The following is a 144,179-nucleotide window of genomic DNA, read 5'->3' on the forward strand; positions in this document are numbered from 1 at the left end:
TTGTGAATCCAAACACCTGCCCCCGCTCCTAGCTTGTTAACAGAGCCATCAAACTCTAAATACCATGTGATTTCTTGCTTGTGGTCAATATCAAGAGTTTCAGTCATTCTTGCAGTGGACAGATTTGAACTTACTGTTTGGGGAAGTTCTTCTTGTATGCTGGTTGCGTCTGTGGTTTTGACAGTTTCATCAGTATGAGCAACCGATTCTTCATTGGTGTGTGTGTTCAGTTCTAAAGCCAACGACTTATCATCCATAAGAGGATTTGTTTCATCATTAAATAAAATAAAAGAATCCATATCAGAATGGATTGAGTAAATGGGAAATTTTTCAGGCTTGCTCTCACTAGTTACCACATACTTTATCAGTGTTTCTCTATATAGTCTCTTTGGTTTCCCAAAGATAGATATAGTGGCACACGAGAGGTCTAATTGGAGGGACCCTTGGAGTTTTGCTCCCCAAGATCTTGACAACAACATGTCGTACTTTGGTGGAATGTCAGCAACCACCACATCCATGAGGATTGTCTTGTTAGGAAATTGGACTAAGGAGACACACAGGTCTTTGATGAGGCCTAAACACTTGACTTGACTTGAGTCAAAGGAGAATAGATCTTTGTAGGGTCTTGTAACATCAAGGTTCAGCTTTTCCATTACAGCTTTGGGCATAAGGTTGTGTGAGGCACCTGAGTCAAACATGGCATTGTGCAGGACTTTGTCATGTATATGTAAACTGACATAAAAGGGTAAGACAGATCCATATGTTGATTTTCCATTAACTTCTAGACCGAACAGCAACTCAGGCTGATCATCAAGAACATTGACATCATCCTTGACTTCTGGCATTTGAAGTGATCTTTGAATTTGTTGCCTATACACATTATGTTTAGAAAGTTCAGACAAGGGGATGGATATCTTCAATTTACCTATTTCTGCCTCTAAGTCAAATGAATTTTCAGATTGGGTTTTAGTATTGTGAGAGGCAGGTTTCCCTTTTTCCATTGGAGTATCAGCAATTTGGTCTTGTTTATCAGTGTTATGGGAAGTGACTGCTTGCAGTTTTTCAGCTTTAGGAGGGCTTTTTGGAACACTGTTCGAGTTCTTTTCCGAGGAAAGAGGTGGCAAAGGCTGGTCAATAGAAGGCTGCATTTCTGTTATGTCCTCTACACTCACTCGATACGAGTTTGGGACAGGTATATCAGCTGGTTTTGTTATGACGGCCTTGCCTTTAGTCTTGTTGGGTTGTTTGCCATCCTTTGGTTTGCGAGGTTCAGAAATATCAATGGTCCTAGTTCTTAGTTTATACTATTTGTGGACCTCATACACAGCAGTATCATAGCCTTGTTTAAAATCAAAAGACTCACCAGAATTAGTCTGGAATTTATTAAAGTCATGCTCATCTTGGTCTTGTTGGGTTAGGAAAATTTGTTGCTCAGCCCTTGAATCCACCAAGTTTATGTGAGTGTCCTCTGGGGGTTCACTAGATGTAGAGGCTTCCGCATAATTTTCATGAAAAGGGGGCCTTATGTCATGGTCTGGGCTAGACCTGCCAGCATTTGCGTTCTGCATTTTCCTAAAATTTGGGTTCCTTATGGTATTGGGCTATTGTGCTTCCCATGAAGACTTCCTCTCAACACTTTCTACTCTGTCTCCCAGCCTTTGCATGCCACTGATAATAGCATCAAGTTTCTGATCTAAGGCTGAGGGTTCTTCCTTAAAGGTGGTTCTTCTCTCCATTCTAGCTCTATTTCTTTTGGCAATTAGGTTGGCCTCTACGCTAACAGCAACATTTTGCATGTCTGCAAGGGTTTGAGGGGCTCTTTCTTTTAACTGGTAGGCCATATCTGGATTGAATCCATCAGGGAATTTATACAAGGCAAGGTCAGGTGGAGGTCTTAGGTTCTGCGGTATTGCATTATAGACATTGTTGAATCTTGCACAGTAATCTAGGACAGACTCTTGAGGGCCTCTTTTTATTGTATCGTATTCAGCTAGTATGTGCAAGGGGTCTTTCTTTTTCTCCCATCTGTTGGTAAAGGATTGGTAAAGCTCATCGGGAGTGGTTATAGAATTTGCAACAAGTGATCTGAACCAAGTTCTTACATCACTTGTTAAACTTTGAACAAAAATTTTCATTCTCACGCTATCATCATCTATTTCGTAGTTCTCAAAGTAATTTTGCATCTTCTTGGTATGTTGAAGGGATGTGCAAGTACCAGTCCCATCAAAATATGTGATTTTAGTTTGATAATCCTGAGGCATAGCCCCAGGGTTTACAGGTAATTGCAGGGGTGCATATCTATTAGCCATATTCACAGGAATAAGTGGAACAACAGGAACAACAGGGACAACTGGAACAACAGTAGTGGTAATGGGAGTATGTGCAGTGAATGGAGGTGTGGAAGGAGTGCTTTGAGAGGTGGACGATGAACAAGGGGAAGCAGGGGTTGAACGAAATAAAACTTTGACAGGGGTTGGAACACTGCTTGGGTGAACTGCTTCAGGACTATTATCGGACAAAATCTTCTCTTTGTTCTTGCTTCCTAAGGATCTTTGGGATTAAGTTCGGATTTTCAAAAGCAGCTGGGGGATCTGGGTCTGGATTTGACCTAGTATAACGAGAATTCTTTTTGGGAGCCAGATTCTGAATTTGTTTTGGTATTTTCTGTGAATGTTTTTAGAATTAGCAAGGAACTGATCAAATTTTTGGAACAGCTATCTGCAGTTTAAAACTAACATGAAGATTGACTGAAGCAGCATTTATTTACTCCTGTAAATGCAAAGCAAGAACAGTTTCAAAGGCTTCCTGGCCGACATTCAGACTTCATCTGTAGTTTTAAGGAATAGACAACACTTGAACAACTGATTTTTGTTCCCATGGAGTTTTCCAACTTGATTTGTGAAATTAACTGAGGATGTTCCCCAGTGGAGTCGCCATTATGTTATCACTCAGGTTGTCCTTTTGGTCAGCTCAAAAGGATACGGCCAAGGTAACCACAGACCAATCTTTGGACTGCAGGTTCTAGCCCACCTGCAATCAAAGAGGGCTCTCTCTTTCTGATTTAGCTTTGTTGATATGGTTTTAGGCTAGTTATTGAGTTCAAGGGGTTTTGTTTTGATTTTTGGTGGGAGGATGATGCTTTCAAGTAAAGAGGCAGGGATAGCATGAAAGTTTTAGAACCATTGGGCGTGGAGTCAAGGAGTAGGACTGCTGGTGCGTTTTCTTGGTCATAAGAAGGAATTATGGAGCAAGACAGCTGCATATGAAACAATCATTCAAGGTAAAAGAGATGGATTAAAGGCTAAGGAATGAGGGGCAATTAAGAATCTCTCATTCAGGTTAGCAGAAAGAGGATAAATGAGCCCTATCTAGGAGCAGTTAAGAATTCCTAGATAACAGTCATTTATATGTGAAATAGATCAAACATGAGCCATAACAGAATTCATATTTATGCCTAAATCAAGAGGAAAACATTAAGAAGCCACAGAAACTGAGCATAGAGTGCAGCTAAGCAAATTCTAAACCAATCCTTTGTTCAGTGACTTGAGCATATGTGAAATTGAAATAACAGAGGTAAGGAACACTTATTGATTCATACTGCAGCACAAGAATTCCACATTCACTTCTTCAAACCATTAGACACAGAGCAGACAGTCTGTCCTCCAAAGCTTTTCAACAATCTTTGATTAAGTAAAACATCTCAGATATAGTGCGAGTCTCTAATGAAGATTATCAACCAACCAACCCCCTTAACAATGCAGAGGGTCGTATAAATAGGGAAAATGATCCAGAATTAATCTATTACAGCCGACCTAAACAAGTCCAAAAGGAAATGATTACTTTAACCTAATCTTATCCAGAAATAAATGCATGAAAATATCTTTGAGCTGTGCTGAGGGCAGCTATATCAAACTGAGTTAATGTCTGTCCTGGGTGGCTTGGTGTAGTCTTTCTATAATAACTGTGATTTGTCTTTTACCTCCACTTCTAACTTGGTTCTGCTACTGTTTGGTGGCATTAATGTGCACTAATCCCAACCAGATAAGTTTTTAAATGGCCTTAATTGCTTTGCTGACTTCGATGAAGGTTTTTAATTTTCACCTGCTTTGATGTTGCTGAACTGATACTCTTTGCTGCTTCCTGATACTCTTTGGCGCTGAACCTGGCCTCTTTAATGTCTTCTGAGTGCTTTAGACTGTCCCATCGACCTTTATGGCAGCTGTTCGGTCCTCTGTTGCTTTAAAAACTATGTTCGCCCCTTTCTAAACGCTTCGCGAAGAAAATCTGGTCATTTTGCACCTTCTGAGCATGCTGGAGGCCGAGTCACGAAGGGGCTTTCCATTTTGGCCTATTTCCAGTAGCAGATTCTGATTCCGGGCTTCCTAGGCTGCGATTTGTGCCTTTCACACTTTTTGACGGTGACGTCAGCATGACGTCAGCAGGCGGGTCCCAGTATAGCGGTGATGTGGCAGGGTGACATCAGCGGGGTGACGTCAGCAGTACGGCTGGGTGACGTGGCGGTACGGCGGAGGAGGGGACGTGGTAGTACGGTGGTAGCTACGTGGCAAGGACACGGTGGCAGGGGGCCGACGCGGGATGGTGACGTCAGCAGTGACGTGGTGCTGACGCAGGAGGGGGGAAGGCGGTTTACGGTTTCGGGCGCACCGCCTTAGAGCAAAAGTGGTTTTGGAGGAGGGGGCTCCGCCACAGCCGGGAGGGCGACGCGTGGCGGGAGTACGACAGGAAAACCACCGATCTCCTGGGCGTTAACCCTCGGCGGCTTTGGAGATGAGAAGACCCGCCCACTGTAGATCTGTGGCGCAGGCGAATCGGATGGTTGGAGGGATGGACAGGGCGGCGGAAAGTTAAAGCTGGGGGCCCGCGCGAATATTCGAATCTTAATATAGCGCGGCGGGGGGTTTGAAATTTGGTTTTGTGGGTGAACAGGTTATGCGCCGGCGAGGGTTAAAGGTTTGATGAACATAGCTTTAGGATAAGGGTGGAAAGTGGGTTTTATAGGGTCAAGATTAAAAGGGAATGGTTGTTAGCATGACCAGGTGCCAGACTAACTCCAATTAGGACACGATGGGTTAGTAGGAGCCCCAGATGGACTACTGCCTCCCGGACTTAGAAGAATATGGCTATAGTGCCATGGGGAGGATTTATTTAATTTTTTGGGGATTTATATATTTTTACATAGTAGGGGAAAGGGAAATGATTGAGGGAGCTAAATAATAGAGTTAGCAGTTAATATGGAAATGACAAGAAAGCGCTAAGTATGTGGATCTTAGGCTATCAAAGGGGGAAAAATGACTCATAGAGGAAGAATGGAAATCCTTGAGTGAAGCAGATCTTCACCAGGCAAATGATATGGAAAATGATGAAACTAAGAGGAATCAAGCAGATCTTGACCTCTTTAGGGAAATTAGTGAGTGATTTGGGAAATAAGAAGAAGGGGAGTTAGGGGTATCCAGCTTGAGCTCCTCCAAATAAAACTGCCTTACATTGTGATCTGAAGTAAAATATCACTTTGAAACACAAAATTGATCACAAATCAACATTCTGCAACCTCAAAACTACCTACCCAGCCTACCTACCTAACATTTTTTCTTCTTTTGGTTTGGGTGCACTTAGACTTGCAGACCCTGATTTACAATTTTTCTTTTGACTGCCCTCCTATCTAAATCTACACTTATTTCTGCCAAGGGCCCAGATTAAGCAGTTGGGCTCCTTTGATTCTCTACCTATCTACAAATCTGCCAAGATTAAGCTGTTTGGACAAATATTCATTCTCTATTTCTAAAGCAAGAAATTGAAACCTAGGGAAACCAAGATTAAGCTGTTTGGCCTTCCCTTTTACAGAACATTCTTCAAAAATGGTTAAGTCATCAAAATTGGAATACAGCAGTGGCATTTAGATTGGCACACTCTCATGGCCTCTTCTTTGGCCTCTTTAGGAAATATGGAGCATTGCAGTATGCAAAGTATGACATATTTGGCATGAAAAAATGTCAATCATGAAAGATGAACACCTGTTGCAATAGGAGGCTAACAGTATGCATTGCAATTGTTGTTTATATTAGATAACCTAATGATTATGTTGTAAGTTGTTGATGAGTATGATATATATCTTATTGTTGTTATATGCTATTAACTTGATGATTAGGGTCATTTCATTGAGATATTGATGTTATAATTTGGATTGGTAATATGTGTGATGGTTATATTAATTGCCTTGAAGACCTTGATGTTATATGTACTGTGTTAACTTGGTTTGACTTATGCAAATGGTTATGGTTGCGATATTCAGGAATGAACCGACATATTTTTGAAATGGTGTCATACTAATTTAGATTGACTTTGCATATGTGTATGAGTTTATGATGTGAACATGTTAGTTAGATATTGTTATGGATATCATGATCTTATGAGTGCTTGAGATGATGTGTTGTAAAGTTATCTCGTGCTAACTAGATTTATTGTGCAGACAAGACCACCTCCCCTAAGCTACATTAAGGTATCAGTTGCTTATGTCATATATTTGGTGCTTGACTATTGATTATGTCATCTAGTTGATTTATTTAACATGGTCTGAATGTTTGATGAATTGCATAAAACAATGTAAACTTTGAAACGGGAACTGATACTGTTACCCGTTTTGTAGAGATAGCAAAAAAGTGACCCGATTTTGAAAAGGGGTGATGCAGAACACACATGTTTTTTTTAGAGCATAGTTTTTGGCACTTTAATTTTTTTAAATTCTTGTTATGTACATTGCGTTTTAGAATGGTAGTGATTTTCATGCTGATTTTAAAAAGTGGTTATTCTACATCAAACCCTTTTTTTAAAAAGCCTATTTTTTTTACTTTAACTTTTCTAATGTATGAAATGTAAATAATTATTTTGTAAATTTAATAATTTTGGAAGTGGTCTTCCTCTTCATATTTTCTTGTTTTTAATGAAAAAATTAATGAAAAAATTAAAAAAGGTAGTAAAATTAATATTTAAAAAAAAAAAAACAAAAAATGTTAAAAAAATTATCTCACAAACCATAAAAGAACTTAGAAAACAAAAAAACAAAATTAAAAAATATATATATTGAGTAAGTAAAAATAAAGAAATTAAAAAAAAAAAACATTAGAAAAAACTGGGAAAAAAAAAAAACAAATTAAAAACAAACTAGTTTAAAAAAAAATAGAAATTAATGAAAAAAAATTAAAAACTAATAAAATTAATATTAAAAAAAAACAAAAAAAAATTCAAATTATAAAAAAAAAAATAAAAAAAATGTGTATTTCTTATATATATATATATATATATATATATATATATATATATATATATATATATATATATTAAACATAGATATTTCATTTAAAAAAAAATTAAAATTAATTTTTTTTTAAACAATCTTTTTTATTATTAAAAACAAATTTTATTTTTATTTTTATTTAAAAATAAAATTATTGAACATATATTTTATATTTAGAAAAAAATAAAAAAAAATTAAACCTATATTTTATATTTAAAAAAAAATTTACATTTACATTTTTTTCAAACAATGTTGTTTTATTTAAAAAAAATGAAAATTAATTTTTTTTTTTTAACAATTATTTTTTTTAAATAATTTTTTTTTGTTATAATAAAAAAAAGTTTTTGTTTTTTTTTTAATAAACCAATTTAATTTTTTTAAAATAATTTTTCTTGTTATAATAAAAAAAAGTTTTTGTTTTTTTTTAATAAACCAATTTAATTTTTTTATTTTTTATTTTTAATTTAAAATTTTAAAAATTATTAAAAAAATTAAAAATTTCAAAAATTATAATTTATATTTTTTATTAATAGAAAAACCAATTTCCGTTGCCCTCCCCGGCTGCCATGGGCGGCCGGGAGGGCCACAATTTTTTTTTTTTTTATTAATAAAAAAATATAAATTATAATTTTTGAAATTTTTAATTTTTTTAATAATTTTTAAAATTTTAAATTAAAAAAAAAAAATTAAATTAGTTTATAAAAAAAAAACAAAAACTTTTTTTTATTATAACGAAAAAAGATTATTTAAAAAAATTAAATTGGTTTATAAAAAAAAAAAACCAAAAACTTTTTTTTATTATAACCGAAAAAAATTATTTAAAAAAAATTAAATTGGTTTATAAAAAAAAAAACAAAAACTTTTTTTTATTATAGCAAAAAAAAGTTATTTTAAAAAAATAATTGTTAAAAAAAAAAAATTAATTTTCATTTTTTTTTAAAATAAAAAACATTGTTTGAAAAAAATGTAAATGTAATTGTTTTTTTTAAATATAAAATATAGGTGAAATTTTTTTTATTTATTTTTTATTTTTTTCTAAATATAAAATATATGTTCAATAATTTTATTTTTAAATAAAAATAAAAATAAAATTTGGATTTAAGAGATCTGTGGTTAGTATCTTTTGATTCAGTTACCGGAGAATCTACAGTATGAACATTTTTATGCCAAAAAAATAACTGAATCAAAAAATAAAATTTGTTTTTAATAATAAAAAAGATTGTTTAAAAAAAATAAAATTAATTTTAATTTTGTTTTTAAAATGAAATATCTATGTTTAATAAAAAATATTTTTTCTTTTTTCTTTTTTAATAAGAAATACACATTTTTTTTGTTTTTTCTTTTATAATTTGAATATTTTTTTTGTTTTTTTTAATATTAATTTTATTAGTTTTTAAATTTTTTTTCATTAATTTCTATTTTTTTTTTTAAACTAGTTTGTTTTTAGTTTGTTTTTTTTTTCCCAGTTTTTTCTATTTTTTTTTTTTAATCTATCTATTTTTATTTACTATATATATATATATATATATTTTGTTTTTTTTGTTTTCCAAATTATTTTATGGTTTGTGAGATAATTTTTTTAACATTTTTTGTTTTTTTTTTTTTTTAAATTTTTGTCTTTTATATATATTTTTATATTTGTTTTTAGTATTAGATTTAATTTTTTTTTAATTTTTTAATTTTTTTTAAATCTAGTTTGTTTTTAATTTTAATTTTAATTTTTTGTTTTTTTGTTTTTAAATTTTCTATTTTAACCTACTTAATTTTTTGTTTCTTTTAAATGTTTTTTTTCTTTTCCATATATATATATATTTTTTGCCAATTTTTTTTGGTTTACAAGATAACTCCTTTTTCCCCTTTTTTTTAAAATATTTTTTTTACTATTTAATTGTTTATAATTTTTTTTTTTTTTTAGTTTTTTAATTCTTATCATTAATTTCGTTCTTTTTACATCTTATGATTGATTTTTTTTTTTTTTGTTTTATACTTTTCTTTTAATATATATTTTAATCTATGTTTTGTTTTTTTTTTTTAATTTTTTATGTTTTTTCATTGTTTTAATTTATTTATTTATTTTTTTTTAATTTTATGTTTTCATTATTTTTTTAAATTTAATGTTTTTTCGTGGTCATGATAAAATATTTCATGCCATTATTTCGAAATGTTGAAATTTTACTTTTGAAAAAAAAAAATGTTCTTCCAGAATCAACCCTTTTCGTTTTGAGGGTGTTTTTTGGATAATTTTTGAGCAAAAAATTGGTTTTCACCCCCATTTTTAAAACATGTTGAAAATTTACCCAAGAAAAGAAAATGTGTTATTCCAGCATCAACACTTTTCACTTTTAGCACTGTTTTTTATGTTTTTTCGAGGTTTTTTGGCCAGAGTTCCCGTTTTGAGTTTATAGTTCCCGTTTCAAAGTTTACATTGTTATAATATGAGTATGTGTTCAAATGATCTTGTTTTAAGATGATTGTACTAAAATATATGTGTTGAGATAGTTGATATGTACTTGAGTATAGTAGGTGATAGTTGTAGTATTATGATTGATGACTATGAGTTGACTATGGATTATGACATGATTGTTAGTCTTGGTAATAGTTGATTTCAAATTAATAGATATGATTGTCTTGATATTTGGAACATGTGGTTGACATGTGTGAGTAGTTGCAGGGTAACATGCTTGGTATTAGCATGACAAGGTAATAGTTGATGTTCCTATATAACTAACAGTTGGGTGGTGTGACAACGTATAGTAAGCCTCGATTCCAACAAGGTAAAAAGGTAAAAAGGTAAAAGAAAGGAATTGGGAAAGAATTCCTTTGGTTATGTTTGGAAAACATAATTTTGAACGAATGAGTGCTTTGCACACAGGAAGTCTTCTTAACCTTGATTTTGTCTAACATTATGTGGATATGTGTTATATTCATGAACATGGAGTGGACAGGTATATTAGCTAGTCTTTAGCTACAGGTGGATCTGTTAAAGGATTGGAGTCCCTTGAGAGATGGTGTGGACGTGTTCATTTGCAAACAGTGTGATTGGCACGATTAGATGAGGTAATTGGTGCATTATTATGCTTAATTATACATTTACAGTTATGTGTTTATGGCAACATGATGCACAGAGTTGCATGGCAAGACAGGTTGCCATGAAATCTTGAAGATGGCTCAGGTTGACCTTTCCTTGGGAACCGTGGGGATTGAGTCATGGTGTCAGTCTTGTGTGTTTGGTCTTTTGAGCTTGATTTGTTGTTTTGCTTATGTTTGGTGCAAGGCCTTGCCACTTTGTTGTAGTGTCATATCGTTATGGGTTTTTGTGGTCTTCTCCTTGGTTTTTTTTCTTGCCTTCTCTTTTATTGTTTTGAGTCTTGGGAATTGGTTGGGAAAGAGGAAAGTTGATGGAGCTCAGGGAGAGTTGTATGGTACCTGAAAGGTAATTTAAGATTTAGATGAAGCTTAGTGCATGAGTAAGTGCAGCAGAAGGTAAGGCTATGACAGTCGATTGGACTGGCTGGGTCCATTGTGGTAAATGGATGGTAGTAGTATAATCATGAGAAAGGTAACAAAAAAAGGTAAAGTAAATGGATTGGAGGCATCATATGCCTTGTCTATGTTGGGAACTGTTGTTCTCAATGTTGCGCATGTGTTGCATGAATAAAGGAATTTCTCTTAACCTATACCTTATGTTATCTAGTAATTATGTTATGATCGTGATTATGCTTATGTTTATATATGTATACATGAATGTATGTATGTCATTGTCTGACAAGGTGATGATTGTTTTATGCTAACGATTATATATGTATGTATCTATCTATCTATGTCACTGTCTGATAGGGATTGTTAGGGATCATTCTTGTGAAGGAATAATTGCTTACACAACTGAATGGCATGAAGAGGTTCCTGGTTCATGAGGAATCAAGTGGGAAGAGTAGTCATGACAAATATATGAGGTCAGTATCATGTGGTTATGAGTTGATATTATGTGATTATATTATGACTATGTTGTGGACATGTTATACCAAAGGATACACCAGTAGAATGAAAGTAGTGTGGTCTGCGACATGCTAAGACAAGCATGGATAAGACACCAGAAGCAGGGTTGCTTGGTAGAGTCAGTGTGGTTCTGGATGTGTGGTACTATTGTTATGCATATGTTGTATATGTTGTACATGTTGCATCTATGATGTGTGCACTCATGGTGTTGTGTATATGTTATTTATGAAATGTTATGTACAAGATGGTACAAATAGGGTTGTGCGAATATTTCATATGGGGTGCTGTATGCATATTGTATTGTCTTCATGATGTATATGCGGTGTGTGTGCATATGGTGCTCTGTGCATGTTGGATATGCAGTGTTGTGTACAGATAATGCTATGTACATGTTGGGAATGCAATGTTATGTACAAGTGGTGTTGCGTGCATGTTGTACATGTGGTGCTATGTACATATGGTGTGGTGTGCATGATTGTATGAGTGGTGTTATGTGTATGTGGTGTTGTGTACATGTCTTGCATGTGGTGTTGTGTACATGTGGTGTCACGTACATGTCATGCATGTGGTACTGTGTACATGTGGTATTGTGTACATGTTGTACAAGTGGTGTGGTGTACATGTGGCATTGTGTACATGTGATGATGTGCACACATTGTGCAGGTGGTGCAGTGTACCGGTGGTACTATGTACATGTTGTACATATGGTACTGGTGCACATGTGGTATTGTGTGCATGTCATACATGTTGTGTTGAGGGCATGTGGTATTATGTATGTGCATCATGTAGTCATGGTATTGTGGCATGTGTATTCATTGTGTGGTACTCTGTGTAGGTACATGAATTGGGTGGTATTTCACATTGGGTATAGATGGATGGATTGAATTGTATACAATGGGTGTAGGTGTATGTGTTGTATGTCAGGTGTAGATAGATGTATTTCATGGTGTGGTATGCCATGTAATTGTATGTGTGTGATGCACATTATGTGTCTATGCACATGGTTGAGGATAAGGCACTGGGTGTTTGTCGGGTGTAGAAACCGATCTGGAGGGTGTACGGAATAAAGACAAAGGTAGAAGCTAAAGATTAATGAAAGGATATGTATCAACATTTTATTTCAGTTTTATTATGCATGTGATTTATGATTCTGGTCTATGATTATTACAAGTGATCTATGATTTTGATTTATGATGGTTACATGTCATTTATGATTTTGATGGTTATGATTTGAGCTAACCTAATGTGATATTTTTATACATGTTGATTTGGTCAAAGATGCTTGTTTGACTTCTTGTGAGGGTAAGCGAACATGATTCCAAGTGTACCTTATTAACAAACTACCAATGAGTTATGATTTGAAGTTATTTCAATTTATTTTAAATCTAATGGAAGTTATGTTCTTGGTACAGGAAGCATGAACATGCCTAGTTGGGTGGTTGAAATCGACTACAAGAATTAGTAGTAACAACAAAAGAAATTGGAACATGCAGTAGCATGATGGTAAAGTATTCAGGAGCAAGGCCATTGTGGGACATTGGTATCCAATAGTGTCCATTGATTCCCATGAGCATGATATGACTGGTATGATGTGTTGAGGCAAGGATATGCCTTGGTTTTTGTATCTCCTGATGCGAGGAAGCCTTTCCAAGGGATGGACTGCTTAGGATGGGGATGCCAGCAGAACTTGGAAGGTGAGTGATTGCATGGAAGGGATGATTGGATTCTCGAGGGATTATGTAGCAAAGAAGGGAAGGTCATAGATGGATTTGTTTTGGTCATTAGCATTGTCAGATGGAATCAGATGCACATTGGGAGTCCGCCCTAGAACAATGAGCCGGTAACTATTAATTGAGAGGACAAGTGGCATGGGGCTATAGCGTTGGACATTGGGTGCAGATTTGACTTTGCAGTGGATTGTAGACTTCCTGGGAAGGAGGTGAATCCTTATATTACTTTGAGGATGGAGGTGTGAGCCTCTAGATTTTCTTATTATGGATACAAGCATCATATTCTTTTATTTGCTGGTTGGGAAAATGTGCATATGTGTATATGTGGTTATTGGAAATATCATAATGAGCTATGTTATAAAGATCCAGTATGTGGTAAGTTATCATGATGTCATGAGGTTTTGATTTTGAGTAGGTCTTTCATTGTAAATATTGCAACGAGCAATGTTATAAAGCTCCATGGGCAATCTGTTTTATTTTCAACGGTCATGTTGGATAGGTGTCATTGAACACCGAGGATGGTGTTCCCCCAAGGGGAGGGTTCTATAATAGCCCTGGTGAAAATTCCATGTAAAAATATATAAATACCACAAATTATGGGACACGTATTCCAAGATGGATGGTGGGTAGGAAATCCTAGTGTGTGTTCATTTGGTTGTTTATGGCTAAGGAAATTGGCAAAGCCAATGGCTAATGCATTAAAGAGGCAAAAAAGGTTTTTTGGCACATTTATTTATGAAAATAATGGAAAATTAAGACATTAGAGGCCTCATACATAAAAAGGCTTCTAAGGATCAGTTGACAAGCTTCTTCTTTTTAGGGTGAACCTTTGGTTAGTTTAGTTTTGGAGCTCTCTCATTATTCTCTCTCTCTCTCATACTCTTGGAGACTTAGAGTTTTCTTGGAGCACTCTTGGTGGGTGTGGCATACTTGGAGTTTTGAAGCAAGAAGGAAAAGGAAGAGTAGGAAAGCGCAAGAGGGCATTCACATCAACAACTACATTAGATTTCTTGCATGTGCCAAGTTGCATGTATGATTTATTTACTAGTTTTGGAATGCATGACACATGTATGTGGTTCTTGGTTATGATTTGTCATTGACATGGAGGATGGTCAAGATTGACAGTGGATTACCTAGCCTTGCCATTTCATGGATAGCCATGGTGATTTTGGGTTTACTTTCATTGTTGTGTTTTGGTTCATTCTCATGTTTCCTTAGCTTGGGTTGAGTTATTAGTCCTAGAAGCCCTGGTTGAACAAACGCTCCAGAAGCCCTGTAACAACTTGGGTTGAGTTACTAGTCCTAGAAGCCCTGGTTAGACAAATGCTCTGGAATCCCTTGGTGGGTTGATTTACTAATCTTGGAAGCCTTGGTTGGACAAACGCTCTGGAATCCCTGTATAAGCTGTGGGTTGAGTTACTAGTTCTGGAAGCCTTGGCTGGAAAAATGCTTTGGAAGCCCTGGAAGGCTTGGATGGAAACCAATCTAACAATGGTTTTTGGTGATGTCTGGCTGTGAGGTGGAATCATTGTTTGATGGGTTGAGGTGGGTGGCCTATGGAAGCCCTCGATGAGTTTTTATTGATGTGTTCTCTAAGATCCCACATTCATGCTTGGAATATGGCACGGGGGTGATTGGTTGAAGAGAGACTTAGCTCAACCAATCTATGGCCTGGTGGAATGTGGTAGTCCCATCACCGGTTGGTTCATTGCATTTATTAATGAAAAAGTTCATTCCCTTGATTTTCATGTGCAAATGTACTGATGTATATATGGATTTTGATGGCTAATATGTTTATTGTATTTATGTTCCTATTATGTTGTTTATATGCACATTTACCCTGGAAGGTGTTACAACCCTCCATCAGACCAATAATATGACACCACCACTACCTTCTACTCCAACTACGAATGATGTGTCCCAGACCATATAATGTGTCTTTGAGGAAGAAGCTTCATGCTCAGTTCAACCTTGTGCTCATTTCCATTCAACCTCTCACCCCATGCCAATCTCCAATAGGATGGCCAAGCTACCTAAACTAGCCTTGCCAAAACCTACCCACACATTTTCCCTATGTGACGTGTTAGAGCCTAGATTTACCTTAGGCTGAAAAGGTAAGCTTCTAGGTCCACATCAAACCACGCTCAGCCTCGTAGCTAGCCCTACAAGGACAAGAGAGGGCTCTCTCCGGGTCTATCTCAATGAAAAATAATCAAATGGGGCTTGAGATGACTAATTTAACAACTAATCTTAGGCTAGGTATGAAGTGCAAGGATCTGATTTGATTTTTTGGGAGTTTTGTTGGAATCAAGGGAAAGGCAAATTTGGGTCCGGGGATGAGGCCAACTTTTCGCAGAGTTCTAGTTGGGGCAAGATAGGAAGTAGTTTTGATGCTTTAGATTAAATGAATGGATGGAAAAGACTTCTGAGGAGCTGAAGAGGGAAAGAGGTTGCAAGAATCCTCGCCAAACAAATGAAAACATATAAAACTAAACAAATTTTAAGGCAAAGCACAGTAAGCCAAATGAATTCTATCTTTGTCACTCAATTTATTTAATTTCAGAAGAAAAGAGAAGGGAAATGGCATACATAACACATCAATGAACTTACAATTACATGAAGAAAAACACCATCAAAACACAGAGCCACAAGGATCCCAACAAGTGCTGCAAAATCCTGGTCTTTCCTTTGCCAAAAATGCAGAAATCAAATGTACAATGGAGTGCTAAGCAATCCCAAGTGTCCAACCATGAAAATGACTGAGAAATTACATGATATAGACAAGCCTAACTCCTTCCCATGCCTCTAGGGGTTGAGGTCATCATTCTAGGAGTTGTTTCAACCATATCTAAACAAGGAACTGAAAAATAGGCAATCAAACAACTTGCCTCTATATGCTAGGAAACTGATTCATTCATTTAATTTTCACTTTTTAGTGAATGAATCCTCTAGAACAAGTAAAAATGTGCCAATATTACATCATGGTCATCAAATTACATCATGGTAAATAAATAGTTACATCAAAAAGTAAAATTAGTCAAAACTGGGCGAATTTCTGAGCTGAAGAGTGAAAATGAGGCCAAATTTCTCTATGCGCCGCGCCCAAATTCTCTATGCATCGTGCCACTTTGGAGCTGATTTTGAGGCACGTCTGGAATTCTAAATTTAGTTCATGATAGCTCGTTGGAAAGCCCTTCCTGTCTACTTTCCAACCCAAGTGGAATTTTTGGATTTGGTGTCCATTTGCCCCTCCAAATATCCAATCTCCAAAGACTGCTTCCTGTGTGTCAAAATAGGGGCAGTGAGGTCATTTTTAAGTGTTTTTTGACCTTTTGAGGGCTCAAAACCTCCTGAAATTTCTTGGCCATTCTTGAGCACGCATAATTTATCATAAAAAACCAAAAAATATCAAGTTTCCTCCAGAAAATGTCCCAATCATAAGCGTGCACCAAGTGGCGCTATGCGTTGGGCAGAAAACTCTATTTTGTGACCAAAAAAAATCAAAAATGACAAAATTTTCTCCAAATTCCTTGAAATTTGAGCTAAAAGTGCCTCATCAAGTACTATGCTCAGCCAAAGAAGCTTCAGCCAAAATCATGCCTTTTCATGCCTCCTCGATGCCTTCATGGTGCATGCAGTTCAGTGGTGGAAATCACTGTCTTGTTCATATGATGTTTCAGTGTCTGTCTCCATAATGTCCATGCAAGGTGTATGTTTAGCAGCTTGTTGAAAAGGAGAATTTGGTACCTTTTATTTCAATGCCAAATATGTGCCAAGTAGGAAGGGACTGTTGGGATAGATTTTCTTTAGGGAAATATAGGATGTTTGGGATTATAGGATTAGGGTTTGGGGATTTACAATTGAGATTTTGAAAAAGGGAAATTGGGATAGGGGATTAGTGAATTTAGGGGGTAGGGGAACTTTAGGGAATAAGGGAATCAAATGGAAACAAAGGTTTGAAACGAAGGGATAAGGGAGTAAACTTGGTGGCAAAACAATCATCCAAACCCTAGGCAGCAATTTTGTTTGACATTTTTGAAGAGATAGGGTTTGTTCTCCTTTACACATTCATCATATAATAAACACCATCACACAATCATCACATTTGAATGCACAGCAGTATTGGAGACTCTACCTACTTGAAACAAGGCAAATCCATGTGTTGTTGAGCGATTTGAACGAGTTTTGACTGTTTTTTAGGCCTCTGGCTATATGCGCCGCGCAGTAGGCCCAATGCGCCATGCCTCAACAATGCACCGCGCCTGTGCAAAAATACACTGAGTTCTGAGGCCCAGTGCGCCACGCCTCACCAATGCGTCATGCCTCCTGCCCAGTGCGCCGCGCTGGTCAACTTGGAGCAATTTTCACCCAAAACTCCCGCAACTACTTTGCTTTGTTTTCTCTTTGCTCTCTTGCGTGTAAATGAACTATTGAAGCACAAGAATATCTCCTATGGCATGGACTTTGATTCTTCATTTGGCAAACCCACTTTTGTAATTTTGCAGACTTTGGCACTTTCACATAACTCTGTTTTTGCTTCCACTTTGATTTTTGGTTGAACGATGAAAGTTTGTCTATTTTTGCAGGGATGATTGGCATGTAATTTCGGCAAAGGATGACCAGGGATGTGCCTGAAGAATTTCACAACTGAAGGAGCTTTGAGAATTACATATTTATTACAAAGATAAAATGGACGATTTTTCTTCAAAACAGAGTTTTGAAGAAGAATCATGATCAAGCATATTGACGATGAAATTTATATCATGAAAACTTATTTCAAACCTCCCTCATATGCCTGCTGGTATTATGGACACTTTGAAGACAAAATTTGCGAAACCCTAGACCTAATGACTGAAATGACTCTTTGCTGACCAAAAGACCAAACAGGACTGTAAATGACTTTAAAATTGATTTTGATGAATAGACATGGACCAGCAGGTACATGACATGAGGGGTATGAGTGAAAAGACCCTTCCGTCAAAAGATCGATGCTCCTAATGGAATGCAGATGATCGAACTGAATGAGACCCCTAAAATGAAATGCAACAAAAGAGATTTTGATCTCTGACGGAGGGCTGAAGAGACCGACTCTAACATGACAGACCTAGACATATCATTAACCAGTGTTCATATTTGAAAGAAATAAAGGGTATTTTCCTCTCGTTGGTCCATCTCCAATGAAATATTCATTCAAACAGGTGTAGGTGCAAGAAAAATAATTGTCACATTTTCTCACAAGTCAAACATACACAGAACTACCCATACCTCCCCTAATTTTGAGAGGTAAGGGCAGCCTTGCAACAAACTAACTTTGAACCCTTAGTACTGCTTCCCGCAGTCGAAGCTATGATCAGTAGTTGGCACACACCTTCAATAAGTCCCCCCCCCCCCCCATGACATCATTCACCAATCATTGTCATGCACCATGAAAGATACTACCACAAACAACAATCTACTACATCGACATAATCCCTGCATAAAATGCAGTGCATCCTTGTGATATTTGTATGGACACCTTTCCTAGCATAACGACTTGTCGAATTTTGTAAACATTTTGACAACTTAGGATTACACGGTGCCAACAACACACAATTCAAGAAGAGCTTCCTCCTAGAGAAGAAGAACCAATGGCCCCAAGGATGCTAGCACCTTCTCGGGAACCTTCTCCCACTCACCATAAGAGAACCATCGAAGAAATTCTCCCACCACCCGATGTTGATGACACTCAACACCACATATGATTCATATCTTCATCTATAGCAACACTGATTCATGTCATCTTCTCATCGTTCTTCGGTGTCATGATCACTTCGCCCACTGTAAAGGTTGTCCCACGCATGACTATACAAACCCATCTATTCTATACATTGTAAACATCATTGGGTTCTACAATAACAACCACAAAATCATTTCCATATTTTTCAATGAGCATGACAAGGTTCCAATCCCACCCGCATGATTTCTCACAACCTCTATCGCCACTAGAAACCCTTTTTCATTAAAATGATGCTATTTTTGAGGTTATAATGGAACTAGAATTCCCTTGGGAATCCATGCATCATCACTCTTAATTTTTACTAGAAAAACCATTTGCACCCACTAAAGCACCATGCCATAATATTTGCGCAATATAAACAAAGGTATTTCTACCACCAGGATAGGTAGATTGGTTCAAGAACTCCATCCCTACACTAGACGCATTCCAAGAAGGAAACATGTCCAATATGTCACCTACAGTTAAAGTAGACATCTCCACCGAACCTAGCACAATTGAAAAAATCTCATTGGGGGCAACTTTTTCTCCAGAAGAAGTTACTTCTTACAAACATCTATCTCAAGAATATAGGGGTATTTTTGCGTGGTCGTATTTAGAAATGACAGGTATTAGTCCCAATATTATGGAGGCACCACATTGAAATGTGGCTTGATGCCCACCCAGTTAGGGAAAAGAAGCCTGAGCTCCACCCTTCCAAGGTGAAAGCAATTGGAAAAGAAATTGAAAAACTCCACAAAGTTATTTTCATTTACCTAAATGTCTACCCATCGTTGGTTTCCAATCTTGTAGGCATCATGAAAAAATAGGGCACCATTTAAGTTTAAATTGAATTTAGAGATTTGCGTTGAATTTCCATGACCTTGGGTCTAGGTTAGAGTCTTAAAATCATTGATGATACCAAACCAAGAACTTCAACCATAAACTACTTTACATAGTAGAAATATAAAGAAGTAAATCACATATGCACAAATATATACAATTTTTAACAAATTGTACAATATGTACAACCCCAATCTTCATTATATTAAACCAAATCTAAATAATATAACAATCTATGGTATACAAGATATAATGAGAAATGTCGTTGCAACTTCTCTTCGTATCTTCTCCTATTGGTCCTTCGCTCCCGCACTCCTCATTAGTTTCCCTTTAGTCTTTTGAAGGACAACACATCGAGACTCCAGGAGGGTTTACAACTAACATTGTTGCATGCCAGTTTTGTGTCATGTACATGGGCTGATCCAATCTTCTCTCTGGGTAGGCCTTATTCCTGAGCTCCAAACTGTTAGGCTAGCAGTCACCTTTGTCCATCAAGGTGCTCCACTTTGACACCAAACTTCACCCAATCTTCAGGTCCTCTTCATCACTTCAAGGTAGCTTGTCTATGACTACGTTGGGTAGCTAACACACTGCCCTACAGCATATCAATGGCACCCAATACTACATTGTGGAATCTGCATCGATGAAGGCTTATGGTCACTCAAACAAGCCTCCAAATTGGCTCCAATAGGCTGCTCCAATTCTTATTCAAATTTGACCCAAAAACATAGATCCAACACTCATCAAGACCGCTGTCCAAGTCTGCGTTACTGGTGTAATGTTTGTGACTGGTTAAGGCATATTTACCTACTGTAATAACCCCTTATCAGCCCCAAAACTTCCCTCCTTGGATGCAACCTACTCGTGAAGAGGTGTTGGCATCCTTGGTTATTTTCCTATGCATATACAACCCCTAAACAACTCCATGTTTCCCTCCAAAGATGAGATAGGATCTGTGGCTCATCTACAACACCATACGATGCTCTTCCTTCAAGAATTATTCACACAAGACACATCCACACAGGCTGAACCAACCTCTCCTTGCCTCATCCCTCTAGGGAGCTTCCTCAGCCTCCCATACCAACAACTCAGCCCTTAAACATACCCTAGAAACAACCATAGAACACCATGATGTCCCTTCCTCCTTTCCTACGGCAATTTCAAAGATAAACCTTCTCTCCAACGAGATTGCAAGATGAATGTTGCACTTTTGGATGAGGAATAAGTCCTCCACTTCACCTCTATATATAGACATAAAGAGGGAGCCACGAGTTCATTTGAAAAGACATGTCTCTTGGAAGAATTCCACAAGCCTACATGACTTTGGATGTCCATAATCAATTGTCAACTTCAAAAATCCATAACTTCGTTTCTAGAGCTCTAAATTAGATTATCTTTGGAGGGTTGGAATTGGATCCTTGAGCTTTATCACCCCAAATTTTTTCAAGCTAAAATTCATCATAATTTTGGCCCAAATCCTGATGGGTGAAAAACCCCTACCTTGGGTTCCAAGCCCACAAGTGACTCTTGTGGCACTTTTCCCTCCAAACCCTAAACCATAGGGCTTGGAGTACTTCCCAATCTACAAAAATCAATGCCCCCTCTTAGCGAGGGAGGTAATTCTGATACTAAGAGGTAACTCGTCATCATCATCACTGCTCATAACACTTGCCCAACTCGTGGTGCTCACAATCACAACAATCCCTGTACAGTGAACTACGCCATTCTCGAAAGTGTGGTTGTCATTGCTGGAAGCACTCGACTTCTTCTTCTTATCCTGTAATGTCTTCCACTCTCTCCATGATTCCTTCTTAGCAGTTGTAGGAGCACCCTTGCTCCCCACTGACCATGTGCTCTTCTTGGACTACAAAGTCTCCTTCTGAACCTACAAGCTCCCTCTAGAACTCGACTCCCTTCGAGTCTCTAGAATCTAGAGCTTCTTTTTGGGAAGGTGTACTTTATTTTTAGGAAGGTGTACATTCTTATTTGGAATTTGTACCTACTCTTCTGAAGCTTGCACCTGCACCTGATTCTTTGGAACCTTCCCCTCCTCCACCTACTTCTCATGATCCATAGGCTTTCCCTTCAACTTATATAAACCATGATCTCTAAATCCAAGTACGATAACAACGGAGCTAGAGCCTTTAGGCCTGAGTTTTTCCTTCCCATCCTGGAATAAGACCTCAAACCCTTTCCTCTCGATCATCGAGATAGAAACCATGCTATATATGATTCTCAGTACAAATACTACATCTTGGACCCGCATCACATGTCTTGTCCCCATCCTTAATGGCACAACACCCAATCCTCAGATCTCCAACTACCTCTTGTCGCCCTGTGAAACTTTAAGTCCCATTCAGCTAGAGTCTCAAAAACCTCCTATATCCCTGTTGGTGGGCTCCAGTATTGTAGCAATAATGCTACAACTCCTGGAGCTTCCTTCCTTAGTTTTATCAACCCGGTAGTTCGTAACAAACTTGGAAGCGACGGTGCTGTATGCACAAGTACTAGCTCTTGCCGCAACTGTCACTTGGTCAGCTGGCACAAGTCCACTAGGGGCTCAAGCCAACTTCTATGAGCTCTTAGAAGAAGCTTTTTAACTGATGGACGAAAGCTAATCTCAAAAGAAGCTAATCTATTTGCAGAAAGGAACTGAAAGCCAACAAGAAATGCAAACCCTAGCAAACCCTAATTCTACCAGCTAGTCTCACTGATGCAGAGATGGGAATGCAAACTACTGAAAGCGATGCCATTACTTCTATGAAGGTGAAATGAATGTGTTTAGACTACCTCTATCTGAAGAAAACACTTTTTGTATTTTTGTTTCAATTATTAGAATTATCATGCATGTGCTTTTAACTAGTTTCTTTACTTGTGCAAAGGTGGATCAAGGAAGAGGAAGGCTGGACGAAGGTTGGGAGAGTTTAGATAGGGTCTAAGGGGTCCCTAACACCCTTCCAGAGAGTCTCACAACGTTTGGCTCCAAGAAACCGTGTGTATGAGCTTCTACAGGAAGTCTGCAGGGGTTCTACAGAATGTTCTAGAATTTCTACAGGATGTTCAGTAATTCCTACAGGATGTTCTACAATCGGACTTTGGGTGATGGGTGAGTGGAAGAGGCTGCATGGGTGGATAGGGAGGTAGGAGAGGGGTTTGTAATGCCTTAGTGACCGAGAGATGAGATGATGAGGGGGTGTGCTAAGCTAGTTTGTCTAGAGGAGAGTAGATGGAATGGAAGGCCAAAAAGGGAGGATAATGTGGGCAGTAGTGTAGCTGAGAGACAAGGGGTCTAATTGGGAGATGAGTAACTGGCCTGGGCAAGGCTTGGAAGGATGAGAAGGTGAGGAAATAGTACTGCACAGTGCAAACTGAATCAAATCATCCACGTCTTGCATATAATCAAAACATTCCTAACTATTTAATGGAACTAATGAACAACAACGTTATTCTTAAGGAAAAACCATGTATGGTACTAAAGCAAAGAACATTCCAAGAGGTCTAAACGCATGGACAGCTTATACAAACGAAAATATTGCACCACAGATTGCATGAATTTGTAACCCAATGTTTTTGGTGGGTAGCACTGTCTGCAATTCCAGCCCCTAGAAAGAGGTGAAAATGAGTGTGCAGGCAACCCTTTTTTAGAACTTTTATCAACTCCAATCTCTTCACTCTACTCTAAACAGCTGAAGCAATTCTGTCTTATGAGAATGACCTACTTAACCACACCAAGAAATCTAACTTAGCAAACTGCGTTCTAAATGCATGTAAATGAAAAAAACCATAATGCTGAAGAAAAAGATAACAATACAAAGGAAGGAGGCCTTAGGCTCTCAGGTTGGGCCCAACCCCGAGAGCTATGGCTCCTTTTAAAAACTCAGGACTGAGATCAAATAGGGCTGCTTTCCATTAAAAAACAATAATTATAAGTCAAATAGCATGCCAATAATTGGCTACAAAAGAGCGAAACCAAACTAGCAGCTCGTAGTGCAGAATGTGAAACAATGTTTCAAAAGTCCTTTTTGAAGGCTAAAGCCTTAGCATTTATACATCACGAGGCCCCAAGCTGGCCTCCTAAATTAGTGGGACTCGGCTGACCAAACTAGGAGTGAACTGCTGCTTCCTCAAAATCCGTTTGGCTGCCTTCTAATCCGGTTGTGGTGGTTGTTAGAGCTCGGAGTTGGGGGTGAAGATCCCGAGGAAGGCCTTTTAATGCTGGACAACCCTCCTACGAATCCTCAACCCCATCTTGGCTGTCTCCTTGTCCTTATCTACTTGGTTTTGTTCCAATCATGTGTCAAAAAACCTGAAATGAGCACGTGTTAGCCACCTAGGAATAGTGACTGCCCTTATTCGTACAAATGACATAAACATACTAAAAAATGATGCATAAGTTATGAAAAATGAAGGATTGAGCAAAGGTAGTTAGGCCAAATGAGCCCAAAATGTTACCAAATTTGGGGCTCATCATCACCCCCCAGCTAAAATGATTGCTCATCCCTGAGCAACTAATCTAGCTCCTCGTCCTTCATTGCTTTCACCGCAACCCTCACATCCCAGGCTTCTGAAGTGGTCTCTTCCTCACTGGCATGGAACCCAGCCTTCCTTTCCACCTCCTCCCACTGCTTATGCTCTTCTTTTTCTGTGCTGCCTTCCATCAATCCTAACAGCAGAGGTGGGCTTAGCTTGAGGCCAATCCAGCTGGCTTGGAGGTTTTGTATGGACTTTTTGTAGAGGGGCACCCGTGTTAGAGCTCCCCTCATTCGAGTTGGAGTATGGTATTCTCTGATTTTAAGGCTGTGGGACAATGTGTTCCATCGGCGGGTGCAAGCATGAACACAGTTGTCCCGTAACAGTCGCTCCATATCCTCGAAATGGGCTATGGCCTGTGCCTACTGATCCATGTACTTCAATAAAGTTTGAGGGTTGGTGGCTAAGTGTTGGTGGGCCGATATCAATGCAGTGGGATCCCCTGGCTCTGCTCTAATCAGCAGTGGCTCATGTAATTCTCGGTCCATGACTTCTTTGACCTCTACTGCCCTCTTTTCTTCATGGTTCAATCATGAGGTAAATGCCATCAACTGCATATCCCCTACAACTGTGTTGGGATCCCATGTAGTCACATTTGGAAGGGCCAAATTATGGAGATAGAACTCCGAGAGTTTGGCCTTATCCTCTGATGAACTGCTATTACATAACGCTGTGAACTGCTGGGGGTCTTGGAGTTGGGAGATACCCCTTTGTGCCAATGCATTTATCTAAAATTGCAGCCACTGGTCTCGTAGGTACAGGCCATAGGATTTGGCTGGCTGTCTGCATTGGAGAGCATCCATGGCCCAACTGGCCATGCAAGCCAGTTGTGCCTCTTTTTGCTGCAACTGCTGTTTGAGAGCTTGTATCTCGATTTGTGCTTGCAGTTCCCCTTCCTGTAGATGCGAGGTTGGCTCCCCAAGACCAACTTGCAGTCCTTCTCTGCCTTGATGTTCTGTTGTAATGTCCCCTGAGGATGTGCCCTTTTCCTTCTTCAGCTCCTATAGCTGCAGTCTAAGTTTCTCGTTCTCTTCCTGTAGGAACACCCGCTGGCAGTTTGCCACATGTTTGGCCATAGCTAATTCTTTTCTCGCCTCCTTGAGTTGTTCCTCCAAGGGGCCTATATCTGCCACTCCTTTTGATTTAGCTATTTTCATCCACGTGTGGGTCCTTACCCTTTCTTCCTCCAACGCAAAGAAAAGTGGCACGGTGAATTTTTGTGGAATAATTTTCCCAGCCTCCAAAAAGTTATAATACGAGCTCAAGCTTGGCTGGGGACTTGGTTCCGGAATATGCTCCTTCTCTTCTTCCCTCGGTGGCTCTACTTCGTCTCCCCTAAGTGGTGATGAGGGTGCCTCTCCCTCCATCCTCTCTGTCTCCTTAAGCCGGGCTAGTGTTTCCTGTAGAGCAGCCTCAGCATCCTGTAGCCAGGCTTTTGAAGCCAACCAGTCCATCCTCTCCTTCCAAGTAGTTGTCTTCGGGCTCCCCTGCTCATAAGTGACCAATATTTTCGAGGGGGACCTCTCCCTTGGCGAGGTAGGGGTATCTTCTATAGTAATTGGGCTGCTGGATGGAGGTTGGGGCTTGCCCGTTTTGATTCTCACACTTCTCTTGGCTTTGAAATACAGAGGGGTCTCCCTCTTCCACTTTTCCTTTGGCTTAGGAGGTGTACTGAGGGTGGCCAGCACGGCTGCTGCTTCCCTTGCAAGAATTCCCGTTGTCTTCTCTTTTGGTTTTCCTTTCTCAGGGCTTCCTGTAGAAGGCCCTGTATCAGCTGATTTCTGGCTTCCTGTAGAAGCCGTTTTTGGTTTTCCTATAGAAACAGGTGGCACCATTTTAGCCTGTTTGGCTGAGGGTGCTTTGCTTTTTAACTTGGTTGAGGCTGCCTTCGAGGTGCCTTTACTGACGTGGACTTGCCCCGTCCTTTCCACCCTACTCTGTAGCCTTTTCTCTCTGGGTGTCAATGTGGATTTGTCACCCTCCTTTTCGGCAACCTGAGGTTTCTCTTGCCTCCCTTTTTGTTCTTTCTTCGGTGCTTTGGCCGCGGGTTCTTGGCCTTTCCCTTTCTTCTCTGTGTGTGCTGACTCCTTCTCTTCGCTGCTGGAGGAGGTGAGCTCCTCGGTCAACATTTTGATATCGCCATCCTTAGTCAGATTTCGGAAGGCTTCCCACGAGAGAGGGACTGTGTAGGTGTGGAGTGCATCCTCCACGAGGAGCTTAATGAGCCCATGATGGGCTACCTGGTCTGGCATGCCCTCTCGTAATTTGGTGGCACATTTAGTCATGGACTGCAGAAGGAAGTAAGGGATACTTAGCTTGTTTTCTGAAGGTAGGTCCATTTGGTGCCTCAATTCTGTGAGCAGCTGGAAATGGTACCCATATACGATGCTGAATCGTCCTTCGCACGTTATATACTTCATGATTTGGAGGCTGACCTCACTCCAAAGTGGCTGTAGGCTAGCTCTGCGAACCCCGTTCTTATCCTCTGAGAATTGCGCCTCTGGTGGAAAGAACTCTTTTTTAGCCTTTTGGCCTAGTTTCCTTTCCTCCTTGTCCCATGGTACCCCCATTGGGAGGTTAGTGACCCTGCTGATGAATTGTGGGGTGAGTCTGAGATTCAAACCCCTGAAATTGACAATCGCCAGTGTTTTCGATTTCGGCTTCAAAGCTCGCAGGAACTCCTCTGCCACCTCATCATCATAGCCTTGAAGTTTGTCGCAGAACGACATCCATTGCGCACGGGTGAACAGTTCTACAACCTCCGGATTTTCCCGTAGTTTCTTTGAGTCCGTCGGTTCCTTTTTGATGAACCCACCCGGCATGGTGAAAGCCTGCTATGTTAGCCGGAGGTGGCACGCACACAATTCGTGAATTCTTGGCTATCTTACAGATGAGCCTTGACAGAGCCTTAATTACGAACCAAATCCTGTAGAAAACCCCGCATATACTACGACGACACTTTTCTTGCAAAAGGAAGACGACGCTTGCAATTTTATGCTCAGACTGTAGTTTTACATTTTCGAGGACATCAACTTTGCCACCGTTCAAACCAATTGCATGGGAGGAACAGGTTCAGGCTTACCTTTTCCAATTCGCCACCTTTGATGTGAATAGATCAATTTTCCTCTGTAGCGGCTAGCTTCCTGTAGCACAGCTTCCTGTAGAAGTCGCGCACAGGTTCCGGAGAGCACGGCAGTGGTTCTGCGCCTTCTGTGCCACCACCAGACATCTAAACGAGTCGAGGACTTGTAGTAACGAGCTTCAGAGAAATTCGGACGCTTACTTGACTGCAAAATGGCTGGTGATAAATGAGTGGAGTGACGATCTAGCCGGTGGATTTGAATCCCGGCCGAACACGTGGCGCGGGGGTGAGCTATCCCTGCCGGACCATTGGACGACGTCACCTACTCATTTCACTGCAAGTCTCCCTTACTGCCGCATCATTCCCTGCAGATCCGCCGCCGCCATTTCCGTTATATCGCCGCTTCTCCCCGACTGGACGCTTCTCACGTGTCCATTACCCGTTTTGCTTGCCACGACCAACACTTTCCAAATCTGACAAGACCATCTGACTGGTCGTGGTGGCCAGTTGAATGGCTACCTGACTGCTCAACCCATTCATTTCCACACTTGCAAACATTTCAAAGCATAGTTCATGTAATTTGGACGAAGAAAGGGTGAGGCACTTACCTGTGCGCCCGCGACGTCATTTCCAGGTTTCAGGACGAGGGTGATTGGATTTTCTTGTTGCTACTTCATGCCCAGGCACGGGGGTTCCTCCTCGCAGACTGCTGTTGGTTGCAATGCTTAATACTTGGCTGCGGACAGTGCATGTGCCCACTCTGTGTGTTGCAGGCGCCTTGATGGTGTGCACTCTAGCTGGATGAACTGCTACGGGATTCCTATAGGATGTCCTGTAGCAGTTTCTCCTCCTCGGTTGCATGCTGAAACGGTGGAGATGGTGGCATCACGGTCACGATCGCAGGACCCTTGGACGGCTTTGACCAGTAGTGCATGGTATCCCTGCATCTTCTTTTCCATTTGAGAATCGCTTCTTCTGATAATTTGATGTTCTGATTTGACTGTGCAGGTATCTCCATCGCATGGCAACTGGGGTGGTAGAAGGAGGCGTCAGCAGTGCGTGATGGAGAAACATTAGCTTGCATGCCTCCATGTCGGACCTCGGACGTTAGATCTCCCCACACAGTCGGTTCTGGGTCATCCAAAGCTTCTACAGGAAGTTTCCTGTAGAAATACAGAACTTCCTGTAGAAAGTCCTGTAGCTTCCTGTAGGAGGCTAAACTGTGATCAAATCACGCCCAGACCTTGGAAGAGATGAGTGTTTCCAGAGGGAGTGCTGGTGAGGTCGCCTAGTAGCATAGTAGGGACCCTTGTCTTTGAGTTGAGGGGCCTCTTTTCCTGCATGGAATACCTGCAACCTGCATGCATTGCCACATCTTGAACTTGTTTTCCCTGTTTTTTTTTGTTTATTTTTTCTTTCTTTTTTTTTTTGAAAGACAGCAGGGGCGCCTCCATGAGGTTTTCACCCTTACCATCTGCCTTGAGCGCCTCAGAGAGGTTTTCACTCAAGGGTCTTTTTCAAACATTTCCAGAAAGACAGCAGGGATGCCTCAATGAGGTTTTCACCCCTACCATCTGCCTTGGGAGCCTCAGAAAGGTTTTCACCCAAGGATCTTTATTATCTTTTTTTTTTTTTTTCTTTTTTTTTTTAAGATCTTTAGGGTACGCCCAAAACAGAGGCAGAACCCTTCTCTATGACCAGTACTGATTTTTCCACAGTTTGGATGAATTCTTGCCTTGAAAGAGGTTTCTTGTAGATCTTTAGTCGATGCCCATTGACAAGCATAGGGATGGCCTCCTCATCAATGGTCCGAATAAGAACAGATCCATTGTCATTACATTTTTCCACTGCATATGGTCCCAGCCATCTGGTTCTCAGCTTTCCCTTGGAATCCTTATGCCTGGAATCATACAACAACGCCCAATCTCCCGGCTGAAATTGCTTGTCATTGAGGTGTTGGTCATGCCACACCTTCCTCTGAAGTTGAACCACTTCTAAGTGGAGAAGGGCCTGCATTCGGTGCTCGTCCAATCCATTCAGCTGCAATAACCTTTTTTGTTAGGCATGGCTGAGATCCAGGTCCAGCTGAGCTGCCATCCTCAAGGTGTTGTATTCGAACTCAATTGACAGCAAAGCTCTCTTCCCATAGACCAGCTCATAAGGTGTGAAGCTGGTTGTGGTCTTCCAAGTGGTGTTGTAAGCCCACGTGGCCTCAACCAGGCGATCTGCCCAATCTTTCCTGCTGCTGCTCACCACCTTAGTCAAGATCCCTTCCAATGCTCTATTGGTGACTTCCACCTGCCCATTTGCTTGAGGATGATAGGGGGTGGAAGTCCTATGCTTGATTTTGTGATGAGCAAGTAGGTCTTCAATTAAGTTGGAGGTGAACTGGCTTCCTTGATCGGTGACTAGCTCTCTTGGGTAGCCAAATTTGTAGAAGATGTTCTCTCTTAAGAACTCGGCCACCTTTTCTTCTGTCGCTGCTTTGATTGCCTTGGTTTCTGCCCACTTTGTCAGGTAGTCTATGCACACAATGATGTAATACCTTTGCCTCGAAGGAGGGTTGATTGGACCCACAAAATCCATACCCCACTTCTCAAATGGCTCAAGAGTCACTTGAGGTTGGAGAGGCATTTCATCCCTTGGAGTCGGTTTTCCCCATTATTTGGCATCGGTCACATTGGCTGATATACCTTCTGACATCTTGATGAAGCGTGGGCCAATAGTAGCCTGCCTGCAGGATTTTGAAGGCAATCCTTTTGGCTGCAAAATGTCCTCCACAAGGTCCGTCATGACAGGTTAGGAGAATATCAAAGACTTCCTCCTCCCTTACACAACGCCTTAAGATCTGATTAGGGCCAAGCTTGAATAGGTTGCCCCCGATCCACGTGAATGAGGCACTCTTCCGTATGATCCTGCTCTTTTCTCTGGAGGATAGGTGCGGAGGAAACTGTGCTGAGACAAGGTAGTTTGCTATATCAGCAAACCATGGAGAGAGTATCGAAATAGAAAACAGATGTTCATCTGGCATCTGGTCATCCACTGTTCCATCCTCTCCTGCAGGTAAATCCAATCTAGACAAAAAGTTAGCAACAACATTTTCTTTACCTGGCTTGTCAACAATAGTCAAATCAAACTGCTGCAACAAAAGTAACCATCTAATAATACAAGCATTCACATCCGGTTTATTCATTAAATATCTAATTGCAGCATGATCAGTATGTACAAATGTTTGATATCCAGTGATATAATGTCGAAATTTGTTCAGTGCATGGACCACGGCCAAGAATTCTTTCTCAGTTACAGTGTAATTCAGTTCTGCCTTGGATAAGTTTTTGCTGACAAAGTAGATGGCGTATGGAAGTTTTTGTTCAACTTTTCCTAAGGCTGCCCCTATGGCTTTGTTCGAGGCATCCGTGTGGATGTGGAAAGGTAGGGCCCAGTTTGGACCTCTCAAGATTGGGGCGGACACCAACTTGTCCTTTAATTCATTCAGAGCCTTCTGACAATCGTCAGTCCATTTAAACTCAACATCTTTTGCCAAGAGGCTAAACAATGGTGAGGCTAGCTTGCTGAAGTCTTTAATGAATCTCCTATAATACCCTGCTAATCCTAAGAAACTTCGAACATCTCTCACCTTCTGAGGAGGTGGAACCTTCTTGATGAGAGCAATTTTGTTGGGATCCACCTGTAATCCTTGGCGGGAAATGGTATGGCCTAGCACGGTCCCTTCAGTCATCAAGAATTCACACTTTTCAGGACTAAGGGACAGGTTCATCTCAATGCACTTGGTTAGGACTTTTCCCAGATTGGACAATGCTTCCTGGAAGTCAGACCCATAAGGAGTGAATTCATCCATATAGATTTCCACCGAATCATGGACCAGCTCAGAAAAGATGCTCAAGACGGCTCTCTGGAAGGTGGCAGGAGCATTGCATAGTCCAAAGGGAAGAACTCGGTAAGCAAAGGTACCCCAAGGACAAGTGAAGGTGGTCTTATCTTGGTCTTCCGGGCTGATTTGGATCTGGTTATACCCACTAAACCCATCTAGGAAAGAGAAAAACTTCTTCCCTGCCAGGCCATCCAGCACTTGATCTATGAAGGGTAGAGGAAAATGGTCTTTCTTGGTGGCCTTGTTCAGTTCCCGGTAGTCCACACAGATCCTCCACTTCCCGTTTTTATTGGGAACCAACACCAAAGGGGACACCCATTCGCTATCCGAGATGGGGTAGATGAATCCGGCATCCAACAGTTTTTGTAATTCCTCCTTGACGATGTCCTTAAGGGCTGGATTCATTCTCCTTTGGGGTTGCCTAACCAGTTTACAGTCTTCTTTGATGTAGATGTGATGGGTACAGACCGAAGGATGGACTCCTTTCATCTCCTTATAGCTCCAAGCAAAAGAATCTAGATGACCGGCCAACAGACTACACTTCTCCTTTTCCTGGGAAGGAGATAAGGAGGAGCTGATCTTTAACGTTCTCTCAGGGCCAAACTCCACATTTTTTACTCTGGGAGTGACAGGGTTGGTCACACAAAGGTCCACTAAGGTGCTGGCTTGGGCATCCTCCACCAATTCCTCTAAGGACAATGCACTGAGAGGTGGAGTCTGGATCAAGGTCTCAATCAAATCATCCTCGGTTAGGAGGCCTCCCTTAGTGGTGTCTAGGGTGCACAAAGGTGCTGAGTACACCTCATCCTCTTCTCCTTCCTCCAACCAAAGTGGTAAGTCATGCTCTAATAAGGGTTGGGCAGGAGGGTACAGGACTAGCTGCTTGGACATAGGACCATTTTTGATGGTCATGTTTCCTGCACGGCAGCTTATGTAAGCATCTGCAGTGGCTAACCAAGGTCTTCCCAAAATAAGGGGGTATCCAGTAAGCTTTGCCTTTGGTTGCAGAACCAAGAAGTCCGCAGGGTACTCCCAAGAGTCAACAGAGACCAATACATCCTCTACAATCCCTTCGGGAGTCACGGTCGAGCAATCTGCTAGTTGTAGGACTATCGAGGTCTTTCTCAAGGAACCCTGAAGGTTGAGTTTGAGCATGGTATCTCTGGTCATCACATTAATGGCAGCCCCCAGATCAATCAATGTGTGAGGTATGATGGTGCCATTGATGTGGACCTCCACTATAGGACTCCCAGGATCCAGATATTTTGGGCAGATGGCCTGCCCCAACATAAGATCAGATAGTTGTCCCATGACATTGATGGTTGAAGCATCTCTTTTTCACCTGCCTGGGTGTCTGAAACACTTTTCCTTCACTAGTTTGTTGTATATCGGTACATCTTTGATGGCTTGGAGAAGTGGTATCCTCACACACAACTGTTTGAGTTCTCCCAGGAGCTCATCCTCCTCTGGGTTGGGTTGTGTGAGGGCCATTAGTCTCTCAGGAAAGGGTGGAATGGCCTTTGGTTCACTTTCCTGTTTATATTCCTCGTCCTCTGGGGGAGGAGGTTGGCGATCCGGAAGAGTCTTTCCAGATCGCAGATTGATCTCCTGGATCTCCACAGCATAGGTAGGGCATGGTGTTTCCCCAGTATATACCTGTTGGGCCTGTCTGTTGTTGGGGTTCGGGTTCGGTTGAGCAGGCATTTGGGGTTGCCTTGGAGGAGCAGGAGGTAATGGTTGTGGTTGAGCTGGTGGTGGAGGCAAAATGGCGGGAGGAGTATTGTACTGGGGCCTCCACCCCAATTGAGGTGCATTCCACTAAGGCTGTGGCTGGGCATGTGAATGAAACGAAGGAGTAGTGGGCTGAGAATGGTACTGAGGCGGGTAAGACCATGGAGGAGGTATAGACCAGGAAGGATGAACAGGGGGTCCCCAAGAAGGCATAGGAGCAGATTGGTTGGGGCTGTAATAAGCTTGGGGTGTCCCTTGCATCCCCTGTTGGTAAGGTCTGGGTCCATGTAGCCTCCTTTGGTTGAGGAAATAGAGAGGTTCGGTGGGTGCTTCTGTCCCTTGATACATGGCTTTAAGCCCAGGTAAGGTTGGACATTGGTTTGTGGGGTGGTCCTCCTCACAGACAAAACATACTTCAACTGAATGTAATGGGCACTCGTTCTTAGGGTGTTTCCTTGTACACCTAGGGTAGAAGATAGCCAAAGCCCTCTCAGCTTCCTCCTTCTTCTGCTGGATTCGGAATGTATCAAGTTGCATGGCGATGGTCTGTCTCACCTCACTCTTGAGGTCCTCTAATTGATTTGCAAACTCATGTTTGGAGAAAGGAATACCAGTTGAGAGGAGGTTTCCTCTACCTCTTTTACGGGCTACCCTAGAGTGGTTTCTAAACACAGTCTTTATGTCCTCATAAGGTAGTTGGTAGATATCTCCTCCAGCTAGCATGTGAAGGGTATCTAAGAGGTCTTCAGGGACTCCTCGGAGCAGGACCAACTTGAGGGATTCAGGGTCAAGTGTGCACCTGGCCCGTTTATAGCTGAGTTGGAACCTTTCCTCGTAATCTTCTAAAGACTCATCATTCCCCATGGTCATCCGAAATATTTCTCCCTTGGTTTCCTTGGACCTACAATAGTCCCAGTATTTGGTATTGAAAGCTTGCTGCATCTGGGCCCAAGTGGTGATATTGTTCCCAGGTAAGCCCATGAACCAGCGTAGTGCTGCATCCTTAAGGGTAGAGGGGAAGAGTTTCAGTTTTTGCTCATCCTTGGTATAGTCATAGGTTCGACAAAGGACGGCAAACTCAAACAGGAAGGTATCAGGGTCTTCAGTAGTCAGTCCATGGAAGTGAGGTAAAGCGGAGGGACTGATGTTCTTCATTTTCATGTCTCCATTGGTCTCTCGGATGGGGAAGGCACCTTCAATTCTCTCATCTTCTCTCCTATTGTCAGCCATAGCTTCAGATGGAGTGTTCTCTAACTCTTCTTCTGCTATAGGATATTCGTATATCTCAGGAGGTTCACCTATAGGTTCTTCTAGATCATTGTCACCAAAGAAGAGAGAAGGGTGACTCAGTGATGTGGTGGGGGTGTTGGGTAAGAATTTGCCTGTTTTATCTCGATTTCTACGAGGCATGAAATGAAAAGACTTCTGATTGCTTTTGTTTTTTCTGGTACCTGCAAAACTAAAATAGATTGAACTGCAACTACTATCTTGCTGAAATGGAAATGCGGAATTGAAATGAAAGCATGAAAGAACTAATCTATTTTGCTCAAATGAAATTGCAGGAATGAAATGCTAGGCTACGCTTGTGGAATTGAAATGCTAATCTACGCTTGCAGAAATGAAATTGCGGAATTGAAATGTTAATCTATGAAAGCAGGAAATGTCTATGCTATTTTTGCAGAAAGGAAATTGCAGAATGGAAATGAAATACTACTTAGCAGAAGGCGAGAGTAGGAAAGTAGAAGAAAAGCAACAATCACTAATACTCTGACGCTTCCCCGGCAACGGCGCCAAAAAGATGGTGGGCTCCAGTATTGTAGCAATAATGCTACAACTCCTGGAGCTTCCTTCCTTAGTTTTATCAACCCGGTAGTTCGTAACAAACTTGGAAGCGACGGTGCTGTATGCACAAGTACTAGCTCTTGTCGTAGCTGTCACTTGGTCAGCTGGCACAAGTCCACTAGGGGCTCAAGCCAACTTCTATGAGCTCTTAGAAGAAGCTTTTTAACTGATGGATGAAAGCTAATCTCAAAAGAAGCTAATCTATTTGCAGAAAGGAACTGAAAGCCAACAAGAAACGCAAACCCTAGCAAACCCTAATTCTACCAGCTAGTCTCACTGATGCAGAGATGGGAATGCAAACTACTGAAAGCGATGCCATTACTTCTATGAAGGTGAAATGCATGTGTTTAGACTACCTCTATCTGAAGAAAACACTTTTTGTATTTTTGTTTCAATTATTAGAATTATCATGCATGTGCTTTTAACTAGTTTCTTTACTTGTGCAGAGGTGGATCAAGGAAGAGGAAGGCTGGAAGAAGGTTGGGAGAGTTCAGATAGGGTCTAAGGGGTCCCTAACACCCTTCCAGAGAGTCTCACAACGTTTGGCTCCAAGAAACCGTGTGTATGAGCTTCTACAGGAAGTCTGCAGGGGTTCTACAGGATGTTCTAGAATTTCTACAGGATGTTCAGTAATTCCTACAGGATGTTCTACAATCGGACTTTGGGTGATGGGTGAGTGGAAGAGGCTGCATGGGTGGATAGGGAGGTATGAGAGGGGTTTGTAATGCCTTAGTGACCGAGAGATGAGATGATGAGGGGGCGTGCTAAGCTAGTTTGTCTGGAGGAGAGTAGATGGAATGGAAGGCCGAAAAGGGAGGATAATGTGGGCAGTAGTGTAGCTGAGAGACAAGGGGTCTAATTGGGAGATGAGTAACTGGCCTGGGCAAGGCTTGGAAGGATGAGAAGGTGAGGAAATAGTACTGCACAGTGCAAACTGAATCAAATCATCCACGTCTTGCATATACTCAAAACATTCCTAACTGTTTAATGGAACTAATGAATAGCAACGTTATTCTTAAGGAAAAACCATGTATGGTACTGAAGCAAAGAACATTCCAAGAGGTCTGAACGCATGGACAGCTTCTACAAACGAAAATATTGCACCATAGATTGCATGAATTTGTAACCCAATGTTTTTGGTGGGTAGCACTGTCTGCAATTCCAGCCCCTAGAAAGAGGTGAAAATGAGTGTGCAGGAAACCATTTTTTAGAAATTTTATCAACTCCAATGTCTTCACTCTACTCTAAATAGCTGAAGCAATTCTGTCTTATGAGAATGACCTACTTAACCACACCAAGAAATCTAACTCAGCAAACTGCGTTCTAAATGCATGTAAAGGAAAAAAACCATAATGCTGAAGAAAAAGATAACAATACAAAGGAAGGAGGCCTTAGGCTCTCAGGTTGGGCCCAACCCCGAGAGCTATGGCTCCTTTTAAAAACTTAGGACTGAGATCAAATAGGACTGCTTTCCATTAAAAAACAATAATCATAAGTCAAATAGCATGCCAATAATTGGCTACAAAAGAGCGAAACCAAACTAGCAGCTCGTAGTGTAGAATGTGCAACAATGTTTCAAAAGTCCTTTTTGAAGGCTAAAGCCTTAGCATTTATACATCACGAGGCCCCAAGATGGCCTCCTAAATTAGTGGGACTCGGCTGGGACTCGGCTGACCAAACTAGGAGTGAACTGCTGCTTCCTCAAAATCCGTTTGGCTGCCTTCTAATCCGGTTGTGGTGGTTGTTAGAGCTCGGAGTTGGGGGTGAAGATCCCGAGGAAGGCCTTTTAATGTTGGACAACCCTCCTATGAATCCTCAACCCCATCTTGGCTATCTCCTTGTCCTTATCTGCTTGGTTTTGTTCCAATCATGTGTCAAAAAACCTGAAATGAGCACGTGTTAGCCACCTAGGAATAGTGACTGCCCTTATTCGTACAAATGACATAAACATACTAAAAAATGATGCATAAGTTATGAAAAATGAAGGATTAAGAAAAGGTAGTTACACCAAATGAGCCCAAAATGTTACCAAATTTGGGGCTCATCACCTGTCATATGCTTCGTCACACCACTGTCCACATACCATCTGTTAGTGTCAGTATCTTCATCCCTCCATTAGAGATCAAATCCTCTTGTTGCATTGCATCTTAGGTGTCTCACTCAGTCAACTGCATTCCATTAGGAGCATGGATCATCTGATGGTAGTGGCTTACTGTACATTTTCCCTCATGTTCTTTACCTACTGGCCCATTTTCATTTATCAAAATATTCTGCAGTCATTTTTTGTCTTTACAATTTCAAGAGTCTATTCTAGGGTTTCACTTACGTTAGGTCTAGGGTTTCATCAAAAAGGTTTTCAAAATGTCCAATAACAGTCAGAAGGTGCATGAGGAGTTTCCAGTACCAATAAAATTCATAATTAATTGCTCAGAAATGTATTTTTCCTCAAAACTCTGTTTTGAGGAAAAACATAGTATTCTAGGTTTTTGTTGTATAAATTCATGTAATTTCAGTTCTCTTGTATGTAAATCACTTCAGTGGCAACCCTGGTCTCCTTGCCAAGCTTCAGCTGCTTAACCACCTACAAGGCAAACAAAAAATCAAAGCATTCAGTTTATCATAGGAAAAAAAAAGCAAACTGCCCAAAAACAGAGTTTGAAAAGCAAGTTAAATGCAAACATTACAAAGTGGGTTTCTGATAAGTGAAAACTTAAAATCTCTTGTATATAACTCATTGGTCATGTTCAAAGAGCTCATTTGCATTCAAAGAAGACATATTAAGCACGAGAAGGTCGTGTTGGAGAAAGGAAGCAAGTTTGAAGAAAAACTATGCAAATCCAAAGGCGCGACACATTGGGTGAGAGGCGCGGCGCATAGAGAAGGCGGGACGCATTGGGTGAGAGGCATGGTGCATAGAGAAGGCGCGGCGCATTGGTTGAGAGGTGCGGTGCATAGAGAAGGCACGACGCATTGGGTGAGAGGTGCGGTGCATTGGGCCGGCCCCTACATTGTAAAAAATACACTGGCGTGGCGCATATGAAGGGCGCAGCACGTTGGGTTTGTGGCGCGACGCATAGAGACGCAAGCCTGATTCCACCTATAAACTCTCTCAAATTTCCAAAATCGCTCAATCTTATGGTGTGCAAGTAAGTCAAGCCTTTTTCCTTGCTAGTGAAAGAGTTTTTCTTAAAATTTATGGTGGTTTAGTGTGAAAAATCTCAAACCCTACCTCTTTGCAATTTTTCTCAAAAACAAGTGCTTAGGGTTTGTAGTTTGTGTTTTTGCTGCCAAATTCCATTCCCTCACTCCCACACTCTTTGTTTCCCACATTCATTTTCTAGTTTCATCCCCATATCCCTAAATTCACTAACCCCATATTCCTAACTCCCACTATCCCAAACCCTAGCTACACATTCCTAAACCCTAATTGTTATCCCAAAATCTAAAAACTATCCCTAAAACCATTCTATTCCCCAAATTCCAGTCAGCAAAATTTCTTAAACCCCTCTTACCCTCTCCCTCCACAGTCCCTCATACATTCTTACCCTTGGTGGCAAAAAACTAAAATCACCATAAATCTCTTCATACTCATCAAGAAAATTCACACATTAGCAAGCATAGCGAGTCTTGGTTGGAGAGGACTAATATCCACTTGGAGAGGACGTTGGAAAAGGCCATCAATGAGAAGAATATGCTGAGAAAAATGGCATATCATTATTTGTCAAGGAACATGGTATGCCAAGCTAGAATCAGGAGCTTGAAAACAAAATTGAAGAGAGCATTGAAGGGCAAGATAGACTTCAGATCTTGGCTGGGGCTTCCTTGGCCCAACATATCACTTGATGGAGAAGACCCAACCCAAAATTCAAAAAAGTTGGGGCCCTTTTCTAATTTTTGGCACAAAAAACAGGATTTTCTGCTCTATGCACCGCGCCACTTGGCGCTCGCTTTTGATAGGAGCCTCCAAATGACAAAAACTTAGTATTTTTGGATTTGGCATGGAAAAATATGCTTGCCTACCAATGGCCAAGAAATTTTGACAGGTTCTGAGCCCTCAAAAAGATCAAAAACACTCAAAAAATGACCTCACTGCCCCTATTTTGACACACAGGAAGTAGTGTTGGGAGAACTAACTTTTGGAGGGGCAAATGGAGGCCAAATTTGAAAATTCCACTTGCGTTGGAAAGTAGATAGGCAGACCTTTCCAACAAGCACACGTGGATCAAATGTGGACATCGGGAAGGCCTCCACAAGTGGCTTAAAACAAGTGCTATGCATAGAGAATCAGGCGCCGTGCATAGAGGAAATTTGGCCCAGTTTGACCAGGAATGCTCTGTCTTTCGCCCAGCTTTTGCTAGTTTGACTTTTTCACCTTCTTAGTGTCAAATTTTTGATGTAATTTAATGTACATTGATGGATCATGATGTAAATATGTCAAATTTTCACTTATGGAGGTAGATTCATCTGTTAAAAAGTTGTTTGAAACTGAATGAATCAGTTACCTTGTTTCTAGAGGCATGTTGTTCCACTACCTAATTTCTAGTTCTCAGTTTAGAATTAGTTGGAATATCTCCTAAACTTGTGAGCTCAACCTCTAGAGGCTAGGATGAGTTATGGTTTGTCCATATCTTGTGGTTTTTCAGTCATTAGCATGGTTGGAATCTTGAGAAAGCAATGAGCTTCATTGTACACTCATATCAACATTTTGGCTAAGGAATTGAGATCACGGTTTGCAGCACTCTTTGGGATCCCTGTGGCTTTTTGTTTTGGTGCAGTGCTTTCTTCTGTATTTGTTTATTTTATATTTATGACATTATCTATCTTGTTTCTTCCTAACTAAATCAAACAAGAGTGTAAGTAGAATCCATTGAAATTACAGTGCTCTTCTTGAGGTTTGCTTTAGTTTCTTGATGTTTTCAGCTGTCTGGAGAGGATCCATGGTTTCTCTTGCCCTCTTCAACTCCTCACCTATCTAATCCCTCCATCTCATTCGATTTGAAGTGCAAAAATCAGTTGCCTACCTTGCCCCATTGAGATCTCTGCAAGACTGAGCCTCATTCCCCGCTCCCAAAATCTGCCTTTCCATTAGAGCCAGCAAAAACATCATTTCATTCAATCAAATTATTTGCACATATACCTAGCCTAAGATCAGTAGTTATATCAGCCATCTCAAGCCTTTAGTGATCATATTTCACTGAGGTTGACCCAGAGAGAGCCCTCTCCCGACTTCGTAGGGCTAGCTACCAGGTTAAGCATGGTTTGATGTTGGCCCTGGATCCTACCTTTCTTAGCCTGAGGTAAATCTAGGCGCTAACATAGTGGCGACCATACTGGGGAAGAAATTTTATTTTCATTGTTTGGCTTTGTAGACTACAGACGGAGCCTGAAGTTAGCCAGGTAGCCTTCGAAATGCTTTTTCTTTGCATTAGCGCAAGTAGATAAAAGCTGCTTCAGTCAATCTCCGGTCTAGTCTTATAAGTTGAACATCTGACTTGCAAATTGCCCCAGTAACATGTATCAAGTTCAGATCTGATTGTTGATGGTGTACAACGATTAGACACTGGAAAGGCTGAAATCATTCACCTGATGACTCTAAATCAGTTTCAAGATCAGATCCAAGGACTCCACTAGAGGATCAACCTGACCAGCAGAAACATGAAAGGACAATATGGCAAGATCAGTTATTCAAGTTGGAATTTCATCCAAGACATTTTGTTCTTTGTTGTAAATTATTTCTTCTCTTTTCCCGAGAATGTCAAAAAGGCTTTGCAAAGTATATTGTATTTGAGAAAAGATCCTCAGCTTGCATTTGATTCCTTCCCTTTGAAGATTGTGAATACCAAAGATTTGCATGCCTTTGATCTTGATCAAGACCCTTCTTCTGAATTTTGTGATGATCGTCTTCAAAATGATGAACCTAAAGAGACCAAGACTGATTCTACAGCTTCTGTACATACCCCACTACCTTGTAAAATTCCAGATCGATACAAGCCTCTGATTTTACCTCCTATATCCCATGCTTTCCCTAAAAATCATGACCTATATCTACCAAGATTTGATGGTGAACGCGACAATATCACTGCTGAGAGACATGTATTGAATTTGAGTCTTTTCTTGACCTTTTTGAAGTTGATTAAGAAGATGTTAGTATTAGGCTTTTTGCTCTTTCTTTGCAAGGCAAAGTCAAGAGTTGGTTCAAAACCCTGCTTGATGTGAGCATCTCAGATTTCTAGTAGTTCGTCAAAGTTTTCCTTGACAGGTGGGTGGTCAGACAGAACCCTTTCTTGATTATAGAAGAGTATAACCAGCTGAAAAGATTGCCAAGGGAGACAGTACAACAATTTTCTGCCAGATTTAATCACGTTTATTATTTGATGCCTGTTAATATAAGACCTCCTCCTGGATCCACTCTCTTGCATTACCCGGGTGTCCTTGATCCAGAAATTGAGTTTCATCTGAGAGAAAGGAATCTTGCAACACTTGAAGAGATGCAGAACAATGCAGTAGATGTAGAGGCTCATTTGCTGATCTGAAGGGCAAAGTTGAAGGAAGAAGAGATGAAAAACATAGATCCAGAGGAATCGACATCTCTAGAGGTAAAGCTTGACATTTTGGTAAGTGCAGTGGAAGAGATGATGCAAAGGATCACCACAAGGAATGAGTATGATGTTCAAGCCCATGGCTCGCTGATTGAAGAAGAACAAGTTGCTGATCCAAAACATCTTCTTTCTTATCCCAGTTGTCATAGATCTGATAATGATTGTTTTATAGATCATCTTGGAGAAGAGAGATTTGTTGATATGACATGTATGCTTGATGATATATTTTATACTAATGATTTGCCTCACTTTGATCAGTATGATGATGATTATGTTCTCCAAACAGAAGCTACTCTTGCAGAAAAATCAACAGCTAGTTTGTGGAAAGAGGAAGTTCACTTTCAGCAACTCGAATACAGTGATCAACCGATGCATATCAGCTATGACAGTGACGAGGAAAGTGTAGAAAATTTTGAAGTAAGTGAAGGATCTTTGCCTTTTTTTTTGCTTCATTTTAGTTCATCAGAGACAACTTTCATGCAATTAGAAATCAATTGTCGACAAGTTTTGATTTGGACCATCTTGAGGGCAAGGAAAACCTTGTTCAGGACTTCTCATATCCAGATTTGTAGCCCCCGAATACCATTTATTGCCAAGTTGCAGATGAAGACTTGGAAGCTGGCACATACGATCAAATGATGCAAGATGATTCCGTACCTTTCTGTTTTGAATCATTTCAGTTTCCAAAGGGAAAACTGCATAGTATATCTTCAAATGAGCAGCCTGTAGGAAATCATGTAATCTCATCTGAAACAATATAAAATGGGTTGCAGCAGTCTTTTCAAGTTTTTCATGACCCAATAGCTGATGTGTTGGATGATGTCTGCAGTCAAAGTTCTTCTCCATTGACTACATGTGAGCCTGAAACGTGTACTGATACAAACTCGTTCTGGCAGTCGGTTTCCTTGTCATTTTCAGCAGGAGTCTCGTCACAAAGCTCAGATGAAAGTTTGCATTCATGGTATGATGAAAAGAGAAGTAATCCATTGGATGAGCTAAGTCCCAGTGTGCATGAACTTCAGAATCCTTATGCAGTGTTTATGGAGGCGGATAGAGAATCTATAGTATTCAACGGATCTGTTCACAAGTTTTCATGGAGTTTCCTTTCAGTAGTTCTCTCTTGTTGTTCATAAGCAAGCACTTGCAGAGAATTCAAACAACAGCAGGAATACTTACTTGGTTGATTGGTTGTTTCATTTTACTTGATCAGGTGATGAATTAAACTGTTAGAGTAGGTTTTGATGAATAAGCTCCACTTTGAGCATCATTTCCAGTTTGTCAGTTGTCTTTAAGTATTGAGTCAGTTTTTAGTTGAGTAAGAGACAGTTTGTGTCGTCAACTTATTAGTTTTCAGTCATGCATTTCAGCTTGAGTTATTGACTCCATAACCCAATGGACGAAGGCACTACCTACTTTCCCAGAGATCTGTAGTTCTTGGCACCTCCAAGGAGCTACCATCCCCATTGGAGCCAATGTTAGTGTCGGTATCTTCACCCCTCTGTCAGAGATCAAATCCTCTTATTGCATTGCATATTAGGTGTCTCGCTCAGTCAGCTGCATTCCATTAGGCGCATGGATCATCTGATGGTAGTGGCTTGCTATACATTTGCCCTCATGTTCTTTACCTGTTAGCCCATTTTCATTTATCAAAATCTTCTGCAGTCATTTTTTGTCTTGACAATTTCAAGAGTCTATTCTATGGTTTCACTTACGTTATGTTTAAGGTTTCATCAAAAAGCTTTTCAAAATGTCCAATAATAGTCAACAGGTGCATGAGGAGTTTCCAGTACCAATAAAATTCATAATCAATTGCTCAATTATTTTTCCTCAAAACTTTGTTTTGAGGAAAAATTTAGTATTCTAGGTTTTTGTTGTATAAATTCTTGTAATTTCAGTTCTCTTGTATGTAAATCACTTTAGTGGCAACCCTGGTCACCTTGCCAAGATTTAGCTGCTCCATCACCTGCAAGGCAAACAAAAAATCAAATCATTCTGTTCATCACAGGCAAAAATAAAGCAAACTGCCCAAAAATAGAGTTTGAAAAGCAAGTCAAATGCAAACATTACAAAGTGGGTTTTTGATAAGTGAAAAATTAAAATCTCTTGTATATAACTCATTGGTCATGTTCAAAGAGCTCATTTGCATTCAAAGAAGACATATTAAGCAAGAGAAGGTCATGTTGGAGAAAGGAAACAAGTTTGAAGCAAAACTGTGCAAATCCAAAGGTGCAGTGCATTGGGTGAGAGGCGTAGCGCATAGAGAAGGCGCGGCGCATTGGGCCGTCCCCTATAGTGTAAAAAATACATTGGCGCGACGCATATAAAGGGTGTGGCGCATTGGGTTTGTGGCAGGGCACATAGAGCTGCAAGCTTGATTCCACCTATAAACTCTCTCAAATTTCCAAAATCTCTCGATCTTATGGTGTGCAAGTAAGTCAAGCCTTTTTCCTTGCTAGTGAAAGAGATTTTCTTAAAATTTATGGTGGCTTAGTGTGAAAAATCTCAAACCCTACCTCTTTGCAATTTTACTCAAAAACAAGTGCTTAGGGTTTGTAGTTTGTGTTTTTGTTGTCAAATTCCATTCCCTCACTCCCACACTATTTGTTTCCCACATTCATTTTCTAGTTTCATCCCCATATCCCTAATTCCCATATCCCTAAATTGACTAATCCCATATTCCTAACTCCCACTATCCCAAACCCTAGCTACACATTCCTAAACCCTAATTGTTATCCCAAAATCTAAAAACTATCCCTAAAACCATTCTATTCCCCAAATTCCAGTCAGAAAAATTTCTAAAACCCCTCTTACCCTCTCCCTCCACAGTCTCTCATACATTCTTACCCTTGGTGGCAAAAAACTAAAATCACTAAAATCTCTTCATACTCATCAAGAAAATTCACACATTAGAAAGAATAGTGAGTCTTGGTTGGAGAGGACTAATAGCCACTTAGAGAGGAGGTTGGAAAAGGCCATCAATGAGAAGAATATGCTGAGAAACATGGCATATCATTATTTGTCAAGGAACATGGTATGCCAAGCTAGAGTCGGGAACTTGAAAGCAAAATTGAAGAGAGCATCAAAGAGAAAGATAGACTTCAGATCTTGGCTGAGGCTTCCTTGGCCCAACACAACACTTGATGGAGAAGACTCAACCCAAATTTCAAAAAATTCGGGGCACTTTTTGTATTTTTGAAATTTTTGGCACAAAAAACAAGATTTTCTGCTCTATGCACTGCACCACCTGGTGCTCGCTTTTTATAGGAGCCTCCAAATGACAAAAACTTAGTATTTTTGGATTTGGCATGGAAAAATATGCTTGCCTACCAATGTCCAAGAAATTGGGATAGGTTTTGAGCCCTCAAAAAGGTAAAGAACACTCAAAAAATGACCTCATTGCCCCTATTTTGACACACAAGAAGCAGTGTTGGGAGAACTAACTTTTGGAGGGACAAATGGATGCCAAATTGGAAAATTCCACTTGGTTTGGAAAGTAGACAGGTAGAGCTTTACATCAAGCACACGTGGAGCGAATTTGGACATTGGGAAGGTGTCCAAAAGTGGCTTCAAACAGGTACTATACATAGAGAATCAGGCGCAGCACATAGAGTAAATTTGGCCCAGTTTGACTAGGAATGCTCTGTTTTTCACCCAGCTTTTGCTAGTTTGACTTTTTCACCTTCTTAGTGTCAAATTTGTGATGTAATTTAATATAAATTGATGGATCATTATGCAAATATGTCAAATTTTCACTTATGGAGGTAGATTCATCTGTTAAAATGTTGTTTGAAACTGAATGAATCAGTTCCCTTGTTTCTAGAGGCATGCTGTTCCACTGCCTAATTTCTAGTTCTTAGTTTAGAATTAGTTGGAACATCTCCTAAACTTGTGAGCTTGACCCCTAGAGGCTAGGATGAGTTATTGTTTGTCCATATCTTGTGGTTTTTCAGTCATTAGCATGGTTGGACTCTTGAGAAAGCAAGGAGGTTCATTTTACACTCATATCAACAATTTTTCTAAGGAATTGAGATTAGGGTTTGCAGCCCTCTTTGGGATACCTGTGGAATTTTGTTTTGGTACAATGCTTTCTTCTGTATTTTTTTATGTGGTATGTATGACATTATCTATCTTGTTTCTTCCTAACTTAATCAAACAAGAGTGTAAGTAGAATCCATTGAAATTGCAGTGCTCTGCTTGAGGTTTGCTTTACTTTCTTGATGTTTTCAGTTGTTTGGAGAGGGTCCATGCTTTCTCTTGCTCTCTTCAACTCCTCACCTGTCTAATCCCTCCATCTCATTTGATTTGAAGTGCCAAAATCAGTTGCCTACCTTGCCCCATTGAGATCTCTGCAAGACTGAGCCTCATTCCCCGCTCCCAAAATTTGCCTTTCCATTAGAGCTAGCAAAAACATCATTTCATTCAATCAAATTCTTTGCACATATACCTAGGCTAAGATCAGTAGTTATATCAGTCATCTCAAGCCTTTAGTGATCATATTTTGCTGAGATTGACCTGGAGAGAGCCCTCTCCCGACCCGGTAGGGCTAGCTACCAGGTTAAGCGTGGTTTGATGTTGGCCCTGGATCGTACCTTTCTCAGCCTAAGGTAAATCTAGGCACTAACACCATCCATCCTCATTGATAGTACCCTGCAATAAATTAGAAATAATAGCAAAGTTCTCCTCTTCCAATGTCCTGGTGAGATCATTTATCTTAGTTGAAGTAGCAACACTAGTGCCCTGCATTCCTTTCCTCTTCTCACCATCTCCCTTCTTCTTCATCAGACATCTCAACAAGTAATGCCGCATCTTTCCATATTTGAAACATTTGAGTTTAATCAAGTCCTTCTTTTCCTTACCCTTCATTTGCGCTACAAGTGCCACATCATCATCGAAAGACTACATCTTTGGATCAATATCCTCGTCTCGCAACTCTTCCTGAATGAAGTCATCCCACAGCCTATCCCAGTCTGGTAGCCTCTCCCTAGCAATTATCCCTTTGATGAAGGGCTTCCATTCCTGGGTGAACCCTTTCAAGGAAATCCTTACCATATATCCATCTCAAATAGTCACATCGATGCTAGCAAGCTCATCTTTAGACTAAGACAATCTTGTCAGATACAAGGTCATGCTTTCACCTTTTATCATATTAGTGTACTTTAAATATCCTCCAATACAAGTACCATGTTCTTGTTCTTATTTTGAAACAAATTATAAAGAGCCATCCACATCTCATGTGCATTGTTCTTCCCCAAAAAATGAGGTATTAGGGCATCCTTCACACCATCTAGGATGATGAATCTCACGCTCGCATCAAAATATTCATATATTTCCATCTCCTGAGGGTTGATTGGCTTCTTGATCCCTTTCTCAATGAACTCCCATATCCTATTGACTTGCAAGACCAACTTGATACTTTCTTTCCAAGGACTATAATAGGACAACCCATCCAACTTGTCCTCATGCCGTAGACCTACCTGCAACTTCGAAATTGTAGCATGCCCTTCACTTACAATGTGACCAACTCCCTTTCAAGTTGTACTTCGTTGTGCATAACTCTGATTCACTAACCTCCAAAGTAGCTCAGACATGCTCTAATACCATGTTCAAATTCCACGACCTTTGGTCTAGGTTAGAGTCTTAAAATCACTGATGCTACCAAACCAAGAATCTCAACCATAAACTACTTTGCACAGAGGAAAGATAAAGCAGTAAATCGCACATGCACAAATATACACAATTTTTAACAAATTGTACAATATGTACAACCCTAATATTCATTATATTAAACAAAATATGAATAATACAACAGTTTATGGTATACAAGATACAATGACAAATGTCGCTACAACTTCTATGTTGCATCTTGTCGTGTCGGTCCTTTGCTCCCATACTACTCACTATTTGCCCCTTATTCCATCAAAGGACAACACATCAAGACTCCAGGAAGGTTGCAACCTAGCATTTTTGTACATCACTTATGTATCATGTACATGGGCTGATCCAATTTACTATCTGGGTAGGCCTAATTCCTAAACTCCAAACTGCTAGTCTAGTAGTCACCTTTGTCCATCAAGGTGCTGCACTTTGGAACCAAACTTCACCCAACCTTCAACTCCTCTTCGTCACTTCAAGTTAGTTCGTCTAGGGCTACTTTGGGTAGCCAACAGACTAACCTCCACCAAATTAATCGCACCCAATACTACACTATGGAATCTGCACCAATGAATTCTTATGGTCACTCAAACAAGCCTCCATATTGGCTTGCATAGGATGCTACAATTCTGCTCCAATTGGCGTCACTATTGTAATGTATGTGACTGGTTAGGGAATATTTACCTACTATAATAACCCTTGATTAGAAACCAAAACTTCCATCCTTGGTTGCGACCTACCCTTGAAAAGGTGTTGGCATGCTTGGCTGTTGTCTTGGGCATAGACAACCCCTAAACAACTCCACATTTCCCTCCAAAGATGAGGTAGGATGTGAGATCATCTACAACAACATACACTGCCCTTCCTTTAAGAATTATGCACCCAAGACACCTCCACGCAGGATGAACCAACCTCCTTGCTTCAGCTCTCTAGGGAGCTTCCTCGGCCTCCCCTCACAACAACTCGACCCTCAAACAATGATGGATACTAGTGATTACCCCATTACTGTTGTAGTTATACCCCTTATTAATATTGTTGTGCCCCTATTGCCACCATATTGTTATTACTGTGCCCCATAGAATCCCTCTATTGTTATTTTTGTGGCTTTATATTATTATTGTTAGGTCGGCTGGATTATATTGTGACTCCTTAGACTCCTATATATAGAAAGGAGGTTTTGTCATTTGAATCATCCAAGAATTGTTCATTTATGTAATGTAAAGGAGGTTTCCCCCTCGAAGAGGCTGAATTCTAAGGCGTTGATCTATCTTTTCTATCTTTTCTTGAGTTGGTTTCATAACATTTGGTATTAGAGCTTTGGATTCTAGGGTTTCGCTGCTCCAAACAGGTCATCGTGGAATTTTCGCTATAACTTTTTTTCTGTGACGTTTCAGAAGTTGCAAAAAAAACCCATTTGAGAAGAAATCACGCTGAACCTCGGATCCAAATTTTAGATCTTTTCGCGCTATATTTGCAGAGATATGATCTGAGGAAGTTGGTATTTTTGCAGACTCCTAAATTACATTCCAAACAGGTGACTTGGGGAAAATCTTCATAGATTTCTCTCTGGGGATTGGATTGAAATTTCATAAGAAGGCACAGAAAGAGGACGGAATGTAGTTTCTTGTATGAATTTTTCAGATCCAAAGGTCTAAAAAGAGACTCATGGCACGTCGTACAAGTTCGCTCTACTGAACTAGTCTATAATCAAGTCACTGTGGGAGATTTCGCATAACTCTTTCTTGGAGAATCCAATTTGGGTCAGACTTGTGGCATTGGAAAGAGGACATAGAGATCTACTTCAGGTCACAAATTCAGAATTGGATGATCCGAAATTACAGAGATACATCAGATTCAATATCAGGCTCCTACAAAGTGAAAAAAGATGTGTAGTTTTTTTAAATTTTTTGCATAAGATTAGTTTGAAAAATTAGTTTGAAGGAATTCAAAGGGCATAGTAAAGCATTATTATTGGTAATTGATGCCCCGAGGAAAGAAAATGCAAACACCTAGTAGGCAACCTGAAAGCTCTAGCATGACCCATGAAGAAGAGGAAGAAATGCAACATGATATATCAAAATTACGAGACCAAGTGCAACAATTGCCACTTGCACAAAAAGGAACAGAATCTAAGATGGATGGTTTAAGAAAGATGTAGAAGCTAAGATGGATGGTTTAAAGAAAGGCATAGAAGCTAAGATGGATGATTTGAATATAGATTTGAAGACAGACATGGACGAATTGAAGATAAATATGAATAAGTTGCTACAAGAAATGGTCACTAATGGTGAAAGGGTAGTAAAGGAAACTCATGATGACAAGATTCCATAGACTCTAATGTTGGATCGAAGACCCACCATATTCCAAAAATCGATATGAGGAAGTTTGATGGCAAGGATCCCGCCACATGGATATTACAGATGGAGCAATTCTTCGATCTCAATAATGTGCAAAACACACAAAAGGTACGTATGGCAACTTTATATTTGGAACCAAATCAGTTTGTATGGTATCAATGGCTTTGCTCTCGTAAAAAATTTATCACTTGGGAAATTTTTACGGAAGAATTGATAGCACATTATGAGGATACAAAAAGCAACACTTTTTTTAGCCAATTGATAAGTCTCAAACAAAAGGGTTCAATAATGGAGCACATTGAGGAGTTCCAAAAATTGAACATAAGGGTAAAAGATATTCCAGAGGAGCATAGGATTGATGTGTTCATAGGGTCTTTAAAGGATAATATCCAACATGATGTTCGCCTTTGGGAACCTGATTCATTAGAGAAGGCATTCAGGTTAGCAAGAAAAATGGAAAGCAAAATTATGGCAACCAGGAAGCATAACACTCACAACTATAAAGACGGAAGTGTTGTTGCCCCTAGTCTTCCACAACCTATAAGGTTGACACCACAACAATTGGAAGAAAAAAGAGCAAAAGGGCTTTTTTACAGTTGTGATAGCAAATACACTAAAGGTCATAAGTGTGCTGAGAAGAAATTATTCTACATAGATTGTGAAGAGGAAGAAGAAAAGGAGCAAGAAAGGTCAAAAGAAGAGGATATACTCCAGGAACAAAGCCTAGATGAAGAACAAATAAATCCGACCATATCTTGTAATGCATTGGTGGGAATTACCACTCCTCAAACCATCAAGATAGAAGGACAAATCAAGAAGAAAAAGGTAATAGTGTTGATTGATTCAGGAAGCACCCACAATTTTATTCATTGTAGGGTAGCAAAAGAATTGAATTGCTTCCTATATCCAGCACCAGAGTGTCAAGTGATGATTGCAAATGGAGGAACAATAAATTGCTCTGGAAAGTGCCATAATATCAAGCTATCCATGGGAGAATATGTATTGACTAGCCCAATGCTTTCCATTCCAATGGGAGGTGCTGATGTTGTACTAGGAGTCCAATGGCTACAATCCTTGGGTACAATAGCTTTTAATTTTCAAGAAATTTTCATCAAATTTTCTACGGAAGGAAAGGAAGTTGAATTAAGGGGTATTGCAGGGAAACCAGGAAAGATAATCAGCTCTAATGGTATGACAAAGCTTCTAAAAAAGGAGCAAAGAGGTGTAATTGCACAATTATGTTCGCTAGATGTTTCCACATTGGAATCATCTATTTCTCCAGATCTCCAAAAAGTCCTGGACAATCATTCCAAGGTATTTGAGACTCCCAAAGGTCTCCCACCTATGCGTGATCATGATCATGCTATTCATCTGATTCCAGGAAGTGTTCCTCCAAACATCAGGCTGTACAGATATCCCTATGTCCAAAAGAGTGAAATTGAACGTATGGTTGCAGAAATGCTAGAGGCTGGTATAATTCAACCGAGTCAAAGTTCTTTCTCTACTCCAGTAGTATTGGTGCACAAGAAGGATGGATCATGGCGCATGTTTCAGGATTATAGGGAGCTCAACAAGCTCACTATTAAAGATAAGTTCCCCATTCCTGTCATTGATGAATTACTGGATGAATTGCATGGATCAATTTACTTCACCAAGTTGGATCTTCGTTCAGGATATCATCAAATCAGAATGAAGACTGAAGACATTCCGAAAACAGCATTTAGAACTCATGAGGGTCATTATGAATTTTTGGTCATGCCTTTTGGCCTTATCAATGCACCTAACATTTCAAGGTTTGATGAATTCAATTTTCAAACCATTCCTTAGAAAATTTGTGTTAGTATTTTTTGATGATATACTAATCTACAACAAGTCTTGGAAGGATCATGTTGAACATGTTGACAGGGTGCTACAACTATTGGAGGAGAAACAATTATATGCAAAAAGATCCAAATGTTTCTTTGGAGTCCAGGAGGTGGAATATCTGGGTCATATTGTATCTCATGAAGGAGTTAAGGTAGACCCTAGCAAAATTAAAGCCATTAAGGAATGGAAAATCCCCACATCCATAAAGCATCTGTGAGGATTTCTCGGGTTGACAGGGTATTATCAGAAGTTTGTTAAGAATTATGGGAGAATAGAAGCACCTCTAACAACATTATTGAAGAAAGATATATTTTCATGGACTCCGGAAGCAACAAAGGCCTTTGAACATCTTAAAGAGGAAATGTGCCAAGCACCAGTCTTAGCTACACCGGACTTCAAAAAAACCTTTATTGTGGAATGTGATGCTTCAGGAAATAGAATTGGGCTATTATAATGCAAGATGAAAGACCCATTTCTTTTGAAAGTCGTCCAATCAAGGGAAAGTTTTTAAGCAAAGCTATTTATGAGAAGGAAATGTTGGCAATACTCCATGCACTTAAGAAATGGCGACCCTACCTAATGGGAAGACACTTCAAGGTAAAAACGGATCATGATAGCCTTAAATACTTTTTAGAACAAAGATTATCCTCTGAAGAGCAACAAAAGTGGGTCACAAAGATGTTGGGTTATGACTTTGAAATCATCTACAAAAAAGGGAAGCAAAATGTGGTGGCAGATGCACTCTCAAGAAAGGATGAGGATGTGGAAGCATTGTTGTGCGCCATTTCTATTATCCAACCAGATTGGATAAATGAAGCAAAGGAGGAATGGAAGAATGACGAAGAAGTGTGGGCACTTATTCGAAAGTTACAACAAGATTCCAGTACATCTGATACATTTAGCTGGCAAAATGATTCATTATGGTACAAAGATCACTTATACCTCTGTAAGAATTCCCAGCTAAAACAAAAGATTCTTATGGAATTGCACACTTCTCCCTTAGGAGGGCACTCAGGATTTTTAAAAACTTACCACAGGGTTAAGAAGGAATTTTTTTGGGATGGCCTTAAATCAGATATTCAAAAGTTTGTGGCGGAATGTTTGGTTTTCCAACAAAATAAAGTTGAAACAATTAAGACACCGGGTCTATTACAACCTTTATCCATTCCAAGCCAACGTTGGGAGGAGGTTTCAATGGATTTTATCACAGGTTTACCCAAGTCTGAGGGAAAGAGTGTCATCATGGTGGTAGTTGACAGACTTACAAAGTATGCACACTTTTGTGCATTATCACATCCATTTAAAGCCAGTACAGTTTCTACTGCATTTATGGAAACAATTCAAAAGCTACATGGAAACCCAAAGATTATTGTAAGTGACAGAGATCCCATTTTCACTGGAAATTTTTGGACATAATTATTTTCTTGTCTTGGTACTCAGTTAGCTCATAGCTCATCTTATCATCCTCAATCTGATGGGCAAACTGAGATAGTAAACAAATGTTTGGAAGGATATCTTCGTTGCTTTGTATTTGATAAACAGACACAATGGGTCAAATGGTTTCCTCTGGTTGAATGGTGGTATAACACTTCCTTCCATACAACAACAAAAATGACCCCATTTATGGCACTTTATGGATATCAACCACCATCCATCACATCATATTTAAGAGAAAATTCTAAGGTTCATGCAGTGGAACATCACATTGAACATCAACAACAAGTCCTCCAACTCTTAAAGGATAACCTCGTGTTGGCACAAAATAGAATGAAACAACAGGCAGATCAACATCGCAGTGAAAGAAGTTTTGATGTAGGTGATTGGGTATTCTACGGCTACAACCATATAAGCAAATGTCCCTCAAGCAAGCTAAGAAGGATAATAAATTATCACCAAAGTATTATGGTCCGTACAAGGTGTTGCAAAAGATTGGTACTATGGCATACAAATTGGAGCTTCCTGCAGCTTCTCGATTGCACCCAGTTTTCCATGTTTCATGTTTAAAGAAGGTTATAGGCGACAAGCTCCCAGTTCAATCAATATTGCCAGAACTTGATGAGGAAGGAAAAATTATATTGGAACCGGAAGCAGTCACAGAAACAAGAACTCGATAGCTACGAAATCGATCAATTTCAGAGTATCTTATCAAGTGGAAGAACTTATCCGCTGAAGATTCCACATGGGAGGATGAGAATTTTATGCAAAAGTATCCAGAACTACTCAAGCGTTGAGGACAACACTTTTTTGAAGGAGAGGGGCATGTTGGGTCCCTATAATACTAGTGATTACCCCATTACTATTGTAGTTATACCCCTTATTAATATTGTTGTGCCCCTATTGCCCCATATTGTTATTACTGTGCCCCATAGAATCCCTCTATTGTTATTTTTGTGGCTTTATATTATTATTGTTAGGTCGGCTGGATTATATTGTGACTCCTTAGACTCCTATATATAGAAAGGAGGTTTTGTCATTTGAATCATCCAAGAATTGTTCATTTATGTAATTTAAAGGAGGTTGCCCCCTCGAAGAGGCTGAATTCTAAGGCGTTGATCTATCTTTTCTATCTTTTCTTGAGTTGGTTTCATAACAAATAGACCCTAGAAACAACCCTAAAACACCATGTTGTCCCTTCCTCCTTTGCTGTGGTAATTTCATAGATAAACATTCTCTCCAATGACCTTATGCAAGATGAATGTTGGACTTTTGGATGAGGAATAAGTCCTCCACTTCACCTCTATATATACACATAAAGAGGGTTGCACAAATTCATTTAAAGCGACATGTCTCTTGGACGAATTACACAAGCCTACATGACTTTGGTTGTCCATAATTAATTGTCAACTTAAAAAATCCATAACTTCATTTCTAGAGCTCCGATTTGAGTGATCTTTAGATAATTTGAATTGGCTCGCCAAGATCTATCACCTCAAATTTTCTAAATCTAAAATTCATCATGGTTTTGGCCCAAATCTCGATGGGTGCAAAACCCCGACCTTGGGTTCCAAGCCCACAAGTGACTCTTCTGGTGCTTTTCCCTCCAAAGCCTAAACCATAGGGCTTGGAGTACCTTGCAAGATACACAAATCAACACTCCCTTTTAGCAAGGGAGGTGCTTCCAAGACTAGGAAGTAACTCATCATTATCATCACTACTTGCAACACTTACCCAACTCCTGGATCTCACAATCGCAACAATCCTTGTACGGTGAACTACACCCTTCTTGGAAGTGTCGTTGTAACTGCTAGAAGCACCTTACTTCTTCTTCTTATCGTGTAATGTCTTCCACTCTCTCTATTATTCCTTATTGGAAATTGTAGGAGCACCCTTTCTTCCCAATGACCACGCTCTTCTTGGACTGCAAAGTCTCCTTCTGAACCTACAAGATCTCTCTAGAAATCAACTCCCTTTGAGTCTCTAGAATTTGGACCTTCTTTTTGGGAAGATGTACCTTCCTTTCAAGAACGTGTACCTTATTTTCAGGAAGGTGTAACTTCTTCTCGGGAACCTATACCTACTCCTCTAAAGCCTTCACCTACACTTGCTGCTTTGGAACTTGCACCTTATCCACCTGCTTCTTATGATCCATAGGCTTTCCCATAAACCTATATAGACCATGCTCTCTAACTCCAAGTACAATAAAAGAGGAGCTAGAGCCTCTAGGCTTGAGTCTTGCCTTCCCTTCCTAGAACATGACCTCAAACCCCTTCCTCTTGATCATCAAGATGGAAATCATGTTATATCTGAGTCTTGGTACAAAAAGTACATCCTAGACCCACATCACATGTCCTGTCTCCATCTTTATTGGCACAACGCCTGATCATTATATCTCCAACTGCCTCTTGTCACCAATGCCCTGTGCAACATTGAGTCCCATTCAAGTAGAGTCTCAAAATCATCCTATGACCCTCTCATATTCTTCATCAAACCACTATCCACATACCATCCATCCTCATTGATAGTACCTTGCAAGAAATGAGAAATAATAGAAAATTCCTCCTCTTCCAATCTCTCTTGGTGAGATCATTTATCTTAGCTAAAGTGAGAACACCGATGGTATTCTTTCCTTTCCTATTCTCACTATCTCCCTTCTTCTTCATCAGACATCTTCATGAACAATTATGCATCTTTCCATAGTCGAAACACTTGACTTTACTCAAGTCCTTTTGCTTACCCTTCATTCGCACTGTAAATGCCACATCATCATCGAAATTATTCTTCTTTGGATGAAGATCCTCATCTCAAAACTCTTCCTTAATGAAGTCATCCCACAACCTATCCAAGTCAGGAATATTCTCCCTTGAAATGATCCCTTTGATGACGGGCTTCCACTCCTCGGTGAACCCTTTCAAGGAAATCCTTACCATATCTTCATCCAAGATAGTCACACCGATAGCAACAAACTCATCTTTGACCTAAGACAATATCGTCAGATACGAGGTCATGCTTTCACCCTTTATCATCTTGGTGGACTTCAACTTATCCTCCAATATCAATACCTGGTTCTCATTCTTATTCTGGAAAAAATTCTAAAGAGTCATCCACATCTCATGTGAATTTTTCTTTATGTACAAATGAAGTATTAGGGCATCCTTCACACCATCTAGGATGATCATTCTTGCCATCACATCCAAATCTTCATATATTTCCAACTCCTGAGGGTCAGTTGGATTCTTGATCCCTTTCTCGGAAAACTCCCAAAGCCTGTTGACCTGTAAGACCAACTTGATCCTTTCCTTCCAGGGACTATAGTTGGATAAATCCTCCAACATGTCCTCCTACTGAAGACCTGCATGTAACTTTGACATTATAGTGAGCCCTTCACTTACAATGTGAGCAACTGCCTCTCACGCTGTACTTCGTTGTGCACAACTCTGATTCACTGACTTCCAAAGTAGCTCAGACACGATCTAATACCATGTTGAATTTCCACGACCTTGGGTCTAGGTTAGAGTCTTAAAATCACTGATGCTACCTAACCAAGAATCTCAACCATAAACTACTTTGCACAATGTAAATATAAATCAGTAGTTCACACATGCATAAATATACTCATTTTTAAACAATTTGTACAATATGTACAACCCCGATCTTCGTTATATTAAACCCAATCGGAATAATACAATAGTCTATGGTATACAAGATACAATGACAAACATCCTTGCAACTTCTATGTCATATCTTGTCCTTTCGGTCCTTTGCTCACATATTGCTCACTAGCTACCCCTTAGTCCTTGAAAGGACAACACATCAATATTATAGGAGGGCTTCCACCTAACACTGTTGCATGTCACTTTTGTATCATGTATACAGGCTGATCCAATATGCTCTCTGGGTAGGCCTAATTCCCAAGCTCCAAAATTCTAGGCAAGCAGTCACCTTTGTCCATCAAGGTGTTGCACTTCGACACCAAACTTCACCCAACCTTCTGCTCCTCTTCATCACTTCAAGATATCTTGTCTACAACTACTTTGGGTAGCTAACACACTGGCCTCCAACATATCAATGGTACCCAATACTGTACCTCAAATTATTCATTGATGAATTATTATGCTCACTCAAACAAGACTCCAAATTGGCTCCCATGGGCTAGTCTGATTCTGATCCAAATTTAACCCAAAAACACGGATCCAACACTCATCAAAACCATTTTCCAAGTCTACCTCACTGATGTAATTTCTGTGACTAGTTAGGACATATTTACCTATTGTAATAACCCCTAATCAGCCACCAAAAATTACCTCCTTGGCTACGACCTACTCTTGGAGAGGTGTTGGCATCCTTGGCCATTGTCTTAGCCATAGACAACCCCTAAACTACTCCACATTTCCCTCCAAAGATAAGGTAAGATCTGCGGCTCATCTACAACACCATACATTGCCCTTCCTTCAAGAATTATGCACCCAATACACCTCCATGTAGGCTGAACCAACTTCTCCTTACCTTGTCCCTTTAGTGAGCTACCTCAACCTCACCTCATAGCAACTCAACCCTCAAAAAAAACCCTAGAAACAACCCTAAAAGACCATGTTGTCCTTCCTCCTTTGTTGCGACAATTTCATAGATAAACCTTCTCTCCAACGAGCTTATGTAAGATGAATGTTGCACTTTTGGATGAGGAATAAGTTTTCCACTTCACCTATGTATATACACATAATGAGGGCTCCATGAATTCATTTGAAGAGACATGTGCCTTGGATGAATTCCTCAAGCCTACATGACTTTGGCTATCCATAATTAATTGTCAACTTCAAAAATTCATAACTTCATTTCTAGAGCACTGATTTGAGTGACATTTGGAGCATTGGAATCGGCTCGCCAAGCTCTATCACCTCGAATTTTCTAAAGCTCAAATTCATCATGTTTTTGGATGAAATCCCGATTAGTACAAAAGCCCTACCATGGGTTCCAAGCCCACAAGTGACTCTTTTGGTGCTTTTCCCTCCAAATCCTAAATCCTAGAACTTGGAGTACCTTCCAAGCTAAACAAATCAGCAATTTGAACAAGGCATGTCCCAAAGAAAACTATCTGACACCCTTCATCAACCAAGTGATTGATTCTTGTGTTGGGCATGAAGCCTTGTGCTTTATGGATAGATTCTCGGGATATAAATAGGTTCAAATCCACCACATAGATCAATATAAAACAACATTCACTACTCCATGGGGCACTTTCTCCTACCACGTCATGCCCTTCCGCCTTAAAAATGTTGGTGCCACCTTCTATGAGACCATGAACTATATCTTCAATGACTTCACTCATCTATTCCTAACCTATCTAGATGACCTTATAGTTCAGTCCAAAAAGCGCTTAGACCATTTGGAAGATCTTCGCCTGGTTTTTTAAAGGTTTAAACAATATAACCATTCGTTTGAACCTCCTCAAGTGTGTCTTATATGTCAATGTAGGAAGAATATTGGATTCATTTTTCCAAACAAGGAATTAAGGTCAACCCTATAAAGGTCCAAGCCATTCGATAAATCCCACCTCTAAGAAATTTGAAGCAATTACAAAGCTTACAAGGTAAGCCCAATTTATTATGCCATTTTGTCCTCAACTACACAACTTGCACACATGACTTCTTATGCCTTCTTTGTTAGGATATCCCCTTTAAGTGGGATGAAGAAGCTCAAAATTATTTCGAGGCCTTGAAAGACAAATTGTCATAATTTCCACCAATTAGCCCCCCTGACCATACTAAGGACAATAGCCTTTTCCTTTCATCAGTAAAGATCACCATCGCTAGGGTATTAGTTCAAGAGGGTGATGATCATAGGGAACATGTCATCTATTACATAAGCAAGAACCTCTTCGAGCCTTCTTTAAAGTATGAGCCAGTAGAAAAAATAGCCTTAGCCCTCATACACTTTGTGCAAAAGCTTTAGCATTACATCATATTGTAGACCACAACGTAATCACATGTATTAACCCCATGAAATTCTTACTCACTCGCCATACGATGAATCATAAGTATACCCGATGAATAGTCATTTTGCAAGAATTTGATCTACAATTTGCTTCCCCTTAGAGCAAGAAAGATCTTATTCTTGCAGAGTTCATTGCAAACCTACCTTCACCATATCAATAGACGACCCTCGGTATGACAACAACCTCCTTTTCCTAAAAACTCAAAATTTCAATCGAAATCTCTCACATGATGATCAAAGGTGCATCCGCCACTAAGCCCCTTGCTATATCCTCATAGGAGATGTTTTATATCGCCGCATATTAGATAACAAACTACACCTCTTCCTTGCAATTGACGAGGCTGATCAAGTCTTAAATGAATGCCATATCAGAGCCTGCAGTTGCCACCGCTCAAGGATGGCCACAACCCAAAATATTCTTTGAGCTAGTTATTTTTGTCCCACTCTCTTCTGTAATTACATTTCTGCCATCAAGCAATGTCAATGATGCCAAATTTATTCCCATAAATCCAAAGCACCACCATCTCCCTTGCATCCCATTATTGTCATAGGTATATTCTGCAAGTGGGGTATCAACTTCATGACTTGCAATCCCCAATCCAATAATGGACATAAATACATAGTGGTCATAGTCAACTACTTGACCATCTGGGCGGAAACCATGCATACTTATAGCAACATTGTTGATACTACCACACATGTTTTCTTCAATCATGTGGTTACACATTTTGGTGTCCCCAAGGAGCTCATCTTAGATCATGGTAAACACTTCGAGAATGACATTTTTGAAAATCTATCTCAACTCCTTGGCTTCTCACATGAGTTTTGTTCTCCATACTACCCATAGTCCAACAACTAGGTAGAAGTTATTAACAAAGTACTTAAAACAATGTCACAACGCATGGTGAACAAGAAAAAAAACAACTTGCATCACATGCTATTCTTGTTGAGAAGTGTAGCAAGAAAGGCTCAATTTGACTTAGCCTTGGTCAAATTGAGGAAATTCGAAATTTCCACGTCAACATACAACTTGTAGGAAGTTAACTGAGGTGACATGAATCTTGTCACTCAGTTAGCTCAGTAAACTTGATTTAGAGGGCTTGGAGTTCAATTTGCATGTTCTGATTGCTAATTTGTAGCAATCCAATTCAATTATTTTGAGTTGTACTCAGTTAAACTAGTTCTAATAGTTAATAGAACTAGTTAGAGATTAGTTATGCTATGGGACAACAGTCTAACTAAGCGATCATGTAGTTAATTGATCAATCAACCAAAAATAGCTCATGCCTACAAGGAATTAGAATTGCTCAATTGTGGTGGAGATTACAAGGCAATGTAACATTAGTTGTAGACTAGTCTTGAGTGTATAATTGTTGCATGAAATCAGTGATCAATCCTTTGGAATTACGCAATCAATTTGGAGAAAATTCCTAAATAATAGGGGTTAATTTCCTTAGGATTTGCACAAGGAAATAAGAGCTTAAGTGGAGGCAGAAATTGACTAATTCTGGGTCAGAGCTTTTCACTGAGTGCAGAGAATGGTTATTCACTTGCAGGTTTAGCTCAGAGTGAGCATGCAATTGTAATACATTCTTTATTCATATGATTAATGTAAGCAAGCTTAGGAGGTGTTTACCAGTTGGTTTCCCTTAGATAAATATGTGTACTTGTGTATGTGATTGATGCATGTTTTCAAATGTTCTTCTAAATTGTGAATTAATTTCTGCATATCAGTAGAGTAGAATTTCATCTCTTGATTTAGATTAAATTACTTGAGCAATTGCAATTCTATCACCATATTTATACAATTCTCATCCCTGTGGGAATACCACACATCAGTCAGGACATCCATAGGCTCTACACTTTTTAACCTAGTTTATGGGGTCGAAGTTGTACTCCCCATTTGCGTGCGATATCCCTACCATCTTCACGATCGTCGATCTTCTCCCAGATACTTCGCTATTAGAGAAAAGGATAGTATAGATGGAGCACGTCGATGAAAGTCAGCGAGAATCTCTCCAGCACAGTGAAGCCCATAAAAGGAGGAAAAAACCCTCCTTTTGCTATAACATCACCCCATGCTCATATATTGAGGGGAATCTAGTGCTTCCCTATGACGTTTCCAAAGAGGCATTAAGACCAGGAAAATACGAAACTATGTGGAAAGGCCCCTATAATGTTAAACGTTACCTTCTCAAAGGCGTGTACATGTTAGAAAACCCTGATGGGACTTGCCTCAAAGACCCAATGAAGGGGCTCTATGATCTAGGTGGATATTGGTGGCCACCCACCTATTCCACTTAGGCCTCCATTCAGTTTCATTTGTTTCCTTGTTTATTTCAGCATTTATTATTTTTAGCAGTTTTTCGGGTCCTGAATTTCTAAAGTAGTTTTGACCCCCTAAACGGAATGTTTTTAGGTGTGATGTAAGCCCATAGCCATAGGAAAGGGCCTACTACAAATCTTGTATTTCTCAGAGGGACATTTCCAACAAGGTATTGTATGTGCCAAACAGAGATAATATGACCAAGTTATGACCCGGGGAAGTTGGATGCCCAATTAACCCCAACGGGGCCCACAAACTCTTGGTGTTACATCTCTTGGGGTTAGGTTTTTAGTTTTTTAGGGTTTTATCATGTTTTTAAATAATAAATAGGCCCTTGAGCCTCTTTGTAAAATAGTTCAAAGGCATGTAGACACCACATCTCTTCTTAGAGATAAGCTACCATCGCCCGAGCTAGTCTTGTTTCGATTATGTTTGTAAGCATATTTCAGTATTTGATATTAATTAAATGAAGTGCTATTTATATTGAACCTTTGTATTTATGGTTATATTTGTAATTTTTTGCGTTCCTGTTTAAGTTCAGATCAGTGGTATCAGAGTGGTATGGTCTTTCTCTATTTTTCTTTGCATGTCCCCAACGAGGTCAGGATATAATGAGTTAGGGATCAAAATGGTCAAACCTTTGCAAGACCAGCCTCACAAATCCTGATGGACTCCCATGGTGGAAGAGAAGAAAGATGAGGGGACAGGAGATTCTTCGAAAATATTAATCAAAGAATCCCTCGAGTGACAAAGGAACGTGATGATGGACAACTTTGCCCAGATCCTTCAGCAGCTACCCAAAGGCGATGCATCTACTTCCGGAAGCTATTCTAGAAGCACCACATCCTTTAAGGTACAATTTAACTTTGACAACCCCATATTTGAAGGTCAAATAGATGCGGATGCCATAGATAAATGGTTAAATATTCTATAAGGATATTTTTATGTTCATGATTTTTTTAGTCAGGAAAATATTACTTTTGCACTTCTCAATGTTGGCCCCCACGTCAAGGACTGGTGTGAAACCTACTGTGAGAATAAAGATGAAAGTACACCCTCATTTTTTTCAGATGCACCCACTTGGAATTCATTTTGGGATTCCATCAAGGAGCAGTACTACCCTCTCGGGAACTATCAGGATAAATCCATAAAGTGGACCACGTTGTGGCAAGGAAGACACTAGGACGGGTCGGAGTTTAACAATGTTTTCAATACCCTTCGTACAAAGTTGGGTATCAAGGATTATGAGAAACATTTGGTACTGTTGGGCACGGGATCCCCCAAAGGGCAATTTTGGGGCTAAAAGCCCATATTTTGGTTAAATTTTGTAATCCAAGTGTAAAGACTCCGCATTTTGTGGTCGCGAAGCATGTACGTGTTAAAGAGTCATAGGGTTGTCTGCCCTTATTTTAGAAATTTAATGTCACCTGTAAAAGATCTACCCATGGTTTGCGAACCATGGGATTGTATAAATAGAGCTAGGCTCTAAGTAGTTTGATAGCAAGTAAATAAGATCTACATGAAGATATGATGTATGAGAGATAGATCTGAAGTAGAAGTCTAAGTATGGGTTGTAGCATAGGTAAAGGCTCTACAACTAAGTGTGCAGAGGCCTAGAAGTCCGCAGCTGAATGTGCGGACTCCTGCAGCTGAGTGCGCAGGGAGGGTTGAGTCTGTAATCGTCCAGAATTATCAATAAAGAGAAGTATTCTACAATTTCTGTGTCTTTATTTCTTGTTTATACATCTTGTTATGTTGGGTATGAATTTCACTTATAATGCTTATATGATGTGCGAATGTATGTAAAGGTGTTGGTTTAGTGAACGCAAGTAAGAACATCTGTTTATGCTAAGTAACTAAGATCAGTTAATAAGATAAGTAAAACACTTAGCCTAGTTTGGGAGATATCGTAGTTTGCTGTCCTAGTAGTGCGAAAGTCCATAAGCCGCAGGTTAGGGCTGCGTGAAAACTAATTGTACTCTTTCACGAAGATAGCAAAGGGTGGAACAGAGGGCTAAGCAACTTGCACGAAGGCAGGTATAACCGGAATAAATTGACATCACATCCATCTCAAGGGTGTGGAAACTTGGTTCCAACATCCCCCTATACCGCTTCCGTTGAGACTTCAGTCCGCGCTCCGTGGGATGATGCCGAAAGGGCCAGTAGTGTAAGGATTTGTTTGGCTAACTAATGTTGAACTTGGGTTAGGCCCCCTCAAGCCAACAAATGGTTCCATTTCCAGGACCAGAATCTACATAAGAGATGTGTGATGTCATATCACTAGAATCCAACTAAGAATGAAATCGAAGGCTGGTTGGACAGAAGGATTCACGAGCTTGCGGCACATGAGAACAAAAACTCACGACTGTCAAAAGAATAATGGTTGGACAGATACCTATATACGGAGATCCACGAAATATTTTTCGCCTCCTTGCCTACTAAGCTATACGGGTGGATCACGAAGCTAGTGGATAGCCAAGGAAGGTGGAAACTTGAAGATCCTATTTTGTGGACCCCAGAGCTAATGCGAAGATTGGAAGCATCAGATGATAAGATCGCCTGTGCCATAAATCATTGGCTCAATCGCATCATTGGAGGATTTGTTACTAAGTTCACGATCGACACCTTAGTCAACTATAGTGAGGCGGAGCAACACTTTTTCAAAGGACCGTGAGTTTAGTACGTAAAATCTTTGAATACTTGGATTAAAATGTTGTTGTGCGAAAAACGAGTTATGCATCTACCTTGATGTTTGGGACTATGCGAAGTGGAAAAATTTACAAGAACGAAGGAAATAAGGGTCCATAGTATAGCCCCTTGATTTCACCTCCGTGAAGGGATGAATAAGGAATAGCGAAGGTTTCTCTGCAAAGCACTATTCAGTTGATAAGATAAGGATTCCCGTGAATACCACCTCTGCCCTCATCGCCTCCGAATTCACCACCATCGCCTCCAACTTCACCCATACCACCTCCACCTCCATCGTGATTCAGTATTGAAAACACAGTGAAGTTGCCTTTGCTCATAGGCTTGGGAAATGAGGACCTGGACCAATTTTGGTTCGTTGTGAGGGTTGTATGGGAAGCTCAAGGTGTTACAGATGATCATATAAAGAAAGTGACACTAGTTAGTGCTCTGCAAGATCGCACGCTAACCTGGTATATTAAATAATCTAATAATAACCCGAATGCTAGAATAGCAGACATCCAAGCAACACTAAATAGGGAATTTAGCAAGCCTAAGTCTAAGGCACAGTCAATTGTGGGATTCAAAGAGATCATGATGAAACTAGGCGAGACACCTTGGGAACTGGATCAGAGGCTGAAATTTACGATCTGCGAAGCCAACATGAATTTGACAGATGGGAAACATCGCGAGTGGTTTGTGGTGTTATAGCCTAAATCTACCTAGGTTGAAAGAAGGCAGGTCTAGGGTAACATCAAACCACGCTTAACCTGGTAGCTAGCCCTACCAGGTCGGGAGAGGGCTCTCTCCCGACCTGGTAGGGCTAGCTACCAGGTTAAGTGTGGTTTGATGTTACCCTAGACCTGCCTTCTTTTAGCTTGAGGTAGAGTTAGGCTATAACATAGTGGTGACCATACTAGGGAACGTATTTTTATGTTCCTCAGCAAAATGTATCAATTTTAGATCTGATTGTTGATGGTGGACAACGATCAAACACCGGAAGGCTAAAATCATTCACTTGGTGACTCCAGTGTCGAAAAATCCCAAGGTTTAGAATTTTTATGGCAACTCTACTCTTCAAAAACAAATAGCCTAAAGAATTTCTTGGTGAATTTATTGTTATCAAAATGGATTTGCTGGATCGAAGGTATGCTCCCATGAGTCGAGATCACATTCCAGGTTTTCTAAATAAAATTCCGAAAGTATATTGGCAAAGGAATTTGCCTATGTTTAAAGATGATGATAGGAAATATACTGCTTTACATCTGGTTAGATTTCACATGCATATTCGCAAGTTGAAGGTTGATTTTCCTGAATACTGCTTGATGAAGATATTCATGGCCACTCTAGAAGGTGAAGCCTGATCTTGGTATGAAAGTTTGCCACCTGCTTGTATTTACTGTTTAAAATATTTTCATGCCATGTTGTTTGGAAGGTATAAAAAATCGTATCCATCCTTAATATTAGTTCAGAACTATTGCAAACATGTTTATAACTTTATTGAAATTCTTAAGAGAATTTATGAAGATGATGACTTCATGAACGATGAGGTCAAGGAGGCCTTGTATGAACATCCATTTCAGCAACATAGAGAGAGCGATACTTATCAAGATGACTAGGAGAATTTGCAGCAGGTTCAATATTTTGGTACAATAGAAAATGATGAAAGAGAAGGTCTTATTTCAGATCTATTCTTAGCAGAGGACATTATGTAGGGAAATCAAGTTTCAATTTCAGAATGTGATAAAGTCAGCTTGGCTATTTCAGATCTAGATTCAGATCATGATGATGAAGAGTACCTTGTTTTGAATCCCATGAAGGAGAGCTCTGCTGTTGAGATCAACTGGAAAGAGGAAGACAAAGTTATTGATCCAAGTGTTCTCATTTCATTAGAACAAAGTCTTCACGAGGAGGTAATCCAGTCCTTTTATGAAAAACAAGATGAGATCTTTGTTCATGTAAGTGAGAAATCTTCTTTCGATGATTCAGTGGTAATGATAATTTGATTGCCATGTCATATGAAGATGATCAATAATATTTTCAAATTACAGAAGACCAGGGAATTGATTGTCATTCAGGTTTTTCATGTTTTGAAATGTTATTTCAAGAAGACAATAATTGCTTGAGCAAAAGAAAACAAAAAGTATTATCTCCTCTGTCTGAAGATGAGATAGATCAACTCTTGAAAGGTCATGTTACAACCCAAGCTAATGCAGGTTTGCAGTGTGAACATGGTCAAGAAGGTGTTGGTGAAGCTTCTTCCACTTTTGAAAATGATGATAGTCTTGAAATTAGCTTTATAGATCAGCGAACAGATAATTTTTTCCTTCATGAAGATGATATGGCTGTCATGTTTGATAATCTTGAAGAATGTTTTCTGTTTAAGAAAGTCTTAGATTATGACATTGAGGAGTGTGAGCCTAAGAGACACAGTATGCCAGAATTCAAGTCAAAATTTCTAATGGTCGAGGAATTTACAGCTAGCACTCAGATAGCAGAAGCTTACACTGCTCTATGCCTTCCTATCAATCAGGAACCAACTATTCTTTCATATCAAAATGAAGGGAGTACATGTATCTTTGCTGCTGGATCTCAAGACGAGTTAGAGCTTTAGGACTCTCAATATCCTTTCGAGTTAGAGATTTAGGACTCTCAATATCCTTTCGACATTCTTTTGCAAGCACTAGAGAAGATGGATGTTGCCTGGTTCGTTAGCATAAGCCTTGGTTTCAGTTGTTATTATGAGTTGCCTACATGTACATCATTCTACCTGCTCAGCGAAAGCAAAATTTCAGTGAGTAGCCATCTGCAGGATTGGTTACATTGGAAGGCCCAATTCACATGATTGTACATATTTCATCAGTAGGCAGGTGGTTGTCATCATGATTTGAAGCCCTCAAATCTTGATGGACTGCTGGTTTTAAAAAGCTTTGTAAGTACTTGTTTTAGTTAAGTAAGTCTTGAGTCATTTTTTGTTTTCGTTAGTTTCGAGATAGTTTCAGCTGCTGAGTGTCTAGTTTCAGCTTTTGAGTGTCTTGTTTTAGTTTTGAGTTAGTCTTAGTTCTTAGTCATTTCAGTTATGAGTCTTGAGTCTTGCATCTTGAGTTTTGATGTTTTTGTTGCCAAGATGTTGATTCCATATTGCCCAATGGATAAGGCACTGGTATGCTCTCCCAAAGATCTGCGGTGTTCTTGGCACCTCCAAGGAGCTACCATCCCCATTGGAGCCAATGTTAGTGTCGGTATCTTCATCCCTCCATTAATGATCAAATTTCTCTTTTTCCATGCATATTAGGTGTCCCATCCGGTCAGCTGCATTCGATTAGGTCATGGATCAATTGATGGTAGTGGTTCATTGTCAATTCCCTCAAGGCATTTACTTGCTGACCTGTTTTCACATGTTTAGCTCATTTATTGTCATTTTATGTCATTTTATTTGCAAAAGCCATTTCTAGGGTTTTAGGTCTCACTAGGTCTAGGGTTTGTCACCATGGTCATCAAAAATCCAATAAAGGGTCAGCAAGCACATGAGGAGGTCTAATAAGTTCATAAGATCAAAATTTCACTAATGATATGCTCAATAAGTGATTTTTACCTCAAAACTCTATTTGAGGTGAAAACAGAGTTTTTATTTTCTATGTATAAAATTTATGTAATTTGAAATATTTTCTATATGTAATAAGTTCCAGCTGCTGCCCTTGTTCACCTTGCCAACTCCAGCCACTGCAGACAAAAGTAAAAGCATCAATGCATCAGATGAAAATTAATCAAGAAAAGTCAATTCAAATGAAAAAATAGATCTTATGTCCAAAAGTGACTTTGACATTAGAAAAGTGGGTTTGGAATAAGTAAAAATTAAAAGCCATCCATACATAAAGTGAAAGGAGTACAATTTATCATTTTATTGTGCAAAATACCCTTGGAGAGCACAAAATCGTGATTTGGAGGCAAATTGAGCTAAGGAGGTTAAAAACTATGTTTTCCAAGCAAACTTTCCTGGCGATGTGCATCAGAGGTAGTGCGTTGCGCATTAGATTGGCGCTATGCATCAATGACTTTCTGCCAATGTTAATTTGCACGGGCACTGCGCATCAGGAGGGCGTTGCGCATTGGGCCCAGTGCGCTGCGCATCAGTCCAGAACTTGCTAAATCATTCCAAATCATTCAATAACCCTCAAAAATGCTGCATTTCTATTCTACAAGTAAGTTATCATTTCCCTAGAGCTGAAATTGATCTCATACTTGTGTTCTTCATGAGTTTTGCATGTTGAAAGTTAAACCCTAGCTTGTCTTCATTAGTTTCCATTCCATTGTGCAATTTTCACTCCATAATCCCAAAAAGCATCATTAAACCCTTTTCCCTCTTCCATTTGCCTAAATCACTCCATTTATCCCATTTTCCATATCCCACTCCCCTAAAACAACTAATTCCCTTCACCAAACCCTAAATCCCTCACTAAACCCTAGTTTCCCAAAACTTATTCCTTCATTCCCAAACTCCATTTCCTATTAGTAAAATCTCTTCATACTCATCTCCCTTGTCCTCCCTCATTACCATTTTCTACCATATCATCATCACATCCCTTCCTTAAGACAAGCACCAAGCACCATGGCAAGAAATAGTGAGTCAAGCTATGAAGAAGAAACACTAAGTGACAGTTCAAGAGACAGAAATGTACAACCTAGGAGACCTCACAAGGGTGGGAAAATTATTATAGAGGAACCTACTAACATTTCTGAACTCTTTTCTTGCCCCCTTGCTACCACTTGTTTCAGATACCAATCTTGCCTTGAGTTTTGTGAGATGGTTGAGAGGGTTAAGTATCATCATGAAATGGCAAGGCAATTTTTCATAAACATGGAGAATAACATGGTACATCTTGCTGGCATCAATTTCACTCTTTCACCAGCCATTATTGCAGAAGCAACTAGAATGCCAGATGTAGGGGAAAGGTGGAACAAAAGACAGAATATCAACAAGCAACATTATGAACCATATATTAAGGCCAAATATCATGGTAAATTGAGCAGGGTGTTTCCTTTCAAGTTCTTGGAGGATCGGTATGTTCCACTTATGAAACTCATCATCAAATACTTCACATGTGAGGGAAGGTTCTCCAGACTCTATGCCTATCATATCAAATTACTTATGCATTTCACCAGGGTTAGAATGATGAGTATTCCATATTTCATTTGCAAAAACATAGAGAGGATGACTGTGATTGCAAAGAGAAAACCATACCCACAACAGCTTAACAGTATTTATCACTTTGTTGTCATCAAGATTATTGTTGTGCATCAGCTTACTCAGTTGGGAGTGCCATGGGACACCTTCATTGCCCATGAAATCTTCAAGGGGCCTCAATTTTTTGCAAATCCTCAAGAGGAAGGTGGACCTTCTGGGCAACAAAAAGAGCATGAAAGAAAAATTGAAGAGGCTCACATTCCTGTGTTTATAACTTATGAAAAGGTTACAAGAAGACTTTTTGCAGCTGCCAAACGAGTATTGTCTCCACCAGGGGTGGAAGGGGTCTCGTTTCCTTCACCAGATCACAAGAAAATTTGCCTTCTTCTTCAGTAGAACAGGTACAGGACAAAGGAAAGTAAAAATTTCATGATGAAGGGCCTTCTGAAAGGCAAGACAGCGATTTTGTTTTGGTTGAGGAAGATGACATTGATTTGAGCTCCCAAAGCTCAAGACTCAAGGATATGGTCATCAAAGAGAAAGAAGCTGAGATCTAAGCCTTATCACTTGACCTTGAGAGGGCTAAGTGGATCATTAACTTCCTTGAGCAAGAGAACAAGCAAGTGGAGGACAAACAAACAATCATGGAGCTGCAAACCATTAGGGAAAATCGGCAAGTGGAAAAAAGAAGGAAAATCAAGATGACATCACTAGAACAAGAAATAGAGGCTGACCAAGAATCATGGTTGAAAAGAGTAAATTTCCACCTTGAGAAGCTGCTTGATGAGGCTAACAAGGAGAAGAACATGTTGTGCCACATGGCTTATCACTACTTGGCCCGGAATAAAATTTGCAAGACAAGGATAAGAAGCCTAAAAGCTAAGTTAAAGAGAGCCTTAGAAGCCAAAAAGGAGCAAGATAAACTTAAAATTTTGGCTAAAGCTTCCTTGGCTCAAAAAAGCAATTAGTAAGCTTGCCTCTTGCCAAATTTGAAGCAATTTTGAGAAACTTTTGTCATTTCACAAATTTTAATTGCAAAACATAGGAATTTTCATTGAGTTGGCTTGGAATTTTGCAAAATGGCTTGCATTTTTGGATTCCTCATGGAAAAATATTGAAACCCAAAACGTTTTATGAAATTTGGAGGAGATCTGGGTCACCTAAAGGGCAAAAAAACCTAAAAAATGCCCTCTCTACCATTTTTTGGACCCACAAGAAGCATTCTTGGGAGAAGTGATTTGTGAAGGGGCAAATGGACTCCAAATCCAAAAATTCTAGTTTTCTTAGAAAGTAGACAGGCAGAGCTTTCCAACAAGCCATCTTGGACCTAATTTGGTGAAGTGGAAGGCCTTCAAACTCAGCCTTGAAGTGGCATTCCACATCAAGCTTAGGGCACTGCGCATCAGGCAAAATTTTGCCAATTTTGCTCAAAAACTCAGAATTTCATGTACTTTTCGACCAGTTTGACTTTTTCTTTTCTCATGGTAAAATTCATGATGTAAATTGATGTACTATGATGTAAAAATGATGAAAAATGACTTAAGGAGGTAGATACATCAGTTATAGGTGGTTTTGAGCTGAATGAATCAGTTTCCATAGTTTTAGAGGCAAGCTGTTCCACTGCCTATTTTTCAGTTCCTAGTTTAGATCTTGTTGAAACAGCTCCTTGACTCATGGATTCGACCCCTAATGGCTAGCATAGGTGGTTTGATGCCTATATCTTGTACTTTCTTAGTCATTTGTCAAGGTTTGACTCTTATGGATTCATTGAGCACTATTGTAAATCACTTCTGCAGTTTGGCAAGGAAATGAACCAGGGTTTTGCAGCATTTTGTGGGATTCTTGTGGTAATGTGAATTAGCATTGCTTTCTCCTCTGTTATTCATTTTATCTTATGTTTATTTGTGCCATCATCTCTCTTTTTCTGCATAAATAAATGAAACAAGATTAAATAGTGGAATCCATTGGTGTTTCAGTGCTCTGCCTTGGGTTTATTTAGTTTTAAATGTTTTTTGTTGTTTGAAGAGGAATCATGAAACTTGCATGCCCTCTCAAACTCCTTGCCAGTCTTTAGACTCACCATCACATTCATTTAAAAGTGATAAAATAATTTCCTACCTCGCCCCACAGAAACCTTTGCAAATTTGAGTTGATTTCCCGAACCCAAAGTTGCCTTCCTCATTTGATCCAGCAACCAACCATTACAATCAATCAAAATCCTCTGAGCATATACCTAGCCTAAAATTAGTATTCATATCAGTCATCTCAAGCCTTGTTTGCCATATTTTCTTTGAGATTGACAAGGAGAGAGCCCTCTCCTGACCTGGTAGGGCTAGCTACTAGGTTAAGCATGGTTTGATGTTACCCTAGACCTGCCTTCTTTCATCTTGAGGTAGATTTAGGCTATAACATGTGGTTTCACTACTACCACACTTAAGGAGTGTGTTGTCATGGTAGAAGATAACAACTCAGGCAAAGGCCTTGGAGATTTCCATGAGACTGCATGAGACTCTGATGTAAGATCCTAATCTAGGAGTTCAATAGATTTACGCATAGCTAAAGAATTTGTGCCTTAAGATGCAAAGTCTGAAGCAGGACAGGACAATTCGGCCAGAGATACGCGAGGAGGTATGGTGCTTGAAATGTAAGAGTCAGGGTCATGACAAAGACCATTACCCAATCTTTGCAAATTACCTTGCAGGAGGAGGACTGATGCCTTTAAGACCGAAAGCTCAAGCAGGACCTAGCGCAGTGCCTTCTTTATGGTACGTTATCTGCCAAGTGGCCGGAAAACATGCCACAGATAACTGTCACTTGCTATAGAAGTATTTGCAAGCACCGCAACATTTGTTCTGCAACTTTTGTAGGTTAGTAGGACATGATGAGCATACTTGCAGGAGCTATGAATTGATGATGGATAGAACTCCCGCCTACAAGGTTCAGGCCGAAATGCGGCCGAGGCAGAGGATGACCTGGTAGAGGTCGAGGGCAATTGATTTTCTGTAATTGTGGAGGACCAGGACACTATTCCTGTGATTGCACTAATCCAACACATTCGTCGTGCAGGTATTGCACACTGTTTGATCATGAGATAGAGGATTGTCCTACACTGATAGCTAGGATACAAGACAAAGGGGTGCTACCACCTCCCCCGATTCAGAACTTGTAGATGATGAGGTATGAGCTATGCGAGGAAGATCTGAATGTAAATATAATGTTCCGGAGTGGAGTCACGATGGGAGATGACAAGAGGAAACAACTGAAAGACAGTACATGGGTTCGCAAGGCCCCGACAAAAGAGGCCGAGTTTGATTTGGAGCATGCTCGGGAAGCCTCATGGAAGCTAAGAAGAGCTTCGCTGAGGCCTCTACCTCATGAAGCGAGGATAAACCTAAGCTAGAGATGGACCCCTCTATGCTTACAACTTTCCTAGAAACTTGTATGAAGTTACTGCGCGACAGAAAGGTTGTAAAATGGCTACAATAACTCATCAATAGATGTGCTGGAACCGTGCCAGGTGAGCTGCACATAGTGTGAAAGATTGGCAAGCATAAGACAAGGACGGGATGAGAGATGAGATTGACAACACAAATAGGGGAGTACGAAATGGATCAAGTCATTTTGGACCTGGGGTTGGATGCGAATGTGCTACCAAAGTAGACTTGGGAGTGAATGGGGAGACCTGCACTGCAATGGTCTCTGATTCATCTAAGGATGGAGAATCAGCGTAAAATCATAACCATGGGGCGGCTGCAGGGGGTGGTTGTGGATATTGAGGGAGCAAGTGAGTTGGTAGATTTTGAAGTAATAGAGATAATAGATGATAGCAATCCCTACCTTTCACTCTTTGTAATTGAATGGACTACTGATATGAACGGGGTAATCAATCTGAAGAAGCGAAAGATGATCTTTGAGAAGAAATCACTGCGTGTAATAATGTCCCTGGATCCTGTTGAAGGATCGCGCTATATGGAACCGGTGTGCGATTATGATAGTGATGATGATCTGGACTGCATCTATAAGATAACAACGCGAGACCAAGACTAGGTGAATCCCTCCATGGATGGACGGATTACATGGGATTGCGATAGTTTCTGCACTTCGGACTCCAATGAAGAAATAGAACACTCGCAGAATCAGTTACATGAAGTAACTTCACTGAATTGCAACATGATGACCTAGTCGTTGTGTTGTGTGTCGTCAGAGGTAAGAAATCTAGCTATTTATGATGTTCTAAATGAGGTATATACCTTTTCGGATGCATTTGAAAGAGAGGTTCCAGAAAAGCAATGCTTCTAGGCCTTGGACTGAGCACTGTGTGCTACGCCCGCAAGATGGTGGGGTACGCACAAGGGAAGCTTCGATGATTGGCACGAATGTAGGAGGATGACGAGAGCATGATTTGGGAAGCCTAAGATGTGACTGACGGACAAGTACGATGGAAAAAATGATCTGCGCGCACATCTAGCCAAATGGACGTAGGCCTATGGAGAAAAGCCACAACTTGAGTGGGTGCACCTATTCTGTCATACCTTGGATGTTATCCCTATGAATTGGTATATAGAAACAGAGCTCCGCCATGGGATAGGTGAATGGGATATCCTACGTGAAGGATTCATGATGACATTCAGTTTTGAGGATGGGTTTGACAGTATTGATGAAGCGCTACAAGAGATGAATGAAACCATCTTTAGGATACCACAGGATCCTTTAGACCTGATTCAGCCTGAATGGGCTACACAACTAGGTCACACGGTTGAATGTTATAATGTAATTGCTGAAGATGAGGATGAGGATCCGTGGAAGATCAACATTCCAGAAACAGAAGGCCACCATGAGGTTCAAGGACCACAGATTGAGAATCCTAATATAACTGCGCCGGTGAAAACTAAATAGGTGAACATTGGTATGGAGGTAGAACCAAAATTCGCGAAGATTGGAGACTACTAGGATGACACGACGGTGGATAAGGTCACTGAATTACTCAACGAGTACCAGGACTTATTCCCTACCAAGTTTACAGATCTGAAGGGAACAATCAGAGATCTAGGAGTGATGAAGGTCACGTTAAAACCTGTCACGAAGCTAATTAAGCAGAGGCCTTACCGCTTAAATCCAAAGTACAAGGAGAAGGTCTGCTTAGAGCTAGACAAAATGCTAGCAGTAGGCATCATTGAGCCTATGGAAGAATCCGATTGGGTAAGCCCAATGGTGGTGCAAGAGAAGAAGCAGAAGGATGATATCAGGATATGCGTGGATCTCAGAAAGCTTAATGACGCTTGTGTGCATGATCCTTTCCTGAATCCATTGATGGATGAAGTGTTGGACAATGTAGGTGGTCAAGAAGCATACTCCTTCACTGATGGGTTATCTGGATACCACAAAATCAAAATCGCACCGAAGGATAGGAGCAAGACAACCTTCGCGACTGAGTGGGGTTCTTTTCAATACACTGTAATGCCATTTGGGTTAAGGAATGCACCTGCTATCTTTTAGTGCATGGTTATCGCGACATTCAAGGAATTTATTCATAAGTTCCTGGAGGTCTATTTTTATGATTGGACTATATTTGGGCTGGTTAAGCACCATGTAGCAAGCTTGCGCTTGATGCTGGATACCTATCGAAGATACCAGATCACGCTCAACCTCAAGAAGTGTTTGTTTTGCGTTCCTATTGGGAACCTATTGGGACATGTGGTTTGCAGACAAGGGTTGATGGTAAAATCTGCCAAGATCGTGGTGATTCTGAACTTGCAAGCACTGAGGAATGTGAAACAGTTGCTCGCTACTCTGTGTCATACAAGATATTACAGGAATTTTATCAAAAGCTATGCCCAGCTCACTGCATCGATGGAGAAACTGTTGGAGAAGGATGTCACATTCTGTTCGAACGATGACAGTAAGAAAACCTTGGATATATTGAAAGAGAAAATGGTTATCACACTAATTCTAGTCTTCCCGAACTAGAAGAAAGAGTTTCATGTACATGTCGACACGTCATGTATAGCGTTGGGGGCAGTACTAACACATGATGGCGGAGAAGGCTTGGACCACCCTATCACGTTCGCAAGTCACATATTATCCAAAGCAGAAAAGAACTACTCTACCACTTAACACGAGGGGCTAGCTATGGTGTATGCGCTCCAGAAGTACTGACACTACTTTCTAGGAGGCCACTTTAAGATGTATACGGATCACTCCGCACTAAAGTACCTGGTCAATAAGCCTATGTTGGGGGGGAGAATATGTAGATGGCTCTTATTATTCCAAGAGTACGATTTTGAAGCTGTTGTGAAGCCTGGACTATTGAACGCGGGACTAGATCATCTGTTGCGCCTTGAAACAGGGGAGGAACCTACTAACTTGGAAGAAGGATTGCCTGACGCGCATCTATTTGTAGTGCGCATCATGGATGGCCATTTCGAGGATATAACACACTTCCTAACAACAGGAACTACACCAGAAGGATACTTTGTCCAGCAAAAGAAGGAATTAGTGGTGCACGCAGTAGATTTCTCTGTCATTGTTGGGAACCTATACAAGATCGAGAATGATGAGATATTGCGACGATATGTACCTAAGTTTGAATAAAGTAGCATCCTCATGGACGCTCGCGGGGGCACCACGGGAGGACATTATAAAGGAAGAGCAACGCGCAGAAGATTCTATGTGCCGGGTTGTGGTGGCCAACCCTTCATCAGGATTCAAAAGCATATTGCAAGGCATGTGATGTATGTCAAAGAATAGGCAGGCCATCATGGAGGGATGAAATGCCTTTGAATCCATAAATGACATTGCAACCCTTTGAAAAATGGGCAATAGATTTTGTAGGACCCATTCAGCCACAAGGGAAGATAGGAGCAAGGTACATTATCAATGTGACGAAGTACTTGACTCATTGGGTAGAAGCACAGCCGGTGAAGGATTGCATGGGCATGACTACTGCGAAGTTCCTATTTTAGCATGTACTGACGTGATTTGGATGTCCAAGAATCTTGATGAGTGATCGCAGTATGCACTTCCCGAATGAGACAATGAACTCACTAATGGAGGAGTTTCAGGTATATCACCAGAAGAGCACACCTTATCACCCATAGGCTAATGGGATAGTGGAGGCATTCAACAAAGTGCTTGAAAATGTGCTGACCAAGGTTTGCAATGCTCAACAAAGTGATTGGGACATACACATACCTGCAATATTGTGGGCTTATCAAACAACATGCAAAAAGCTGACAGGACAAACCCCTTTTAGGCTTGTCTATGGTGTGGAAGCTGTAATTCCTATGGAATACATTGTGCCTAGTCTACGCATAGTAGTGCTCACAGGTATGAAAAATCACAGAGCTCTGGAAGAGAGGCTCGCATAGCTGGACGAACTCGAGAAAGAAATATTTTTGGCAGGATTTAACCAACAGGTCCAAAAGAAGTGTGAAAAGACATGGCACGATCGACACATCAAGCTGCGCACATTCAAGGTAACGATCTAGTTTTGTTGTATGATAGTAAGTTTGATAAATTCCCCAGAAAGTTCAGGATGCATTGGTCAAGGCCTTATGTTATTAAGGAGATTACCTACGAATGCGTGGTATAGTTGGTTAAGTTGAATGGAGATCCCTTCCTAGGAAAGGTGAATGGCAGTCAATTGAAACCATACACAGGTGGTCCGACCATTTGACTAAATGAAAGGAGCATAGTCTTAGCGCTCTAGGTAGCTAAAAGGAGGCACGGGACTATAAACTACATTGCCTGGGTTGGGGAGCTGTGCAATTTCAGGACTACGCAAAGCAACGAAGTGTCACACGGTCCACGATAGTGAGAAGGCAGTTGCACTACTCATGGAAATAGCACGCAAGTTTGCCAGAAAGTGACCATTAAAGTCATTGTTCATGATTTGATGGTCGGATTATGGCCAAATGGAGCGGGTGACAAGAATTTAAGGTGAATTTTATGGATTAGATTCTTGAAAATCTGCCGCCAATCTAGCATTAATGGGCCGAATGTGGGGTGAATGGTCGGATTTGAATTAAAAATGACCTATAAATTACAAGTGGCTATCCAACGAAAAACACTTGGCATTTTGAAAATTCAGTTGTTGTGCTAACAAGTTTGTATGGGCCGTGCAAACTTTGAGGCTTTGAGATCAAGTTCAGTGTTTGAGAGATTTTCAAAGGAGACGCAGGACCTCATGAATAGAATGATGTTGACACCCGAGGAAGCCACATAGGAAATTAAGGTAGTAGAAGTTGCCCCAGAGAGTGCCGGAGTGATAGCTGAAGTCCCTAAATCTCCCAGAACACTAAGACCAAAGAAGGATAAGCAGGCTATGATACCGATGCACGTCCCACCAAGAAACGCACAGAGGACCAAGCCCACGTTGCAGGAAAAGGGGAAGGGCATTGTTGAGCATTGGAAGAGGTATGTATCTACCATCTATTTCTTTATCTTTTCCTTTAAATCATAACTTCTTTACATTCCAAGATGGTAATATGTTAAAGAATTGTGATAGAATTGAGGAGATTTGTGATTGATGTAAAATGATTAATTATTGTCTTTTTCTAGCAAAAAGTGAAGAAAATGGAAAATCAGTATTCTGAAGGAAAAGACAAAGCAGAACCAACTGTTGTCCCTTTGACAGGAAACTGCATCCAGACGAGGAAATCAATATCAGAGTGCATGGACTAGGAAAAGGAAGAAGAAACGCAGTATCAGTGCAAGAGGACAAAACGATAAATGAAGATTAAAGATATATCGCTGCCTCAAGACTTATTTGTATTTTTGATACTTCCACCTGGCCATTATAAAAAGTGACAGCGCTGCTAGCCCAAGGGGGTGGATATTATTTTTGATTTGTAGAATTTACTATTGTGATCTGAACTTTGATCATCGACTCTCTTTAAAGATCGATAACTATAACTCTGCCTTTATGATTAATATATAACTCAATTGTTGTTCTATTATCTAATCTTGGAGTAACCGCAACAGTGCTTCCTTGGTGGCTAAGGGCCTGGCCCTAGTGGATCACTTGCTTCTTGTATCATTATTTTCCAATTACAGTCATGTGTGGTTTGATTTCCTTTGCATTCCTTTAAATTCTCTTTATTTAATAATCTTTTGTTCCTGAACATTTACTTGACTTGCTCTGTTATATCGAATTCGTAATTGAAATAGCAAGATTATTATTTGCATTGAAAATGTTATGTTGTTCATTTTGAAATAATATCGCACTGTCTAATTAAAATGTTGTTGTTCATTTATAGATTGACATTGATGTTCATTTACATATTGATATTGTTGTTTATTTACAGATTGATATTGTTGTTCATTTAGCTACGGTATACTTACAATTGTGATTGTTGTTCATGAGATTACCACTCCATTATCATTGCAATTGTCGTTCCTTTATAACTGTGGTTAATTTCCATTATGCTAGAATAAGATTACTAATTCTACAGATGTTGTGTGTTTACACTTAATTAAGTTTGTTGTTCCTTTCTTAGATTCCTGTTCAATTCCTTTATTAGTTCAGATTACTATTCAATTCCTTTATTAGTTCAGATTGCTGTTCAATTCCTTTATTAGTTGAAGAGTGTTGTTCAATTCCTTTCGGTTAAGATTACTGCTTAAATCAGTTATGTAGATTAAGCTTTGTTGTTCAATCTTTTCAATAGATTAGTTGTTGTTCCTTTTCTGCAAATTGAATTGTCATTTCCAGCATTTGCTTTGGTGTGAATAGAAATATCTACAACTGTAACGAACATTGACTACTGCTATCTAATTTCTTAGATTGGAGGTCTTGTCTGTAATTAATTTACATTTACATCAATTTACAGGGGAAAGAGTTATCATTACTGCATCCTTGACTGATGATTGCTGTAATTTCTTGAGTGAATGATTTAGTTAGAAAGCATTTAAGTTTCTTTCCATTACAATTAGAGTTTGTTTCCAGCATTTAGTTACTTTTGTAAGCACTATACTGCAGACATTACTCTTGAACAAGTGACCGCCTCAGACTAAGTACACTCTTGAGATAAAAAATTGTACCTAGATTGATAATTAATGTCGAGAAAATAGAGGTTAAAAAGACCCTTTTTATAGCTCAACATTTTGGCGCCATTGCTGGGGAGAGTGTAGTCATTTGTTTCTTTTGAAAAGGCAGTAGTGTAAGTACCTGCTAGGAGAGAGTTGGGTTTTAGAAACGGAAGGTAAGAACCTGCATACGAAGCAAGTAATATCCCTGCTCCCCGCTCGCTTTCCTATAGATTTGTTATTATTTTGGGTAGGAATAAGCATTTGATTTGTGTGAATGACTAAGCAGAAAAAGCCTGAAAAGAATCTTAAACCACTACCCAAGCCTGATAAAGCTAAGGGGTCGGTGACCCTTGGCTGATCGACCTTTGTAGACGAAATCCTTAAAAAAGCGGAATCGTAGCCATCAATAGGGCCTAGAAAAGCTGCTTTTAGACAACCTACCAATTCCCTTCGAGCCAAAAAATTGCCATCTGTAGCCTTTGCTGAGGTGCACAGCCCAACAGAGGAGCAATATTTTCAAGAAATTGAGAATTCTAGCCCAAAATCATTATAAGAAGGGAACCTTAGTAATCTCTGCGAAGGAGGAGGAGAAACATGGGAAACCAAAGAACCAAGATCTCCTCTTGTAATAGTTTAGCCATTGAGTAGCCCAGATAAGGGAAGTGTTGTCAAAATCATCTAGAATCAAGCTGAAGAACCTGAAGAGCTAAGATCCCCCTAGAAATTAGTTCAGCAAGGAACTCTAATCATCCTAGACAAAGGAAGTGTTGTTAAGGCCATTCCTACTCCTTCTAACTAGCCTAGGAATACCATCCTAGAAATCCCATAGGGATATTGGCACATATTTGACCAAATGGCCCAGAACCAGCAAACACCTCAAACCTCCACACTGCAATATCCCATTGTAGATAATGCAGCTAATGCACCTATGAAGGCCATTCCTCTTCAACATATTCCTACATTCCATGGCCTAACATCAAAAGATCCATACGCATTTTTGTTTAAATTCAATGTGTTGTGTAGGGGGTACGACTATACCACCAATCCCCAAAAGCTAAAATTGTTTCCCTCTATATTAAAAGGGGTTGCTTTATGATGGTTTATGGGGTTAGGTGAAGGTGTCATAAACAACTCAGATAAGATGAAAGAGGCTTTCCTGAAGAAATATCTGGATTATTGTAGGTCTAGAGAGTGAAAGGATGAAATATTTCAGATGGCAGCCAAACCTAATGAGACACTAGAAGAATATGTTGAACGTTTTCAGTATAATCTTAAGAGATCTCCTTATGCAACATTACCCTTACCTGATAATGTATTAAAAACGACATTAATTAAAGGAATGAAGGAACAATGGGTTGAAACACAAAATATTATGGGAAAAGGAGACATTTATCAAGAAAATTTTGTTGACATTATTGATTTATGTATCGGGAGTTCACGAGGCAGCACAAGGCTAAAACCAACGGAACGTGACAGGTTCACAAGGGATAACAAAATCACCGGAGAAGGAGTAACCCACGCAGAAATCAGGAATTTACTGGAGAATTTCAAAACTGATATATTGGGGACTTTGACAACACAACTCGATATTATGCAAGCAAAACAGAAACAAGAAGAAGCAGAGCAAAATTTGGCAATATTCTGCCCCAGATGCAGAAAGAAACACAGCCATAAAGAGTGCCCACTAGATGCAGTTCAAGTCTGCACTATCTGTACAAAAGATCACTCCATAGAGAACTGCCCCTCACTTCCGGGTTTGAAAGCAGTATACAAAGAAGCGAAAGAAGAATTAGAACCAGTGTACCTACTCAATCAACGCTGTCAATGGCAGCCTCGACAACCAGGTATGTCCTCCAATCCATCTTCTTCTTTCTAGCCTTCACAATATCATGCTCAACAATATAATACAATGTGGCAAAATCAACCTCCCTTTTCAAACTAGTCACAACAAACATTTCCTTCGTCATCACCATGGCCAAACCAAACAAGCCAATATAATTGGCCAAATTTTCCCTGCTCTCCACCATATTGGCAAAACAATGCATAACCAACATAATGGTCCCCTCCCACTTCGCAGAGTCAAGCTTGGCAGACAAACTGGCAAAGACCGATGAATCAGCCAGCAGGAGCCATTCCGCTCCCTCAACCTACACTACTAATGCCATATGCACTACAAGAAAATCCCCAGTCCAACTTAAGACTGCAACTCCCAGCCCAACCCAACCTGAACCCAAATAATAGCCCAGTTCAATCTGTTCAAATAATCGAAACACCAGAAATAGAAACCGATCTAAGGGAGTGCAACGACCTTCAATTAAGGTATGGGTGCATTATAGAAACCGAGGGAGATAAAAATGTTCAAGTTGAAAATCAGTGACCTGCAGAACAACCACTACAAGAAGAGGATGTGGTCAAAAAACATACTCATGACCAAGCAACCACATCTTCTCCCCCATTCGCAGAATGATTAATCATATCACGTCCTATCGAACATCCTGACTTTGATATTCTAGGAGAACTTAGAAATTTGTGTATAAAAATCCCACTCCTCCAAGCTATCCAAGATATCCCAATATATGCAAAAACCATCAAAGAGTTATGTATAAGGAAGCCAAAGAGGAGAATAACAAATAACCCAATAGTCCAAGTAGTTGGCACCCTATCTGATCTATTATCAGGAAGAGAAGCACCTGTCAAATATGAAGACCCAGGGAATCCAATAGTGACAGTGAAAATAAATGGACAAACCTTTTCAAATTCCCTAGTTGATTTAGGGGATGCAATTAATATTTTAACAACCACCACTTGTCAAAAACTAGGCATTACATTAGTGGAACCAACCTCTACATTATTAGAACTGGCTGACCGATCAGTAGTTAGGCTAGAAGGTACACTACACGATGTAATGGTATCCGTAGATTCCTGGGAATATCCTGTCGACTTTCTGATAATCAACCCCAAAAACCAACTCGATGGACACTTGTTAATTTTAGGAAGACCTTCGCTCGTGACTGTTGATGCTTACATTAGCTGCTGACAAGGCAGTATGACCATAACTAGAGGGAGTAATATCAAGAATCTAGCTCTTTACCCTCTAGCCCAACCAAGTGTAACAATAATAAAAACTAACAAACAACTTGTATCATACCTTACAGAAAACATTAGGACCACATTAACCATATAAGATGCCCTTGATTTTAAAGATCAAACAGAGGATAACTTTATTAACAACTTCATTAACCAATCTGAATCCAGATCCCATGTACAATGTCACATGATAGAGGCAGCATTTGACAATGAACTAGAAGAAGATCCTCTCAAAGACACTCATGATCAAACAATACCCACTTCCTCTATTTCAAATAGCAAAACTATAGAGATTGAGACAGGTAAAACCTTGAACATTAACACTAACCTAACTCGTGAACAAGAAGAAAAGCTGGTCCAACTACTGAGAAAATATAAGGAAGCTTTTGCATGGGACTATCTGGACATGAAGGGAATTGATCCCCAACTATGTATGCACCACATTTATACAAAAAAAGATGTTAGACCCATTCGACAACCCCAACAGAGACTCAACCCTCATCTGAAAGATATTGTGAAAGCTGAGTTACAAAAACTTTGGATGTAAACTTTATTTATCCAATTTCCAATAGCAAGTGGGTCTCTCCACTAGTAGTGGTGCTAAAGAAGAATGGAAAGTGGAGGATTTGTGTAGACTACAGATAATTAAACAAAGCAACCCAGAAAGACCACTTTCCCCTTCCATTCATTGATCAGGCATAAGACACATTAGTAGGAAATAAATTCTTTTCTTTCTTGGATGGCTTCAATGGATACAAGTAGATTCAAATTGCCCCTGAAGACCAGGACAAAACTACTTTTACCTGTCCTTGGGGAACATTTGCTTACAGAGTCCTACCCTTTGGCCTGTGCAATTCCCCTGCCATATTTCATGGAGCCATCCTCAACATCTTTTTAGATTTAATAAATGAAGGGCTCGAAGTATACATGGATGATTTCACACCATACGGAGATGATTTTGAGAAAGCACTAGACACATTGGAAAAGGTGCTGCAACGATGTATTGCCACCAGGCTCTGCTTGAGCCATGAAAAGTACTATATGATGATGACTCAAGGGTTCATCCTAGGTCATTATATCTCAGAGCTGGAATACAAGTAGATCCGGCCAAAATTAAAATAATTTTGTTAATACCTACTCCTACCACACAGACAGAGGTACGTAGTTTTCTTGGATTTTCTGGTTATTATAGGAGATTCATAGAACAATTTTCTCAAATAGCTACACCTCTATACGCACTGACAGGGAAAGTTGATTTTGTTTGGATAGATAAATTTGACCATGATTTTTAGGATCTGAAAAAGCTTGTGTCAACAGTCCCAGTGCTCAGAGGTCCAAATTGGGACCTGCCATTTCAAATTTCATCAGATGCTTCAGACACAACTATTGGAGCAGTCCTTGGGCAGGAAGAAGACAAAAAACATATGAAATTTATTATATTATCAAGAATTTGTCTCTTGCTAAGCTAAACTATACCATTACTAAAAAAGAGTTTTTAGCTGTAATACATGCTATAAATAAATTTAGGCATTATATCACTAGATACCCTGTTGTTTTATACACAAATCACTCTGCCATAAAATATTTAGCAAATAAACCTATTACAAATGGTAGAATAACAAGATGGTTGATCTTATTGCAGGAATTTGGCATCACAATAAAATATCAACCTGGGAAAGAGAATCCTGTAGCTGACTTTCTCTCACGAATGTCGAAGCCAATAGACATAGCAGCAGTTGAAGATCAATTCCCAGATGAACATTTATTTTCTGTTACTGTCAAGAAACACTGGTATGCTGATGTTGCAAATTATTTAGTAGTAGGCAAATTACCAAAGCATATGAACCCTAATGAAAAAAAACAGATTGTGCAATGTAGTACCCGATTCTCTTGGATTGGGGGCTACCTATTTCATACAGGGGTAGATATGAACATTAGAAGATAAGTCCATGAAGATGAAATATTTGACATTCTGAAAGCCTGTCATGATGGACCGTGTGGTGGACATTTCGCAGATCAAAGGATTGGTCACAAGGTTTTGCAAACAGGTTATTACTAACCCATAATCTTTAAAGATGCTAAAAAGTTTGTGCAAGCCTGTGACAGTTGCCAAAGAGAAAGACTCCCTAGACAGTCCAACAAAATGCCTTTAAACTCACAGTTAGTAATCAAACCATTTGAGCGTTGGGCGCTCGATTTTGTTGGTTCGATCAACCCATCATCAAATCAGAAAACATATATTCTAGTAGCAATAGAGTATGTTACCAAATGGGTTGAAACAGAGACACTCCCAAGAGCTACGGAGGACTCTGTGATTCATTTCTTGTTCCAAATATTTGTGCGATATGACCTCCCAAGTGACATAATCACGGATGGAGGACCACATTTTGTAGGTAATAAAATCGTTGCAACATTAAAAAATTATCACATTCAGCACAATATTACCACTCCATATCACCCACAGGAAAATGGCCAAGTAGAGCGCATGAATAAAGTGATAGAGGCAATATTGAAAAAAACCATTGCATCACACAGGCATGATTGGGCTTCAAGATTGTTGGAAGCCTTGTGGGCATACTGAACAACGTGGAGAAACACCACCGATTATTCACCATATCAGCTAGTATTTGGAAAGGAACCCATCTTTCCAATAGAGTTCGAAATACAAACGTTAAGAATAGCACAGGAGGTCAGTCTGGATTTGAATGAGGCCTAGACTAACAGATTATAGCAAATTAACGAGCTAGATGAAATTAGGCTCTCAGCTCTTCAACACATCGCATTAATCCAACAATAGAGAGAAAAATGGCACGATGCCCTGATCAAAAAGAAAATCTTCCACAAAGGAGACTGGGCACTCCTATACGATTCCAGGTTTCAGGATTTTCTAGGAAAACTTCAGACTCGATGGCTTGGAACCTATGAAATCAAGAAAGTGCATGACAATGGCACCATTACTTTGACTAGCAGCTTACTCGGGAATCCTTCTACTAGCAGCTCCGAGAAGATTCAAATACGCAGATTCTTACTGAGGAAAATAATTCTTCCTCGGCATTGGTTCACTAAGTAATTTCATTGTTCTTAAATTTTGTACATAACTTTTTCTTTTCTGCTTGTATAAATTACTTTCTGTTCAGATTTTTGCATTTATGCATGTTTTGCATTTTGCTGTTCCTTTCTGAAGGAACAACATTTCTACCTTTTCTCTATTCCTTTTCAAAGGAACAACGCTTTTACATTTTGTTGTTCCTTTCCGAAGGAACAGAATTTCCATCGTTTTGCTATTCCTTTTCGAAGGAGTAGTACTTTTGCATTTTACTATTCCTTTCTAAAGGAACAACATTTCCGCCTTTTTTTTGTTCCTTTTCGAAGGAACAACACTTTTGCATTTTGTTATTCCTTCGGAAAGGAACGGCATTTCCGCCATTTTGCTGTTCCTTTTCGAAGGAACAACACTTTTGCATTTTGTTGTTCCTTTCCGAAGGAATAGCATTTCCATCGTTTTGTTGTTCCTTTTCGAAGGAACAATATTTTTGCATTTGTTGTTCCTTTCCGAAGGAAGAACATTTCCGCCTTTTTGCTGTTCCATTTTGAAGGAACAATACTTTTGAATTTTTTTGTTCCTTTCCAAAGGAACATCATTTCCGCCTTTTTGCTGTTCCTTTTCAAAGGAATAGCACTTTTGCATTTTGTTGTTCCTTTCCAAAGGAACAACATTTCTGTCGTTTTGTTGTTCCTTTCCAAAGGAATAGCCCTTTTGAATTTTGTTGTTCCTTTCTGAAGGAACAACATTTTCGTTGCTTTGTTGTTCCTTTCCGAAGGAAAAACACTTTCATTTTTATTTGTTCCTTTACAAAGGAACAACACTTTCGTTTTTTGTTGTTTCTTTTCGAAGGAACACTTTCATTTTTTTTGCTATCCCTTTCTGAAGGAAGAACACTTTCGTTTTTGTTGTTCCTTTATGAAGGAACAACATCTCCGCATTTTTGTTGTTCCTTTCCGAAGGAACAACACTTTCACATTTTGTTGTTCCTTTCCGAAGGAACAACAACTGTTCCATCTAGGGAACAACACTTTTTGAGTGCATTGTTTTTTTTGTTTTTTTTTGTGTGTGTGTTTCATCATTTAGAGGATTTTTGTGAATGATGGTTCATTTAAGGCATAGCTATACATTTATGCAAGAATACAAAAAATAGAGGATACTGAAATCAAAAAATCAAAGAAAAATCGTTATCTTTAGAGAAATTTCTTTGGACTGATAAGAAAAAAGAGGAAAGGACACAACTATCTATAGCACTTTGCTGTTTTTATTTTCACTAAAACCAATTTGATTGATTATTTTTATCATGTTGGTTCTTTCTTAAATCTTCATAATTCTCTTTGATCATTATTATTGAATAAGAATAAGGGCATATTTTCTTCTATTGAAATTTTCAGACTTCTTCCACCATCCTTATTCTTAAGGAGTGTTGAGCCACCCTCTGTATATAAATAGGAAAGTGTTATATAAAAGAAAAGAAAAGAAAATATATTTCTATATGATTACTAGCATGATTTTTCAGATAAAGGATAGGGGATCTCATCAAGAGCCAGCCTACCATGATCATAAGGAGGAAAGTGAAGTGGCATTCCCACTATGGCCACCACACTACGGATATGATCCAAGAGGCATATCAAAAAAAATAAAAAGTCCTTGAAACAGGAGGTCTCATCACGAGTCAACCTGCCCACATTTCCCTCCTTCTTGGTGAATGTCATTGTGATTCATCTGGTTACCAAGCCAGCACAATGGCCTCCATTCTGACATCGCACAACACTTTCCTAGGCATACACAAAGGATTATGGTTCCAAGGGTGAAATAAGTAACTCTGTCAAGGTTATGGACACCTATGGGCAATACAGCTCTGTTGATGGTATTGAAGTCATATTTTTCATACACCAATAGTCATTATAAACCCTTCTTCTTATATCTTTATATTGATTTCAAATGAGCTTATGTTATATAACCCTTTCGAACCTTTTATACATGAAAATCATTTATAAATCAATCATAATGGTTAAAGTGGATAATCACCGCATAAGAACTTTTACTTACGTCAAGCTGTCCTATCCTCTATTTTTCACATCATTTCACGGCATTTCCATATTTATTCTCGATTTCCATCATAAGCCTCGATTTCAGTTATTCGCCAATTTTTGTAAACATGTCATGGATCTATATGCCATTCCTTTATTTTACTGTACGATTGCAGTTCAGCATGCTACTCCTTTATTTTCCGGTCGAGGACGGCCTATCACATTTCAGGGGGGCACAGGTGATCTCCATAATACTCTGGCATATGTGTTAGCTCCTTATTTTGAGATATTATGACGCCATCAAAACTCTGGAATAGCAAGTTTAATGGTATTCTGTTTCCCAATATGCACAGCTTGCAGTTCCATCGCCATTTATGTGATTTTGCTATGTAAAAATTAACAGTGAGCTAAAGCTTGAACAGCTTGTTGCTCCATCATCATCTCTATGTTTTTTTAACAGTGTGCTAAGCTTGAACAAAGATGGGAGGCAAATTGATACGTAGTGAACTGTAGATGTTAATGGTCTCCGGTGCCGCACATGAAATCTTAATAAGATCAGGATGGATTGTCTACCTTAACCAACTACAGCAGTCCAATGAGATGGTGGCCATTGAATTTCTGCAAAATTTGCAGGAAGATCATTCCATGGTGAGGGGGAGGCAAATAATAGTAACAGATGTGATAATTGCTGAAGTTTCAAGACTGCCAGTTGTTGGACCAGTATGGACCCTGAAAAAATGAGACTTCAAGATGCTATAACCATCTTCCGGGACGAAGGACTGAGCCTTACTGTCAAAGGAAAAGGAGTCTTGCCTGCAACCCTGGGAGAACCTTGGGCAGAATTGGCCAGAATTGAGAAAAGCTACATCACTTGCGATGGCAGAAAAGACGTGATAAGACCAGGCCATCTCAAACTATTAGCTGTATTAAAAAAAAATGTGATGTGAATTTGCCCGCATACTTAGAATCTTTATTGCATGATGCTGCCCGAAGTATAAGAAAATATCGTCATGTAGAATCAGTAGTAAGTCATCATGGTTTAATTCGGCTAATAGTCAGTTACAGTCTTGCCCAACAGCAGAGTAGTTGGGAAGAATTGGTTTTCTCAATAGATGGGGGATTGGCCTTGCTAGCCCCAAAACGAAAAAACATTGCTAGCACATCAATTAGACCGCAGAAACAAAGACAATCCATCAGATTGGGGAGAAGCAAAGGAATGTTGGGAAATCCCCAAGAAAACAGTAGCCAACCAGTAGAAATACATGACTCAGAGGACGAGCAACCTCCACAACTTGAAGGAGGGGAAAATGAAGAAGAAGAATTAGAAGAAAATGAAGAAGAGGAACCGGAAGAAGACACCGAGCACTCTGGCGAGGAAGAAGAGGAGGAAGCAGAGCAACCCAGCGAAAGCCCATTACAAAACCCTCTGCAAGAAGATGAATTGGCCCAAATTTTGGCCAACATGGGGGAATACATCCAACCCCACAGCCCACTCAACCCCGATATTGAGGCAGGACCATCACAGGAGCACTTTGCTCACAATAAGAGTGCATCTGAAGAAATGAATGATGAGGAAGAAGAGGAAAGACAATCACAGGAACACTCTGCTCATAGTAAGAGTGCATCTAGGGAGATGAGTGATGAGGAGGAAGAAGAAGGACAATCTCAGGAACACTCTGCTCACAGTCAGAGTGCATCCGAAGAAATGCATGATGAAGAAGAGGTAGAAGAAGAAGCCGCCCGGGAAATAGCAGATCAACCCAGGGTTTCCACCCCTGAGAAATCTGATCAGCAGGACGAGAACACTGAAGAAGTGTTCCAAGCAGAAAACATGGAAATTGGCCAAGGCAAGGGTACAATCCCTAAAGAACAAAGTCCAGGCCCAAGAAAAGAAACAGTTGTTCCTTCGAAGAAAACAAATGAAATCAAACAGAGACTGCTAAATGTAATTAAACAACTCAGACAACAAATAAGGGTTCTAAAACTGGGGAAAAGCTCAAAAAGAACCCTTGGAGCAAAGCATGCAACCACCCAGGTGAAACCCCATAAAAAGAAGACCAAAAGAACTCAAACCGAACCCATTATCATCCAGGACCGCAAGGAACAACATGCGGCTATTACAAATGCAGAAGCCCAAATAGAAAGCACACCAGTCTATAATAAGGACGTCCAGATAGAGGCATTTCCCTCTAGCATCACAATCGACTGGACAGTTCATGAGAAGGAAATGCAGACTATAAGAACCAGATGTCACAATAAGGAGATCCAGGTAGATCTCCAGTCCAAAAATGTTATGATGGACAATGATCCAAGGATAGTGAAACTTCAAAAAGATCTGGCACAGGCCCAACAAACAATAGAAAAGCTCACAGAGGAAACTGTTCCTTAGGAGAAATATCAGAAGTTATAGCAGCAGGTAAAGAACATCAATGCATTGGAGAGCGAGGCCTTCGATAGATGGTGAAGGGTAGAGGAAAATGTTAAAAAGGTAACCAATAGACTAGACATAATTATGAGTCAAATGGATACCCTATGTTCTCTATATACTGATGTTCTAGCCTGTAGAGCACCTGCCAAAAATTATGCTTTGTTTTTTATGGAAAGGTACTTACAATTAAAAATTAAAGTTGTCAAGGCAGGGGTGCCTATAGAGTTAAAAACTATTGATGATTTCATAACTATTGTAAACATTATGGGGTGAAAGTCCAGCGGTTGCTATGTGAGTTTTATTTGCATAATCTTGTGTTGGACGATGAAATAGAAGAGAACCCTAGCCCTTTTGTGGGTGATATCCAGCTTCAGGCATTCATCTATTTTGTTGTTAATCAGTTAAAGTGTCTTAAAGCCCACAATACCTTCTAGAGACAGGAGAATGGGTTAGATCTATGTGTAAGGGGTGAACCTAGAAACCCATTGTAACTGTGGAATAAGAATAGAAGCTTTATGAGAAAGCAGGGTGTGATCCAGACATTGGGACCCATTCACACAACAGTTGTCCGGCAAGGGGTAGAATACTTCCTAGCCATCAAAGACCTTGCCATAGCAGCAGCCAAACTCCGATACAAGACTTCCAATCGGAATGTCCAAGATAGAGAGCCGTTCAATTACAAAAATTCTTAGTTAGTTGTTGATCGCCTGGCTACCTATGGTAACCTCATCTTGAGAAAAGGGTCGTATTGGTTAGGCTGTAGGTTTCGAAGTCCAATCATCTGGTATCCTACACCAGGGTATAAGGCCCTATATGAATTTCCTGAAGGCCAGACAGGGCATATTTTTGAAGTTTTAGCTAGAAATCATGGCTTTAGACCACTACATGAAAATCCTTCTCCAGCCTATTCCCTAACTACCTTGCATGTCAATTACAATGTTTTCATGAGGGCATGAAAAAGGGTAAGCAGGGGGGTGTGTTGCGCATTGGAAGAGGTATGTATTTACCATCTATTTCTTTATATTTTCCTTTAAATCATAACTTCTTTACATTCCAAGATGGTAATATGTTAAAGAATTGTGATAGAATTAAGGAGATTTGTGATTGATGTAAAATGATTAATTATTGTCTTTTTCTATGCAGAAAGTGAAGAAAATGGAAAATCACTATTTCGAAGGAAAAGACAAAGCAGAACCAATTGTTGTCCCTTTGACAGGAAACCGCATCCAGATGAGGAAATCAAGATCGGAGCGCATGGACCAGGAAAAGGAAGAAGAAACGTGGTATCAGCGCAAGAGGACAAAACGATAACTGAAGATTAAAGATATGGCCTCAAGACTTATCTGTATTTTTTATACTTCCGCCTGGCCATTATAAAAAGGGACAATGCTGCTAGCCCAAGGGGCAGATATTATTGTTGATTTGTAGAATTTACTGTTGTGATCTGAACTTTAATCATCGACTCTCTTTAAAGAGTGATAACTGTAACTTTGCCTTTATGGTTAATATATAACTCAATTGTGGTTCTCTTATCTGATCCTGGAGTAATCGCAGTAGTGCTTCCCTGGTGGCTAAGGGCCCGGGCCTGGTGGATCACTTGCTTCTTGTATCATTATTTTCTGATTATAATCATGTGTGGTTTGATTTCCTTTGCATTCCTTTAAATTTGCTTTATTCAGTAATCTTCTATTCCTGAACATTTCATTGACTTGCTCTGTTATATCGAATTCGTAATTGAAATAGCAAGATTATTATTTGCAACTGAAAATGTTATGTTGTTCATTCTGAAATAATATCGCACTATCTAATTCGGATATTGTTGTTCATTTACAGATTGACATTGTTGTTCATTTACAGATTGATATTGTTGTTCATTTACAGATTGACATTGCTATTCATTTACAGATTGATATTGTTGTTCATTTACATATTGATATTGCTATTCATTTAGCTACGGTTTACTTACAATTGTGATTGTTGTTCATGAGATTACCACTCCATTATCATTGCAGTTGTTGTTCCTTTATCACTATGGTTAATGTCCATTATGCTAGAATAAGATTATTGATTCTATAGTCGTTGTGTGTTTACACTTAATTAAGTTTTCTGTTCCTTTCTTAGATTGTTGTTCAATTCCTTTATTAGTTTAGATTGCTATTCAATTCCTTTATTAGTTCAGATTGTTGTTCAATTACTTTATTAGTTGAAGAGTGTTATTCAATTCCTTTCAATTAAGATTGCTGCTTAAATCAGTTATGTAGATTAAGCTTTGTTGTTCGATCTTTTCAATAGATTAGTTGTTGTTCCTTTTCTGCAAATTGAATTGTCATTTCCAGCATTTTCTTTGGTGTGAATAGAAAGATCTACAACTATAACGAACATTGACTACTGTTGTCTAAGTTCTCAAATTGGAGGTCTTGTTTGTAATTAATTTACATTTACATCAGTTTACAGGGGAAAGAGTTATCATTACTGCATCCTTGACTAATGATTGTTGTAGTTTCTTGAGTGAATGATTTAGTTACAAAGCATTTAAGTTTCTTGCCATTACAATTAGAGTTTTTTTCCAGCATTCAGTTACTTTTGTAAGCACTATACTGTAGACATTACTCTTGAACAAGTGACTGCCTTAGACTGAGTACACTCTTGAGATAGAAAATCGTGCCTGGATTGATAATTAATGTCGGGTAAATAGAGGTTAAAAAGACCTTTTTTACAGCTCAACAGGCATTAATTTGGAAGCACAAGAGGAAGGATCTAAAGAAATCCTGGCGGATGAGGAGCATTTGGAATGGAAGTTGAAACCCAGGGTGCGGACCCTATTACTAGGCTACCCGAATATGTTCCTTCGAGCAAGGGCTCTCTACAAATGAGAGCAAGAGCTCCTTGCAAACTTCGTTGCTCCTAGATGATATTGTTTTTGAGGGACTGCACTTAGGGCAGGTTCCTGTATTAACGTTTGAAGATTGGGACCTTGCAAATCACGAGAAATTCCCGCACTTATTGATTGAGCAGCTAATGCATTGAAGGATTGACGCGACTGCTAGAACAACTAAATTGGAGCAGTGGACATGGCTTAAGGGTGTAGAGAAAGTAGGGTTGATCAACCTACTCTAGGTGTTGCATTACCACTGCACCCTAGTGACTGTCTTCGTCATCAGGCAGCTGCTTTGCTTGGTGCATGATGGGTGTTTGTGGCTGGAGGAGCCCATTCCCATCAAAGACCACTTGATCCATTGAATCACATGACTGCCTTACTCAGGGGAGGATCCAACCAATATATCAGAAGGAAAATATGGTGAGTTGGCCCTCACGGAAGCTATGAAGATGAAATTCAAGTTGAAGAAGAAGAAGCGGGGATATGTCATCTCCAACATTAACAATCCTGCAGTCAAGGTAGCAGCAACAATTTTAGCAGGGAAGGTGATGCGGAAGTGTCACACGAATGAGGTGCACGCGCCTGTGATTGTACTAGCAGCCCAATGCACTAAAGGAGTTCGATTCAACTAGGTGAATTATCTATGCGGCGAGTTCCTTATGAACTGTCACGAGGCACAGGAGCAAGGTAAGACATTTCACTACACGTGGCTCTTGATGTCGATCGTACTGGTAGCATGGGAGCTACCAGAAGACACCTAATTCCCTTTGGTCGCGTTGGACCTTCCAGAGGCAGAGAAGTATGCTTTACTGTGGGCGACCAAGGATGCACAACGCATAAAAGAAAGAAATATCTTTTGGATCTTGATGGAGATGAATATCTAGATGGGGATCAATCTCAAACCACGGTTGTCACCCACAGTATATGATAGTTTATAGAGCTTTGCAGAGTTCAAAGTAGATTTCCACCCTGTCTTTATTAGGGCATGAAAGGACCTCATGAAGACATGGCATAACTTACCATATCTGGCGACTGATGATGTTATTTTTGTAGTCCTTGAGTCTTGGCCGCCATAGTTGGGCGCTACCACAAGCTCCGCAGGGGAAACAGACAAGTCTGTCGTGCAGCGTAAGAATGAAGAAACAAAGCTCCAAATGGTGTAGCTGGCTAAGAAGTACAGAAAGGAGAAAGTGGAGGTTAAGGCCTAGGTAGCGCGCGGCACTACGAAATTGGCTGATCAACACAGGACAGGAGGAGAAGAGCGCAAAGGACAAAAGTCATCTTAGCCTGGGACTGAAGCAGAAACAGAGGAGCCAATAGAGCAAGGCGGCGTGGAACCACAGACGATGTCCACCCAAATAAAGTATTAGTGACCACAAGAGAAGGTAGCGTCGCGGAAGAAAACCAAGGCTTCAAAGACATCCTTGAACCCAATCACCCTCACTGAGGAGGATCGGAATGATATTGGAGAAACAGTGAGGGATGTCACCCCGGAGGCCCTCCAACAGTTCAAAGAGTAGCAGTAATTGGTCTTAGGGGCTCTCCAGATAAAGCTGCAGGAGTTGCAGGTTCACACTCCACAGGCTGGCATAGTGTCCACCAATCTCGCGATCGGCACTTCAGCTGCCAAGGAGATGTTGTGCACAAGGGTAACCAATGTGATACTACTACTAGATGGGGCACTTACTACAAAAAATGAGGCCGATATGCCCATGGTCAGCAGCCTGAAAGGGGTGGGATTGAATAGGCCGCGCTCCCTTAAGAGACACTCTACCTCTTACAAGATGGAGTCACCGTGGAACTTAAGGCTCGGGAGAGTCGCGTTCTGCAGGTGATGAGCGAGCAGTGTATCAACATCAAGCATTTGGGCCTGCAGTGCAACGAGGTAGTGGAATAAAATAATCCGATCATGCAAGTTGTGAAGGAAGCCTTCCGAATGGTCCTAAAGTTGGACATTTAGGCAGAAGAACCAGTTGAGGCGCGCGTCCCCAAGTTGACCACAGGGGTGCGCGATGCTCGAATAAAGATGGCCAGGATGTAGCTAGAGATGAACCTGTAGAGCGCAGAATTTCAGTTGAGGGCTTAGCCTTTGAACTTCGCCAGAAGTCAAGGAATAATGTACCACTATTGTTACAGTAGCAATAGCGGCGGTCAATAGTACAGTAGTAGACTGCACGCGACTTTTCGAATAGTCATTCGAGGTCCTGACCACCTTGCAGGAGGACCCGAATGTAGAGCACCTGGAGACAGAGGCGCGTGAGCTATAACAATGATATGATGAGGTCAAAAGGACCACACAGATGGCTGCTGTCATAAAGAGGCTCGCACAGATGGAGGCAAAGGCACTTAAGGAATAGGTGGATGCTTCTTGGCACAAAGAATCGGTCCTAAAATCACGCCTACAACCATGGATAGACGAGGCATATACGATCACAGCTTCCATTGAAGGAAAGCTCACAACACTGCAGGCAACTCAGCAGAAGATTCAAGGTAGTAGTTCAGCGAAAGTCACCAAGTAAAGAATGGAAGAATTCCAGCAGGCGGTCGCTCAGTGCCCTGCCAAGGTTGCAGTCATCCAAACAAAGTTGGTATGTCTTCGCACTAAGATCTTCGTGCCTTAGAGTGACTCGAGGGCAAGTCATTATGTTTTTGTTGGGGGGATGTTGGGCACGATATCCCCCAAAGGGTAGTTTTGGGGCTAAAATCCCATATTTTGGTAAAATTTTGTAATCCAAGTGTAAAGACTTCGCATTTTGTGGTCACGGAGTGCATAGGTGTTAAAGAGTCATAGGGTTGTCCGCCCTTATTTTGGAAATGTAATGTCTACTGTAAAAGATCTACCCATGGTCTGTGGACCATGGGATTGTATAAATAGAGCTAAGATCTAAGTAGTTTGATAGTAAGAAAAGAAGATCGACATGAAGATATGATGTATGAGAGATAGCTCTGAAGTAGAAGCCTAAGTTTGGGTTGTAGCATAGGTAGAGGCTCTGCAGCTGAGTGTGCAGAGGCCTAGAAGTCCATAGCTGAATGCACAGACCCCTGCAGCTGAGTGCGCAGGGTGGGTTGAGTTTGTAATCGTTTGGAATTATCAATAAAGAGAAGTATTCTACAATTTCTACGTCTTGATTTCCTGTTTATACATCTTCTTATGTTGGGTATGAATTTCACTTATAATTCTTATATGATGCGTGAATGTATGTAAATTTTTTGGTTAAGTGAACGCAAGTAAGAACATTTGTTTACGCAAAGCTAACTAAGATTGGTTAATAAGATAAGTAAAACAATTAGCTAAGTTTAGGAGATATCGCAATTCGCTGCCATAGCAGCACAAAAGTCCCTAAGCTGCAGGTTAGGGCTGCGAGAAAACCAATTGTACCCTTCGTGAAGATACTAAAGGGTGGAACAAAGGGCTAAGCAACCTGTGTGAAGGCAGGTATAACTAGAATAAACTGACATCACATCCATCTCAAGGGTGCAGAAACTTGGTTCTAGCATCCCCCCATACTGCTTCGGGTGAGACTTCATTCCGTGCTTTGCGGGTTGATGCCAAAATGGATAGTAGTGTAGGGATTTGTTTCACTAACTAATGTTGAACTTGGGTAAGGCCCCCTCAAGCCAACAGGTACTCAAGTATTGCGACTTCCTACACAAGTACATCTAGGATGAGATGGAGTTCCTAGACATCTCCTTGCTCGACACGACTTACTACTACGTTGTAAGGTTGATCAGAAGTTCAAAAAGAAAAAGAAATATTTTGGATATTTGAATCCAAAGTAAGGGAAAGGCACCCCCAAACCACATAACAAAGGGAAAAGCCAAGGTAGGCTGACCCGGACAACCCATCGAAGCTGAAAAAAAAAAAAAAAAAAAACACCATGAAGACAAAGAAGGACATGAGAAAGTGGTGTGAGTTACATAAGAGCTCCACTGAAAACAAAAGTGAGTGTTGAGTCAACTAGTCACTGGTGGCCAAGCTAAAGGCTTTCGAGTCAGACACATGTTCCCACTTTGAGTCAGAACCCAACAAGGGGAATGACAAAGGCAAGCAAATCATTGATGTAGAGCCCAATGCCATTGTGGCCACCACCAAGATCCAGAAGATCAATCCTAAAGATCCAAAAGAGGGGGAATTCCTATTCCACTCACAGATGTGGGTGAAGGGTTCTCCATTGCAGTTCATTATCAATAGCAGGAGCCAAAAGAACCTCATTTCAGTAGAGGTCATGAAGCAACTGGGCCTACCGATTATAACATATCCACAGTTGTACACTATCACATGGCTTCACCAAGGATGAGATATCCACGTCGACCAGTAGTATCCACTTCCCTATAATATCAAGCCCTTCACAAATGAGGTCTTGTGTGATGTTTCTCCTCTTGAAGTTTGTGATGTATTATTAGGACAACCATATTTATGGAAGAAACATGTTGTATATGAGTCTAGACCTTTCGCTGTTATTATTTCTTCAGGTAGTAAGTTATATAGGATACCAGAGGCATCCCACCTACTGCCATCTCCTTGATATCAGTTAAGTAATGGAGTAAGGTCATCTCCCAGACTGGGAATTTTTTTTCTTTTTGATTCACTCTCAAAGTAAGGGGTAGGTTGTAGCCACATCCATGGCCCCTAGGAAGGGTTCCTCGAAGTAGAAAAAGAAGGTGGATACAGTCATGGAAGAATATAGGGACATCTTCTCCTCACCCATAGGGGTACCCTTGCATTTTCAAGTTAAGCATTTGATCAATCTGACTCCTGGAGAACCTCTACCACCGACCAAGTTCCTCCACTTGTGGGAGCTTGATTGTACTTGTACACAAGAAGGATGGGACTTGGAGGCTCTGCATTGATTATTGAGCATTAAAAAAAACCATTGTTAGGAACATGTATCTAATCCCATGGATTGATGACCTGCTAGACCAACTCAAAGGGGCCAAGTATTTCAGCAAGATCGATCTGAAGTTTGGTTATCACTAGGTTCCAATAGAGCCCATAGATGTATCAAATACCACCTTTAAATCCAAGGAAGGCCCTTTCGAATGGCTGGTTATTCCCTTCGGGTTGACAAATGCCCCTTCTACATTTCTGAGGCTAATGGATGACATCTTGTGACACTTCAACTCATTCGTGGTGGTTTATCTAGAAGACGTCCTCATCTTCACAAAGAGTTGGGAAGAACACTTGCAACACATTCAATAGGTTCTTTAAACCCTTCGGCAGCACAAATTGTGTGCCAACTTGGAGAAATGCACCTTTGGCATGAGCCAACTCCAATACTTGGGTTACACCATAGATGTGTGGCATGCATGTGGACTCGACTTAGATCCAAGTCATTTGGGATTGGCCAGCCCCTACCACTCTAACGAAGCTTCGCAACTTTTTGGGCCTTGAAAATTTTTATCGGAGGTTCATGTTGGGATTCTCCCATATTACTTAGCCTTTGAGTCAGATTACTAAGGGCAGGGCGAAAGAAAAGTTTTCCTAGTCTGAGTCCCAATAGAAAGTGTTCATTGAATTGAAGCACCACCTCTTCTCTGCACTGGTACTCACATTGCCAGACTTGTAGTAGCCATTTGAAATCAAGACAGATGCCACAAACTATGCTATTGGTGTAGTCCTCACCTAGCACGGGCATCCAGTGGCCTATCATAGTGAGACACTTTCCGATACAATTCGGAAGTACCCCACCTATGATAAAGAGATGTATTCTATCATGCAAACTTTCCGATAGTGGAAGCACTTCATTCTGGGGAAGGAAACGGTCATCCACATTGATCATCAACCTCTTCCATTTATACAGACACAAGGGAAGTTGCAGAATGATTTCCATAAGAATTGGTCTAAATATTTGTAACAATTCCACTTAAACATTAAATATAAAAAGGGCAGCGCCAATCCGGTTGCAACTACCTAAACCTACCCCCAGTTGTAGCATTGACTACTGTTCTCAACTCTTGTTGTCATGAGACCTATGGATGGCTGCAATTATACAAAAATGATCCAGAGTTCACCTCCACATACCAGATGCTAGTAGATGGAAAGAAAGTTCCTTATTTTCACCTCAAGGAGATATATCAGATCCTGTGTACACTCCTCTGCCTACTCCCAACTAGCTGTGGGAATCCATCTCCATGGACTATATGTCTGGCCTCCCTTCTAACAAGCATGGTAATGACTGTGTATTTTTGGTCGTGGATAGGTTTTCTAAGATGGCTATATTGGAAGCCCACAAGAAGAGTATCACCGCAGAGGAAAGTGCCAAACTCTTCTTTGAGTGAGTATGTGTACATTTTGGGATCCTGTAGACTATTTTATCAGATTGGGATAGTAAGTTCCTAAGAACATTCTGGTCAAGGATCTGGCCACTATTGGACACCAAGATCACCAATTTGACTACCTTCCATCCTTAGACTGATGGCTAGATGAAGGTCGCCAATAGGATGATAGTGCACATACTCCGCATGTACAACTCCAAGCATCCTCAAACCTAGGATGAGAGTCTTCCATATGTGCATCATAATTATAATAGAGCTCTCCATAGCTCGACTAGTCGCAGTCCCTTTCAAGTGGGTCTAGGATTTCAACCATTGTATCTGATTGATGTTGTCATGCCTCACGCGACTACACAAACATAATCCACACATGTATTTTTTGAGGCTGATAAAGCGACCATATTTATTGAACACATCCAACACATTATCCAGCAGGTTCATGACATCTTGGAGAAGTGAAATGCCACGTACAAGCAGCGACATGATCAACAACGGGTGCCACACAAGTTTCAGGTGGGCAGTAAAGTTTGGTTGCATTTGCCAAAAGAATGCCTTAACAGAGCCCATAGGAAGCTCAAACCACTCTAACATGGTCCTTACACCATTACTAAGGTTGTGGGAGACAATGCTTTCGAGATCAACATTCCCCCATTCATTGGTCTACACCCAATGTTCAATGTGGACCGCCTTCGACCATACTTCCCACCATTATTGGACACATCAAACATTACAGAACAAATCACACCAATAGAGTTAAACCTAGATTCCATGGAACAGGGCACAACTAATCGAATTATGGACACACAAGTCAAGAACACTCGCTAGCAGAAGATCCAACTATATCAAGTTGTCGAAGTTGGCCAACTCCTACACCAAGGCAAGTGGCTCACCGGGGACCAGGTTCAACAAAAATTTCCTCACCTCATGGAGGCTTTGCATGCAATGGGGACCATTTCTTCCTATGGGGGAGAAATGATCCAGGTGGATATTGTTGGGAACCCACCTATTCCACTTAGACCTCCAGTCATTTTCATTTGTTTCCTTGTTTATTTCATCATTTACTATTTTTAGCAGTTTTTTGGGTCCTGAACTTCTGGAGCAATTTTGACACCCTAAACGGTGTTTTCTTGATGTCCATTGCAGGCCCATAGCTATAATCAAGGGCCTATGGTAAATCCTATATTACTTGGAGAGACATTTCCAACAAGGTATTGTACGCGCCAAATAGAGATAATATGACCAAGTTATGACCCCAGGAAGTTGCCTGCCCAACTAACCCCAACGATGCCCACAAACTCTTGGTGTTACATATCCTAGGGTTGTGGTTTTGGTTCCTTATGGTTTTCTCATAATTTTCAATAATAAATAGGCCCTTGAGCCTCATTGTAACATAGTTCAGAGGCATGTAGTCGCCACATCTCTTCTTAGAGATAAGCTACCATCGCCTGAGCTAGTCTTGTTTCCATTATGTTTATATGCATATTTTAGTATTTGATATTAATGAAATGAAGTGTTATTTCTTTTGCATCTCTATATTTATGTTTATATATGTAATTTTTTGTGTTACTGTTTAAGATTGGATCACTCTACCTCAAAACATTTCACCTATAATGTTAAGTTTGGCCTTATAATCTAAAACAATGTGCCATGATTTATTTTTTATATCATCACCTCATCATTTGATGTACTCTAAACTATATTCTCATCATGTGTCATTGATCGATTATCTGACAACCTACCACCACAGGTTTGCTGACTGTGCTTCTTGATGGACACAAAATATCACTGTGGTAGCCTGGGCAATATACTCCCCTTATCAAACACTTTCATCATAATGAAATTTGTATTGGGTCAGCCACTAACAATAAATCCAAATACGATATCGTCATTGGATTGTTGGCTAAAGCCTCTTACCTAGGCATCAATCACATACAAGTGTTCCTTGATTCCCAACTCATTGTATCATAGTTGAATAGGATCTTCAGCGTCTGTGTCCCTTAACTTTTTCGGAAATACCTGCATGCACAATAGTTAACACGTGGTTTTGACCATATCACATTTTCACATATACCAAGAATTCAAAATTGTGTTGTTGACTACGTAGCTAATTAAATACTAGATTGGAAAGTGTTACATACAAGACATCATTGAGACATATACAACATAAGGATAAATCCATCACAACAATAAAATGCATGTACATCACGTGCATATAAGAATTGCACATATAGAAGACACATCATGATAGCCACCATTAAATGATCACACACACACACACACACACACATAAATCATCAAAAAATAGGAGTTTTTGGACATCAGTTGGTCATCGCCAGAAAAAATAAATCATCTACAAAAAAGGGGAGCATCCTCATAATGGGTGCTACCCCTCTTACATCTAAAAATACATCTAAGTTCTTGACATATTTTCCTCTACATCCCCCCATAGAGGCCCTCCTACCTCTATTGTCTCTAGTCCCAAAATATGCATTGCCATAGTTGTTGCAACAACCATCCTATGGAGAAACGAGCGCCAAGATCTATCAGGAGTCATCACCCTCTTGATGACGTCCTATCACAACATCACCTATATTTCCTCATGAAGGTATCCCAACAATTCTGATAGTCATTGTCTCATGTCCAACTCCCTCTGCTTGACTACCTCTGCTTAGGCTCACAACCTCTCTACTGTTGGGTTGTGTTATATTCTTTCCACGACTAGCCCACATAGTTAATCGGGGGGTTAGAGGGGGGGCAGAGCCCCCTTTCATTGCACCAATTGTGTAGCAGGAAGGGGTCATAGGGGGTTTGAGGTGTACCCGTAACCCCACTTTATGGGGTCCGGGGCAGCGCCCTGGAAAATTTTGGTTTTGGACCCTATGTTAGGTTGGGCGGACCCACCTATGGTTTTGTGCATGATTTTCGCACATGTTTTTGGATGCGGTGGTTTTCGGTCCATGGTATTGGATATGATGGTTTTCAGTCCATGGTATTGGATGCTTCGGCATGTATAAATATGTATTATAACATTGAAAGGAACATAATGAAAAATCAAGCTGGTAGTCCCAGTTTTGGGATCCGGGGAAAATCTCTGTGTATATGTGTTTTATGTGTTATGCTCTCGCATTGTTTATTTTCTGTGTTTTAGAATTCATATGCAGGTAACTTCTGTACGGGGTTAAAACCTACATTTGGTATCAGAGAAATTTTGGCTTCAAGGGGACGCCTTTATTGCTAAGGGGTTTTGCTCGGGTCTGTGGTAGACCATGTTCAGTGGGAGATCTATGAGATTGATTCTCATGGTGAAAGAAGATGGCGAGCAGTGGAAAGATAGAGATTGAGAAGTTTAATGGTCAGAGTTTTGAGTTGTGGAAACTCAAGATGGAGGATTTGTTGGTGGATAAAGATCAGTGGATCGCAGTAGATTCGGGTACTAAACCAACGGGAGTGACCGATGAAGAATGGAAGAAGTTGGATCGGAAGTCAAAGAGCACAATACGATTGTGTGTCTCAGATTTAGTATTGCTGAATGTATCAGGGGAAGCTATGACGAAGGCTTTGTGGGACAAGTTAGGGACTTTGTACCAATCTAAGTCTTTGGTGAATAAACTGTTCTTGCGAAAAAAGCTGTATAACCTAAGGATGAAAGATGGAGACTCGGTGACAGAGCATATGAACACATTTAATACTGTGGTAAGTCAGTTAGCATCTGTTGATATTAAAATTTCAGATGAAGATAAGTGCATCATTTTGTTGTTTTCTCTACCAGATTCATGGGATAGTCTGGTTATTGCAACAGGTAGCAATGCAACTCCCTTGCAGTTTGATGAAATAGTCTCAGCCTTGCTGACGGAGGAGATGAGACAGAAAAATATGGAGAGCGAGAATGGTGATGCCTTATTTGTACGAGGATGGTCCCAGAACAGAAACAAAAATAAGTCATCGAGTGGGAGATCTAAATCTAGAGGGAGATCTAATTCTCTAGGAAAACCTGTAAAGGTGGTGTGCTAGAAATGCGGAAAGGAAGGGCACTACAAAAGGGACTGTAAAAATAAAAACTGATAAAGGAAAGGAATCTGATGATTCTCCTTCTATAGAAGTGAAAACCACCTCAGATGAAGGTGGGGATGTGTACTTGGCTTCTTCAAGTACACATGTAGATCATGAGGCATGGTTGATGGACTCAGGTGCATCCTTTCACTTCACTCCCCATAGAAAGTGGTTCTTCGAGTATTAGAAATACGATGGTGGTGATGTCTTGTTAAGGTATGATAGGAAGGCTAGAATCATTGTTCACGGAAAAGTAAAGTTGAAGTTGCAAGGTGGAAGGGTTAGAACACTTCCGGGTGTTCTACATATTCCTACATTGGCCAGAAATCTAATTTATGTAAGAAAGTTGGATGATGCAAGTGTAAAAACAATGTTCGAGAAGGATACCTGCAAGATGGCTTGGGGAGCACTCGTATTGATGCAGGGTGTTCGAATTGGAACTTTGTACAAGCTTCAAGGTAGCACTATTATAGATGGGTGCAACAATTCTGTGGTTCCTCAAAGTGGAGTAGAAAATCTAGTGGTCACTAGAGAGAAGACCATGTTGTGGCATCAAAGGCTTGGACATATTGGAGAGAAAGGCCTTCGAATACTTCATGGTAAAGGTATGGTAGAAGGTATGAGTAATAGCTCTCTGGATTTTGATTTCTGTGAAAATTGTGTATATGGGAAGCAGAATCAGGTGAGTTTCTACTAGAGGGTGAAAAAAATATTAGAGCTTGTGCACAGTGATGTGTTAGGACTTGTGAAGGTTCCATCACTGGGTAAGTCTATGTACTATGTATCATTTATAGATGACTTCTCAAGGAATACATGGATATATTTCCTTAAGAAGAAATCTCAAGTCTTTGACAGGTTTAAAGAATTTAAGGCTCTCGTGGAAAATCAGACAGAGAAGAAGATAAAGGTGTTGAGGACAGATAATGGTGGAGAGTTTTGCAGCAAGGAATTTGAAGAATTCTGTAAGAAGTGTGGTATATCATGGCAGAAGACTAATCCATATACACCTGATCAAAATGGAGTTGCAGAAAGAAAGAACAAGACATTAATGGAAAGGACAAGAAGCATGCTCAGTGGTGCCAGGTTAGGACAGGAATTCTGGGCAGAGGCGGTGGATACTGCATGTTACCTGGTCAACAGGTCACCTTCATCAGCATTGGAGGATAAGACTCGACAAGAGGTATGGACTGGTAATAAACCCTCTCTTTCACATCTAAGGGTATTTGGATGTGATGCATATGTACATGTTCCAAAGGAGAAATGAGCCAAGTTGGATAGTAAATCTGAAATGTGCATCTTTATTGGGTATAAGGATGGTTTAAAGGGTTATAATATTTGGAACCCAGTAACAAGGAAGGTTGTGTACAACCAAGATGTGGTGTTCAGAGAGGTAAAATATGTTATTAAACATGAAGTCCAACCAAAGGAACCCGAGAAGATAGAGTTTGAGTTAAAGGAGGAAGAATCAGACTCTACAGCAGAGGAGGAATTAGAAGATGAAGAGCCACAAACTCTGGTTGTGAGAAGATCAATTCGAGAAAGAAGGCAGCCAGAAAGGTATAGTCCATCTGCTTTTTGTTCAAATTTTGCTTTGTTTGTTACTGAGGATGATCCCAGAACTGTGAAGGAAGCAGTGGATTCAGAGGATGGAAAACTCTGGAAAGAGGCCATGGTTGATGAAATTGCATCTTTGCACAAAAATGAGGCTTGGGATCTGGTGGAGTTGCTGGCTGGAAGCAAACCCATTGGCAGCAAATGGGTGTTCAAAAAGAAGACAAATGTAGAAGGAAAGGTGGAGAAATACAAAGCTCGGTTGGTAGCAAAAGGTTATTTGTAGGTGCCGGGAATTGATTTTGGTGACATTTTTTCTCTTGTTGCCAAGGTAACTTCTATTAGATTACTTTTATCTGTTGCTGCTGCTTTTGAATTTGAGGTAGAACAGATGGATGTGAAGACAACATTTCTTCATGGGGATCTGGAAGAGGAAATCTACATGAAGCAACCTGAAGGTTTTGTAGTAAAAGGTAAGAAAGAACTGGTATGCAAGTTAAAGAAGTCTCTGTATGGGTTAAAACAGTCATCAAGGATGTGGTATCAGAAATTTGATACAGTTATACGGGGACTTGGCTTCACCAGAAGCAAAGCAGATCATTGTGTGTATTTTAAATTAATTGGTGACCGTGTTATTTATCTAGTCTTGTATGTGGATGATATGTTGTTGGTTGGAAATGATAAAGAAATTATCCAGGATTTGAAGACCCAATTGTCCTCCAAATTCGACATGAAAGATCTTGGTGCTGCAAACTATATTTTGGGCATGGAAATTAGAAGAGATCGAAAAAAGAGGAAGCTTTGGTTAAACTAGAGGAAGTATGTCGAGACAATACTACAGAGGTTTAATATGTAGGATAGTAAACCAGTGACGGTTCCTATTCCTGTAGGTGTGAGGTTATCTACTGAACAGTGTCCCAAGACACAAGAAGAGGAAGAGGACATGTCCCATGTTCCATATGCAAGTGCAATCAGTAGCCTGATGTATGCAATGGTTTGTACTAGACCAGACATTGCACATGCAGTGGGAGTATTGAGTAGGTTTATGTCAAAACCAGGGAAGGAGCATTTGACAGTAGTGAAGTGGGTTTTTAGGTATTTGCATGGCACTAGTGATTATGGTTTGTGCTACCAAGGAAGACCAGGATTGGACAAAGTGTTGGATATTCGGGGCTTTGTTGATGTAGACTAGGCTGGATATCTGGATTAGAGAAGATCTACAAGTGGGTATGTGTTTAACCTATTTGGAGGTGCAGTTAGTTGGATGAGTAAGAAATTATTTGTAGTGGCACTATCAACTACAGAGGCAGAATACATGGTAGCCACTCATGCAAGCAAGGAAGCAGTTTGGTTGCAAAGATTTTGTTCAAGTATAGGGTTAGTACAGGAAGATATAAGGATAGACTGTGACAACCAAAGTGCAATTTTCTTGGCAAAGAACCCTGCATATCATTCAAAGACAAAGCACATTGATGTTCAGTATCACTTTGTGAGGGATATGATAGAAGACAAAAAGGTGTTGCTGGTAAAGGTGGACACTTTGAAGAATACTGTAGATGCATTGACAAAATCTGTGAGCTCTGAGAAGTTCTCTTGGTGTAGAGAAACAATGGGCATTTCAGGGTTAGAAAAATTACTAAGCTCTCTTGTGGCCCCCTGTGGAAAGAAAACAACAAGTGGGAGAATGTTGGGCTGTGTTATATTCTTTCCATGACTAGCCCACGTAGTTAACCGAGGGGTTAGAGGGGGGGTGGAGCCCCCCTTCATTGCGCCGATTATGTAGCGGGGAGGGGTCTAAGGGGTTTGAGGTGTACCCATAACCCCACTTTATGGGGTCCGGGGTAGCACCCCAGAAAATTTTGGTTTTGGACCCTATGTTAGGTTGGGTGGACCCACCTATGGTTTTGTGCATGATTTTCACACATGTTTTTGGACGCGATGGTTTTCGATCCATGGTATTGGATGCGATGGTTTTCAGTCCATCGTATTGGATGCTTCGGCATGTATAAATATGTATTATAAAATTGAAAGGAACATAATGAAAAATCAAGCTGGTAGTCCTGGTTTTGGGATCCAGGGGAAAATCTCTGTGTATATGTGTTTTATGTGTTATGCTCTCGCATTGTTTATTTTCTGTGTTTTAGAATTCGTATGCAGGTAATTTCTGTATGGGGTTAAAACCTACATCTACCTCAGACCTGAGTTATGCCACATCTCCCCTCTCTTGGGTAGCACCTATCACCAACTGTCCTTCATGCACCTAACATTCCTCTGCACCACCCTCTCTCTACTAATGTTGCTCAGCTATTGTGCCTCTCTTAATGATTGCCCTGTGGTCATCATCCACACCAGCCAGTATGCCTTAGGGGCGTCCATGAGGACCCATATCTATAGATAAATATTTCAAATGTCAATGATTGGTACATCAGAAGTATCATATAAAAATAAAAAAGCAGAAAGAATATTAAAATAACATGCATGCATACCATCAGGTCCCCAATTATCGTCTAGAGGAAACCCCATCTCTAGGTGACCTCGAAAGTCCATTCCCACATACAGGAACACCAGTGTCAACTAAGGGTTGGAAATGAACCAAGCCTCTAAAGTGTTGGTCCAATATCAACCCACCTCTCCTCTAGCTTCAGGCATCAAGGGAGTCGATCCCCTCATCCATGGCTCCCTTGGTTATTCAAGGCCTATCCATAACACTGGTTGAAACCTCACCACACTCTCATAAAAAATGATGCAAATAATGCTCCCAAAATGGAAGCCTTGGACCTCACGTCACACTACAAGTGACAGTTAAGCCACCATCCTCTAATGGAGGAATCTCGCCCTAGTAAAAAAGGGTGTCTACTCACACCCTCTCCATCATGGTTATCTGAATCACTATAATTCAATGTGGGGCCACCTTCCATGTAGCCAGGTATATACTCAATGATATGTAGATGCCACTTGCCTCAAAGGAATCCCCTTTGTAGAGCTTGTTCACCTAGTCCTGTAACTTGGGTCCTCTATGGGGTGACTCTGTCAGTAGTACCTCCCCACGACGCACTAACCCTGTCAAAAAATGCACATCCACCTTGATGGTGAATGTTTGGTCAATACCTTTTATATAAAATAATTTCCTTGTAGGCTGCCACTGAATGACTACAAAGTGTAGGAACTCGTCCTGTAACCGCAACAACTTATTCTGCAGTCCCCATTAAATTAGTTGTTCTTGAAACTACGAATCACCTGCAACTTCCCTCCAGAGATCATGCCAATATTTCTCTTGCCATATTACCATCATGTAATGACCCCCATGAGGTTATCCAAAGGTAAGAAAACCTAAAAAAATTGGTGCAAAGCACCAAAATTTATAATTCTAGTGGCCCGTGCTTCTGTTTCTCAAACAATTGCATGAGCCTCACTACTTTTTTCTTGAATAGGAGCAAGTTTTCCTTGCACTTTTTTCTCTCATAGTCAAGCACATTGTGTGACTATTGCATTTTAGCCCATGAGGAATTGCTTAGGGAGGCCTTACACCTATGTTTTTCATAGTCACACTCCCCGCACAACTACTGCCCCCTAGCTGTGAGCCCATCGCGGTTGGGCATCTCTTTCCTTTGTGACCATGTGCGATTGTCAAGCATTCACTCAGGTGGGTCAAGGTATTTATCCTTAAAAAGGCCTATAAAAGCCATCTTGTATGGCCTACCTACCCTATACTATTGAATTACCAATAGGGTTTTCATGACAACTAGTTTATCTCTCCTCGCGCATAACCTGGGTACAATGGATGACTACAACGACAATAAAATATCGTAGGATCCACATTAGAGTACATGTCATCAATTACAGATGAGGTGGCCATATGGTCCCCATGACCTTTATATATCACCACTTATGCCATTTTTTTAAAGGGCCATATAGGAGCCCACAAGCTCCTTTCAAAAAACTATTAGAGGTGTTGGGATCAAGACATCTTCATCTTCTTCACGGTACCCTCTATTCAATTCACCAAGAGTTTTCATTTTCAAGCCCTTTTCATGTTTTAGATACCCCTTTAGGTGTGCCTTCCCATAATTTTAATACATATTTTTTAGTATATTCTAGTTACCATATTGTTAAACACAAATGTTTTCACTTGAGGTACTAGCTTTTGAAGTTAGAGGTCATAATCAGTTTCACAATAATCCCATTCCCCTAGTGGCAATTGATAGTTATGGTATCATTTTCCACTGAACATGATAGGTTTCCTTAGAAACTTAGCATATCCTAACATCATTTCTTTGAAATAAACCATAAGGTCCACCATCTTGACCACATTTACCATCACCTTCCACCTACACATGGTAAACATCCACATTGGTCGATAGAGCTTCACCCGCTTGGATTAACCCAGTTTATAATTCCCTTGACACGATTAGTATCCATGATCACCCTCTCAAGTCCAATAGCTAGTTCATTCGCATGACTTGAAGATCAACCTCATACCTCTCTTCTTCACTCTATGCTTACCTCTCTATTCTTAGGCCACTATTCATTTTTTGGATCGAAATGAATACACCACTGCCTTCTACACTTGGCCTACCACTCATCCATATTGTAGTAGACCATCTATGTCATTACATCTATCTCATTCACCTCACATCCAGAACAACCAATGACCCCCCCCCCCCCTATGCAAAAAACCCACCTACATCATCACACAGACCATTGTTTTCTTGGGGCACCCATCTCCATGTTTGTACATCCAAAACCACTTTTACATTCTTTTTTAAAGTGTAAAAATATTTTTTAAGGAAAAGGATTCTCACCCATATTTTTGTGTTAGTCACCTGGTGGTATTCCTTAGTTGCCCTTGGTTGGAGCTTGTTTCTTTCACCTATACCATTGGCCATCATTCGCTCATTACTTACCAGAACAATCAGAATATACTCATACCTCTCTTGGATCTCTTGCTGACTCCAATGGCATATCCCCCCAAAATCATTGTTTTGATTGTTGTCACTTGCATTATAGCTCCAACCTTGGGAATTTTTTTGTATTGTCTCATACTGTTAGCTCTCACTATCATGATTTTTGACCCATCATATTGTGAACATCTACCTCAGTTTCCAATAGATTTTTAGAATCATCTTTCGGGTGGTTGGCACTCCTTTCCTGTCGACATTGACCCTCATCTTCCAAGATCGAAGTAGTACCTTGTTTGCTTCCCCCCTTTTTTGGGACAACCTCAAGTGCCAGGATGGGAATCATTATCACATATTGGTGTGATTGATCTCCCTGACATTCAACACCAACATAAGTATTTATGTCAGAGTAGTATCATACTTTGTGACCATTGTAGCTCCCTCATTTAATCTAAGACCCATGCATCCCATAGTATCTCATTCAACATTGCTTCATATTTGATGCATGGGGGCACCTAGAAACCCTAGAAACTCATTCAACAGTGCTTCATATTTTATGTTAACCTAGAAACCCCTTATTAATACCTATATTTTGAGTGATTATTGAGAAATTCATCAAATGGAATAACCTATAAGTGGTTGAAGCGACATGTTAAGATGATGTTTTCATGCAGAAACACCCATAAATAATCAAGTGATGGGGATAACACTTCTTTGAAGGGAAGGGTCATGTTAAGCCCTGTATAAGCCCCATGTTAACCCAAAAACCCATTATTAAATTCGAAAATCCGGATTATTGGAGAGGATTGGGGAAACCCCAAATCCCACCATGAATGATGAACCTTATACATTGAGTTAATACATTTCTATTGTTATATTGTTATGTAGGCTAAAACCCCTCATGGTCTCATTTTATTATAATTGTATCCTTTGTCTTACACACATACACACACACACACACACACACACACACTAAGGAGACCTAGTCTTAGGATCGTCAAATATTGTCATGTTCATTGTATTTATTGTAAAAGGAGGTTACCCCCTTGAAGTGGAATGTAATTATTAGTTTATTATATATTTTTAGGGCACAAGGGTCATAAAAAAAACATCGTTGCATGCCTCAAAATGCTCCCAAAAGGCTTGAAACCTCAATTTTCCAAACTTGGTACCACCAATAAAAATGGTCATATGAGTTTATTCCACCACTTTTTCCACCATGAAAGCATCAATATGGATGAAAAACAATATAATGATCCAATCTGGATCAATACTCCACATTTACCTACATTATGAAACTTCTACCAAATCACGCTATGATTGCCACAACCTACACATAATCTTGATAATAAAGGTGACAAATTTGAAATGATGTTTAATTTTGCTGACAATGGCTTCCATGATTCCATTTTCTAATCATTTTATGATTTTCCATTAGGATCAACAACATGCATTAAATCTTGTGTCAAAAATTTTAAAAGCATTGACTCCTCACTTACAGTCTTGTGTTATTAGTTGCTATAGAGTAGAGAAGGGAAATCAACCATTCACATTTTGTTTGTTCAATCACCATGATATTAATTGTTCGAAGTGAAAAAAATAGAGTAGAGATCTTGGAAACATAGCCCATATGTGAAAGGAGGTATCGTAGGGTTGGATGGTTAGCATTTTTCGAAAAATTAAATGGGGGTAATGAAGCTCTTACAAAGGAATTTTCTAATACAATCAATGGAATTTAATTTAAGCTCAAATTATGGATTTGCAGCTCATGATTATAGAGGATTTTATAGAAAAAATGACCAAATTACCAATGGAAGGTGAATATGGTTTAAGAACCGTAAGGTGAATGATGATAGCTAGAAACATATACTTTAAAACCATGAAGAGTTAGTCAATTGTACCAAAGGTATTCCTAGAGATATATTGAAGACAAAATGTTGAAATACCCTCTTCATCATTCGAAAATATGTGACTTGTGAAGGCTGACATGGTTTAATTTTCCTCTACCATATTATATTGAGAATACACTTCAAAGGTAACAAAACATTGAACCTTGCTTTCTATTTGCTTAATAGATTGACTATGGAAAAAACAAAATATAAAATCCCTAGAAACCCTGAATGAAGTTTATATCATTTTGGTTTGGTGAAAATCTTAATTTTGCATGAGCTATAACATAGAGGGGTGACATGGCAACAATTCTTGTTCATAAACTAGTTTTCTCAACCACTAGAGACAAGGGATAAAGAACAACACCATGATAATATCCAAGGAAAAATTTTAAGAAGTAAAAAGAAGGTTAAAAGACTAGGGAGGGAGATAAAAAGAGAAGAAACCAAAACCCTAGTAAACAAATAATCAGCTCCACTTAAGGGACAATCAATAGATCAAGCTCCACAAATAGGGTCATTTCAAAAGGAAAATGAAGAGAAAGTATCAACAATAAAACTTAACAATTGAAGGAATTAGGTAGTTAAAGAAAAGGGGGGTAATATAGAGTAGAAACCTAAACAAGGAGAAGAACCACAAGAAGTATGACTAAGAGTGAGAGATAGAAAAAGAGTGAAGAAACAATGAAAATAATTGTAATGAAGTTAAAGAGTCAAGAAGGGAACACAATGATGATGATATATTCTTGAAAAATCTAGTAAAACAATTCAATAAGTCTCCTACTTCGAAAACATGGCCCAAATAAGACCTTCATGAGAAATATGATGCCAAAGGGAAGCAAGTTGTATAACCTCCAAATTATGCACATTCAACATCTTAAGATACTTTTGTACTTAAGGAAGTTGTATTGGATTGGCCACAAGAAGAAGGACTATGACCAAAAGATCTACGATAGGAGAAAACTTCAAAATAACAAGAACTTGCACCTTAACCATGCTCAAAAATTAAGGTAAGCAAAATTATAAAGTTGAAAAATGAAATAAAAGAGTTAGAAATCCTGGATAAATATATCAAAGTGAAAAATGAGAAACTAAAAACTATTGTGAAGGAGTTAAAAAAGAAAAACACCCTCTCATAAAAGAAAAGAAAACTATGGTGAAGCAAGGAAGAGAGTGGTACAAAACGATAATATACATCTTCAATAGGAATAGAAGGCCCCAAATCAAGGTCATTAAAACAAGAGAACAATAGGGAAACACTAAAATTCAACCAGCATCGTTCCATGCCTAAACACGTAGGTGGAAACACGACCAAGTTACTAGGCTATGTGTTGCTTGAGTGGAAAGTAATGAAGACAGATAAAAGTGAGAGTATAAACAAGTGAATTACGATCCGAGATACTCTGGCTCGTATCCCCTCTTTTTTGACATGAAATATTCATTAAATCAAATCCCTTATTTTAGATATATGAATAATTTGAATTCAAATCCCATAATTATTTGAGGGAATTTTACCTAATGGTGTCTATAAAAACCATCTTAAGAGATTCGAAAGATAATTATTAAAACTCTTTATTTTGGTGATTTCAATAATTGTTGTACCTATGTTCCATTTTGATTTAATATAACCAATAACAGTTTATTGATTTACACTTTGATTTGGGGTATATCTAACCATGTTATTCTTAGTTTTTTTAGGTAATGAAGAACGTTATAGGCAGGCCCCACTATGTAGAATATTTTCTTTCCATTTCATATCATTTATTTTAATTTTGTTCTTCCATTACTATGTTCCTGTAGTTTAATTACAGTTACAATTCCAAGTTGTGTGGTGTGATTTGTATTTACAAAGGAATATTTTGTTCAAAGAATTCATTTATTTCTAAATTATTTTTTTTTAGTAACTCCCGTGGTTAATATTTGTTACATGATTTATGTTGCTTTTATACAATTATAGAGGTTATATAATTTTATGTGCTTAGATTAAAACTGATAATTGAGTGTGATGCTTTTACACCAAAGTCTACAACACTTTATTTGCTTAGATTAATTTTTTTAATTGAATGTGAGGTGGACTTGAGTTATAGGGGCAGGTTATACTTTGAAGCATAATCTCTTTGATTCATTCTTCGTAAGATTACAAACTCTAGTTGACAAACTAAATTTAGTAATTTAACACAATTAAATTACCTTACAGAAGGGCCCAATTTTTCCCTCTCGTTCATTCTAGTGGATTGGTCAACCAGGATCACCTAGAATGGTTCTAATATTTGAAGACTTCCAAACTTATCCACCCACTAAAACAAGATTCTCGGGAATTTCCTGGCTTCACTTGGAAAAATAAGGAGCTTCAATATAAAGGTCATTTATATTTGCTCTCATTCAAAGCCTTAAATCCATCATGTTTTTGGAACTCCATGCTTCACCAAGAGCAGGAAATTTATGATTTCATAAAATATATGAATCATGGCTTCACTTGGAAAAATGAGGAGCTTCATTATAAAGGTCATTTATATTTTCTCCCATAATCTAGCCTTAAATCCATCATGTTTTTGGAACTCCATGCTTCACCAAGAGTAGGGAATTTAGGATTTCATAAAATATATGAAAGGAACAAACACTCATTTTTCTAGGACGAAATTAAAAGAGATATTCACACTTTTGTGGCTAAATGTAATATTTTTCAACACAAGAAGGGTGAAATTATTAACACTTCGTGCAAACTACAACCTCTGTATATCCCACCTATGTATGAATCAATATATCTAGGGAATTTATTACCGACCCACCAAAATTTGGTAATAAATCAATCATCATGATGGTAATTGATAAAATTTCCAAATATTCTTATTTATGTGCCCTATAACATCATTTCAAATATTCCATAATGTCCCAAGTTTTCATGGAGAATATTTTCAAACTCCATGTGATGGCATAATGAATTGTCATCAATCGTGGTCTTATTTTTATAGGTAACCTTTGGAAAGAATCATTCCAGCTCTAAGGCACCCAATTGTGTCTTAGCATTTCTTATCATCCCTAAATTGATGGTTAAACATAAGTTGTCAACAAGTGCTTGGAAGATTATTTATAGTGTTTTACATTAGATAGATATTCTCAATGGTTCAATGGTTACCACTAGTTGAATGGTGTTACAATATAGCTTCTGATGATGCAACTTGCATGACTCATTTTTGGTTAGTTTATAGTCAAAATCCACACAATTTTATCTTACCTACTAGGTCTCAAAGGTATAGGAGGTAGAAAAAACTCTCACAATTTGGGTTGAAATTATATGCACTATCAATGATAATTTGGCCATGGATTAGAACAATATGAAGCAAAATGTATATCAACATCATTTTGAATACCATTTTTGTTGAATTGGATTAGGTGTTTCTTTGATTACAACCATATAAAAAACCTCCCTCAAATTTTACCACTACCAAAAACCCGCTCCAAAGTTCTAGGGCCCTTATTCAATACTCCATCATGTTGGGCATATGGCTTAAAAATTACAACTTCCCAACCACTATATGATCCATCCAATTTTTTACATTTCCTAATTTAGAAAAAGTGAATGGATCCAACTACATTGTTCAAAATAGTCTATCAAAATCCAACAAAGAAGGTTCCATTTGGTTACAATAAAAAATAGTCCTCACCCACCATAAGAGATTTCTCCACTGGTGCACCATTCAAGAAGTTTTAGCATAGTGAAAGCTTACACCACTGGGGACCCTGCCGACGTTCTATAGCAATTTCCACATCTCAAACCTTGAGGACAAGGCTATTCTTTAAGTGAGGGCGGGGGGGGGCATGTTATGGTCCTACCCTCCCTAACCCCTAGTATATGTATTAATAGATCATTATAATAATTAGAAACTAAGGCCAACAGTAGTGTGAACACAACTATTGTAAGAGGGCTTATTAGAAGTCTATTCCTACTAAAACGTTCCTCCACTAGAATGTTCTAAAAGGATAGAAAATAGCCTATAATGAGGTAGAAGCATTGTAAAAGGGGACTGAAAAAATTATTGTAACTAAAATCTACTCTATTTGAAAAGGAAAGTAAATATTCTGCTCCTTGTAATTAAGGTATCTTATTCTAGCTAATGTTGTCATTACACTCATCATTTTGATTACATATTGTTAATTATATGGATATTATTTGTTTTTATGTTATGAATATTTCTATTGGCTACACTACAATAACCTTCTTAGAACATTGTAATAGCAATGTTATGCCATGATTTCAAATCTTTATATATTTCTATCCCAAATTTTCCAAGGTGCCTATAAAAAATCCCATGAAAACACCAAAAACATTCAGGAAATGTAGTTTATTGCATTATGGCTGCAAACACCAAATCTTCTACATTGCTTGTTTTATCTCTAACTTATCTATTCTGCAAAAAAACACTAAGATTTCAACATAAAATTCATACTCTATTGAATCCTCTATTGAATATTTTTCCCTTATAAATATTAGCAAATTTACTTAAAGAACTAGGGAAGAAATGAGAAAATTTATTTGCTAGTTCTGCTATCACTTCGTAATTTCCCAAGGTTGTGAGAGAAACCCAAAGGTAACCACAAAACCACTTTGGAAGTTTTGATCTAGCCCTTCGAGGATCTCTCTATATGATTTAGATTTGTTGATTTAAGATATTAGGCTAGTTATTGAGTTTTGAGTTTGGTTTTTTCAAAGATTTGGTTGAAACTGCAAGGAAAGTCCATTGGGAAATGAAGTCATAAATCTTAGGGTGATCAAATAAAAGAATGATAGAACGGATATAACAGGGCAAGGTAGGCAAGATTTTGGATGAATTTAACTAAATATAGAGCATACTAGGATGAATTCTATATTTAATATCAGAGTGAAAACATAGATACTTTTTATAAGCCAGAGCAGAGTGTATTTAAACAAATTTAGCCCTTAATCTTCTTTAAACAATAGAGACAAAGAAACATATGAAAAATTGGGAAAATAACAAGTTTACATGAGAGAAAACATCACAAATTTCCTGACACATGAATCCCAGAACAAACTTTATGTATTAATGGAAATGATCACTTCATTACATGTATAGCTTTACATCAAGGATATGCTTTCTTCATAAGAGCTCCAATCCTTTATACTTCAATATATGAAGTATTTATACAATTTTCATCAAAATATCTTGATTTTAAATATCAAGATGTTTCTACAAAATATCCTAAAAAATTGTTTACAAAAATAGTACAAGAATATAGGAGAATTAAACTGTTGAAGCTCTCTGGCACTAATTTCGAGGATTCTAGTAATGGCTTGGACTGAAAAGGTCGCTGATTTTCTCATATCTTCATGCATTTGAAATCTAGAGTTGATGATTTTTTTTCCATTTGTATTTCAACTGATAATTTTGTGCCTTAAAATATGGGGTTTGTGAAGTTGTCCCTAAAAATTGCTTGAATTTACTAATGATTTTATGTCACTTTTTGACAATGCTTCACCAATGTCATAAAATATTTTGGAAGGAAATATTTTATAAATATTTTTCAAATATTCTATAAATGAATTTCATATTTCTCTATTTTCATGAATTTACTAAATGAAATCCTCAAAATATCTCCTCAATTAATTTCATCCCATAAATCCATCCATTATTTGAAATCTTTTAAACCCATTCCTTGTTTTTCCTTCTCATGGATTTTCAAAACTATGTGTTGTTTTCCCTTCCCATGGATTTCCAAAACCATGTGTTGTTTGTACATGTGTTTTTGTTTTTACTTTGACTTTTACCCCTATAAAATATTTGGATAAATATTTATCCAAATATTATGTTCCCGTACATTTTTCATTCATAATTCATTTTCCCTCCTCATCTTTATAAAAGTGTTGTTGGTTTTTCTCCCATGATTTTGATTTTTAAAATAATTAAAATAATTTTCAATCTCAAAATAATTTAAATATTCCTTTGTTCCAACATACAAGAAAATAAATGAACATAAGTGACTTTTAGCTCTAGTTCAATTCCTTTTGTCAAATTTCATTTTTGTTGAGCCTCCTTTTACTTTCACCTGTAACCTCATTTCACACATGTAAGTCTCCTTTTTACCTCAGTCTTGTTCACCTCAGTCTTATTCTTACTTAGCTTGACATCCGTAAAGTTATTTTATAAATATATCACCCAAGCTTCAGAGGAATCCAAGCTCCAACTCCAAATAAATTCGATTAATCAAACGGAATCATTGAACTTCCCACCATACATCATAAGATTCAAATCAATACAATTAATGGTTTTCAGAGTGGGGTAGGTAGTAGGTAGTAAATGGTTTAGGAAGGGGGGGTCTGAAGTAAACAAGAGGGTGACAACTGTAAAAAGCAGTAAATGTGACACTGCTTTTTCGGATCCCCTTGGTTAAAGCTCGAAAAGGTAGGTGATTTAATAGTTAAGTGTGGGGTGGAGACACAATTTACTTTGACTTTATGGATTTGACTTGTGACTTGATGCATGAAATTAGGTGTGGTTCTAATGTTTTAGAAATTAGGTTGCTAAGTTATTTTTTGAATTAATTTTAATAATTAAAATAAATAATTTCACACTTAGGTCTTTTTCTTTGTTTTGTGGTTTTGAGGAGCAAACTTCAACTTTCTCTATCTTTTGATCCGGAAGTCGGTTTGAAACACCAAATATACTATTGGAAAGTTGCTTCTACACACTTTACAATGAAAACACCTGCAACATGACCTGACCTAGAATTTATATGAAAAAAATATCCCAACATTCAGACTTAAATCTCCCAAACATTCAGACTTGTCTTGACCACAGAGCTTCAAGAACTAAATGGTTCCTTGGACAAACAAACCTTTAGGCTATGACACCTAGTATGAACGAAAAAAATATCCCAACATTCAGACTTAAATCTCCCAAACATTTAGCCTTGTCTTGACCACATAGCTTCAAGAACTAAATGGTTCCTTGGACAAACAAACCTTTAGGCTATGACACCTAGTGATTCATATGCTAAAATTTAACAAAAGATTCCCAAAATAAATAACCAGATAATCATCAATTGATCACTATAAATTTTAGGACCCTAACAAGTTCTAAATCCTTTGTTCAAATCAATTTGAAGCCAAAAAATGATTCTCACTATAGCAACTGGGAAAATTCTCAATTATGCTCCACAAATATGTTAAAATACAACAACCATCACAACATTCTCACCTTCGAATATCTCTATATGTACTATATATGAAACATTCATCATCATCCCTTCCTCCCTTATGAAGCCAAATGTACAACCAATGTAGTGTAGAGGAAGACTTGGATACCAAGGTAACCTAGAGGGAAAGTTTCACAACACACCAATAGTAAGAACATGTGATATAAATATCAATGGATTATAGGGATGCACCTTATGTATTTCTATTGGAGAATATGGTAAATGTATAGTTGATAGGAAGAAAACTCGAGGAAAACAAATATTAGCATATTTAAACATTATAGTAAAGTTATTTCATTAAAAAAACGAATAAGGATGTAATTGTTATTGATTGTAGTTATATTTTCTAAGTATTTATGAAAGTGTGTACCAAGAGATATTTTTTCAAGGCAGGTAAATTTAGTTATGGAAAAGTTTATGGTTAAGTTTGTATGGTTAGAGTTTGAGAGATATTTTTTCAAGCCAAGTAAATTTAATTATGGGAAAAGTTTATGGTTAAGTTTGCATGGTTAGAATTTATTAGTATTGATGGTATTTTTTGAAAATCCTCGATATAAGGTGTAATTCATCAAGGTGATTATTATACTATGTGATTCATTTCACTAGTCCAAATCCCTTTCTTCACTTTTCTTCACTTTTTTGATTATTATTAGATGTAATAAGTGTTAAATTGAATGTTTAAACTAATTAAAAACTAGTCATTATGAACAATACTCATAAGAAATATATAATTCATGAATAACTTAACACAAACACTCTAGGTAATGAATGTAATATCCCTTCACAATATAGTCGTATTATCACACTATACACAATACTAATTATTGAGACAATGACACTTAACAAAACACAGAGAATTACTTTTGGGTGGTAAAATATCTAAGGCACATGATGTCATTGCTTTCCCCACTAACCATATGTAATCTTGGCATGATCTAACGCTTAAACAAGCATATGAACCAAAAAAGACATCCAAATTTAGGAAAAAGCCATAGGTAATCTTGGCATGATCTAACGCCTAAACAAGCATATGAACCAAAAAAGACATCCAAATTTAGGGAAAAATTTGGAGCTAAATTTTCCATGTCTTTTCAAAAAAAATTCATCAATTTCCTTTTTTCCCCAAATTTTATAAGATAAAAGAATTACTTTAAAAATGACCAAAATTTACTCAAAATTGTGTAAAATCCTTATAAATTTCAATTTATAAAAAAATAAAAAATAAAATAAATAAATAAATAAATAAATAAATAAATAAATAAAAAATAAAAATAAAAATAAAAATAAATATTTCCAATAAATATTTTATGATTGACCTGTTAAGAATTAATAATATTTGTGAAGATAAAAGTTCCTCACTTATGCATAAACTCCCAATGTTATGGGGGATGCAAAACTATTTCCCAAAGTAGAAAAGCACAACAACTCAAACACATACAATAATATCATTTCAGCGATTAAATAACGCTTATTAGTCTATGGCACCAAGCTTAAATCGATGATAAAATGAACAAGGGAAAACCATGTATGGTTTTATGTGCATAATAAAGTTGTAGGTTGGTTTGGAGAGGAAAGGTTATATCCCCTCAAAGTGTTCCCCTCCTTTCCCATCATCACTTGCAGCAACCACGAATGACCAATTATTAAAGGAGGATTAATGTTAAATCCAAGGCTTGATTTTCTTATCTTATTGCACATTTGTCACGCAAGTTTCCTTTTTGTTTTGACCATGTCCATTGTCTTCTAATTTTGGTTTTTTATCACAAGTATATCTAAACTTGATTTGTTTTGTTTTACAAGTATATGACTAACTATGGAAATATGAAGTTCAAAGCAATCAATCACGGAAATACGAAGTATATAAATATCAAATATCAAATATAGGTGGTATATAAATATAAAATATTAAAAAATCTAATTTGAAATATAGAAATATTTAAATGGATAATTTTAGATGTGTTTATGGTTATCATAGTTGGTATGATTAGATTATTATATTATTTGTCATTTACATTGATGTTTTCAAAGAGGAAAAATTGGAAGAATCAATTTGCAAGGTCATTTTTACCGATGAGTCTTAGTTTGAAGAGTTGGGGATTGAAACCATTCATGGAAAGTTTGAGGCCTTAAATGAATTTTTTTGGGGTCCAAAAACTATCTTTTATGTTAAACCCCTTGGTGTTCTTCTACATTGAAATACCTTTTCAACACAGTGCAAGAAGTGCATCAAATGAAGTTCATATCCAAAATGTATGCCTCTTGCAAGTTGACTTACTGTGTCAACCATTGTTGAGTCGACATTTTTTCATCTTTTTTCACCATTTAAAACCCTCATTTTTTTATCTTTTCACGTAATATTATCACTTGTTTGTTACCCTTCTTGTCGTGTTTCTTCATGAAAATGTCGCTACCATCTTACAAACATTAAAGTTGTTGATTATCATCATTTTGCTTTATTTTTGGTGAATTAAAGATGATTGTGATTGATTTATTACTAATGATGGTTTAACTGGTTCAATTATTGTAGCTCCTATGTAGTTTGATAACCAACTTCTGAGGTTGGCACATCTACACAGCTCCGAGAGGAATTTTCAGACATCAGTTTTGCATATAGGAACGATGTTATGGTTTCATGTTATTTACATTGCACCCATGTCGATTCCAGAAGCCTCCTAGTTATGATCAATAGTTTGGAGAACTTGTGCCAAACATAATTAAGTAACCAATGTTACACAGTAATTTGTCACCATTGGTCACCGTCCCTATTACCCCTGTTTCCGTACATTGGAGGACTCATTCCGGGACCTGTGAGCAGTGACATAACCTAAAAACACTTGCATTATGTTCCCCTAAGTATGTACTTCATGTTCCCTGAAGACACCTCCTGCAAAATATCCCTGAAAAGTGCCCTTTTTTCCATTAGCGCGGGTCCACAATGTACCACCCGCGCCAATCAATGAGACCCTCAAAAGAAGGTGCGACCATTGGCGCTCTGTCTTAGAACAACACCCGCGCCAACCAAGTTTGGTAAAGATTTTTGATAAACACGTGCCTAGATGTTTTTCCCCTTCAAGTCATGAAGTCTTTTGAGGATAAAACTCATCTTCTAGATGTCGAGAGTCATCATCTATCCTTGACATCTATCCATAGCGGCTTTTTGGAGATAATGCCAATCCATAATGGGTGTCCTGGTGCATTGTATCTTCTTCCCCTTCTCCATCTATAAAAGTCTGTCCTCATGCATTTGACAAGCTAGTTTTTGAGTAATGCTAGCTGTGATAACGCTTGTCTTGAGTGATAGCAAGAGTCTTGAAGCATAGGGAGGTTATGCTGCCAGAAGTCTGAGAGAGAGAAGGTCTATTGCAAGGCATACATAGCTGCTCGCCCAGCCAAAGGAGAGGTTCAACGTCAGAACCTTGGTTGTATCTTTCTCTGTTGATTATTCATTAATAAACGACTATCATTATGGTTCCGATCTTACTGTTCATTATGATAATGTTTGATCTATTTCCTTTCTGACTGATATATAGTTGTATTTTAGTGGATTTTATGCTTGTATTCGCTTCGTTCTTTGCATGTGCAGGTATCCATTCGCGGGGATCGTGAGGATCGTGACCTGCCGAAGCAAGGGAACGGGAGTATCAACTCTTCTTCGACATTAGCGTTGGACTCCAGGTTGGTTCTCATAATCCACTTTCGATTTGCAACTAGGAACTTGCATGGTAGCATGAATTGATTGTTGCTAGACCCATTTTGGGCTAGTGGGATCGCCTCTGTCCGCAGAGGGGATTTACCTCTCCAACAATTTGGCGACTCCACTGGGGAGGAGCTATTTGTTGTTTGATTCATAAACCTTGGACGGAGCCTGAAGTACGGCCAGGCAGCCTTTGAAACGCTATTGCTTTGCATTAGCGAAGTAGATCAACGCCTACTTCAGTCAATCTCCGGTTTGGTTTACGAACCGAACAGCTTGGAGTTTGTCTTGCATGTTAGTTTTCTCTTGCTTGCTTGCGTAAATGAGCTTTCTGGGTCAGTTTTAAAGTTGTTTCTTGCTGTTGGATCTGTCTGAATACTGTCGACCAGACCCTGGACTGCTTTATTTATTTTTTAGACCAGCAAACTGTGTTGGCGTGTTTTTCTTCCTGACAGTCGCGCCAGTTGGCGCATGTTGCACAAAAGCAACTCGCGCTAATTCCTTAATAGCGCCAGTTACAGGCTGACAGTCGCGCCAGTCCTGTGAACTTTGCCAGTGTGTTTGTTGGAAGCTTTTCAAACTCAGATTTCTGTCTTTTTACATCCTTTTCAGCTGCTGGATTGTATCAGAACTCTGTTTGACTGGTTTTTTACCGTTATCCTTCGGGTGTTTGCTTATTTCCATCGATTTTATATCCCAGCCCTAGAGTATCTAGTGGCTTTGTATATCGAGCCTTCCGTGGGAGTTTTCGGTTCTTTGATTGTCCAGTCAACTTTTTGGTTGTTTTCCACACTTGTCTAGTGGTTGTTAAAGCTTATTATTCTGTGCTTCGAGCAATTCACCTCTAGCTCGTTTGGATTTTGCTTGTCTTCATTTGAACTTAGATCACATGGTTCATTGAGGTCTTTGTAATTTTCCTTGTTTTGATAGTTTATCTTGGTGTTTCAGACTTGGTTCTATTTGCATTGAGTGAACTTTGCTTGTTTATGCTTGTTAATACCTCTCAAGATTTGTTTAAGTGCATTATGCCATTTTAAAAGAAAAAAAACAAATGATCTTTTTGCATTATATTAGTTAGCATTTATTGTTATTGGCAATTAGTCACTTTTAAAAGAGAAAAGAAAAAGTTTCATTTATTGCTATTAGCTGCATTAGGATCTTTGTTGATTGTTTGGTGTTCATTTTGTTTGTTTGAAAATCTCAACTCTCCTGTAGTTAACATTCATTGAACGAAATGGTATAATTTTGGCATATAGTTTGCATTTAGGAAGTTTTGAGAGATCACATACGGTAGGACCTAAAAACTGAAACCTAATTGAAGATCAACTGTAAAATAAACCGAATGAATCTAACAACGCATTGGAACCTAACGCATACATTCTAGAGGTCTAGGCTAGAGACGTGTTCCGGCGTCGTTAAACCTAGTCACTGTTGTTTCACGTTACGGTTGGGTGATTCCTCCTCTTGTGACTCGATAGTGGTCTAGCACGGATTGAGCTCCCACGTACCGTCGCGTATATAGGGGAGACCCCACTAGGTTATCATCCTTTATCCACAGGAAGCCGTGTCTGCCGCCTTACAAGCCGTAATGCACTGAACACAGCATTCGGGAAGATTGACTGTCGTACGGGAAGTCCTTGGTTTTCATCTGATTGCCAAGGTGTATAAGCAGTTTTACGGATTGTTTGGTAAACCCTTTGCCTAGAGTCTCCAGAGTAGTCACTTTAGATCCTTTTTGGACTCCTTAAAAGAAAAGGTGCCAGTGAGCGTCTTGTCACTTCGTGCTCATTAAACATTTGAAGGAGACTAGAGTCATCTTTTTGTCCTTTTCTCGACTCTTAAAACATGAAAAGGTCAAGTTGTGTCTTTGCGTCTTAAAATTTATTCGGCCACGATACATATTTACCCAGTTAGATTTGTTTGCGTTAGTTCGAGTAGGGTGTTGTCTCGTTAGATTCCCTAGGTTTTGTGAAGTTTCATCCTGGCGGAATTACCAATTTCGTCTTCTTCTGAGATACCGGTTGTAAGTGAAACTCTTCCTGTTGTTCCGAGTATACAACCGATTAGTTCTCGTGCTCCAGGCGACAAGACTTACGAGTTTCATTGGAACCCTGTTTGGGAACCTTCTGAGGATGGTATCCCTTTTTGGGAATACACTTCTCCTCGTGTTTCAGTCCCACCGTCTTCCTCCGACATGGAGGACGTGTCCCCTACTTCGACTGACGAATCCGTTGCGACGAGCGGTGAAATTCCCACCGCAACGGAACCTACGCTTGTTAGTAGTACTCCTACTACTGGGAACCTACCACCAGGCTATAAATCATTAAGGGATACTATGCCCTCTGGAACTCCTTTCACGGGTTCTATTTGGTCACAACTCGCTTTTCCCACCACGGAGCCTTTCACTCCGCAAAGTCGTAGTACATCTGTTACCTCAATCACAACCGCTCCAACGGTATGTGTAGCTTCTTCGACTCCTATTTTCAGTCGTCCTTTGGCTTCTTTATTCGGAGTCTTTGATCCTACGTCAAATGTCCCAGCAGAGGGACCATACGATCGATATTTTCCGTCTCAACCGTTTGTTGAGATTTCAGTTCCGTTGTCAATTGATTGGGGCTCCACCTCTTTTCATGGTGGCCAAGTATCGTCTGCGCAATCTCCAAGACAACCTCCTCAAGACCAACAAGGGCAATCCTTCCATGGAAACCCTTTCGCCTCTGGTGGTCCGTTTTTCACCTCTTATATTCAACCTTATGGTGACTCAGGTCAATCTTCTGTTCAACAAGCCCAACCTGGTATCCAGCAAGGTTATCCTACTGGACAAACTGGTCAATCATATGCTAACCCAAACCAACCCAATGTCCAGTATGGTCCAATATCTGGACAAGCTGCTCAACCACATGGTCAGCCCACCATCCAGTATAGTCAACCTTCTGGGCAAGTCGGTCAACCTCAAATCCAATCAGGTCAACCAACTGCCCAGCCCACTCGGCCATCTGGTCCGTCAGGACAACCTTCAGCTGTGCAACCACAACTCCAGTCCCAGCAGGCACAACCTTCTGGGCAGGTAGGTCAACTTCAATATCCACAAGGTTATCCTTCTGGCCAGATAGCCCAACCTACAGGACATCCTTCTGGCACTGCTCAACCCGGTTTTTTGCCCCAGGCTGGACCCCAGACCCCATCCGGTTTTCAAATGCAAGCTGGAGTTCAATCCCAACCAGTCTATCCAACTCAGCCTGTTTCTCAAACTCAGTTTGGAGTCCAGCCACCGTATGGTTACCAGCAACCTCAAGGGCAACCTTTGTTTGCCCCATATCAAAGTTATCAACAACCGCAGGCGAATCCTTATCAGAATTATCCGCAACCATATGGTGCTCCTGCAGGACCGTTTGGTAATCCATGGAACGCTGGGGGCAGAACCCAAATCCCTACGGACAAAACCCTATGGGGCCAAATCTGTCTGGACCAAGCCCATGGGGACAACCGCCAGTTGGTTGGAACCCTGGTGCTCCATCCCACCAGCAACCCCAGATGTCCTTCAATCCTCAGTTACCTTTCTTAGCGACTTTAGAATTACCAGATGTGTCCAAACTAACCAATGATCCTATTCTCCATAATCCATATTGGCCTCCGGTTCCAACGAAAATTCCCGGTGACTGTCCAAAATTCGATGGTAAAGCTAATGAAGATCCACAAGCTCATGTCATGACTTATCACCTGTGGTGTTCATCCAATTCATGGCTTGATGATTCAATTCGGCTTCGCCTTTTTCAAAGGACTCTCACTGGCTCTGCAGCTAAGTGGTATATTGAGCTCAATCGCGGATCCTTTCAGGATTTCAACTCGTTGGCTATGGCATTTCTCAAACATTTTTAGTTGCCCATTCGATATGAAACGGGTACACACCTCCTCACATCCTTAAGACAGACAACGGCTACGCATATCTCCGATCATATCCATGAATGGAGACGGCGTAGACGTATGATCAAATTTTGGATTCTCGATCTACTGCTTATCGATTGGTTTATGACTTCATTCGTTCCTCCAATAGCTCGGGACATTGCCATGGGAGCGTTTGTCACTGAAGAGCAAGCCATCGCGCGCGCTCAGTACCTTGACTTGGTTTATACTCAGTCAGGTACATTGTATGATTATCTGCCTGACGCCCCGAGACCAGGGACATCCAAAGCCCCGCCAACACCAACTGTTGACGGTATTATTGGTTCTGTTAATTCGTCCTCAAAGAAGAATCCCGCGAAACCTGGGAAGCAAAAATCAATTGCTTCGAATGAACAGACTTCCCAGGTAACACCCATTTCGAATGTTACTTCCGAGGTCAATGTCGTCCAATCCACCACTGTAGACAAAGCCTCGAAAGGAAAGAAGAAAGGGAAAGCGAAGAATAAGCCAGATCAACCTAAACAGGAATCCCCCAAACCTCCACCCGAGGACGGTGCCAAGCGCAAACCCAAGTATCCTTGTCTTATCTGTGATGAAGATCACTATACCAAGGACTGCCCGAGGCGGTCCGAAGTTAGTCGTTCGTTGAAAGGCGCTCCCAGGACTCCTACGGTGCTCAAAGAACCCTTTCCCTCCCAACAAACTCAAAAAACTCAAATGGTGGCTGACCCTTCTCAGCCTCCCTCTTCCTTCGGTTCTCAAGTGTTTATGGCTGGAACGATACCTGTCAATATCAGCACTCGAACAAAAGATTATCCGCCATCTGCCGGGAAAGAGCCTGAGATCCCCTCTAGTGCTCCACCATTCAGTTCAGGTCCGCTCCACATCGAGAGACCTAGTACTGAGACGCCTCTTCGACCCCCTCCAAAAGGAGTACTCCGGAAATCTTCTTACAACCCAAATGCTCGTGCTGCACAGCACTATAATATCGTTGAGGACTTAGCGCAGACTCCGTCAGATATGTCCGCTTTAGAAGTTCTCCAGAGCTGCCCTTCTCAGAGGAAGTCCTTGCTATCCGCTATTGGTGGCATAGACCTGGCCGACTCGGATTTAATTACTTTTGACTTAGAACGCTATACGTAGAGACTGCCTCCCCAAATCGCATTCCTCATACAGGTTATTATTGATTACAAAACGATTCATCGTATAGTCATTGATGAAGGTGCTTCTACTTGCATCATGTCTGTTGCCTGTTGGAAAGCTATTGGATCTCCGACGTTGAGCCAGTCTCCCACAACCTTGGAAGCTTTTGATGGAAGAGCATCCCATCCTTACGGTATACTCCAACGTTTGCCCATCTCTTTGGAAGGGAAGACGGTCGAAATGGAAGTTGAAGTCGTTGATGCTACTCTTACCTACAACCTCCTTCTCGGACGTAGCTGGATCTACGCGATGAAAGCTGTAGCTTCATCTTTATTTCGTATCATCCGTTTCCCTCATCAAGGGAAGATTGTTACCGTAGACCAGCTATCATTCTTCGCTTGCTCTTCTGAAGGCAACATCCCTTTTGTGGAGCATACCTCGAAATTATCTGAGATTCTGGGAGCCGGACTTTTCAAAGATCCCGCCCTTATGGGTGTTTTTCCGCTCCCACCTCCTAACGTCGCCTCTGTCAATATGATTACTACTTGTTCTGATCCGTGGATCATCCCTCCCCCCGACCAAGTAGATTCTTGGGGCGACTAGATGCCGTTGAGTCCTGCCGAGCTCAATTATGTTGAAATCATTGCTGCATCGGCTCCCTCTTCTGAACTTGCTCATCCGAGCAAGGTTCTCCACTCACTCACTCCATCCTCAGGGCTTGTAGGTGAGACTTCTTTGGATCCTTTAAAAGAAATATTCCCTTCCGACGAAGCCATTATTGAGACTATGTCTCTCGAGGAACTTCCTTGGCATGATTCTCACCATCGTTCCTCGTTCCTCCCTGCCCCTCAGGATATTCTCACTTGCCTTGAGCGGTTTGCTCCTTCTCTCCCATTACAAACACCTATTCAGATTTATCAGGTGTCTTCTGAAGGGAATATGGCAAACATTACGTGAACCCAGCCTATCGACATCTCTGTGAAACCAGGGATTGTCGAGCATCTTCACATTGGAGTCACTTGTACTCCGGAGGAGATTCAACTTTATTCCAATCTTTTTCGCGAATTTCGTGACGTCTTTGCATGGTCCTATGAAGAAATGCCCGGCATTGATCCTAGTATAGTGGTGCATGAGATAATCACGTACCCAGGTGCTAAACCTGTTCATCAACGTTTACGCCCTGTACACCCCCGAAAGGCTGCAGCTATTAAGGCCGAATTAGAGAAGCTTCTTAAAGCCGGTTTTATTTATCCTATCCCGCTCACAGATTGGGTTTCCAATATCGTACCTGTGACTAAAAAACAGGGTACAATCCGTGTTTGTGTCGATTATCGTGATATAAATCGAGCCTGTCCTAAAGATAATTTTCCCACACCATTCATTGATCAAATTATTAGCGAGTGTGCCAGAAGTGAAATGTATTCTTTTATGGACAGTTTTTCTGGCTATAACCAGATCAATATTTCTCCCGCTGATCAACACAAAACTGCCTTTATCTGTCCATGGGGCACTTTTGCCTATAAGAAACTCCCTTTCGGTCTTAAAAATGCTGGTGCTACCTTCCAGCGTGCAATGTCCTATGCGTTCCATGACATTCGACACATTGTACAACCTTACCTGGATGATCTCCCTGCCCATTCAGCTAAACGTCAGGACCACCCTAAGCACCTTCGCGAAATCTTTCTTCGCTGTCGATACTACCGAATCAGGCTTAATCCTCACAAATGTGTCTTCTACGTTGAATATGGCCGACTTCTCGGGTTTGTCGTTTCCCGAGAGGGCATCCGTTTAGATCCCCTTAAAGTCGAGGCTATAGTGAATCTTCCTCCCCTTGCTTCTTTACAACAATTGCAGAGCTTGCAGGGTAAAGCAAATTTTCTACGTCGTTTCGTTCCAAACTATGTCGAGGTGGCCAAAGGTTTTACACGATTACTAAAGCGCGATGTCCCTTTTCATTGGGATGCCATTGCTCAGGAATCTTTTGAGCGTCTCAAGGGTCTCCTTGTTTCTGCTCCATTGCTCCGTCCTCCGAATTATTATTGTGACTACACTCTGTATTTGGCCGCCGCCGACACCACTATCGGCATGGTTCTTGTTCAAACTGACGATGATGACACTGAGCATGTTGTCTATTATCTCAGCCGCAACCTTTTAGATACGGAAACTCGATATGCTTATGTCGAGAAGTTGGCTTTGGCCGTTGTTTGTGCTGTCCAACGTTTCCGTCGTTATATTCTGCTGCGTACTACCACCGTGATTTCTGATTGCAACCCCATGACATATATTTTGTCACGCCAGTTGCTGGGGGGCAAGTACTCAAAGTGGATTGTTATCCTCCAAGAGTTTGACTTGGAATTCACCATTGCCAAGTCCAAGAAATCCCTTGTATTTGCTGAGTTAATTTGCTCTTTGCCATCTTCTTCCCCGACCTCTCACGTAGAGGATCAAATTCCGGATGAGACTTTGTTTCTCATTAGCACCCTCGATCCCTGGTACGGCGATATCATTATATATCTGCAAATGACTTCCTTTCGCCCAGGCGTGTCCAAAGACGCCCGACGAAGGATTCGTCATCAGTCTCAACCTTACCGTATCATTGGGGATACTCTATATCGCCTCGGCGCCGACTCTGTTCTCCGCCAATGTTTAACTCTCGAGGAAGCTGAGCGTGTCTTGAATGACTGCCACTCAGGTGCCTGTGGTGGTCACATGTCCGGATATGCTACTGCCCAAAAAATCCTCCGTGCTGGCTACTTTTGGCCCTCTATCTTCAAGGATTGCATTCTTGCCGTCCGCTCTTGTCATGAGTGCCAGATATACCAGCGGAAGATGCGAGCGCCCCCTGCTCCATTGCACCCTGTTGTCACCGTCGGCCCTTTTGCAAAATGGGGCATTGATTATATGACCTGTAACCCTCGCTCGGCTGGGGGGCATGGGTTTATTATCGTTGCCGTCGATTACTTTACTAAATGGGCCGAGGCGATGCCTACATTAACTGAATACGGTCACACAACGACGCAATTTTTATTCAACCATGTTATCTCACGATTCGGCGTCCCTCAAGCCATCGTCACTGATCACGGGAAGCATTTCCGTAATCATATGATGTCGGAATTAACAACCCAGTTAGGCTTGCAACACGATAGTTCAACTCCATACTACCCTTAGTCCAATGGCCAAGTTGAAGCTATCAATAAGATTTTGGTTACAATGCTTCAACGTACCGTTGGCATGCATAAGTCTAACTGGCATTTGATGTTGTTCCCTGCCTTGTGGGCCTACCGAACCTCTGTGAAGGATGCCACTGGTTTTACTCCATTTCAACTAGTTTATGGACTAGAGGCTACCCTTCCAATCGAATGTGAAATCCCTTCATTAAAATTGGTTGTCGAGCTACTTCCCAACACCACTCCGTTAGAAGAGCGCCTTCTTTACTTGGAACGGCTAGATGAGACTTGTCGCCTGGCCTCTTTGGCCATCGAAACACAAAAGAAGCGAGTCAAGACTCACTTCGATCAGACCGTACGTCCACGCTCTTTTGTTGAGGGAGATTTAGTCCTGCTCTACGATCAGGCAAAAGATAAGCTAGGAGCAGGAAAGCTCGAATCTATGTGGCTAGGCCCTTACATTGTCAAGAAAGTTTTGCAGAAAGGGGCCTACGAGCTAATTGATTATGAAGGGAACCCTCTTGGGAAGCCCCGAAACGGGCTGTATTTGAAAAAGTACTATGCGTGATGCTGGTACATTTTATTTTGTACATACATGTACTCTAGCAAGTGTGTTGTGTGTATATGTGTCAGTTTTAAAGGCGTAACTGCCACTTATTGTGTCTTCCGCTTCTTGTGCAGATGTCTGATGCACCTTATGTTGGTTTCGCTGATGGTGCCTGCCGCAGTACTCGCAACTTGTCCTCTGCGGCGTGGGTGATCTATGATCCTCATGGCGAGCCGATAGATTTTCAAGGTGTGTGTTTGGGTCGTACTACTAACAATGTCGCCGAATATTGTGCTGTAATCGAGCTACTTGCTGAAGCAATTAATCTCGGCATTCGTGCATTGGTAGTGAACCTGGACTCTCAACTTGTCGTCCACCAGCTCAACGGGCAATATTCCGTCAGAGACCATCGCATTCTAAGGTTGTATTTACGTGTGAGATTGTTAGAAAGGAACTTTGATTTTATCACATATCAGCATATTCCACGACAATTAAACACATTATCTGATGCATTGGATAATCATGTATTAGATAGACATTTGCGTAATTTGTAATCAAAACATCATACAAGAAAGCACATGAAAGCACAATAATAAACCATAGACATATGTATATATATACGTGTGTATCATAATGTTTGTGCCACGCGCATTACATAATCCAAAAAATAATACATGTCCGAATCTCATAGAGCCGCAGACAACATGTCTCTCAAAAATATGCAAAAATGAAACCTAGGCGTCTAATCACGGTGATGCTCATGATAGCATGTCACCGCTCGCACCAAACATCTCAGCAGACGATGGACACGAATAGGTACTCCCACTGTGTGCCTCTGGTGTGCGAAGGGCACATCTGCCAATCTGGCATAGTCTGGAATCCCTCGAGTGAGTGCCTCAAGGTTCTGTACTAGCTCATCACCCACACCACCCTCTACCTGAGGGTCGGCTGCAGGTTGTGCCCTCCGTGCTATGTGAGATAGCTCAGCTGGTCGCTCTGCACCAACATCTGCATACATATATATAGCTGTTGTCAGAGACAGACATGTATTACAAAAAAAACTTAAATACATAAAAAACATCAAAAACACAAAGAGTTCTTACCAAGCTCCTCATCCCAGTCTTCTCCCGCAGGCAATGGGAGATCTGGGTCTCCAGTAAAATCGGTGCCCGCATAGGGCCAGTCCTCTATAACGATCATCTGGTGACGGAGCCATATGAAAAACTCGGGCCTCCAGGCCATCTGCTGGCCCCCTCCTCCTCTGGGCATGAGTGCTGCCCATCGAGCCAACCTCGGTTCCCGTGGCACTGGATCTGCCACTATACCTCCCTAAATCCGGAAAATCGGCAGTCACTCCAAAAAGAAGGATACCACAATCGATCCATACCCGAACTGTTTGTTGCCTCCACGCTTACACTTCGTAAGCTGTCTCTTGATGTTAAGGGTCACAACTGTGGCCCAGTCAAACAGAGTAGGATGGAGACATTTGGTTGCCAGCAGTAGATGATTCTTGCTGGCCTCGTGGGGCGCCTGTACTTCTGCCGTCCGTGTGATGGTGAATAGCATCACCCATAGCACTAAGTCTGGAACTGTGCTGATATCTACCTTGGCACTGTTCGATCCGAACTGTGCCCCTGGACAAACTCGTTCCATCACCTCCCCCATCTTTTCTCTGGAAGGCCTACTTCCAGTCAAAACGGGTCGTGCACCTCTCCGCGATAACCCAGTGATAAAATAGACATCGGAAACATCCAGCTCCAATGTCTGATCCTTCAAGCGGAATACCTGATCCTCTATGTCCCAAGCATCCACAATAAATCGTAGAAGCTCCGGTTGTGCACGCAAATAGGAGGTGAGGAAAAACTTCTTTAAGCCACAGTCCCTCAAAGCCTCCATGCAGGCTTCATCCTCTAGTGCCATAGCATCTATGGCATCATGCTCTCTTTCTCTCCATTCTACAACCATTTTGACGAATCCCTGCAACCATAAAGTCAAAAATATCATCATTAGATCACTGGTGAAACCAAAATTGAAAGAAAATTGCAAAATCAACGGTTGAATCCATGGGAAAATTAGGTCGCGCGGTTGGCGCGACTGTTTTCAAAATAGTCGCGCCAATGTCGTGCCCCCTTTGGGAAAATAATCCCATTGGCGCGATCCCGAGCGGGAAACCCGCGCCAATGGCGCAACCCTAAATTTTGCAAATCCTCTTGCAGGGGATCCATCTGTGGATGAAAAACTGAAAAAATGGAATGAAAATGAAGCTAAGGACAAGGCCTCTTACCTGCTTCAGACGGCGGCTCGATTGCTCTCCTGGATTGATCACGATCAACGGTTGAAGTTTGCACCCAAAACCCTCCAATGGTAAACTCACAAGGTGAAAAGTAAAAAGTAAATTTGTTTTTTACCATTTCACTATTTTATAGCATTTTTTGACCTAAATTACATTTAAAATATTATTTTTTGGGTTAAAATAATGTCTTTTAAGTGTATTTTTGAATATCAAAGTGGGTTTTACGCTGTTTTTTGTATAATAACAGGTATTGGTGCAACTCAAGCAACGAGACGAGCTCCTTTTTCTACTTTTTCAAGCTCGGTAAAACATGTGAAAAGGTTACTTTAAGGTCCGCTTTCAGCTCTTTTCTGACCGTTTAAAGAGGAAAAGATTGCCGAGTTACTCCTCTTGACTCGTTAAACGTTAATAAGGGGCGGTCGTTTTAAGTTCTTTTTGTCGACCGTTAAAACATAAAAATATTACCGGGTTTTTGTCATTTCAGACTCGTTAATGGTTACGAAACAACGTGGTTTTGATCGCTTTTTTACTTTTTCAGGTCGAAATCACTATTTATGAAAAGTACTCCTCGATCATAATGGTCAGGCGGTTCTTTCGAGCATTGTTTTATACTTTTTCGGGCTTGCGAGACACAACTTTACGAAAAAGGACACCCTTGGAGTTTCCTTTTCTGCTGTCTTTTCAAACTCTCTAAACATGAAAAGACGCCGAGTTCTTCCTTTGTCAGACTCGTTAAAACCTGATGACATCGGATTTTGTCGAAATGACGCACCACAAGCATATGCTATCCCCATCATGCTTGTTAAAAATAATTGGGGTACTCGCCAGAAATGGCGGGGGAAAAAGGAACCATGATTATTGTCGTGTCGGCAGTATGTCGCTCTTGAACATGGCACTTGTCTGCTTTCGTGTCTGGGTGGGGATATCTCATCTCATTTTTCACTTGCCTCCGTGGATTTGGATAATCCTGTTTGACCTCTCATCTGCTCATTGCCTCGTCACCATGACCTCTGATCCATTGATGTCAAATACTGTCAATTCCACTATCGTGCCGCAGCTATGTTCAAGAGAATTTGACCTCTGCAGAGAAACAACCTCCCTCTGATAGCTCACATAATCCTGATTCACAACATTATCTCTCTGTCTCGTGTCGATGATGTGGGAGACATCATGGCCCACCTTCGATCAAGGTCACTTCCTGTCGACTTCAGCTCATTATCCAGGAAGCTGATCTAGAGACTCCCTTCCGGTGCCTTGGAGCCTGCATGCCTCAATGGCAGGTTCTTCATGTTCGACGTGAGGTTTTCATCATTGGCCTCCGATCGAATGATTCTACGGGTGTTCGACGTCAGATCACTAATTCGCACGCCGTAGATTGTACCTATAGTACCTTGAGGGCCATTGTCATTATTGGTGGTACCTCTCGCGTCTGTTAACAGTTTTCAATATTGACTGGTAATCAGATGATGTTCATGCATGTTCGACTTCAGCTCATATATTCGCATGCTTGAACTTGTACTTTTGTTCGGGTCGAGATGGAGCGCAAGACCCTGGATTTTGTCTGTTGTAATCCAGGCGTGATTCTTGATACATGACTCATTCACTGGATGGCTGTGACCATACCTGAGTTGATTCATTGATCCTAACTAGATGGCTGCGTCCATACTATGGATCTAGATTATTATGTACTCTCTTATGGATGGCTGTGACCATACCACATACATCATGTACTTGAGCTATCAGTTGTATCTCTCAATGCAGATTCTCGGCGGCAGCTACGTGTGTTCTTGTAAAGCATTTCACCCCTCTCTCTCTCTCGGGCCTCATGCTTTAGGGGGCTTCTGTTACATAGTAATTTGTCACCATTGGTCACTGTCCCTATTACCCCTGTTTCCGTACATTGGAGGACTCATTCCGGGACCTGTGAGCAGTGACATAACCTAAAAACACTTGCATTATGTTCCCCTAAGTATGTACTTCATGTTCCCTGAAGACACCTCCTGCAAAATATCCCTGAAAAGTGCCCTTTTTTCCATTAGCGCGGGTCCACAATGTACTACCCGCGCCAATCAATGAGACCCTCAAAAGAAGGTGCGACCATTGGCGCTCTGTCTTAGAACAACACCTGCGCCAACCAAGTTTGGTAAAGATTTTTGACAAACGCGCGCCTAGATGTTTTTTCCCTTCAAGTCATGAAGTCTTTTGAGGATAAAACTCATCTTCTAGATGTCGAGAGTCATCATCTATCCTTGACATCTATCCATAGCGGCTTTTTGGAGATAATGCCAATCCATAATGGGTGTCCTGGTGCATTGTATCTTCTTCCCCTTCTCCATCTATAAAAGTCTATCCTCATGCATTTGACAAGCTAGTTTTTGAGTAATGCTAGCTGTGATAACGCTTGTCTTGAGTGATAGCAAGAGTCTTGAAGCATAGGGAGGTTATGCTGCCGGAAGTCTAAGAGAGAGAAGGTCTATTGCAAGGCATACATAGCTGCTTGCCCAGCCAGAGGAGAGGTTCAACATCAGAACCTTGGTTGTATCTTTCTCTGTTGATTATTCATTAATAAACGACTATCATTATGGTTCCGATCTTACTGTTCATTATGATAATGTTTGATCTATTTCCTTTCTGACTGATATATAGTTGTATTTTAGTGGATTTTATGCTTGTATTCGCTTCGTTCTTTGCATGTGCAGGTATCCATTCGCGGGGATCGTGAGGATCGTGACCTGCCGAAGCAAGGGAACGGGAGTATCAACTCTTCTTCGACATTAGCGTTGGACTCCAGGTTGGTTCTCATAATCCACTTTCGATTTGCAACTAGGAACTTGCATGGTAGCGTGAATTGATTGTTGCTAGACCCATTTTGGGCTAGTGGGATCGCCTCTGTCCGCAGAGGGGATTTACCTCTCCAACAACCAACTTTAGGCAAAAATTTTGGACAAAAAATGTAGAATTTGGAAAATACGAGACATGGGTTTTGGTCAAAAAATCCTCAGTTAGGTACCTCTCAAGAATTTCCTCCATAAATTATATGGATTAGTATATATGCATGGTTCTTTCAACGGAATATTTCTAGTTGCGACCATTAATGAGTTGTGCCTAGACTATTTCTAGAAGATTGTGTTTTAAATGGATTATATGTAGTCATATGTAAATTATTCTTCAACCAAGATTCACCAAGAATACATAACAATTTTATTTTTATTTTAATTTGTCCATGATTAAGAATCCAAACTAGGATAGACTAGTTCCAATTCATCCCTCCCTTTCTCTTGTATAACTATATGGGAAGATAGTAGGTTGAGAGAGTGTTGGGGAGGCTAGAAAACAATATATTGCATTATTTTTTTTATCATTAGGGATCGTTGGGAATTCTTACAAATGCATGTAACTAGAAGAATCAAATAATGTAAATTATTGATGGTGTTCTCATCAGATCTAGTCATGTTTCGCTTATGTTTGATCTAAGTTTTTTTACGTTTTATTTTTTTATTTTTTTTCTCAAGTAGCATGTTGTTGTTTGGAAAGGGCCCACCAACTCAGCCATGTTTACCTTCTATTTTGTAATGTATCTCTAGTGTTGATTTAGATTTCTTATTTTAATTTTGGAATTTTTGTATGATCGATTTTTATAAGTTGAATTGTTTTCCCTGGGGATCAATAATAGGATTGGTGATTAAATAAAGAAAATATGCATTTGATCTTATATTTGGAGTGTATTCTCTATGAAAACTTTGTAGTTTCTTTTTATATTTATCTAAGGTATGACAAAAGATGTGCACCCATTCTGGTTGTGGTTCCATTCCCTAGGCCTTAGTCCATTGTGCCAAATGATCGCGTGGATCATCCTTCCCACTGTAATTTTTTGTCATCCAAGGATTAGCATACCCAAACCTTAATCTCATCATTCTTCTATATTCCTTCCATCTAGCGAAGCTCTCCTTGTGCGTACCCCACCAATGGGCAGGCGTAGTGCACAGTACCAACTCCAGTGCTTGGAAGTGATGTTCTTCAGGTACTTCCCTTTAAAATTCATCTAAAAATAGATCCACATCAGTCAAACCATCATAATGTGGAAGCTTCCTTACCTCAGTTGAGACACACCACAGTGATTTTGTCATCATATTGCAACGGAGTGTAGATACTTCATGCAACCGATTCTACTAGTGTTCAAGCTCTTCATCTGAGTCTGAGGTACAGGAACTATCCCTATCCCATGCAATTCATCCATCGGCCATAGGATTGATCCAATCTTTGTTTTGCATTGTGATCTTGTATATCTGATCTAGATCATCATCATCTTCCACAAAGTTCCGAACAGGTTATGTATAACGCACTCCCTTAGTAAGGTCTAGTGGCACAACAACCCTGAGCGCCTTCCTTTCAAAAGTCATTTTCCACTTCTTCAAGTTGATTACAACATCCATATCAAAAGGCTAGTCAATCCCCAATAGCGCTGGGTACAGGTTACTATCATCCACTATTTCAATGGCCTCAAAGTCAGCTAGTGCGATGGCACCCTCAATGTCTACCATTACACCATATAAGCACCCCATCGGAATAATTTTCTATTGATTTGCAATGCACAGCTGAATAGGAGACCACTACAGTGCAGGTATACCCATCCTTTCCCACGTCTTCTTGGGCAGTACATTCGCATCAGAACCCAAATCCAGGATGACTTGGTCCATTTCATATTCTCCTATCTTCACAGTCAGCCTCATCTTGCGTCTCATTTGTTCTTATTCTTACCAATTTTTCTCATGGTGTGTTGTTCAACAAGGGTCTTTTCTTTATTTATGCACTTGTCTATTAGCTCTTGTAGCCCTTCTAATGCTTTCTTATCACGCAATAACTTCATACAGGTCTTTAGAAAAGTAGCTAATACTGAAGGATCTACCTCTTGAGTCGTACTATATTCTGGAATTTTCTCTTGGCTTCTTGAGATGGAGGCCTTAGCGAAGTTCTTCTTTTCTTCCATGAATGTCTCTTTGGCTTGATTAAGATAAAATTCTAGATATTTCTCGGCAGTCTTGTGCACCCACCCGTTAGTCGTAGGTTGCTTGCCCTTATCTTCACCAATGGCCATACCACTTCTTGTTACTATATTTATGCTATGATCTTCTTCGCAGGGCTCCTCTCTCATCATTTGGATGTTCTGCGTAGGTTGTTGGGGCTGCATCTTCTTTTCTTGCATTTTTTCTATAAGTCAGACATTCCTCTAACACATGGTCGAGTTGTCTACAATACTGACATGACAGATGCATGGGGTTTGGGAAATCTCGCACGAAGTGTCTTGCTTCGCCATAGCTATAGAAAATTAGCTGCCCCCATCCTCTGCCAACTCCTCCTCCTCTTCCTCATCTTCCACCTTCAAATCCTCTGCGCGCTGCTCCTGCGCCTTGATCATGAGGCCAGTTTTCTGCCTGCATTCGGTAGGTAGGGGTTTTATCCATCATTAGCTCATAACTCCTACAATGGCATTCGTCATGACCTACAGATTTACAGAAATTGCAAAATAATTGTTGAGGGTTCTGTACAAACTTCTGTAGTAAATGGAAATTATCAGTCGCATGTTGTCCTGTAACCTGACAGATAGAGCACCATGGTGTAACTCCTGCACTCAACACAACTTTATTCCATGGTTTCATAGGAACATTCCCTCCCCTAATAAGATATTTCTTATAAATCAGGAAATGGTCCTTATCGTGCCCATGGCCCTTGCATTTCAAGCATCAGACTTCAGTGTGCACCTCCGGTTGGGTTTCCTTTCCTTTCTACGGGCTTTGCAACTCCAAGTGCAGTCTTTCTAGCCGTGAGTGCATCTGTTGCACTCCAAGGTTTGTATCTTGTATGGGTGAGGCTTCTAGACTCATCGTGATTGCTAAGGGTTCTACTTGTGTCGCTATCTTTTGTTGTGACAACAGAAATCTTAAGTGTGGCAAGAGTGACGCGATATACCAGTCTTGATGCTAGGAATCTGTGTGTCTCATTTATCTTTTGTCGAATTCCTTTAAACTTGGTCATTGACTGCATCTTTGACTTATGATTCCTAAACTCCCTGTTCAAAGCTTGCTGGGTTTCGGCCAACATTGCGGTGGGGTTGTCAGTGCAATACTTGATGTACCATGTCAATGCTCGATCTTCTAAGGTTGTGACCAACTGTGCTTTCTTGATGTTATCATTCATAATCTGTTGTGTCCTCCATATAGCGCTTGCAACAAACCAGAATTGGTCGGGGTCTTCTCTCCCTATCCCTTTAAAAACTGGTATCTTCATCACGTTTGCCATGTTGAATGGTTGTAGTGGAGGTGCAGGTGGACATGAAGGTGTTGATGTATGAAGCGGTGGTGGAGGTGGAGGCGGAGTGGACTGATGAGGTATCCTCAAGATACCCTGCTTAATAAATTTTACTGCACTTCGCAATGTAGTCAGCATCGTCCCTTCATCGTCACTTGAAGGGGATTAATGAGTGGACTATACTCTGAGCTCAATCCTTCATTTCTTCTAAAGAATTTCCTGCTTTGCATAGCCCCAAACATCAAGGTAACTGCATAACCCTCTTTTCACATAACAACATTTTAATCCACGTTTTCAATGATTTCAAATACTTACCTCGCGATCCCTTGAAGAGCCTACGTTCCACTTAGCTATATTTGATATTTCTATCGATCACAAACTCAATAAAAAAACTTCCAAATGTGCGATCAATCCAATGATCCACAGCTTGTGTGATATTTCTTCTTGATGCTTCCAAACGTTGCACCAGTTCTGGAGACCACACTATAGGGTCGTCAAGCCTCCACGTCCCTTGACTATCGACCAATTTAGACAACCACTCATGTAGTTCACCAGGAAAGAAACAGAAGAACACGTCGGTCTCGTCTATGTACAAATATCTCTACAACCACTGTTCTTTGGATAATTTAGGGCTCCTGTTCTCTTAAGCTGAAAACCAGTGCACTTTTCGGTCAATCCACTTCTCAATCTCTTTCTTTGTAGGAAACCTTTCATCACACATCTCTTAAATAGATCTCGGTCCCAGAAACAGAACCATTTGTTGGCTTAAGGGGGCCTGACCCAGGTTCAGAGTTATTCACTCCAGTCATTAACTATTGGCCCTTTTGGCAACAACCTACATAGCGTAAGTGTTGGAAATAACACTGAGAGGGGGTGAATCAGTATTATCAGATCAATAATTTTATTCCCCAAACAATTTTATATACGCTACTTTAGTGAAGTGAACTAGCGTGTACATGCAACTGTGCTTAAAGAAACCAACATATATGCAGAGAACTTGTGATTTAGACAATTTATCATGTGTTGAGCTTAAACCAATATATCAGATATTTATTAGACAGTGCAATAAAAGCAGAATAAAGCATCACACATAAGAAACACACATGAACACCAAGATTTAAGGTGGAAACCCAATGTGGGTAAAAGCCACATGCTATTGTCGTCTCTGTCTTCTTTTAATAATAAGAAAATATGTTTACAATCTTGTACTAGTGCAGACTCATACCAGTACGCAGGCTTCTACCTGCAAAAGGTTACAACCTTCTCTCATTCTCCAGCTTTTATTGGAAGGGAGCTACAATGCCCTAGCTCTTGTACTAGCCAATATGTTTACTAGTACGTAGGTGCCAGCCTACAGAAAACTCCACTCTTCCACCAGGGACCACGTTTCATGAATTTTCAGACTCGATACTCCTGGATCACAACACCACAATCTGAAGGCCATGTTTCATCAAATTTTCACACTGGACCCATCAAAGCTTTTAAACTGCATCAACCAATGTTTAGTTAATCTAAACAATCAGATCACTGACACCAAAACATTGTGCCAAACCTAGAATCCTGCATCATCATTCAGAACTAGCTGTAACCTCAAAAGTCATGCATTAGAGTGCATACACTACTTGGCTGAACCCAACCTGCGTGTATACGCTACTTCCGTGAAATAAACTTGTGTATACCTTCAAAACTATTGCAAACATAAATTTTTGAATCAAGTCTGTACCAACCATCAATATACTGAATATCTACTGTCAACTTATAGAGCTCTACACAGGTAGAGATAGAGATCACTTCTTCTCACTTATACAATCAATCAATCAAATCCCAGCCTCCTTATGCATTTAGTTTTACATTCAGACCTAAGAAGACTTCATTGACAGACAACAGTAAAAAAACAAAATTTGATCAGATAGATCAGTTAGATCTGAAAAGAAGATTTTCTTTTGTATACGCAACTTGAGAGAACTGAACTTGCGGGTATACACTCTTTGGCCGAGACGAACCTGTGTACAGATCTGCAAATATTGACTCAGAACTTTGCTGCAATTCCAGACTTCAGACAAAACCAGATCATGATAGATAACAAATAGAATAGGCACAAAACATTAGATCTAGTCTCAACCAATATCAGATCATTCAAGAATAAGTCATTTCAAGTCTCATGATTCCTGATCCAATATTGAACTCAAGGTGCAGATGAATATTTCATAACCTTGCAACATAAAATATACTTCAGATAGAAGTATTCCTTAGAATCTTATTTCTCGCACACTTGGCCCAATGATATTCTCCTCCTTATATACTCTTAGGCCTTTCTCAATAACTTGGACCAAAACTACTTAAGACCAATACCTTGGACCAAAAACTTGGTTTTCCAACATGTATTTGCTTTTCCTCCTATGAAAGTGCATGTATACATTATATGCCACTTTCGTTCTGTTAACCTGCGTGTATACATGCCTTGGACAAAGTGAACTAGCGTATACCTCTCTTTCTTCATTCTTTGGATTCTGATCTATAATCCTTTGTTGTTGACCTGCTGCACTATGAACTGTCATCTGTGTTAGGGTCCCACCCTAATCCATTTATTTATGTAATAGGTTCAAGTCATAGTTATAGTTAGTAAAGAGTCAATAAAGACCATATTAATAATTGTAAGTGGTTAACCCACATTTAATGACGGGACCACAGTTAGTTGCAAATGGGCCATGGTATTACATAGGTGGTATTAATAAGAACCATGGTATTGCCCCATGGTATTGCATGTATGAATCCTATATAAAGGATAGAGAATCCCTGCGAGGAGCATCGTGTCTTATTTTGTAATCGAGCTCTGCTCTATTGGAGGTTGCCCCCTCGAAGAGGCAAGTGAACATTGCTTTCTGAATAATAAAATACTTGCTGTTATTTCTCATTGTTCTATGTTTTGGGTATATTTCTTTGCATATTTGGTATTCTAGTATCATCTTGCAGGTTAAGAGCATAAAAAGTGGTGTCAGAGCGCTTTCCAGGGCTGGTGGGATCTCCATTTTTTAGCAATTTTTTTTTTTGGCTAGAGACATGTTCCAATGTCTTTAAACCACGGGATCTGTTTTTGAGCACATAAACCTGCGGATTTGGGGAGGCATGCACACAGGAAACACAAGAGGAGGTCATGCTTGTTGGACTCCCTTGTAACCCCTGTGGGTACCCCTTCGAGTAGTAGCGCATTAGACAGAACCGCGTACGAACTATCTTCCAAGTACCTTCTAGGTATATTGGATGCCCCCTAACTCCCTCGAAACCTCACCATAGATAAACCGTCGGCCGTCTTACTGCTATAGTACACCAAGAACAACACTCGAAGAGATTACTCACTCATACGATAGGGTAGTTAGGTTGTACGGCTAAGGGTACGGTTGATCCTCCTTGGTTAGTGCCCTGAAAAATTGGGCTGAGTACTGCTATCAGACCCTTATGTATATTGTGATCTGTAGCACCTGACACTCCTGGAGACCATAGTTCCCTTCTCTATCTCGGGATGACGCATAATCTCTACCAGATCAGATCTCACAAGTGGGGTTTTGCAGCAGCAGCAGCAATCAGTTATGCCATTCAGATTTATCAGAATAGCCATTCATATCTATTAGATCCATAAGTTCCACAGCAGTAATCAGTTCCGTCGTTCAGATCTATCAGATCAGCCATTCAGATTTCTTAGATCCCTCAGATCCGCCATCCAGATCTAAGTATTTGTGTGGGTTCCTATACCTGGGCGTGATTTTCGCAGGACTTTTGGCAGCATTGACATTTCCGGGATTTGGTGACTGTAGTATAGACCCCCTGGGGCACTTATTGGTGACTTAGCCCATAAGAATCAGGACGACAAGCTGAGCAAGGTGGTACCATTCAATTGTTAGTGCCAAAAAATTTGGGTGGTCCCAAATTTCAAGTAAATTGGCTCGGTGCATGGTACAAACTAGAAATCAAGCTATGGAGAATGAGAGGATGGACAGCCTTGAAGCATCCTTGAAAGAAATCCAAGCGCAGTTGAAGGGAATAACTACAGCACTCTCTATGGGCAAGGTGGAAGCCTGCAAGGAGGCATATATTGGCACTGAACACAGTGACAGTGAGTCTAGCCAGTCTCTTCACCTCTTTGGACCCCACCAACAATCTCGTCCGCGACCACCCAAGTTGGACATGTATAAATTTGATGGCTCTCATCCAACAACATGGATAGCACAAATGGAGCAATATTTCAATCTAAATTACATCCTGGATAATTCCACTCAGCTTAGTGTGGGTATCATGTACTTGGACAATGAAAGATGGCAATGGTGGCAATGGCATCAACATTGCTATGGAAGGCCCTTGACTTGGGAGACATTCAAAAAAGCTCTCATGGATCGCTTTGACCATGACTCTGCCTTTTTGGATCGTCTCACTAAGCTCTAACAAACAGGAACAGTGGATGAATATATTATAGCCTTTGAAGCCTTAGCTTTCCGCACTAGAGGTCTACAAGATGAGTTCTACACGGAGTGTTTTATCAATGGTCTTAAAGAAGCCATACAAGTCCACGTCCGACTGCACCACCCTCCCTCATGGTTGGAGGCTTGTAGGATAGTTCGTGAAGTATATCATGCGTTAGCGGCCCAGTTCAATCGCCCAAATTTCACCACCAAGGGTCGCCCCCCACAGGCTCATAGCACTACCCAAACACTCAAGGTTCAAAAGATGTCACCTGCAAAAATGGCGGAAAGAAGAAAGCAAGGATTATGTTACTACTGTGATGAAAAATACTCCCCGATGCATAAATGCAAGGAGCCCAAATTCTTTCAAATTGATGCTACTGATCACAGCTCATCGGAGGAAGCCCCACCACTTGAGGAACCAGAGGAGGAAGAAGAGGACAACCAGAAGGACAATGTACCTGAAGAACTAGTTATTTCACTGCATGCCTTG

Source organism: Pinus tabuliformis, chromosome 4_1, assembly GCF_031772625.1.
Source record: "Pinus tabuliformis cultivar Carrire ecotype Pingquan chromosome 4_1, CPIR1, whole genome shotgun sequence".
Taxonomy (NCBI): Eukaryota; Viridiplantae; Streptophyta; class Pinopsida; order Pinales; family Pinaceae; genus Pinus; species Pinus tabuliformis.